The sequence below is a fragment of the Rhinopithecus roxellana genome, chromosome 19, assembly GCF_007565055.1.
Source record: "Rhinopithecus roxellana isolate Shanxi Qingling chromosome 19, ASM756505v1, whole genome shotgun sequence".
Taxonomy (NCBI): domain Eukaryota; kingdom Metazoa; phylum Chordata; class Mammalia; order Primates; family Cercopithecidae; genus Rhinopithecus; species Rhinopithecus roxellana.
The window spans coordinates 73348713-73485504 of record NC_044567.1 but is presented as its reverse complement, the minus strand read 5'-3'; the positions used below and the strand labels follow the sequence as shown (position 1 = coordinate 73485504).

The 136792-nt window shown below is 51.3% G+C and overlaps 3 protein-coding genes and 1 pseudogene across 8 annotated transcripts; 3 read left to right on the top strand and 1 right to left on the bottom strand.

Annotated features, from left to right (window-relative positions):
* Positions 1-7165: 7165 nt before the first annotated feature.
* On the bottom strand, positions 7166-7922 carry LOC104678370 (uncharacterized protein FAM215A). Its single transcript, XM_010383618.2, has one exon. It carries the CDS (start codon positions 7824-7826, stop codon positions 7485-7487), a length of 342 nt encoding a protein of 113 aa, XP_010381920.2. The 5' UTR covers positions 7827-7922; the 3' UTR covers positions 7166-7484.
* Positions 7923-15132: 7210 nt separating this feature from the next.
* On the top strand, positions 15133-72234 carry PLEKHM1 (pleckstrin homology and RUN domain containing M1). 3 transcript variants are annotated; one of them, XM_030923754.1, is made up of 13 exons: positions 15133-15298; positions 22649-22737; positions 26646-26893; positions 29076-29702; positions 36762-37146; positions 51468-51738; positions 53609-54526; positions 57090-57235; positions 61377-61570; positions 66683-66746; positions 67269-67426; positions 68624-68769; positions 72217-72234. In XM_030923754.1, exons 2-12 carry the CDS (start codon positions 22690-22692, stop codon positions 68733-68735), a joined length of 3171 nt encoding a protein of 1056 aa, XP_030779614.1. In that variant the 5' UTR covers positions 15133-15298; positions 22649-22689; the 3' UTR covers positions 68736-68769; positions 72217-72234. The 3 variants fall into 3 exon arrangements, with proteins under 3 accessions (XP_030779614.1, XP_010381923.1, XP_010381921.1); XM_010383621.2 differs by lacking the exon at positions 72217-72234 and adding an exon at positions 69767-70695; XM_010383619.2 differs by lacking the exon at positions 72217-72234 and having other exon boundaries at positions 68624-70695.
* Positions 25732-25778, top strand: LOC115895017 (annotated as a pseudogene).
* Positions 72235-73793: 1559 nt separating the features above from the next.
* ARHGAP27 (Rho GTPase activating protein 27) lies at positions 73794-112635 on the top strand. 4 transcript variants are annotated; one of them, XM_030923755.1, is made up of 19 exons: positions 73794-73927; positions 74373-74504; positions 75848-76522; positions 100255-100662; positions 101170-101352; positions 101594-101674; positions 101747-101830; positions 101939-102004; positions 102177-102244; positions 102563-102653; positions 103462-103566; positions 108478-108576; positions 109503-109614; positions 109741-109863; positions 109947-110045; positions 110249-110326; positions 110416-110550; positions 110685-110790; positions 110894-112635. In XM_030923755.1, the coding sequence occupies exons 3-19, from the start codon at positions 75866-75868 to the stop codon at positions 111069-111071; spliced, it is 2673 nt and encodes an 890-aa protein (XP_030779615.1). In that variant the 5' UTR covers positions 73794-73927; positions 74373-74504; positions 75848-75865; the 3' UTR covers positions 111072-112635. The 4 variants fall into 4 exon arrangements, with proteins under 4 accessions (XP_030779615.1, XP_030779616.1, XP_030779617.1 ...); XM_030923756.1 differs by lacking the exon at positions 101939-102004; XM_030923757.1 differs by lacking the exons at positions 73794-73927; positions 74373-74504; positions 75848-76522 and adding exons at positions 95179-96153; positions 96966-97206.
* Positions 112636-136792: the final 24157 nt, after the last annotated feature.

The window sequence follows — 136792 nt, the reverse complement described above, 5'->3', positions numbered from 1 at the left end:
TTAAATGTGTAGTTAAATATTTATGCATAAATAGCAAGGGCCATCAGAAAGAAAAGCAGGACTGAAGCCAGCGGTCCACGCATCCACAGAGGCAGCGGGCAGAGGAAGCACAGGGCCTTGGTTCCCTCCCTTGTTTCCCAGTCTAATTAGTCACCCGGACCTGAAAACATATCCTCAGGGGGTGGAGATTTTACAATTAAATACCGTTGTTCTCGGTGCCCTCTCCCTTGGTTCATCAAGCATCACTCATATAATACCACATACTTGACCTCCTGCCCACAGGGGACCTCCCACCTCCTGGCACCTCTCATGGGATCACTGGGCCTGCCTGTACTGTGGGGCCAAGCCCCGTCTTTTTCCCAAGCCCTCAAGTCCACGCATGAATGTTCATCCAGACTTGGTGGGGGGCTTTTCACCCTTACAAGATGGTAGAAAATTCACATTGGTTTTTTTCATAATTTGTTTTTATTTTTATTATTATTATTATTTTTTTTTTTTTGAGGCGGAGTCTCGCTCTGTCGCCCGGACTGGAGTGCAGTGGCCAGATCTCAGCTCACTGCAAGCTCCGCCTCCTGGGTTTACGCCATTCTCCTGGCTCAGCCTCCCGAGTAGCTGGGACTACAGGCGCCCGCCACCTCGCCCGGCTAGTTTTTGTATTTTTAGTAGAGACGGGGTTTCACCATGTTAGCCAGGATGGTCTCGATCTCCTGACCTCGTGATCCGCCCGTCTCGGCCTCCCAAAGTGCTGGGATTACAGGCTTGAGCCACTGCGCCCGGCCTGTTTTTATTTTTAAAAATACCAACCTTAGGCCGGGTGCGGTGACTCACGCCTGTAATCCCAGCTCTCCGGGAGGCAGAGGCAGGAGGATAGCTTGAGCCCAGGAGTTCGAGACTTGCCTGGGCAATATATCAAGACCCCGTTCTCCACAAGAAGGAAAAAAAAAAAAAAGACAAAAAAAAAAAAAAAATTCCCAACCCTTGGATAGCAGGGAGGTGCTGGAGGGGTAGGGTCAAAAGAGTATGTGAGAGCAGTCATTTCCCAAGACTGCCCTCCGCGGGGCTGTATTTCAGAAAACATACTCGGGGGCTACCTCTCCATTCACATGTACTGCCCTAGCCTCTCCCCATCCCCCACGGAATCATACCCATAGCTGCACTGTTCCATAACGGCAGTAGAATGTTGCAGAAGGCGCAAGGATTCCTCCACTCCATCTTCAAAGAAAAAGTCACTAATAAATGACATTTGGTAGGTTAGTGAACATTAAATACATTAGTGAGCAAAAGAAAATCAGAATGAACAAGAATTGGTAATCTACCTAACTGAACACAAATGAACTCAGGCAGTTGGTAACAGGAGGTAAAGAACGGCGCTAACTGCAGAACAGCTGCCCCCCACCTTCCCAGGAGCAGTGTGACTGGGAAGCAACCCCGTCACACTGGGCTGTTCATGCTGGTGTGCATGCATCCTGGTGGGATTTCTAAGCAAAGTGAGCCGCCCATCGGTTCCGATGAGTTTGCTGATGCCGGACAAAAGACACCTGTTGTCTAGCTGCCTGCCCCAGTTGTCTCCCAAAGTTCCTTACTGAGAATGAAAAGCATCTTTCTCTGTGTGGTGACTTCAGTGGGCCAGCAAATATTTGAGTCTAAAGCACAAGACTAAATAATTATAGGCAGAGCAGCAGCTACCACTTACAATTTGCCTTCTTGATGCTAAACCCTGGGTTAGGCCTTTTACAGTCTTATATCATTTTGCCCAGCAATCCATGGAAGCATCGTTTTTAAAATCATCATCTGACTTAGGTGACCTGTCCAAGACCACACATCCAAATGATAAGTTAGGGTTTTAAGCCAGGACTGTTAGACTTCAAAGCCTCTTAACCATTCCACTGCCCTGCTGTAGGGCACAGGGAGATAGAGGGGGATAAGTCATGGTTGCCATCAAAGAGCCAATAACGATAACATACAGATGGTGAGGATGATGGCAGCTGCTGTTTTTTGGGCACCAGCTGTGGTCAGGTACAGTGCTAAGCACTTTAGTTCCACTGTTAAGTCACCAGGACAGAAACTCCCCACACCAGCTCTGTAATAGGGGTGAGTGTTGGACATAAGCAGGGAGCTGACAAGAAGCCAAGATTAGGCTGGGCATGGTGGCTCATGCCTGTAACCCCAGCACTTTGGGAAGCTGAGGTGGGTGGACCCAGGAGTTCAAGACCAGCCTGGCCAAGGTGGCGAAACCCTGTCTCTACTAAAAAATACAAAAATTAGCTGGGGGTGGTGATGCGTACCTGTAATCCCAGTTACTCAGGAGGCTGAGGCAGGGAGAATTGCTCGAACCCGGGAGGCGGAGGTTGCAGTGAGCCGAGATGGGGCCACTGCACACCAGCCTGGGCAACAGAGCGAGATTGCATCTCAAAAAAAAAGAAGCCAAAACTAGAGATCCTTGCAGTGCTGGGCTCCCAGAGTCTGGATTCTGAGCACCTCCAGGTTCCTATTTTGGCATATTTACATAATTTCACATTTTAATGCCTAGATAATTTTTTTATATAACAAAACATTTTTTACGTATCTCAAATGTGTACCTTTTTCTTTTGAGATAGGTCTTGATCTGTCACCCAAGCTGGAGTGCAGTGGTGCATTCATAGCTCACTGCAGCCTCAAGTTCTAGGGCTCAAAAGATCCTCCTGCCTAAGCCTCCAGAGTAGCTGGGGGTCTACAGGCATGTACCACCATGCCTGGCTACAATTATTATTCCCAAATGCTATCCCACCGTATTTCTAAAAACTCCTAAAGTAAGATTCTACTTTGCCCAGTTTGTCCTCAATTGAGCAGTTTTGTCTAAGCCCAGAGTTTCTGCTGGGCCAGCCTGTGGATAAACTGTCTCTCCCAAGCTGGTGCCCATCCCTGCCTGTAGCCTGGGAGGGGGAGGGGCGCCCAGCGTCACGTGGAACAAAACAAGACTGCCTAGGGCTACCTCTGTCTCCATCTCACTGACGGCGAACCACAGCTCAGAGGGCCAGCTCTTAAGTGAGACCTGAGTGCCAGAGAGAGGTGGACACAAAGCCAACAGCTAAATGAATGAAAATTCTGATTCCAATAAACCTGCCAGAGAAATAAAGCATTTTTAAAAAGATGATTAAATAAGGCAATATCTGATTAGGGCAAACATGATGCAGACAAGAAATGCAGCGGTTCAGAAGAGGGAAGGTCAGGCCGCCTGGGGAGAGTCCATGAAAAAGATGGAATGTGCCAGACGCTGTGCCTGGTGCTGGGAAAGAGGTGACTAGGACAGCATCTCTTTCCTCAAAGGGCTCCTAGACTAGGGGGAGGGCCGGACATCTGAATACATCCTGAGGAGATAGTGTGGGATGGCACGGTGGCAGTGGAGCCAGCCCTGGTTCTGCTCTTGGTTGGCTGGAAAGGAGTAGATGTAAGGGATGGCTTAGAAGAAGGGAAGTGGAAGAAAAGTTTTCTGAGCTGACAAGAGGAAGGAAAGGCCTTCTAGACAGGACACTACAAAGGCAGAGAAGCCCTAAGCAGAGTGAACATCAGACTCTACAGGTTAAGGGCTCAGTCACACAGGACCGCCCCCACGTCAGACCCCAGGTGCAAGGCCAAGCATCACCTATGCATCTGACCAGCTGGCTATAAACTGGAGGTCCCAACAGCTCCCTCCTCAGATTTGAACATCTGCTAGAACAGCTCACAGAACCCAGGAAAATAGTTTTCTTATTATTGCTGATTTATTACAAAGGATATTTTAAAGGACACAAATGAACAGCCTGATGAAGAGATACACAGGGTGAGGTCTGGAAAGGTCCTTGTGGAATTGGGGTGCGCCACCCTCCCGGCACATGGATGTGTTCGCCAACCCGGAAACTCTCCAAGGCCTGCCTTTCAAGGAGTTTTCTGGAGGCTTTGTCACGCAGGCGTGATTGAGCTCCAGCTCCATTCCCTACCCCAGAGGCTGGGGAATGGGGCTGAAAGCACAAAGCTTCCACCCATAGTTAGGTCTTTTTGGTGACCAGACCCAAATAAAGAGCCCACCAAGAGTCACCTCATGAGAACAAAGGACGCTCCCATCACCCAGAAAATTCCAAGGGATTTAGGAGGTCTGTGTCAGGAACCAGGTTCAAGGACCAAATGTTAGAACAAAAGATATGCAACCATAAAAAACAGCAAGATCATGTCTTTCGCAGGAACACGGATGGCGCTGGAGGCCATTATCCTCAGCTAACTAAGACAGGAACAGAAAACCAAACACTGCATGTTCTCAGTTATAAGCGGGAGCTAAATGGTGAGAACTCATAAACAAGAGACACTGGGCCCTACCTGAGGGTGGAGGGTGGGAGGAGGGAGAGGAGCAGAGAAAACTATTGGGGACTAGGCTTAGTACCCGGGTGATGAAATAATCTGTGCAACAAACCCTCCGTAACACAAGTTTACCTATATAACGAACGTGCACATGTATCCCCTAACCTAAAATAAAAGCTTAGCCGGGCGCGGTGGCTCGCGCCTGTAATCCCAGCTCTCAGGGAGGCAGAGGCGGGAGGATAGCTTGAGCCCAGGAGTTCGAGACCTGCCTGGGTAATACAGCGAGACCCCGTTCTCCACAAAAAGGAAAAAAAAAAAAGACCAAAAAAAAAAAAAAAGTTTAAAAAGGAAAAAACACCTGGGAGAAAAGAAAAATGATAAATTAACAACAAAAAAAGAAGACAATGCTCCTAGCACCCCCATCATTCAGGAATTTCCAAGGGTTTAGGAGCTTTGTGTTAGGAACTGGGGGCAGAGACCATATATATATTTCTTCCTATGTTACACTACCCCGGATAGGAAAACAGAAATTACTCTAGCGATTTCAAACAAAAAGGGGTTGTATATAGGCAATTAGGGCTTATCATTGGAGGAGCTAGAGGTGGTGAAGGTTGGGGAGGAGGGGGTTGCACCACTGGCTTTCAGGCTGCTTTACCACAGCTGATTTCCAGAGGATAGAAGAAGTCAGGAAACTCGGGAAACCGCTGCTGAGGTCCTTGCAGCCCCACAGTCCCCAGGCTGGTGACTGGTGGGGGAGTACAGAGTCCAGCTGACCAGAGCCTGCACATCTGCTGCTATGGGGGAGGAAAGGATGACTTCTACCTCCTTTCCACATTCCAAATTCCACGTGACTACATTTTATTGGCAGCACCCCGCTGGCAAGGGAGCCTTGATGTGTGCTTCCTGGGCTTCTGGCACCTGCACACAAAGGGGTGAAATGAGTGTCACGAGCAGCCACCACTGTGCAGCACACTTCCACATTCAGGCATGCTGGGGAGCCCCACTTATAATTGGATGTGTCCTGGCACTCTACTCACTTTTGGTAGGTGTTTGGATGTCTGAGGCTTTGCAAAAGAAGAAGGCAGGGAGTCTACGGTGGAGTCACATGGTGGAGACCTAGCTAAGTCAGAGGCCTGGAGAGGTGTCACTCTAGCTGGGCAGCAGGTGACACACAATCATGCCCTGAGTTGATTGGAGAAACACCTGAGATTGACCTGGAGTTTGTTCTAGAATGTTTTCACTGGAATGAAAGCTGAGCAGTCTGCAGGCCATATAGTATTGGAGAAAACATAGCCCTCACTGAAAAAGGCTGCCAGAGAAAAGGTGTCCACAGGGAAATTCAGGGGTTTTGTTTGTTTGTTTGTTTGTCTGTTTTTTTTTTTGAGACGGAGTCTCGCTCTGTCACCCAGGCTGGAGTGCAGTGGCCAGATCTCAGCTCACTGCAAGCTCCGCCTCCCGGGTTCACGCCATTCTCCTGCCTCAGCCTCCCGAGTAGCTGGGACTACAGGCGCCGCCACCTCGCCCGGCTAGGTTTTGTATTTTTAGTAGAGACGGGGTTTCACCGTGTTAGCCAGGATGGTCTCGATCTCCTGACCTCGTGATCCGCCCGTCTCGGCCTCCCAAAGTGCTGGGGATTACAGGCTTGAGCCACCGCGCCCGGCCTTCTTTTTTTTTTTTCTTTTCAGATAGAGTTTTGCTTTTGTTGCTCAGTCTGGAATGCAATGGCACAATCTTGGCTCACTGCAACCTCCACCTCCTGGGTTCAAGCAAGTCTCCTGCCTCAGCCTCCCTAGTAGCTGGAGTTACAGGCATGCACCACCATGCCAGGCTAATTTTTGTATTTTTAGTAGAGAAGGGTTTGCACCATGTTGGTCAGGCTGGTCTCGAACTCCTAACCTCAGGTGATCCACCCGCCCCAGCCCCCCAAAGGGCTGGGATTACAGGTGCGAGCTGCCGCGCCCAGCTTTTTTTTTTTTTTTTTTTTTTTGAGACAGTCTCACTCTGTCACCCAGGCTGGAATGCAGTAGCATGATCTTGGTTGACTGCAACCTCTGCCTTCTGGGTTCAAGTGATTCTCCTGCCTCAGCCTCCTGAATAGCTGGGATTTTTCTAAAAACAGATTTCACCATGTTGACCAGGCTAGTCTTGAACTCCTGACATCAAGTGATCCGCTCACCTTGGCCTCCCAAAGTGCTGGGATTACAGGCACGAGTCACTGCGCCCCGCCAGGAAATTCAGTTTCTGAAAATACACCTGTGGATCTCTAGCCTTGAGCATCCTTGGATGCTGCTTTAAATGACTGATCCTGGATGCCTCCCTTCTAACTCACACGCCCACTCCCCTACATCAATCTCCCAGAAAAAGGGACCTCTATTATTATTATTATTATTATTATTATTATTATTATTTTTAGAGACGGGCCTCACTTTGTTGCTCAGGCTAGTTTTGAACTCCTGGCCTCAAGTGATCCTCCTGCCTTGGTCTCCCAAAGTACTGAGATTACAGGCAGGAGTCCCTGCGCCTGGCAAATCCTGTATTAAACCCTTTTATGTTCACTCTGCGTGCGGTACTGCAGAGAGGGCAAGGAGGAAGCAGAGGTGCCCTGGCGTCTTCAGCTGGAGGTGAGCAGGGCGCTGAGGGTGGGAGAGGCCGGGCGCCTGGGGATGGGAGGCAGGACCCCACCCTCACAGGAACGCTGCTACCCCTATCGCGGAGGTCAGGGCCTCTCGCCCAGCTCTGGCTCTGAGGTCCTGGAGGGAGGGAGATACTGTTGCGACTCTGAAGACTGGGGGAGGGCCACCCCCATTCCAGAAGAGTGAAAATCCTGAGCCTGAAGCAGAAGTGGAACCGGTTGGAGCTGAGGCTTTAGAGAGTGGCTTTCGAAAGAGGATCTGGCGCTGCCCTGTGAACTGTTCGGGCTCGCAGGGCTGACGACTCCGAAGACCGCGACCTGCGAACCGTGGGGAGGTTCCACGCGGATGGGGGCCACAGCCCCCGCCGGAGCCCCCACACTAGCCCTGGACTTCTCCACCGACTTACGACATGAGAGCTCAATAAGCTCCTTATTTAACGCACTGTTGTATCAGGTCCCTGTGGGAGCCACAGGCCCTATAGCCTAATAAAGGAGCGGGTGCACGCATTGGGTTGGTGAGCTACCGCCACAGCAACGCGTGCTAATCAACCATCCCAAAGGGCGGCTGGCATAAGGTTTTCGAAGGCTTGGGCTTCAACGCTGGGCCGGCCGCTGCGCTCTGCGGCTCCCTGAAGGCCTGCGGATCGGCCAGGGGCTCCGTTCCTTCTGGGCCGAGGCTGAAGAAGCAGCGGCTGCACCAGAGAAGGGCTTCTGGGTGAAGGTGGAAGTGCACGGGGCCCGCGAAACCGCCTAAGGCGTCTTCAGACGTGGGCTCGGAACTGGCAGGCTTTCGTTTCTGCTTCATTCCATGGCCACAGGAAGCCACGTGGGCAAGCCCGAAGTCAAGGGGCGGGAAAGTACCCTCCACCCACAACGAAACCATGGCAAGCGGTGGGTGCAGGCAGGGCTGAGGAATTGGGGCTAATAGTCTATCTATCCCGGCGAGTGAGGAGACCTGCTTTGGGGGTTGCACAGCCTGGGTCTGCTTTTACAGTGGTGTCTGTCACTGTGAAGACTCCACCATGGGTCGCCATCAGGTCAGGGACCCTGCAAGGCAAGAACTACGTCTACCTCTGCACACAACCCCACTCCCTTCCCCCCATGCCTAACACCACACTCCCTTCCCCCCATGCCTAACACCAAGCCCCGCCCTGAGGGATGACTCAGGAATAGTACTGAGAGCATTTTAGGCCATTCCTGTGTTATCCCCATGTGACTTGTGATGAAATACAGACTGACTTCCTGAAGATCAGCAAATAGTGCGAAGTATTTGGCTTGTAATCTGCAAAGAGACTCTGCCATTTGGAGCTGGGATCTGTCCCCAGATCTGTCAGACACCAAATCCCATATCTACTGCCACCCAAAGGGACCTCCAGAAGAAAGGGGTTATACAGGGTCAAACACCAAGGCAGGTTAGTGAAATTTCTCTAGCGGCCATTTAAAGCTGGAGTCGCACCGCCTGAATTGCCCTCAGAGGAAGGCTGTCTAGGGCGCAAACCTAGTCAGGGGTCCACATGGACGTAAGGACAATTTTTTTTTTTTTTTTTTTGAGACAGTCTCATTCTGTTGTCCAGGCTCGAATGCGGTGATGTGAACCCAGCTCACTGCAAGTCTCAACCTCCTGGGCTCAAGTGATCTTCCCACCTCAGCCTCCTGAGTAGTGGGGACCACAGGCTCATGCCATCATACCCAATTAATTTTCTTTTAAATTTTTTGTAGAGATAAGGTCACCCCGTGTTGCTCAGTCTAATCTTGAACTCCTGGACTCAAACGATCCTCCTGTCTCTGCTCCTTAATGTCCTGGGACCACAGGTGTGAACCAAGGCACCTGGCCTCTTTTTTTTTTTTTTCCGAGACGGAGTCTCGCTCTGTCGCCCGGGCTGGAGTGCAGTGTCCAGATCTCGGCTCACTGCAAGCTCCGCCTCCCAGGCTCACGCCATTCTCCTGGCTCAGCCTCCCGGGTAGCTGGGACTACAGGCGCCTACCACCTCGCCCGGCTAGTTTTTTGTAGTTTTTTTAGTAGAGACAGGGTTTCAATGTGTTAGCCAGGATGGTCTCGATCTCCTGACCTCGTGATCCGCCCGTCTCGGCCTCCCAAAGTGCTGGGATTACAGGCTTGAGCCACCGCGCCCAGCCTAGAAAGGGATTCTTAACTGAGTATGTGCTGCAGCAAAGGGAGGGGAAATTAAGCAAGAAGAGAAGGGAGCCAGGAAATAAAGGCACCAACCCAGGAAGCAGTTAAGCAAATTCCGGGATGACTACATGTGACAAGTTTAGGGGATAACTTGAGCACATGGAGGACAGAACTCGGAGAGGGCACTGCGGGCATGGGCCCCACCCGCTCTGCCAGAGCACTGGAGGAGAACGAGGGCATGATAATGGTAGATGACACTGAAAGAAAAGGAGACAGCATGAGGCACCCTTGGGGGAAGCAGCCATCATCAGAGTGTATTTTATTTTATTTTTTTTTATTTTGAGACGGAGTCTCACTCTGTTGCCCAGGCTGGAGTGCAGTGGCATGATCTCAGCTCACTGCAACCTCCGCCTCCCAGGTTCAAGTCATTCTCTGCCTCAGCCTCCCGAGTAGCTGGGACTACAGGGGGGCACCACCATGCCCGGATAATTTTTGTATTTTTAGTAGAGACAGGGTTTCTCCATGTTGGCCAGGCTGGTCTTGAACTCCTGACCTCAGGTGATCCGCCTGCCTTCGCTCCCAAAGTGCTGGGATTATAGGCGTGAGTCACCGCGCCTGACCTCACAGCACGTTATTAAGCTCTGTGGTGAATAATATTTATATAGTCACAATTCTGTAAACACTGTTAATTTTCTACAAATTGTGGCATAACCAAACCTCAAGAATGGACAGGGCTGGGGTGTAAAAGAGTTAAGTCCTTGCCTGGTTTACTAGGAAGGCAATAGATAGTGTCTAAAACTATGAGACAGCTGGGCATAGTGGCTCACGCCTATAATCCCAGCACTTTGGGAGGCCAAGGCAGGTAGATCATGTGCGGTCAGAAGTTTGAGATCAGCCTTGACAACATGGTGAAACCCCGCGACTACTAAAACTGCAAGATTAGCTGGGCGTGGTGGCACGTGCCTGTAATCCCAGCTAGTAGGGAGGCTGAGGCAGGAGCATTGCTTGAATCCAGGAGGTGGAGGTTGCAGTGAGCCAAGATGGCACCACAGAACTCCAGCCTGGGTGACAGAGCAAGACTGTGTCTCAAAAAATAATAATAATAATAAAATAAAAACAATGAGACGTGCAAGAGATGCAGGGAGAAGCACCAGAAGATTCCACTGAAAGCCTGCTCCCCCAGAAGGGTGGGAACAGTGGGGACAATGAATGGCTGTTTTTCGTTGTTTCATCCCCATTCCGCTTCATTTGATTGAATTGTAAACCATGTGTATAATAACAGTTTTTAATCAGATTTTTAAAAAAGAGAGAGTGGAAAGAAACAGCTTCCTACAACAAAATTGAAGAGCACACCAGTGATTCCAGGATCCAGAGAGGAGGGTGCATTAACGCTAGTTTTATGATTTCAGTCAGATGCCAAGTAAGGATATATCTGGGGTTCAGATAAGAAAGGCTCTCATTCAAGTGCTTAAAAGAGCAAGGGAAGGCAAGGACCTGCCCAACTGGCAGGGTGAAAATTAGCCAGAACTGGAATAGTAATAGCTGTTCATGTTTGAGCACTTACTACAGGCCAGAACTTGCATTAAGGATATCAGCTTTTTCTTTCTTTCTTTTTTTTTTTTTTGGTGGTGGTTGTTTTGGAACAGAGTCTTACTCTGTCATGTAGGCTGCAGTGCAGTAGCGCAATCTCAGCTCACTGCAACCTCCGCCTCCCAGGTTCAAGCAATTCTTGTGCCTCAGCCTCCCAAGTAGCTGGGACTACAGGCGTGCACCACCATGCCTGGCTAATGTTTGTATCTTTGGTAGAGATGGGGTTTCACCATGTTGGCCAGGCTGGTTTCGAACTCCTGGCCTTGAGCAATCCACCCGCCTCAGCCTTCCAACGTTATGGGATTACAGGTGTGAGCCACTGTGCCCAGCCAGGATAGCATCATATTTGATCCTCACATCAACTGACATTAGCCCCAATTTACAGATGAGGAACTGAGGCTCAGAGAGGTTTTGGCACTTGCCTGAGGTCACACACTCTGGGCTCTCTGCTTGGGGCTGAGGGCCAAGGGGCGTTGTGACTTACTGAACATCAGTAAAATTCAATTTAGAAATTTGTCTTAAGTGCTATCTCGAGGGGCCTGTGAAAAATGCTGACTCTGTGGCAGCTGTCTTAGCCCCATACTCATTGGGTTGCCCTGGGCCCCACACTGTTTTAAGGAAGTCCCAGCAAATAATATGGGGTAGAGGTGAGATTCAAACCTAAGCAGCTCTGGCTCTAAAACCCACTGAACAAAGCTGCAACTAGAATCAGAAAGAACTAGGTGAGAATCCTACTTCTAGCACTTACTAGATCTGTGGCTGTAGCCCCCGACAAGTTACTTAACCTCTTTTTTTTTTTTTTTTTTCATTTTATCTTTTTAGAGACGAAGTCTTGCTCTGTCACCAGGCTGGAGTGCAGTGGCGTGATCTTGGCTCACTGCAACCTCCACCTCCTGGGTTCAAGCGATTCTCGTGCTTCAGCCTCCTGAGTAACTGGGACTACAGGCATATGTCACCACACCCAGCTAATTATTTGTATTTTTAGTAGAGACAGGGTTTCACCATGTTGGCCAGGATGGCCTGGATCTCTTGATCTCATGATCCACCCACCTTGGACTCCCAAAGTGCTGGGATTACAGGCATGAGCCACCGTGCCCGGCCACTTAACCTCTTTTTTTTTTTTTTTTTTTTTTTGTGAGACGGAGTCTCACTCTGTCGCCCAGGCTGGAGTGCAGTGGCCGGATCTCAGCTCACTGCAAGCTCTGCCTCCCGGGTTTACGCCATTCTCCTGCCTCAGCCTCCCGAATAGCTGGGACTACAGGCGCCCGCCACCTCGCCCGGCTAGTTTTTTGTATTTTTTTAGTAGAAACGGGGTTTCACCATGTTAGCCAGGATGGTCTCGATCTCCTGATGTCGTGATCCGCCCGTCTCGGCCTCCCAAAGTGCTGGGATTACAGGCTCGAGCCACCGCGCCCGGCCCACTTAACCTCTTTTAAACCTATTTTCTCATCCACACAATGGAGATAATGGTAGCACACACCTTTCAGGTGGCTGGTAAGGAATATAAGGTGAACACAGGTGCCTACGTGGGTTCTTCCATTTTCCATAAATGTTAATTCCCTTACCCTTCATCTCCTAGGTTAGTCCCGGAGGACAGACTTGAAGTCTGAAAACAGAAAGTAACTGCCAAAAGGGATTATTTAAGGCAGAGGTTCCCCCCTTTTATTATCCTTTAGGTCCCCAGTGGTGAGGGCAGGGGACAGGAGAGGTGGGGTCAAGCCCAAATTCTTGGACCTCATCCTAGAGTGACTCTTTAGGGTTACTGTGGGGCTTAGGAATCTGCATTTTGGACCTGTCCCCAGGGCATTCTGATGCTTGCAGTTCTCCTGTCTGGCTTTGAGTAACTCTGGGTAGTGCTTTAAATCTAAGCTGACAGACCAGTGGGATGTGAACCGTCCTTGCAAATGTTTTGAGCCCTTCCTGCACTGGCCTCCAACTCTGCCTTGCTCAGTCTGTCTTCAGCTCCCCTTCCATTCTGGCCCTCTCCCCTTACCCTTTCCTTTTTCCCTTCCTTTTATTTTTATTTTTTATTTTATTATTATTATTTTAAAAAATTTTTGAGATAGGATCTCACTGTGTTGCCCAGGCTGGAGTGCAGTGGCACTATCTTGGTTCACTGCAGTCTCCACCTCCCAGGTTCAAGCAATTCTCATACCTCAGCCTCCCTAGTAGCTGGGACTACAGGCGCACACCACCACATTCGGCTAATTTTTGTATTTTTAATAGAGATGGGTTTCACCATGTTGGCCAGGCTGGTCTCGAACTCCTGACCTCAAGTGATCCACCCGTCTCAGCCACCCAAAGTGCTGCAATTACAGGCATGACCCACCGTACCCAGCCTCCTTTTTCACTTCCTACCTTCCTCCCCACCTCTGGGTGCACCCTATCCTGAGCTCAGCCTGTATTCCTGTCCGCTGGCCACTTACCAGCCAGTCTCTTCACCTGCGATGCCCTTTACTCACCTAGAAAGCTCACATCAAAAGTCGCCTCCTCCAGGATACCTCTCAAGTTCTCCTCTCTGGTCCCTTGGCCCTTTGCGGGTACCTTTTTTCTTGTGCAAGTCACATGATAATGTGAGGGTTTTTTTTTTCCCCCATCTGGAGTCTGCCTGGTGGGCTCATGGTCCATTTGTGGAAACATGCATTTCCCTCTTCTCCGCTCTCCCTCCTTCATGATCCATGCTTTATGCAGCTTCCCCAAGGTATGCAGAGCAAGCTGAGAAGAGGTAGACAAGCCTGCAGACCTTTCACAGAAGCGTGGTGGCTTGGGAAGTAAGAGAAGACAAGGAGATAGGGGTTCCTAAAAAGCAGACAAGAGATTACCGAGGGGTTCCCCACAGCGCCAGCACACAGCCGCTGCACAAAAATGCAGTGGAATTATTGACGGACATTAAGTGCTTGATGGGGGACAGGGAGTGATTGTGCTAAGCCACCAAGGATCATGCTGTGCCAGTTGTATACTATCCTTTTGCCAAGGTGAAATGATTTCCCTACTAAATCCCTTACTTTCCACTTTGTTTAAAATGAGTTTAATACCAAGAGAGTAGTTTGCGTCTATGTCCTTATTTCTAATCTTCCTGCTCAACCATTAACTGCACTAAACACACTCAGACCCATCTAGTCTAAAATTGAGAAGGGGAGGTTCTCACTCCTGGAGAGAGAATTACTGAAAAGGTGGCCCTCATACAGTCTGGAGTCATACCCCCAAGTGCTGGTTTTATACTTGAAAGCAGACAGCGGGACTCTGACCTTTGCAGAGATAGGAGGGACACCTTCCTATCCAGAGAAGCCAAAAGAGCACAGGACGCCCAGGCTGAGGGCAGTGAAGCTTGCTTCCAAGAACTGGTTCGTTCCCCGGCCAACCCCTGTGCCCACTTAGGACTGGCATGTAGCAGCACCTCTCCTCATCCACACTCAGGCCCTAGGCTCCCAATTGACCAAAGCCTGCAAGTATAAAGTGTCCAGAGCATGGGTCCCTGCCAACACTCCCTGCCCTGCTCTTCACTAGCTGTGGTCACCACTTACGACATTTTGTTCCGAGTTCATCTGAAAGAGAAATGTCACTTTTGTGTTAGAAAGGAGACATACAGGCCAGGTGTGGTGGTTCATGCCTGTAATCCCAGCACTTTGGGAGGCCGAGTCACGAGGATCACCTGAGGCCAGGATTTGGAGACCAGGCTAGGCAACACAGTGAGACCCTGTATCTACAAAATAAATAAATTTTTAAAAATGAAAAAATTAGCTGGGCGTGGTGGTGCACGCCTGTAGTCCCAGCTACTTGGAGGCTGATGTGGGAGAATCACTTAGTCTGTGAGGTCAAAGCTGTAGTGAGCCGCGATCGTGCCGCAGCACTCCAGTCTGGGCGACAGAGTGAGACCCCGTCTCAAAAACAAAAACAGAAAGGAAGAAAGAAATCCTCTACGTGGCTAGAAGAGAATAACCGGGCCCCTAAGCTTCATGCCAGGCGGTGCTAATGGGCGAGTTACACACGGGAGAGTGCCCAAGGGGACCTCAAGGCGTTCCCTTGGGATAAGGCATGATCAAAACAGCTATGTTTATCCTGAAGCGAAAGGCGGAGGCTCCAGTTTGGGTCCCGGCTCCGCCCCTTGGGCTGCACTGCTGCCCTCGGAGAGGCAAAGATAGGGCAGGCGTTGTTAGTCCCACTCACAAGTGGGAACTCTTCAACTGAGGGAGGCGAAGTGACAGCCCCAATGTTGCATAGATGGTTCTGAGGCCAAACGAGGTCAGGAACCCAGAAGCCAGGATCTAGTTTGACGTAGACCTGCGGAAGGCGGGCGGTAACTGACGCGTTCCCCCTGACACCGGTGCCTTCGCCTATTTGCGCCCAGCAGGCACCCCCGGCTCCCCAGCCTCCTACACCTCGCATCTGCCCTGGGGCTCAGCTCCCAGGGACTTCCGGGAGCAGCTGGCCCCGCCCCAAGGCTCCTTCGGGCCGCGCGATTGGCACGGCGGGCCGGGGGCAGGGCCGGAGCGCCGAGCCAACGTGATGGCGTCAGGGGCCGCGGGCGCCGCTTCCTGTTGTCAGTGGCCGAGAGGCCGCATCGTCTGCTCCGAGTGCTGAGGAGCTGCAGCGGCCGGGAGCTCCCCCAGCCTCGCTCCTCGCTCCGCTTGGTGAGTTAGGGGGTCAAGATGCGAGGAGGGCGGCGGAGGGTCGGCGGGGCCGAGGCGCGAACGGGCGGTGGGGCTCCTGCTCCCTCCGCGATCCCCAGTCCCTGGTTACCCTGAGACTGCCCGGCTTCAGAGCCCTCAGCTCTGCCCAGCCCGCGCCCGCCCCCCTCCCATCCAGCCTTCCCCCTGCAGCGCCGCTGTGGCCCCGTGCCCCACGTCTGTCCAGCCCCCAATCCGCGCCCGCATTCTCTCACCGGCGGTCTTGCTTAAATGCAGCTTCACTCGTGACCCCACTTTACCTCAGTTCCAACCCCGATCTCGGCCACGTCTCTTCGCCCCGCCCTGACACATCTCATCGTCTCTCCCGACCCCTCTGGTAATCCCGATGCTCCTCGCTCACGTCCCCAAGACGCACCATTCAGGTTTCCCCTTCTCTGGCTCAGCTTTCTTATCCCAGTCACCCCCATCCCCTGTCCAGCTCTCCAAGATCTGCTCATCCCAAACACTCTACCTCTGCCTTCTCATCTAAGACCCACCCCCAAAGTAGGTGCCCTGTTGAGCTCACCGCTTTCTTCCGGATAACTCCGATCTCAGCCTTATTTCAAGTCTTAACTGTGTCTTCTCGTCCTTAGTCTCCTAGCCCACTGTATACCTTCCTTTGCGTCTCCTGCCGTACTGAGGACACCCCATCCCTAAGTCTTTGCCAAACTATCCCTAACTCTTGCTGTCTCCTTTCCTACCACCCTCACCCAATCTTGTTAAAAATGACATCTCCATGTCTTTTCACCCCCGCTGACCGACCGCAACTCTTCACCCCAACTCTGCGTCCATTCCTTCCCTGGACGCAACTCCCATTCAACCTGAGAACTTTAGTGCAGTCTCCTGCCAACTCCACCAGCTGCCCCTCAACAGCCAAATGTAGGTGCTCACTCAGACCCGCAGTTAGAGACTGAGCAGCATGATTGGCGGGTGTAGGGGCTCAGGTGGTAAATAAGGGTGGAGGAACAGTGGGCTCTCCCCAACTCTTGGGTGGGGCCGGGGTTTTTCCTGGCATCTGGTCTCCTGTACCTGTCCTCAGGGACTGTGTTTCTGGCATTTACATTAAATGACTTGTGCTGGCTGCTGGAATGGTAGGTATTCAAATATCTGGAAGGTGAGAGATGGCCACTTACTCAGCTCACTTAGCACAGAATGATGGAAGCTGTCACTTCCTTCTGGCTGGTGTTCTGGCCCTGGAGAGCCTCTGGGAAGTTCTGCGTGGTGTTGGCTGTGGTCACAGAACATTGTTCATGTTCCTTTTCCTGGCACTTGTAAGGGCCTCTCCCTGCCAGAGCTGATGGCAGATCAATCCTGATGCTGAATTCAGGGGATATGATGGGTGTCAGAGGCAGTGTTACCTGTTGTGAAGAGTATAGGTGAGTAGATCCTGGGGAGGCTGAGGTCTAGGTGGGTACAGAGGCTCTTGAATCGCTTTCTTTTCTTGCAAGTGCTGGATCATTGACTTTTGGCCACTTGGGTTCCATGAACACAGGGAACCACGTTATCTCAGAGCAGCTGAGGCAGAAGGACATTCCAGAGGCACCCAAGTCTCATGCTCAGCGTTTATAGTTTCCTGGGGGCTTTTTGGTACACATTTTCTCTGAATCCCGAGGACCCGGCATCAGATGGGTGAGCCATTTGATTGCAGTTTTTTTTTTTCTTTCTTTCTTTTTTTTTTTTTTTGCAATGGAGTTTTACTCTTGTTGCCCAGGCTGGACTGCAGTGGCACGATCTCGGCTCACCGCAACCTCTGCCTCCCAGGTTCAAGTGATTCTCCTGCCTCAGCCTCCCAAGTAGCTGGGATTACAGGCATACACCACCATGCCTGGCTAGTTTTGTATTTTTAGTAGAGATAGAGGTTTCTCTGTTGATGAGGCTGGTCTCCAACTCCCGATCTCAGGTGATCCACCCACCTCGGCCTCCCAAAGTGCTGGGATTGATTACAGGCGTGAGCCACAGTGTCTGGCTGATTGCAGTTTTAAAGGGCCCCAAAGAGCATTGTCTCTGCTTGCCATTTATAGTCGTATTCCTTTGAAAAAGTGAATACTGTTTACCGTCAATGTCCTCCCATTAATATGCAGTATATTTAAGTTGTTTTCAGCCTTATTGGCAGCTTGGCTTAATGACAGGAGCTCCACAGTTGCCCCAGCACTTAACAGTTGTTATACCCCAACTTCCCACATTGGGTGAAATGGAGATACCTGCCCTGTGCCTTGTTTTTATTAATCAATTCATTCAACAGCTTATTTTTTGAGCACCAGTGTTTGCCAAGCACTGTTCTAGGTACTAGAAATACATTGGTGAATGGGTGAGGCAACAGTCCTGTTTTCATTCAGAGTTTGGTCCTTGTTAGACTCCTCTGGGATATGGGACAAGAATATAGGGAAGATGGGTGTTATTGGATGGAAGGAAGGAGGGAGGAAAGAAAGATAGCCAGTGTTCACTGACTCCACAATTCTGCCCTCATCCACTAGCCCTGAGTCTGGGAATCACAAGCTAGAAGTTTCTCACTCTTCATCCGGTATTTAATTGCTTCAAAGCTCCGACCCCCACCACCCCACCCATCACAGAAATCCAGCTTTCCTCAGGTGGACAGGGGTGCAGTTTCCTCAGTCAGCACTCACATGCCTGAAAGATCAGCGGCCTTTCTGAATCAGAGGATAACTTTGTCATTCTTTTCCAATTGAAAAAACATGACTCATCAATTGGTACAGCAGTTGGATGGCTTAAAGCCAGGCTGTGGCTCTGAACAGCCAGTTACACAATTCAGGCAGTGGAGAGAAGGCCGTGGGGAGTGGCTGAGAAGTCCCTCGAGAGAAGAGGTTGCTGTTCACTGATGGTGGAGTGTTTTGAGAGTGGTGAAACCAGGTTATACCTTTCTTCTTTTAATGTAAGTCTCATCCAAGTCATTCTCTTTTTTTGCTTCCTTGATCTCTGGAGGAAGTGAAATTGGACATATAGAGAAGGCCAGGTAGTATAATGCAGGAAACCAACCAAAACTGTTCCTTCCTAACTATGTTGGAACATTTAAGAAAGTATAACTCTGAGACTTCAGGAGCATTGGTAGGAACTGGGCTCAGCTGGTTGGGGCTATAAATCTGATTGACAGAACTGTTTCTTGTTGGTTTTAGACCTTCTGTGATGAAATGGAGCTTCCGAGTACCTCTGTAGAAGAAATAATAGTTTGCCTGAATTTGAGCCAAAGACCTGAGGCCTTTTGGTCCAGGGAAAGATGCAGGAGTTGGGATGAAGAAGCCAGAGAGTTCTGTCCCTTACCCAAGACCCATTGCTACTGAGCCTCAGTTTTGTCCTCTGTAAAACAAGGATAATCACTCTCTCACGGGATTGCTGTAAGAATTAAATGAGGTTAGAGAGGAACATCAGAGAAGCCTGCTTTCTGCACTCTGGAGAGCCATGTGAGGGTGAATCAATACATAGGGTGGCAGTAGACTTGGTATGATTTGGGACTTCCTAAATGGCACCAGTCACCTTTCCCCTGCTAAGCTTTCACCAGTCATGTTCAAGGGCCCTTGGGTAGTGTTGCCCAACTTTGCCTTACTCCCTTCAGGTAGGTCTCCTTGAAGCCACGCCTCTCTTCACTTTGGTTCTTGGTGTCAATGAAGAGCGTTTTGAGGACAGAAAGTGGAACCAGTTCCATAGGATGGTAGATTCAGAGTCTGGGCCACCAGGGTGGGTGACGCAGTGCTGTCCCCACAGTCAAGAGACACAAAGCCTTCTTCCGATCCCGCCGTGAGTTCTTATGTCACTGACCATCTGAGCCCTGCCTCCCTGAGCATGATGGAACAGACACGGATAGGTGGGGTGCTATGGCTGCCTACGAACAGAAGTGTCCTGCATTGTGGCTGGAACCCTAGAGGCTCAGTCCTATCTTGTGAATTTTCAAGTGGCTCTTCTGCTGGATTTATCTGAGCTCTTGTCAGTCATTTTGTGGCATTTCTGACTCTGTTTTAGGCCAAGTGACCCTTCTCTTATCTGGCCCTGTCTCTCTTAGCTTCAGTTTATTTTATTATTTATTTATTTAGAGAAATAAATTATTTATTTGTTTATTCTTGCTTTGCTGCCCAGGCTGGAGTGCAGTAGCACAATCTCGACTCACTGCAACCTCCTCCTCCTGGGTTCAAGCGGTTCTCCTGCCTCAGCCTCCCGAGTAGCTGGTATTACAGGCATGGGCCACCATGCCCAGCTAATTTGACCTCAAGTGATTCTCCTGCCTCGGCCTCCCAAAGTGCTGGGATTACAGGTGTAGGCCATGGCAGCTGGCCTACGGCACCTGGCCTATTTTGTTTTCTTAGCATACGGTTACTTGGCCAGAGCACCCACTTACCAATGGCCTGTCCCTCCCAGTGAATACTCTGTGAATACTCTATTATTCTCAGCTAATTAGTTAATGAGGTCTTAATGGGCCTGGGCTATTATTCAAATTATTGGGTTTAAGCCCTTAGGGTCCCACCCTGTAGCTGGCTAAGGGAAGGGCAACTTTGGGGCTTTGGGCTCTGTCTAGAAGGGTGGGCCTGAGGGCTTTAGACCACTGGAATTGTGGACTGGGATTGGAGCCCAGGGTTTTGGAGCCAGAGAAGCTGGATGTGGCCTGCTGAGCTGCACAACGGTGGCCTTGACAGAGCCTGACCTCAAGACCAGGCCTGTTTCTGGAAGTGACCTTAGATGCAGAGTCACCATAGCATACAACCCCCTTTTCCTGTCACCCCATGGCCAGAATGGGGAACTGGTTTCCGGAGGAGGGCCCTGAGAATCCCTGGGTAGCTGGGAGCAGACCATGGTGAATGGTGAGGCAGTCAGATGGGGCTGTAGTCAGAACTGAGACTCTTCTGGCCGTCTGCAGTGCCTGGCCTATTACTGGGTCCGCAGGAACCATCCTCCACACACGCCTGCTTCCTCCTAAGGGACCTGACTTAGGGAGGTTGGCTCTGGGTCCTGACTCCCTGTGTCCTGTTTGCCCTCTGCTATCCCCAGAGGCCAGAGATCCAATCAGAGCACTTTCCACCATTTTTAGGGCCAGCCTGCCTGTCTGCTTTCCAAACCTCATGCTGCTCCAGTGCTGTCCAGGAAACCTTTCCTGCCACACTGGCCTTAAGTTTCCCTGCACCCCCTGTTCCCGGCCTCCAGTGAAGGGGTCTTCCCAGACTACCCCTGGAATCCTAGCTCTGAGGTGATGGCACTGTTGATGAAAAAGCCAAACTCTGTTAAATATTGGAAGAGGTTCTCAGGGCCTCCCGTGACCCGTGACATAGTCCTGGGAGGCCCTAAGAACATGTGCCCAAGGTGATTGGGTTACAGCTTGATTTTTATCCAAGTTACAGGCAAAGACATAAATTAATACATGTAAGGTATACATTGGTGGGGGCAGGGTAAAGTGGATTAAAAGATTTCCTGATTGGCAATTGGTTGAAAGAGTTAAACTTTACCTAAAAAGTTAAAGTCAGCAGAAAGAAAAGCTTGGGGTTAAGATAAGGTGGGTTATGGAAGCCAAGGTTCATGTTATGTAGATGAAGCCTTCAAGAGAATAAATGGTAGATGTCTCTAAGGTGTCAGACTCTTAGTTAAATCTCTCCTAGATCAGGAAAAGGCCGAGAAAGGGAAGGGAATCTCTGCAGGATATAAATTTTCCCCACAAGAGATGGCTTTGCAGGGCCATCCCAAAATATGTCGAAGAAATATACTTGGTGGTAAAATGATTTCCTTTAGGGCCTGTTATCTCCCATGTGATGTTAGACCCTAGTCAGGTTGGAGTTGGTATCTTAATTGCTGAGAGTCTGTTCTGTCAGTCTTAGTCTGTTTTAATGTTAATGCTGCTCAGTTGTGTCTAAGCTCCAAAAGGGAGAGGCTAGGATGAGGCATGGCCCACGCCCCACTTCCTGTCATGGCCTGAACTCAGTTTTTAGGTTTTTTCAAAATCCCTTTGGCCAAGGGGGGCTCATTCAGGCAGTTTGGGGGCTTATAATTTTAATTTTGGTTTACAGCACTCACTCAGCAATCTGGTTTTCCTAGGGCTGGGGTTGGCCTCCTTCTGGAGGCTGGTGGTGGAGTCAGGCCGCTTATCAGCCCTGGGACCTCAGGAATGTTCTTGACCTGGGTCAGCTGCCATTTCCTTATCTGTCAGGTGGAGACAATAAAACAGCACTCCTAGGGTGCTTAGGAGGACTATAAATTAGGCAATATATGTAAAGAGAATCGAGCCCATTTAACTTTTCTTGGTTTTGTTAACTTCTTTGTGCGGTGATTGTTTGAGAGCCGAGACAGCCATCACCTTTCCCAGCGTTCCCCTGATGCTCAGCCGGGCATTCACTAGAGATTTGTTTACGTATGAATGTGCCTGCCTAGCCCAGGTCTGTCCAAGTTTCTGGGGTGGGGCCAAGCCAGCCAGCAGCCCCCTCAGGCTCAGGCCCTACCCCACCCTACCCCACCCACTCCCAGGAGGAATCTGGCAGCCCTGAGGGATTTAACCACTCACTGACTTCAACTCTTCCTGCATACTCATTTAGGCGATGACATTCTTGGTCTGTAGGTTTAGGTGGCCACATCCACTGGGATGACAGATACCAGGTACAACATATCAGGTACAGGCACATATCAGGCTCTGTGACAGGCGTGTACACATTCTCCATCTGAGAGGTCTCTGCATGCCTACCTGGTTAGTGGCAAATTGCGATGAGACCTTGTGGTTGTCCTGATTAGACAAGTCCCTGTCTGTGCTGCTCACACCAGACCCTCAAAGCCCTGTTGAGAAGCAGAAGTGTAGCAAGGGAGCCCTTCCCTTTTGAAGCCATTCCAGTTGTACTTTTTACTGCTGAGCTGGCAGACATTGGACTGGAACAAGGAGTGAGGGGTGGGGGCAGGGTGTTGCAGGACCCAGCCCCTGAATGTGAGCCCCTGCTTCCTGGTCCCAGTGGGTTCCTGCCACTTTCAACTGCAGCCTTCCCCTCGAACCCGCAGCTCCGTATCCGAATCAGCCTGTCATTCCCTGCCTACAGGTTTCGATCCTACAGAGCCCTGGCTTTCTGGGCAGCATTTGATGTGAAGCGCCCTTACCACCCACTCCGTGGGGTGGACCCACCCCCGGCACCCAGGACTCCTTGCCTCCCAAGGACTGAGCCCCCTGGACTTTCCTCGCTTCCTTCCTTCAAATCCATTATCAGTTTTAACTTTTGTGCTCTTCAAAGGCCTTTCAGCTGTGGTTTGAGTAAGAGAGGCTGACCTCCTGCTGCTTGCTGGGAAAGGACTCTGGCTGGGGGATAGTTGCCTGCCCATTCATCTGGCTGCCATCTGTCTCTTCAGGTGCCATGTGATTCTCCGAGGGAGTAGCTGCGTGAGTGGAGATGCTCTCAGTGGTGGAGAATGGACTGGACCCCCAGGCTGCCATCCCGGTAGGTGGGCGAGGGAGGATCAAGGGTGGGGAAGGGCTGCAGGGGACGGTCATTTCATCTGCTTGGCTCACTTCGAAATGAATGGGCACTGTCCTGCAAGAGAGGCCAGGCTGAGAAAAAGTTACAGCACAAGCAGGCTCCAAGGAGACCCTGTCCTTTCTAGATCACCTTATTGGTGATAAGATGGACATTACAAAAAGCAGTGGGAATTTAAGATCAGTAACCTGAAGACCAAGGATTTCCATTCAGCCCTTCAGCCCTCTGCCCTTAGGCCATGATTTGGTCACAGTCTGGCCAAAGCACTGAATTGGTGGGAAACAGGTATTCCCAGGCACTGGTTTGTTGTTTCAGTAATGGGGGTAAATTGGTAACTTACATATATCTGAACACTAACCATTTTCTAGGATATTCTAAATGTAATTATTTGTGAGCAGTTCACTGGAGCCCCCTAGGACCTTTTCTTGGAGAGCCCTTTGCACCCTCCTGGGCTGTCTTGGGTACTCTGGGTGGAGCTCTCTGTTCCCTTGGAAAGGCAGGAAGTCAGGTAGCTTTGGGGCTGGTTCCTTAGCAGCATCCTGAGGTGGCTTTCAGGGAGAAGCCAGGATTTCCCTTTCCTCCCTACTGCTGCTTCCCAGCTCAGAGAACTCTCTGCTTGAAAGAAACTATAGCCCTCAGAGATGTGCCTTTCCCCGTCCTGGCCACAGGAGAGTCCAGTTCCACCTGTTTCCCAGCTGGCTTTCATGCAGAGGCTCTTCCTTCCCCTCTGCACCCCCACTCTCCCACCCCCGGCCAAATCCCACCCCAGGACCCTCCAGAGCTAGGGCAGAACCCTGGCCAACTCAGCCTTCTAACAACCGCTGCACAAACTGACTCCATGAGGGTATGCATTTCTTGAGGGTATGCCTTACTTCTCCCTGTATACCCTAACCCAACACCTAGTAGGTGCTCAGTTGAACGAAGTGTGTATGTGCTTTTTAAATATAATATACTAATAACGTCTTGCGTTTAAAAGAACATTTAAAATTAAACTATTTCAAGATTAAAAACTTTTGAGCTTCAAAGGATACTATCGAGAAAATGAAAAGACAACCCACAGAATGGGAGAAAATATTTGAAAATCAAATATCTGATAAGAGTCTAGTATCCAGAACATATAAAGAACACTTATAACTCAACAATAAAGAGACAAATAATCCAGTTATAAAATGGGTAGAGGATTTGAATAGACACTTCTCCAAAGAAGATACATACATGGCCAGTAAAGATGCTCATTATCATTAGACATCAGGGAAATGGACGTCGAAACCACAGTGAGATACTACTTCACACCCCCTAGGATGGCTGTAATAAAAAAAACGACAACTAGTATTGGCAAAAATGTGGAGAGATTGGAACTCAGATATTGCTGGTGGGAATGTAAAATAGTGCAGCCACTTTGGCAAATAGTTTGGCAGTTCCTTGATAAGTTAAACATAGAATTATGTATACAATTCCACTCCTAGATATATACCCAAGAGAACTAAAAATGTAAGTCCACTCAAAAACTTGTACATGGATGTTCATAGCAGCATTATTGATAATAGCAAAAGAGTAGAAACAACCCAAATGTCTATTAACTGATGAATGGATGAATAAAATGTGGTATATCTATGCAAAGGAATATTTTCTGGCAATAAAAAGGGATGACGTCCTGATACATGCTACAACATGGTGGAAAATATTGTGCTAAGTGAAAGAAGTCAGATTCAAAGGGTCATATGTTGTGTTCATATCTATTCATGTGAGATGTACAAAATACGAAAAACCACAGAAATAGAAAATAGGTTAGTGACTTCATTCACTTCCTATTCCCCTTTCTCCCAGCCCCTGGCAATCACTAATATATCAGTATTTCTTTTTGGGGTGATGAAAATCTTTTTTTTTTTTTTTTTTTTTTTGAGTCTCACTCTGCCGCCCAGGCTGGAGTGCAGTGGCACAATCTTGACTCACCACAAACTCCACGTCCCAGGTTCAAGCAATTCTCATGCCTCAGCCTCCCAAGTATCTGGGATTATGGGTGCACACCACCACGCCTGGCTAATTTTTGTATTTTTAGTAGAGACAGGGTTTCACTATGTTGGCCAGGCTGGTCTCGAACTCCTGACCTCAGGTGATCCACTCGTCTTGGCCTCCTGAAGTGCTGGGATTACAGACGTGAGCCACCGTGCCTAGCCAGAAAAATCTTCTAAAATTAGATAGTGGTGATGGTTGCACAATTGTGTTAATATACTAGAAGCAATTGAACTGTATACTTTAAATGGGTGTATTTTATGGTATATGAATTATATCTCATTAAAGCTGTTATATTTTTTCAAATTTAACTTCAAAGAATGTTAACATAGTTTTGACTGAAATCAAAATAAAATATTAAAATATGTATCCATAATCCTATCACCCAACAATTCAAACCAGTTTTTCTTTAATCCCTTCCAGTCCTTTTCCAAACACTTATGTGATTTTCACATACTTATAATTATGCTTAATTTTTACTGTATATTTCCAAAAGACTCTATGTACATTTTGTGGTGTCTTCATTTAACAAACATTTATTGAATATTTCTATGTGCCAGGCACAGTGCCAAGTATTGACACAAGGATGAATAAAACACTAGTCTTAGTGCCACACTCAGCTTATATATATATATATATATATACATATATATATTTTTTGAGATGGAGTCTCACTCTGCCACCCAGGCTGTAGTGTAGTAGTACGATTTTGGCTCACTACAACCTCTACCTCCCAGGTTTAAGTGATTCTCCTGCCTCAGCCTCCTAAGTAGGTGGGATTACAGGCGCTCATCACCACACCTGGCTAATTTTTGCATTTTTAGTAGAGACAGAGTTTCACCATGTTTGCCAGGCTGATCTCAAACTCCTCACCTCAAGTGATCCACCCGCCTTGGCCTCCCAAAGTGTTGGGATTACAGGCATGAGCCACCGCACCCAGCCTCTTTTTAGAATTTATCTAGTAGGTTTTCTGGTTTTCACCAGAAACCACTTCCCTGAAAAAAAATACTATAGATCAGAAAGTATTATTTCCACTTTAACAGATGAGGAAATTGGGGCTCAAAGAAGTTAAGTGGAAGGTCTGAGGAGGCCTGTCTGGTTACTGACAGCTGGGACTGGGCCTAGTCCTCTGGCTTCCAGGCCCAGGATCTTTCTTTTTTTTCTTTCTTTTTTGAGACAAGGTCTTGCTGCGTTGCCCAGGCTGGAGTACAGTGGTGTGGTCATAGTTCACTGCAGCCTTGAACTCCTGGACTCAAGCAGTCCTCCTGCCTCTGACCTCCCAAAGTTCTAGGATTACGGGCTTGAGCCACCACGCCCAGCCTAGGATCTTTCTTAACGTAAACCATGCTCCTGTTCTCCTCATGTTTTTATTGTTCTAAAGCAGTGTGGGTGTTTTTTGTTTGTTTGTTTGTTTTTGCCTCTTGGCTTATTGATTCTCTACAGAAACTTGTCCATGTGAAAAAGGTGGGAAGCCCCACCCTTGTTCTAGATGGATTTACCCAAGCTCCCGTCACTGCAGCTGTGATGGGGCCAATATTTAAACACAAGATTATATGACTCTAAGTTCACTTAAGTTTGGTCTAAAAAACAAAAAGTGTCTGCACTGAAGGACATGCAAAACAACAATAACAGTGATTGTCTCTGGGTAGTGTGTGTGATTTTCCTTTTCTTCTCTCTGCTTTATCTTTCTTTGCTATAGTTAACAATGTGCTAATTTTACAGAAGGAATCTGCAGACACACCCATAGATGTGTGTGCATGTGGTTGCACATGTATTTGGCACCAGGCAAAGGATTACACTCTAGGGACTCTCCATAGCATTTTCCACTAAAGGCCTGTGTTCTGTGTGGTACTGCCTAGGTCATCAAGAAGAAGCTGGTGGGATCCGTGAAGGCCTTGCAGAAGCAGTACGTGTCCCTGGACACAGTAGTCACTAGTGAAGACGGAGATGCCAACACCATGTGCAGTGCCCTGGAGGCCGTATTTATCCATGGCCTGCACGCCAAGCACATCCGAGCTGAGCCTGGAGGAAAAAGGAAGAAAAGTGCTCACCAGAAGCCTCTGCCCCAGCCTGTCTTCTGGCCCCTCCTGAAAGCTGTCACCCACAAGTGAGATTTAGCTGGAGAGGTTTTGCTTTGGGGAGGAGCAGCAGAGTATGGGACATTTGGCTTTTCCTCCCCAGCTGTTCAGGAAGCCAACAGAGGTGCCCTGTGTTCTAGCATAGAGATAGGGTGAGGTAGGGGTTGAAAGTGTTTTCTAGAAAGGCTTATCTCTAGACCAAGCTTCCCAGCCAGCGTGCCAGCAGATCTTGAGACCCTCAGCACTCAGGCAAGAGCCTGTGGTTGCTTTGAGCCCTGGGACTGGTCGCCTTTAGCAGGAACAGCCTTTTTTGCCACACTAGGGCAGAGTTATATAGTTACAACAGAGGTTTTGTGGCCTGCAAAGCCGAAAGTATTTACTATCTGGCCCTTTACAGAAAATGTTTGCTGACCCTGCCTTAGATTATTCGAACATCCGAGTTGTAAATCTGTTTTTTTTGGGGGGGGGACGGAGTTTCGCTCTGTCACCCAGGCTGGAGTGCAATGGCGCGATCTCGGCTCACTGGCATCTCCGCCTCCCAGGTTCAAGCAATTCTCCTGCCTCAACCTCCTAAGTGGCTGGGATTACAGGCGCGCACCACCATGCCCAGCTAATTTTTTTATTTTTAGTAGAGATGGGGTTTCACTATGTTGATCAGGCTGGTCTCAAACTCCTGACCTCGTGATCCACCCACCTTGGCCTCCGAAAGTGCTGGGATTATAGGCGTGAGCCACCGCACCCGGCCATAAATGTTATCTCTTAAGGAGGTGTGGGGTTATTTTTATTAAAGAGTGGAATCAGGAAGAGCATATGAATATTCACTCTGAGACACTTATCTCTTGTGTCTGGACTTTTGAGCAAGTAGCTGGCACTGTGCCTCTAAGGACTACTAAATGTCACCGTCAGCCCAAAGAAGCCTTGTCAGTCTCTGATCTTCCTTTCCATGCCGACTGCCACTGCCCTGTCTCACGTTTTTACTTCCTTCCTGGGTGACACTGGCTTTCTATTTGTCCCCCTTACCTCACTCTGCCTTACCTTGAGTCCGTCATCTGGTCAACATTTACTGAGGTGAAGCTCCCTGGAGCTTACTCACTGAGCCTAGTAGAATGTGGTCTGCATTCCCTGGGGGAGATAAACCCACGCTAGGGACTGTGGTAGCTGAGAGGAGGGGCATGTACATCAGACCGAGGCATTCCGGGACTGAGTTTGGTACACCTGGGGTCTGATCTCCTTATGCAGAACATCTACCCTGCAGTCTGCATGATTGTAGTCAAGTCACTTTTCTAAACAAAGATCTGTAGCCCACAGGCTCCCAGATGCCAGCCTGGAGACTGATTCACTAGGTTGGGGCCCCAGAACTTGTATCCTTCTCAAGTTCCCCAGGGGATTCTGGTGCATGGCTGGGTGTGGAGCCATTGCCACGTGTTGCCTTATTGGTTTGATATTCAATACTCTCTCTTTCCTGGCCTTGCAACCAAACTACCAACTCTTCTTCCACAGGCTGTAATTGGAGCTCTCCCCAGTCCTCTTACAGGGTTGTTGATTTCCTGCCTTTTATGCCTTTTTTCATCGGTCCCTTGTGCCTGAGGGCAGGGACCATGTCTTTACCCTGCATCTTCACTGCTCCAAGGACTTTGCACTTAGGGAGCTCTGACAGCATGCCTTGGATGAGCAGATGATGTCAGGGGCCCAGTGGTAGTTGGAATGAACATGGAAATTACCTTTCACGATTCCAATCTCAAAAGGTTGGGGGTTATAGCTTAATATTTCCTTTAAACACTTTTCCTTTAAAACTATATATATATCCTAGGCTGGAGTGCAGTGGTGCAATCTTGGCTCACTGCAACCTCTGCTTCCCAGACTCAAGCTATCCTCCCACCTCAATCTCCCAAGTAGTGGGGTAGCTTGGACTACCCTGCAAGCCACCACATCTGGCTATGTTGTTATTGTTGTTGTAGAGACAGAGTTTCGTCCTGTTGCCCAGGCTGGGCTCGAACTCCTGAGCTCAAGTGATCCGCCTGCCTTGGCCTCCCAAGTGTTGGGGTTACAGGCGTGAGCCACCACATCTGGCCTAAAACACTATTACCAAATATTTTTGCATGCCTTTCTCTATTTGCAGTGGTTATTGCTGGTTCCTGCTAACCAGTGGATAAAAGCACATCTCTGTGATTTGGGGTGGTTTCTTGAAACATGTCTGTTCTCCCTTCCCAGACACATCATCTCAGAGTTGGAGCACCTGACGTTTGTTAACACAGATGTGGGCCGCTGCCGGGCATGGCTGCGGCTGGCGCTGAACGACGGCCTGATGGAGTGCTATCTGAAGCTGCTGCTGCAGGAGCAGGCCCGCCTGCGCGAGTACTACCAGCCCACCGCCCTGCTCCGGGATGCCGAGGAGGGCGAGTTCCTCCTTAGCTTCCTGCAGGGCCTCACATCCTTGTCCTTCGAACTCTCCTACAAGTCTGCCATCTTAAATGAATGGACGCTAACCCCACTGGCCCTGTCTGGGCTCTGCCCTCTCTCTGAGCTGGACCCTCTCTCTACCTCTGGTGCAGAACTACAGCGGAAGGAGTCTCTGGATTCCATTTCCCATTCCTCAGGCTCTGAGGACATCGAAGTCCATCACTCGGGCCATAAGATCCGGAGGAACCAGAAGCTGACTGCCTCCTCCCTCAGCCTGGACACGGCCAGTTCATCCCAGCTGTCCTGCAGCCTAAACTCTGATAGCTGCTTACTCCAAGAGAATGGCTTCAAGAGTCTGGACCATTGCGAGGAGCCCATGTCCTGCGACTCAGACCTGGGCACAGCAAATGCTGAGGACTCAGACCGGTCTCTGCAAGAGTAAGTACCCTGTCCCCACTCCTTCCCATTTTCTCTCCTCCCTGCTTTCTTTCCTCTCCTCCACCCTTTCTTCCTGTAGCATGTGATTGCCTCTTACTGAACTCTATTAGTAATTAAAGAAAGCCAAGGGAGACATCGACTTCTCCAGGGACTGGAATCACTGGGAGCTGTAGCAGGCAATACAGGCATAGTGGAGAAAGTGGACTTAGAACAGCTTAGAGCTGGTTTGGGCTCCAGCTCTGCCCTGGTGACAGGGCTGGGTGCGGTTCATGCCTGAAATCCCAGCACTTGGGAGGTTGTGGCAGGAGGATTGCTTGAGCCCAGGAGTTCGAGGCCAGCCTGGGCAATGTAGCAAGATCCCACCTCTAAATTAAAAAAAAAAAAAACTAAAAACAAATAACAACAACAAACTAAGTTACTTAGTCTCTACAAGGCACAGTGTAAAATATTGTTGTCTTCATCTAGAAAGGAAAAATAGAGCATAAACTTCCAACTAGATGAAACTAATGCATAGAGGTGCTTCATAGAAGCTCTGGGACAGACCTTGCTTGGGGTGGTGCTGAAACCCAGCATTGGGAGGTTTGCAGGAATTGCTGCCAGGAGTTCGAGGCCAGCCTGGGCAATGTAGCAGATCCCACCTCTAAATTAAAAAAAAAAAAACTAAAAACAAATAACAACAACAAACTAAGTTACTTAGTCTCTACAAGGCACAGTGTAAAATATTGTTGTCTTCATCTAGAAGGAAGGAAACTAATAGGTCAGAGCACATTTAAAACTTCCAACAAATAGATGAAACATAATGCATAGGAGTGTGACTTCATAGAAGACCTCCTGGGGACACAGGACCTGAGTGCTGCATGCAGGAGGTGGTGGACAGCTGGGGACAGACAGATGTGTGGAAGAGTATGTGGGGCAGATGAACTTGGCTAGAGAGAGAGCTGGGCAAAGCCTTCTTCACACAACCTTTCAAAAAATTTTTGCAGCCAGGTGCGGTGGCTCACGCTTGTAATCCCACCACTTTGGGAGGCCGAGGCGGGAGGAGGTCAGGAGATCGAGACCATACTGACTAACACGGTGAAACCCCGTCTCTACTAAAAATACAAAAAATTAGACGGGCATGGTGGCAGGCGCCTACAGTCCCAGCTACATGGGAGGCTGAGGCAGGAGAATGACATGAACCAGGGAGGTGGAGTTTGCAGTGAGCCGAGACCGTGCCACTGCACTCCAGCCTGGGTGACAGAGCAAGACTCTGTCTCAAAAAAAAAAAAAAAAATTTTTGCGTAATCTTTTTATGGTTAACAAAAATCTAAAACATATACAGTGAAAGCCTTTCCCCTTCCTGTTCTCCCTCTACCCTGTTCTTTCCTCCCACCCCTACAACCATAATAATTAATTTCCTGTATATTCTTCCAAATTTCTAAATTCATCTACAACAAATACCAATAAAAAGATTTTTAGCCGGGCGCGGTGGCTCACGCCTGTAATCCCAGCACTTCAGGAGGCCAAGGTGGGCGGATCACGAGGTCAAGAGATCGAGACCATTCTGGCTAACACAGTGAAACCCTGTCTCTACTAAAAATACAAAAAATTAGCTGGGCATGGTGGTGGGCACCTGTAGTCTCAGCTACTGGGGAGGCTGAGGCAGGAGAATGGCATGGCCCCGGGAGGCGGAGCTTGCAGTGAGCTGAGATTGTGCCACTGCACTCCAGCCTGGGTGACAGAGCAAGACTCCATCTCAAAAAAAAAAAAGATTTTAAAAATTTACTCCTTATTTATTACTTTCTCCCCTACAAAGGCAGTATATATACACTGTTCTATATCTTGTCTTGGAGAAGATCTTTTCATATCAGAGCTATTTCATTCTTTTATTTTTATTTTTTATAGAAATGGGGGTCTCATCGTGTTGCCCAGGCTGGTCTTGAACTCCTGGGCTCAAGAGATCCTCCTGCCTTGGGCTCCCAAAGTGCTGGGATTATAGGCCTGAGTCATCCCGCCCAGCCTCATTCTTTTTTTTTCTATTGCATATTGTTCCAGTGTATGAATGTACCTTAGTTTACTTAATCAGCCCAGTATTTAATGGGTGCTAGGGCCCGTGTGTTCATAAATAACCTTGTGTATGTGGTCTTTTAGTTCTGCATAACTGTCTGTGTTCAGTAAACTCCCAGAAGCAAAATTGCTGAGCAAAAGGATAGACTAATATAGAATATTCACAGATTATTGCCCATTTACACTCCACCAGGAATGTCCTCGTTTCTTAGCCTTGCCACTTGAAGGTATTAGTGAACTTTTGCATATTTGCTCATCTGATAGGTGGAAAATGGAAACTTCTTATTAAAAACCTCCTTCAGTTGGACCCATGTTCCATCAGCTGAAAAGAAGATCCCATGTGTTTGGGACCTTCTTTCCACTCGTCCTATGCCCTTGCCTTGGTTCAGGTCCCTCCAGGGTTCTCATCCAGCATAGGAAGAGCATCAGCATTGGGTGGTGTTATGGACTGGGCTTGGAGTAGACCTAGTTTCAAGTCCTGTTCCACCACTTACAAGCCCAGGAATGTCAGGCACATTGCTTGTTAGTCAAACGCATATAGGAGATTCTGTCTTAGGCCCAGAAATGGCTTCTGAGCACATTAGGTGGAGTTTTCAAATGTTAAATGGAGGAATTTAGGTAGAATACATTGGGGAGGAACAGTCTCTGCCTCCCATGACCACTGGGACCGTGGTGTGACAGGCCTGCAGTGTGACCCAGGCACAGGGCATGACCTAGGCTCACTTACCTGTCTTAGCCCTTCCTGTGTGTCTGCCTCCTCTGCAGACCAGCCAGCCATCCCCTTGTCATATGTCTTGCTTTTATCTCATGTGTCTTGTGATTGGAAAATTCCAGCTTAAGGTCACTGAATCAGTGACCATCCTCTCTGTGCAGGAAGTGTTGTCCCGGCTATTATGGGGAAACTGGAGGGGCAAGGGTCAGGATGTATAGACGAATTCCAGACAGTGGTGTGAGGAAATGGCAAATCTAAGACATACAGATGCACAAACACACAGCCAGCATCAGCATTCGTAGAGCTGGGCCTTGAAGTTAGTCCTTGAGTCCATACAGAGACCAGCATTTCTTGAAGTGTATATTTCAAGGGTAAAATGTTCTCACTGACACTTAGAGTTCATCAAAGTTACTACATTATTTAATTATTTGTAACTTTAAATTAGACATAAATTCCTTGTGCTTATCATTACACGTATAAAATCAAAACATCCACAAATTAAACATAAAAGCGTAAAAGACACAACATTCAAAATGAAATGTATTAATATAAAGCAGTTCTGCTTGGCAGAAACCAAATTGCAGTTGGGCTAGTGAATTGACTATCCTGAATAGCTCCTTCCGTGTAGACTGGATCTGTATTATAATGATCACTGAGTGGCATAGGTATCGTATGGAGGGTTTAAGTACTTAGATTTAAGTACTTAGAATGGTCCCTGGCACATAGGCATCAATAGTGTTCAAATGATGGTATTGTTGTATTTTATTTTATTCTATATTTTATTTATTTTTTGAAATAGAGTCTTGCTCTGTCCCCCATGCTGGAGTGCAGTGGCGCGATACTGGCTCACTGCAACCTCCGCCTCCTGGGTTCAAGCGATTCTCCATCCTCAGCCTCCCGAGTAGCTGGGATTATAGGGGCCCGCCACCACACCCAGCTTATTTTTGTACTTATTGTAGAGAAAGGGTTTCACTATGTTGGCCAGGTGAACTCCTGACCTCAGGTGGTCTGCCCGCCTCAGCCTCTCAAAGTGCTGGGATTACAGGCATGAGCCACCATGCCCAGCCTGGGTAGACATATGTTTTTAATTCTCTTAGTTATATACCTAGGGGTGGAATTGTTGGGTCATATGTAACTCTATGTTTAACTTTTTGAGGAACTACCAAATTGTTTTCTGCAGTAGTTGTGTCATTCTACATCCCCACCACTAATATATATGAGCTTTAATTTCTCTACATCTTTGCCTACCCTCGTTATTTTCTGTCTTTTTTATTATAACCAACCCAGTGGGTATAAAGTGGTATCTCATTGTAGTTTTGATTTGCATTTCTCTGATGATTAATGATGTTGAGTATCTTTTCATGTGCTTATCGAACGTTTGGATATCTTCTTTGGAGAAATGTTTGTTCAGATCCTTTGTCCATTTAACAATTTGGTTATTTGTCTTTTTATTGTTGATTGTGAGTGTTCTATATATATTCTGGATAATACGCCCTTCTGTATAATTTAAAAATATTTCCCCCCATTCTTTGAGTTGTCTTTTTAGTTTCTTGATAGTATCGTTTAAAACACAAACGTTTTGGCCTGGCACGGTGGCTCAGGCCTGTAATCCCAGCACTTTGGGAGGCTGAGACGGGAGGATCACAAGGTCAGGAGATCGAGGCCATCCTGGCTAATATGGTGAAACCCCGTCTCTACCAAAAAGAAAAATACAAAAAATTAGCCAGGCGTTGTGGCGGGCGCCTGTAGTCCCAGCTAATCGGGAGGCTGAGGCAGGAGAATGGTGCGAACCCGGGAAGCAGAGCTTGCAGTGAGCTGAGATGGCGCCACTGCACTCCAGCCTGGGTAACAGCGAGACTCCATCTCAAAAAAACAAAAAAAACAACAACCAAAAAACCACAAACGTTTTTTATTTTTGTTTTTTGAAACAGAGTCTCACTCTGTCGCCCAGGCTAGAGTGCAGTGGTGTGATCTCGGCTCACTGCAGCCCCCTGCTCCCAGGTTCGAGTGATTCTCCCGCCTCAGCCCCTCAAGTAGCTGGGATTACAGGTGCATACCACCACACCCAGCTAAGTTTTGTATTTTTTTTTTTTTTTTTTTTTTTTTTTGAGACGGAGTCTTGCTCTGCCGCCCAGGCTGGAGTGCTGTGGCCAGATCTCAGCTCACTGCAAGCTCCGCCTCCCGGGTTCACGCCATTCTCCTGCCTCAGCCTCCCGAGTAGCTGGGACTACAGGCGCCCGCCACCTCGCCCGGCTAATTTTTTTGTATTTTTTAGTAGAGACGGGGTTTCACCGTGTTAGCCAGGATGGTCTCGATCTCCTGACCTTGTGATCCGCCCATCTTGGCCTCCCAAAGTGCTCGGATTACAGGCTTGAGCCACCGCGCCCGGCCAAGTTTTGTATTTTTATTAGAGATGGGGTTTCACCATGTTGGCCAGGCTGATCTCGAACTCCTGGCCTCAGGTGATCCACCTGCCTTGGCCTCCAAAGTGCTGGGATTACAATTTATTTTTCATTGCTTGCTTACGCTGTAGATCTCACATCTACGGAACCATTGCCTAATCCAAAGACATGAAGTTTATACTTCTCTTTCCTTCTGAGAGTTAGTTTTAGCTCTTACCTTTAGGTTTTTAATCCATTTTGAGTTAATTTTTGTATACAATGTGAGATAGCAGTCCAGCTTTTTTGTTTTGCATGTAATTATCCACTTACCTCAGCACAATTGTTGAAAAGACTATTCCTTCCCCATTACAGTGTGTTGGTGTCTATGTTGAAAATCATTTACTTTTTTTTTCTTTGAGATGGAGTCTCACTCTTTTACCCAGGTTGGAGTGCAGTGGTGCGATCTCGGCTCACTACAACCTCCACCTCCTGGGTTCAAGCAATTCTCTGCCTTAGTCTCCCGAGTAGCTGGGATTACAGGCGCCTGCCACCAAGCCCAGCTAATTTTTGTATTTTTAGTAGAGACGGGGTTTCACCATCTTGGCCATGCTAGTCTTGAACTCCTGACCTTGTAATTCTACCCGCCTCAAACTTCTCAAGTGCTGGGATTACAGGCATGAGCCACTACACCCAGCCAAAATCAGTTACTTATATATGGATTGGCCACCTATTCTTGAGTATAACGTCTTGAAATGTTGTTTGGGGTTAAGATGGTGCAGAGCTCACTGGGAAGACAATCAGGTAAGCAACTTGAATTCTAAAATCCTCATTTCCATAAGCCCAAATTAAGCTGAGCTTCATGTATCTTCTGGATCCGGTACAAGCCGTCAGGGCAGATGCATGGAGGCTTTGGGGCCTTAGATAGCTTGTGGCCATCTGAACCTGCCTTTGCCCATGACATGCTCCACTGGTTTTATAAGCAGAAGAGATAGCAAATGGGTTTATTTTTGAAATGGAGCTTGGCTCCTCAGAAGCCTTGGGAGAGAGAGGAGCAGTTGGTAGTCAGTGCACATTCCAGAGGGCCCAGGACATGTTTCTGTGCACTGTGTATGTGTGAGTGTGTGTGTGCACACACATGTGCCAAGACAGTAGCATTTGCTCCCTGTGGCCCCAGGAATCAGCACGGAGGAGACAGGGAGTGGCAGTCCCACCATGGAGAGTGAGCAGGGGCACATCTCGTGTGTACTCATATCCACCCTCACACACCTGGTGTACACTGAGCTCCAGAAGCACTTTCTGGGGATGTGACGCTTTGCTGTCTCCACACCCAGTCCAGCTCTGACGGGACCAGCCCTTGCACCTCCCCCAGCCCTGCTGTCCCAGTGCCTGCCCAGGAACAAAATATGACCTCGCTCAGAAAACCTGTTTAGCCCTTGCTGCTCCTAGTCCCTGCCCCAGGGCACAGAGTCCTGGCACCTCAACTCTCTGTGCTGAGGAGGAGGCCTGTTCTGAGACACTGTCCTTGGAGGCTCTGCTGCACACCATGTTTGGGAAAACGATTGCCCACACAACTGTGTGTTTGGCTGAGCAAGCTCTCCAGGCCCACAGCTAGCCTGCTCAGAATGCTAGTAAGTCCTCATTCACACCAAGTCCTCTTTCTCTGCTGTGGGAGCTTTTTCACCTGAGATCACAGGCTCCACAAATCACCTGCCCACCCAGTCTGCCTAAATCCTGGCCAGGAAGAACGTGGTGGGAGTGTCAGAGGAGGACTCTGTGATGGGGAGTGCAGTGGATAATTAAGAAGGTGTGGGTTGTTTTAAATCATAAAACAGCAGTTTTGCATTCTTCCCTCTGCCCCAATAGCCTTGGGCATTGTCGCAAACAACCTGTCACACAGGTTTCTTTGTTTAAAACTTCTAGGGTATTGTTGGAATTCAGCAAAGCCCAGGTAAACTCTGTGCCAACCAACGGACTGAGCCAAGAAATGGAGATCCCCACACCACAGGCCTTGCTCTCCCTCCATGGCCTCAACACCAGCACACACCTGCACTATGAGGCACCTGCAGAGCCCCTTCCTGCCCAGGCAGCCTCTGGAACTCAAGATGGTGTCCACATGCAGGAGCCGCGTCCCCGGGTGCCCAGCGCCCTGGACTTACAGCAGCGTGTAGAGAGCACCTCAGGCCAGCAGCCTTCTAGTACCGTCAGCAAGACAGCCAGAGAAGTGGGCCAAGGGAATGGCCCACAGAAGGCCCAGGCTCATGACGGAGCTGGTCTGAAGCTGGTAGTTTCCTCACCCACCAGTCCGGTGAGTGGTGCAAGCCATTCAAGGGGCAGTCTTGGGAAATGTCAGCTGACGCAGGGTTTCCCCAGCTAGTGACCCTGTGTGGTCTCTGCCTTCTCCCTGTTAGCCTTCCTCTCCCTGCAGTGATAGTGTTAATAGCATCGTGATGATGGGGTTCATGTTTCTTGGCTTGTGAGCTGTAGATATAAGCCAGGCATTGTGCTGCTCACTTTCCGTGTGTATCTCCCGTCATTTTCACGTCACTCTGTGAAGGTCATTCTCATCTGACCGCAGTCTCAGCTCTTTAACCACTACCACTCACCAGCTAAGGCCTTGGGCAAGTCACTTCAGCTCTCTGAACCTTTATTTTCTCCTTAGTACTTGTTATTATTAAGTTAATAGTTTTTGATTTTTGGTTTTTTGGTTTTTTTTTCAGATGGAGTCTTGCTCTGTTGCCCAGGCTGGAGTGCAGTGGCACAGTCTCTGCTCACTGCCACCTTCGCCTCCTGGGTTCAAGTGATTCTCCTGCCTCAGCCTCCTGAGTAGCTGGGATTACAGGTGCCCACCACCATGCCCAGCTAATTTTTGTATTTTTAGTAAAGATGGGGTTTCACCATGTTGACCAGGCTGGTCTCGATATGCTTGCCTCGGCCTCCCGAAGTGCTGGGATTACAGGCATGAGCCAGTGTGCCCAGCCTATTAAATTAATATTTTTAGAAAATACTAGGCCTTGAACATACTCACTTTGCAACATGACCCAGGTTTTAGAGCTGTGCTGTCCAATATGGCAGCTACCAGCCATGTGTGGCTGTTGAACACTTAAAATGTGGCACGTCCAAATGGAGATGTGCCATGTGAAATAAGCACTGGATTTCAACAACTTAGTATGATAAAAAAAAAATAGAAAATCTCATTTTTATAGATTACAAGTTAAAATGAAAATATTTGGGGGCTGGGCATGGTGGCTCACACCTATAATCCCAGCGCTTTGGAAAGCCAAGGAGGGAGGATTGCTTCAGCCCAGGAGTTGGAGACCAACCTGGGCAACAAAGTGAGACCCCATCTCTACAAAAAATACAAAAATTAGCTGGGCATGGTAGTGTGTGGCTGTAGTCCCAGTTACCAGGGAGGCTGGCCTCCAGTAGTCCCAGCTACCAGGGAGGTAGGAAGATGGCCTGAGCCCGGAAGGTTGAGGCTGCAATAAGCTGTGATTACATCACTGTACTCCAGCCTGGGTGACAGAGGGAGACCTTGTTTGGGGGGGAAAAAAAAAAAAAAGAAAAAAAAAGAAAGAGAAAAAAAGATTTTGGATATATTGGATTAAATAAAATATATTATTAAAATTAATTTCACCTATTTCTTTCTACTTTAAAAAAAAATTCTGTTTAAACCATGGCCTATAACACAGCCCTAGGAGATCTTGAGAACATGTGCCATACTTTTTTAAAATGTGGCTGCTAGAACATTTAAAATTATATATGTGGCTCATACTATATTTCTATTGGACAGTGCTGTTCTAGAATAAGCCAATCCAGCCATGTGCAGTGGCACAAGCCTGTGGTCCCAGCTAGTTGGGAGGCTGAGGCAGGAGGATTCCTTGAGCCCAAAAGTTCGAGGCCAGGGTCAACATAGTCCCTGAGGGAAGCCAGCCCTGGGCATCTCCTTGAGAGAACCGCATGAGTAGAGAGGCTTGAGAACTACTGGCCCAATGAGGCACTAGCCAAAGGCTGTGAATTTGAGCTCTTTTGTCTTTTCCATTTGTTCTTGTTTGGCCTTTGCGGTTTTCCAAAGTTATTGATGTTTACTGAGTGTGGGTAGGAAAAAGATGTGTGTGGTATCTGCCCCTGCTACAGTTCAAGCCCCAGCGGCCTAGCCAGCAGGGTGAGGGAAAGCAATTGCTCTAGAATGCTAGCGGCAGGCTCCAGAGAAAGTCCACAAGAGAGGAAAGAGACAGTGCGGGTAGGGCTGGTGCTGCAGTGATGGGAGGGAGAGTAAATACTTTTACAGGCTTAGGTGCCTCTGACTACTTCTTTTTCTAAGCTTCACAGTTGTTTTTATTTTGTTTTGTTTTTTTCTTGAGACAAGGCCTTGCTCTGTAACCCAGGCTGGAGTGCGGTGGTGCAATCACAGCTGACTGCCCCCTCGACCTCCCATGCTCAAGCAATCCTCTCACTTCAACCTCTAGAGTAGCTAGAACCACAGGTGGCACCAACCTGCCCAGCTAATTCTTTTTTTTTTTTTTTTTTTTAATGGAGACGGGGTTTCATCATGTTGCCTAGCCTTGAGTGATCCTCCCACCTCAGCCTCCCAAAGTGCTAGGATTACAGGCATGAGTCACCATGCCCAACCTGGCTTCACATTTAAACCACACCATGGAGGGCAAGATAGAGTCATGGAAAGCAGAGGCAGGGATTTGTATGCTTGTGCGTACATGGACACAAAGCTGGGAGTATATCCCTGCCATGGTCTGGGGCTCAGGGTGGGGTCTAGTCTTGCATTTTCAGCTCTATTCGTGCTCTTCTCTTTGGGCAGTAGCTTCTAGATCAGGAGTGTCCGATCTTTTGGCTTCCCTGGGCCACCTTGGAAGGAGAAGAATTGTCTTGGGTCACACATAAAATACAGTGACACTAATGATAGCTGATGAGCTTCAAAAAAAATCACAAAAATAATCTCATGATGTTTTTTGTTTTCTGTTTGTTTTTTGAGATAATGTCTCTCTCTGTCGCCCAGGCTGGAGTGCAGTGGCGCGATCTCGGCTCACTGCAACCTCCACCTCCCTGGTTCAAGTGATTCTTCTGCCTCAGCCTCCTGAGTAGCTGGGATTACAGGCGCCCACCACCATGACCAACTAATTCTTGTATTTTTCGTAGAGATGGGGTTTTGCCATGTTGGCCAGGCTGGTTTTGAACTCCCAACCTTAAATGATCCACCCACCTCGGCCTCCCAAAGTGCTGGGATTACAGGCATGAGTCACCACACCCAGCCAAAAATCTCATAATGTTTTAAGACAATTTATGAATTTGTGTTGGGCCGCATTGAAAGCTGTCCTGGGCTGCATGTGGCCTATGGGCTGTGGGTTGGACAAGCTTCCTCTAAGTCATGTGACTCAGGATGGGGCCAGGGCCATGGAATAGACAAGCAGAGGCACCTCCCACCCCACACCCCGCCCCCCGCTTTTTTTTTTAACAGCTTTATTTGAGATAGAATTCAAATACATACAATTCACCTGTTTAAAGTACAATACTGTGTTTTTAGTATATTCATAGGGTTGTGTAATCATCACCACAGTCTAATTGTAGAACACTTCCGTCCCCTATGGAAGAAACCTTCTGCCTATTAGCAATCACTCCCCATCTCTCTCCATTCAACCCCTGGCCACCACTAATTTACTTTCTATCTTGATAGATTTGTCCATTCTTGCCATTTTATATAAATGAGATCATGTAATGTGTGACCTTTTGTGTCTGGCTTCCTTCATGTAGCATGTGTTTTTAACATTCATCCATATTGTCGTGTGTATGAATACTTCATTCCTTTTTATTGCTGAGTAATACCCCACTGTATATTCCACCATATGGCTAAGTCACTTTTTATGTATGGTTTCATCAATTGATGGACGTTTGGGTTATTTTCACTTTGGGCTATTATAAATAATGCTGCTTCAAATATTCGTGTATAAGTTTTTGTGTGGACATATGTTTTTAATTCTCCTGGATGCATAGCTAGGAGTAGAATTTTTCAGATCATATGATAACTATGTTTAACCTTTTGAGGAACTGCCAAACTGTTTTCCAAAGCAGCCTGCCCCATTTTATATTCTCCACATCCCCACCAACAGTTGTTACTGTCTAGTTTTTAAAAAAATTATTATGATAGCCATCACAGTGCGTAAGAAGTGGGAGCTCATTGTGGTTCTGATTTACGTTTCCCTGACAGCTAATGAAGTTGAACATCTTTCCATGCGCTTATTGTCCACTTGTGTATCTTCTTTGGAGAAATGTCTGTTCCAAACCTTTGGCCTTTCTAGAGTGCAGTGGCGTGATCACAGCTCACTGCAGCCTCAACCTCCCAACCTCAAGTGATTATCCCACCTGAGCCTCCCAAGTAGCTGGGACTATAGGCATGCGCCACCATGACCAGCTAATTTTTTGTATTTTTTGTAGTGACGGGGTTTTGCGATGTTGCCAGGCTGCCCTCAAATTCCTGGACTCAAGCAATTCTTCCGCCTCAACCTCTCAAAGTGCCGGGATTACAGGCATGAGCCACCACATTCAGCCTACCTTTGCCCATTTTTAAATTATGTTTTTGGTTTTTTGAGACGAAGTCTCGCTCTTGGCCCCCGGGCTGGAGTGTGATGGCATGATCTTGGCTTACTGCAACCTCCGCCTCCCAGGTTCAAGCGATTCTCCTGCCTCAGTCTCCTGAGTAGCAGGGATTACAGGCGCCTGCCACCATACCTGGCTAATTTTTGTATTTTTGTAGAGACGGGATTTCACCATGTTGGCCAGGCTGGTCTTGAACGCCCGACCTCAGGTGATCCACCTGACTTGGCCTCCCAAAGTGCTGGGATTACAGGTGTGAGCCACTGCACCCAGCCAAATCATGTTATCTTCTTATTGTTGAGTTATAATAGTACTTCTTTCTTTCTTTCTTTCTTTCTTCTTATTCTTTCTTTCTTTCTTTCTTTCTTTCTTTCTTTCTTTCTTTCTTTCTTTCTTTCTTCTTTCTTTTCCTTTCTTTTCTTTCCTTTCTTCTTTCATCTTTCTTTCTGTCTTTCTTTCTTTCACAGAGTCTTGCTCTGTCTCAAGGCTGGAGTGGAGTGGCATGATCTCAGCTCACTGCAGCCGCAACTTCCTGGGCTCAGGTGATCCTCCCGCCTTAGCCTCCTGAGTAGCTGGAACTATAGCCTCACACCACCATGCCCAGCTAGTTTTTTTGTGTTTTTTATAGCGTAGAGGTTTCACCATGTTGCCCAGGCTAGTTCTTTAAACCGTGTATATTCTGGATACTAGACCCTTACCAGATACATAATTTACAAATATTTTCCCCCATTCTGCAGGTTGTCTGTTCACTCTTTTGATGGTATTTTTGGCAGCACAAAAGCTTTACTTTTGATGTAGTCCAATTTATCTAATTGTGCTTTTGGTGTTCTATCTAAGTACCCATTACCTAATCCAAGGTCACAAAGATTTACTTCCATGATTTCTTCTAAGAATGTTATCAGTTTAGCTCTTACAAGTGAGTCTGTGGTCCATCTTGAGTTAACTTTTGTGTATGAAGGATGTAGCTACCCAGTAGAGCCAGCACCATTTGTTGAAAAGGCCATCCTTTCCCCATTGAATTGCCCCACTTTCTCCTTTAAAATTTTTTTGAGGAATGATGTATCTAAAGTACCAGATCTTCAGGGTCCAAGTGTCCACCTTGGTGAGTATTTACATATGATGTGCACCCTGTGACCACCATCTAGATCAAGATACAGAATGTGTCTAGTCCTCTAGCCCACCAGAGGCTCTTGCGTGCCTTCTCCCAGTCATTGCGCACCTTGAAATCCACTATTCTGACTTCTAGCGTGGTGCGTTAGTTTTTCCTGTCGTAGAACTTCATGCCTATAAATGGAATTGTGCAGTATGTATTCTTTTGTGTCTGGTTTCTTTCGCTGAACACTACATCTGTGAGCTTCAACTGTACATATAGCATGAGGCTGCAGTTCATTCTTTTCCATGGTTCTGTAGTAGTGCTCCATTGTAAAGATACGTCGCACCCTATTATCCATTCTGTTAATGGACATTTGGGTTGTTTCCAGGTTTTGACTATTATGAAGACAGCTGTAGTGAACATTCTTGTACATGCTTTTGGAGATCCTCGGTGCTTATTTCTGTGGATATATATATCTGGGAATGGAATTGCTAGGTCCTTGGGTGGCATATGTTTAACTTTAATAGATGCTACCACCAAACAGTTTCCTAAAGTGTCTGTGCTAATTTATACTCATATTGGCAACAAATGAGCATTCTAGTTGCTCTTTATCCTGGCCAATGGTGTTACTAATCTTTTTAATTTTAGCCACTCTGGTAGATGTGTAGTGGTTTTAATTTTCATTTCCTTGATGACTAAAGATGATACCTTTTCATTTGCTTATTGGTCAGTCAATCCTCTTTTATAGAATGTCTGTCCAAGTTGTCATCCTGGTCTTAAATTGAGTTGTATGTGTATGTGTTGATTTGTAGGAGCTCTTTATTTATTACAGATATAAGTCTTTTATTGGAGAAAAACAGTATCTATATCAAGTATCTTTTTCTAGTCTATAGGGCTTGACTTTTAAACCTCCTAATGGTATGTTTATTGAACAGAGATTCTTTCAATGATGTGCAGTTTATCAGTCTTTTTGTTTATGGTTTGCTTGGTTTTCATCCCATTTAAGAGATATTCATCTCCCCCAAGGATCTGAAGGTATTTGCCTATGTTATCTTCTAGAAGCTTTAGTGATTTATCTTTCACAATTAGGTTTATGATCTTTCTGGGATTTTTGTGTATGGTATGAGTTAGAAGTCAAAGCTCATATTTTTCCATATGGATATCTGATTGGCCTCACTCTGTTTCTTGAATATGACCATTTAAATCACAAAACTGTCAGACTCTTCGTATCTGCTGTTCTGAAGATGCTTTAGTACATCCTGAAGATTTACTTCCTGAAAATGAATGCTCTAGGACCCTGAAGGTTGCGACTGTGTACCTGCCAACTCAAGCTAAAGGCTGAAGAGGAAAGCTCTGCAGCCCCTGCCTCGAGCTGGAGGCAGAGTGATGTCTGCTGGGGATGCAGGCTGCGCGCCCCACAGGGCTCCAGAGTGTCACTAACCATGTTGAGTTCACTCCTGCCCAGGGTCTAGCTTCTGCTTTGCTGACTCAGGCATCTTATTTTGCCAGGGCCTCAAAGCTGATGGGACAGGATAGCATCTTTGCTCACAAAGCTCTGATCCACCGGCCTCCTTGCAGCTCTGTAGTCCAAGCGAGCTCCTTGCAACATCAGGCTTCTTTTTAAAAAAAATTTTTTTTTGAGGCAGAGTCTCACTTTGTCACCCAGGCTGAAGTACAGTGGTGCAATCTCAGCTTACTGAAACCTCCGCCTCCCAGAGAACTCACACTGCTCTCTGGGAGTTAAACTGAAACGAACTCACAAACCCCAGATTCTCCTGCCTCAGCCTCCCAAGTAGCTGGGATTACAGATGCCTACTACCAGGCCCAGCTAATGTTTGTATTTTTAGTAGAGATAGGGTTTCACCATGTTGGCCAGGCTGGTCTCAAACTCCTGACCTCAAGTGATCTGCCCGCCTTGGCCTCTCAAAGTGCTGGGATTACAGGCATGAGCCACCGTGCCCGGCCCAGCCTCAGTCTTTTACATTTGCTATTCCTTCTTTCCCGACTCACTTCATTATTGTCTCAACCTTCCCTGACTGGACCCCTGTAGCTCAAAAGCACTATCCCCAGTGACTCTCTGTCCCATTCATCTGCTTGACTTCACTTATAACACTCATCACTATGTGCAATTACAATATATTATCTCTTCGTCTCCTTGTTTATTTTCTATCTTCCTTACTAGAATATTAGCTCTATGATACAGAGCACCAGGCCTGTTCACTTTTGTATTGTCAGCACCAAGCACTGTACCTAGAAGAGAGCAGGCATCGATGAAGAACTATTGTTCTTGAACTCACAAGAGACTCTTGAGATGCCAACTCCTAAGTTTATTTTGTTCCCCCATCCTAGCTATAAGGCTGTTTGGAATGATTCTTTTTCTTGGTATCTCCAGCAAGTACCTGGCCCAGAATCATATAAGATGAGTGAATAAATCATGACCATCCAATGTCTTTAATATAAAATAACAAAGGTAGGTCAAGGGGATTGGAAGGAAGGAGACAAATGTGAAATTATGGACATTCAGACTGGGCATGATAGCTCACACCTCTAATCCTAGCACTTTGGGAGGCCAAAGTGGGTCATCAAAGTGTACCATCGAGTGGACAGGGTGGTCAGGTTGGTGTGATCATGGCAGGCTCTGCTTCTATGCCAGCTACAGGGGACTCTGATCGCTGGAAGGTTGCTTAGGACATCTAAGCACTTGGTGCTGAGTCTGATGCTGAGAATCTCAGATCCTGCCCCCGTCCTGTGTCTGTCTCACAGGGAAGTTGTGGATTCATTCACTGCTCATTCAGTAGGTAGTCACCAGGCACCAGTCACTGGCACCACCAGTCACCCAGCTCGCGTGGGCCTGCTGGGCTCCTGGCCTGTGGACTGTGCCAGGCTGTGCCCTGCATGTCTGCCCCTGTGGTCCTCATCTTTCTATGCTTCTATCAATTAGCCACATGCTTTTTATTTGATGTTATTTTGGGGGAGATATTGAGGTCACCTATCAAGTTTTGTAGTGTAGAGACCCATTCAGTCTTTCTTTTAAAAACATTTATTTTTATTTTTATTTTTTTATTTTTTATTTTTTTGAGACAGAGTCTCGCTTTGCTCTGTCGCCCAGGCTGGAGTGCAGTGGCCGGATCTCAGCTCACTGCAAGCTCCGCCTCCCGGGTTTACGCCATTCTCCTGCCTCAGCCTCCCGAGTAGCTGGGACTACAGGCGCCCACCACCTCTCCCGGCTAGTTTTTTGTATTTTTTTAGTAGAGACGGGGTTTCACCGTGTTAGCCAGGATGGTCTCGATCTCCTGACGTCATGATCCGCCCGTCTCGGCCTCCCAAAGTGCTGGGATTACAGGCTTGAGCCACCGTGCCCGGCCTAAAAACATATATTTTTAATTCATTGAACCCAAACCACCTACTATAAGCCAAGCACCATGTTAGGTGGTAGGGGTGGAGTGATACAACAGGATAGACAAAGGCCCTTCAGGGACAGACATTAGATTAGACAAATGATTATCCAAATCATAATTACACTTGTGCTAAGCACTGGGAAGGAGAGGTGCAGGGAATAGGGGGCTCTCAAGGGTGACGCATGTCTGGGATCTGGGGGTTGTGAGTTCATTTCAGTTTAACTTCCAGAGGGCAGTGTGAGTTCTAGGACTTGGTCTTAATCACTGTCTCCATGGACCACCCATGGTATGTGGTTCCCCTCCCACAGTTATGAGTACAGGCAGTTCATTTGCCTGGCATAATGAGGACAGGCTGGACAAAGTCTCATCCTTCTGAAAGTGGCCCAGGGACCTTGCGTCTCACTCCTCAGCCACACTCCTCATGGGGATTCAGCTGTTGTATATGGTGTCATGAACCCTTTAGTAGTGCAAGGTGGCATTTCTCTGTCTTGGGTCCCTGGTGGCAGTTGCAGCTCTGGTATAGATCCTTAGTCGGTGATGATTTCCTTCCACTGTAAAGGATGGGGTGCTGGCCAGACATGGACCCTGCCTGAGTGAGCAGGTTGTAGGTCGGTGGTGGGAAAAAAGGAGAGAAGGGGGCCGGGTGCAGTGGCTCACGCCTGTAATCCCAGCACTTTGGGAGGCTGAGGCAGGTGGATCACCTGAGGTCAGGAGTTTGAGACCAGCCTGACCAATATGGTGAAACCCCGTCTCTACTAAAAATACAAAAATTAGCCGGGCATGATGGCGTGAGCCTGTTATCCCAGCTACTCAGGAGGCTGAGGCAGGAGAATCACTTGAACCTGAGAGGCAAAGGTTGCAGTGAGCCCACATCATGCCACTGCGACCCAGTCTGGGCGACAGAGTAAGACTCCATCTCTGAAAGAAAAAAGGAGAGGAGAGAAACAGTGGTGTTCATGCATGCACTCTCTCTCACACCCTCTCCCCTCTCCCCACCCACCTGGGGCCAGGAGCACACAGCCTCAGAGCTCTGTCCAGGCCCATGTGCAGAAACTCCGAGGAACCTATGTTTCCACTGTTTTTCCCAGTTGCTTAAGAGAGTAAAAGGTGTTCCCTAGTTTCATTTCCTGGCAGCTGTGCTCAGTGGACTGTGTCTGAACATTTCCTAGTAGTCTCTTTCCTCAAAGGAGAGAGAAGGCCCTCCCCAGTGAATGTCCATAAACCCTTTTTTTTTTTTTTTTTTTCCGAGATAGACTCTTGCTTTGTTGCCCAGGTGGGAGTGCAATATCTCCATCCATCTCGGCTCCCTGCAACCTCTGCCTCCGAGGCTCAAGCAATTCTTGTGCCTCAGCCTCCCGAGTAGCTAAGATTACAGGCATGCACCACAATGCCCAGCTAATTTTTGTATTTTTAGTAGAGACAAGGTTTTGCCATGTTGGCCAGGCTGGTCTCAAACTTCTGGTCTCAAGCAGTTTTCCCACCTCAGCCTCCCAGAGTGCTGAGATTACAGGCATGATCCATCACGCCCATCCTGAATGTCCACAATCTTAAAATTTACATTTGTCTCCTTCCTTCCAGTCCACTTGACCCACCTTTGTTATTTTATGTTAAAGACATTGGGATGGTCATGATTTATACCCTCATCTTGTATGACTCTGGGCCAGGCACTTGCTGGAGATATCAAGAAAACCATTCCAAACAGCCTTATAGGTGCTAGAATGAGGGTAAGCACAGAATATTGTGGGATTCCCTAACCCAGCTAGGGGGTGGGAAGGGGTAGAGGCTGGGGAAAGGTGAGAGAAGCTTCCAGGTAGAGGTGATGGATGTCTCCTGAGCTGAGTCTTCAGGGACAGTGCCCTCTCCCGCCAGAGGCTGGAGATCACACAACTTCCCAGGTATATGTGAGGCTGCCAGGACAGCCACATGGTTGCCGGGGAGCTGTTTCTTCTACCCGTTTTCCTCAGGGAGGTCCCCCAGGTCTTGATGACCTAGGCAGGCTTTGCTCAGAATCTAGTGTTGTGGATGGTCCCCAGTGGCTGCCCTGACTGACACATCATCTGTCACTGGCAGGGGGAAGCACCTGCCAGTTCTGAAGGCCCCATGGAGGAGTCTCTGGGGACCTAGTTCTGTGAGCCACCCCCCAAGTCGCCTGAGTCAAAACTTGCCACCCTTGGCTTGAGGAGTTGTATAGCATCTGAGTGGATCCAACTGTCCAAAGCAACCCTTCCCTGTTTACAAAGCAGGGAGCGCAATCTTGATTCAGGGACTGGAAATAGCGATGTCAGGGTGAGGTTAGTGGCACTTAACAAAACAGTAGGGCTGTTCCCACTGTGTGACTCATTTCCTCTGTGTACACTGACACTTAGGGTGGCCCAGCCAGCTTCCTTGCCTCTGCCCTTCCATGTTGAGGCACAGAAAGCCAGGGAGGACTTGAAATACTGGAGAAAAGAAACCAGAATCCACTCCCACAAGCCTACTCACCCCAGATGCTCCCCGCAACCCCATCTCCCCCAGCCAGTGAGCAGCTTCAGATTCAAAAGAGAACAACGAAGGGAAGGGGCAGGACCTGGCTGCCTGGGGTCGCAGGGGCCTGCCCAGAGGTGGGCGGCAGAGGCAGAGGTGGCCAATGAGCACCCTGAGGCCTGCTCGCCAGGCCTCCCTCATCTTAACCCAAAAGCAGGACTGACAAGCCCTAAAGCAGGCCTGAGACCCTACGTGCTGGGACAGCTGGATACCCACATGCAAAATAATAACACCCCTTCCTAACACCTTACACAAAAACGAACCCGAAATGGATCAGAAACCTAAATGTAAGAGCTAAAACTATACAGCTCTTGGCAGAAAACACAGAAGTAAATCTTTGTAATACTGACTTAGGCAACGATTTTTTAAGATACAACACCAGAAGCATAAACAACAACAAAAATAGATAAACTAGACTTCATCAAAACTAACAACTTATGTGCTCCAGAGGGCACACCATCCAGAAAGTGAAACGACACCTCACAGAATGGGGGAAATTATTTGCAAATCATAAATCCGATAAGGGTCTCATATTCAGAATATATAAAGGACCTTACAACTTGTATTAGTTCCTAGGGCCGCCATAACAAAGTACCATACACAGGATGGTTTAAAACAACAGACATTGCCGGGCAGGTGGCTCATGCCTGTGACTTCAGCACTTTGAGAGGCAAAGGTGGGCGGATCACTTGAGTCCAGGAGTTCAAGACCAGCCTGGCCAACATGGTGAAAGCCCATCTCTACTAAAAATATAACAAATTTGCTGGACGTGCTGGTGCTTGCCTGTAGTCTCAGCTACTCAGTGGGGCTAAAGCAGGAGGATTGCTTGAGCCTGGGCAGTCAAGGCTGCAATGAGCCCTGATTGTGCCACTGTACTCCAGCCTGGGCAAAGAGTAAGACCCTGCCTCAAAACAAAACAGGCCAGGCATGGTGGCTCACACCTATAATCCCAGCACTTTGGAAGGCTGAGGCAAGTGGATCACCTGAGGTCAGGAGTTCAAGACCAACCTGGCCAACATGGCGAAACCTTGTCTCTACTAGAAATACAAAAATTAGCTGGATGCAGTGGCGGGCACCTGTAATCCCAGCTACTTGTGAGGCCGAGGCAGGAGAATTGCTTGAACCTGGGAGGCGGAGGTTGCAGTGAGCTGAGATTGCACCATTGCACTCCAGCCTGGGCGACAGAGTGAGGCTCTGTCTCAAAAACAAAACAAAACTGATATTTATTCTCTGATAGTTCTGGAGGCTCCTTCTGGAGAGTCTAAGGAAGAATCTGTTCCTGCCTTTCTTCTGGGTATTGGCGTTGCGGGCGCTCATTTGCATTCCTTAGTTTGTAGACATGTTACTCTGGTCTCCCCTCTGCTGTCACACACGTTCATCCTCTGTATTTCTGTCTCCACTTGGTGTTCTCCTCTCTTCGTGTATCTTTTCTCCTCCTCTTATAAGGACATCAGTCACACTAGATGAACAGCCCATTCTACTCCAACATGACCTCATCTTAACTAATTACTTCTGCAAAGACTCTATTTCCAGAAAAGGTCACATTCTGAGGTACTGGGGGGTAGGGTTTCAACATGTCCTTTTGTGGGGGGTCACAATTCAACCCACAACACACTCAGCAACAAAAAGACAGCCCCATTTTAAGACAGACAATGGATTTGAGTTAGACTTGAATGGATTTGAATATATTTCTCAAGGAGAGAAATTGGAACCCTCATACATTGCTGGTGGGAATATAAAATGGTGCAGCCACTTTGGAAAACAGCTTGGTAGTTCCTCAAGAAGGGAAACATAGAGTTACACATGATCCAGCAAGTCTACTCCTAAGTATATACCCAAGACAATGAAACATGTTTACACAAAAACTTGTGTATAAGTGATCATAGCAGCACTATTCATAATAGTCAAAAAGTAGAAATAACCCAAATGTCTATCAGCCAATGAGTGAATAAGCCAAATGTGGTGGATCCAGACAATGGAATATTATTTGGCAATAAGAAGGAATGAACACTTATACGTGGATGCACCTTGAAAACCTTCCACTAAGAGAAAGAAGCCAGGCACAAAAGGTCACGTGTCACAAGTTCCATCTATATGAGATGTCCAGAACAGGCAGATGTGTAGGGACTGAAAGTAGATGAGTGGGTGCCTAGAGCTGAGAGTGGCCAGGGGAAATGGGGATGACGGCTTAATGGGTATGGGGTTTCCTTTTTGGGTGAGGAAAATTTGCTAAACTTAGATGGTGGCGATGATTGCGCAACTCTGTGACTAAGCCAAAATAATTGAATTGGACACTTTTTAATGTTTTTTTTAGAGATGGGGTCTCATTCTGTTGCCTAGGCTGCGACCAGGCTGCATGGCTCACTGCAGCCTTGACTTCCCCAGCTCAAGCGATTCTCCTGCTTCAGTCTCCTCAGTAGCTGAGACTACAGGTGTGTGCCATCACACCCAGCTAGTTATTTTTTGTAGAGATAGGTTCTCACTATGTTGCCCAGATTGGTCTCAAACTCCTGGGCTCAGGTGATCCTCTCGCCTCAGCCTCCCAAAGTGCTGCGGTTACAGGTATAAGCCACCATGCCTGGCCGAATTACATACTTTAAGTGGGTTAATTTTATGATATATGAGCCATGTCTAGACAAAGACTTTAAAAAAAAAAAAAAAAAACTTCAGGCTGGGCATGGTGGCTCATGCCTGTAATCCCAGCACTTTGGGAGGCTGAGGCGGGTGGCTCACCTGAAGTCAGGAGTTCTAGATCAGCCTGGCCAACATGGTGAAACCCTGTCTCTACTAAAAATACAAAAATTAGCTGGGCATGGTGGTGGGCGCCTGTAATCCTAGCTACTCGGGAGGCGGAGGCAGGAGAATTGCTTGAACCCAGGAGTCAGAGGTTGCAGTGAGCCGAGGTTGCACCATTGCACTCCAGCCTGGGCAACAGAGCGAGACCCCGTCTCAAAACAAAAAAAACAAAAAAACTTTAAAACAAACAACTGCTGTCTTCTTTCCCAACAGAAAAACAAGAGCTGGATCTCAGAAGATGACTTCTACCGGCCTTCCCAGGAGCAACCCCTGGAGATGGCTTCAGACCACCCAATAGCTTCTTCCAGGGGGACTCCAGAGTCAAGGCCTGGTCTCCACAGGCATTTTTCTCAAGGACCAAGAAAAAGCTGCTCCCTGGGGGCATTAGACCAAGCGTGTGTACCTTCCCCAGGAAGAAGGCAAGCCCAGGCAGCCCCATCCCAGGGGCATAAGAGCTTCCGGGTGGTACACCGGAGACAGATGGGTAGGTTAATAGGAGGGTCCTGGGTGGGTCCCATCTGCAGGGACCAGGTCTTTCAGAAGGCAGCTCTGAAGTCCTGTTTTCCATTGCTAAAGAGGTAGTGTGTTCCCACAAGTATTATAAAACCTCATTCCAGAATGCCATCATAATCATGCTCATTCAGGGAAGCATTTCAGGAAAAGTACTATATTGTCTCAAAACTGCCTACAGAGGACAAAAATACTGTTTCACCAGTCAAATAGGAAAATATTTTCCCTGAAAACTATGCAATTTATGATTATAGAAAACTCTTGATTCCACCTATAGCTCAGAGCACATCCGGCTCCATGAAGCCCCAGGTGTTTTAACTGGTCCTTCCAAAGGTGTTTACCCTCAGTATTTGGTTTATGTAACAGCTCTGGGGGGCTTAATCAAATCTGCTATTTGTTTTGTTTGTTTATTTGTTTTGAGATGGAGTCTTCCTTTGTCACCCAGGCTGGAGTGCAGTGGCGTGATCTCTGCTCACTGCAACCTCAGCCTCCTGGGTTCAAGCAATTCTCCTATCTCAGCCTCCCAAGTAGCTGGGATTACAGGCACCTGCCACCATGCCCAGCTAATTTTTGCTTTTTTTTTTTTTTTTTTTTTTTTTTTTTTTTTGAGGCAGAGTTTCGCTCTTGTTACCCAGGCTGGAGTGCAATGATGTGATATCAGCTCACCACAACCTCCGCTTCCCAGGTTCAAGCAATTGTTCTGCCTCAGCCACCCGAGTAGCTGGGATTACAGGCATGAGCCACCACACCCAGCTCATTTTGTATTTTTAGTAGAGATGGGGTTTCTCCGTGTTGGTCAGGCTGGTCTCGAACTCCTGACCTCCGGTGATCTGCCCGCCTTGGCCTCCTAAAATGCTGGGATTACAGGTGTGAGCCCCTGTGCCTGGCCAGTTTTTGTAATTTTAATAGAGATGTTGTTTCGCTATGTTGGCCAGGCTGGAGGATCTGCTATTTGTTTAAGGTCCTCCAGTGCTTCCTTTTTTTTTTCTTTGAGACGGAGTCTCACTCTGTCGCCCAGGCTGGAGTGCAGTGGCACGATCTCGGCTCACTACAACCTCTGCCTCCTGGGTTCAAGCTATTCTCCTGCCTTAGCCTCCCAAGTAGCTGGGACTACAGGCACCCACCACCACACCTGGCTAATTTTTGTATTTTTAGTAGAGATGGGGTTTCACTATATTGGCCAGGCTGGTCTCGATCTCCTGTCCTTGTGATCCACCTGCCTCGGCCTCCCAAAGTGCTGGGGTTACAGGCGTGAGCCACCGCGTCCAGCCAAGACCAACAGTTTTGATGCCTCTTCAAACAGGTTTTCTGTAAAGGGACCCGAGAAACATGGTGGTCATTAGGGAAGTGCGTGGAGACGAGAGGTGCTGCTAAAGATGGGAGAAATGACAGCGTGCATGTGTGCCAATAGGAGTCACCCAATAGAGAAACAAGGAAACAGCAACAGAGGAGAGAGGGACTGCTCCTTGTCCTTGAGTAGGTTGCGGAAGGAGAGACCTCCTGCACAAATGGAGGGTTTGGCCTCACACAGAAAGAAGCACACTTGGTTCATTCCTGGCAGCAGGAGGGAGGGCGTGGGTGTAGGGAACAGGGCGTGTGGAGGTGATCTTTTGGGTGCTTTTATTTTCTCAGTGAAATACAGGACGCAAGAGCAGCAGTGGAGGTGTGAATGGAGATGTTCCTATCCAGCTTTCAGGGTCCCATGTGATAGTGCCCCGTGGCTGGCCTGTGTTCTGGGGACAGTCACTGTCCACACGCACTGTAGGGCATCAGGCAGCAGAGGCTGCCTTGGGCAGGACAGAGACAGGCCCGCCAACTAATGTGCTTTTTGCCTCTGCCTCCAGGCCTGTCCAACCCGTTCCGGGGTCTCATGAAGCTAGGTACCGTGGAGCGGCGGGGGGCAATGGGCATCTGGAAGGAGCTCTTCTGTGAGCTCTCCCCGCTGGAGTTCCGCCTCTACCTGAGCAACGAGGAGCGCACCTGTGTGGAGAACTGCTCCCTGCTGCGCTGTGAGTCTGTGGGGCCGGCCCACAGTGACGGGCGCTTCGAGCTGGTCTTCTCTGGCAAGAAGTTGGCCCTGCGCACCTCTTCCCAGGATGAAGCCGAGGACTGGCTGGACCGGGTGCGGGAGGCCCTGCAGAAGGTCCGGCCTCAGCAGGAGGATGAGTGGGTGAATGTGCCGTACCCAGACCAGCCTGAGGACCCCCCCGAGGCGCCCCAGGGCTGCCCCTCTCCCTCAGACGTGCTGTCCGAGCCCGCGGCCCTCCAGGGCACTCAGTTTGACTGGTCGTCCGCCCAGGTTCCAGAGCCAGATGCCATCAAGGAGTCCCTGCTGTACTTGTACATGGACAGGACCTGGATGCCCTATATCTTTTCCCTGTCCTTGGAGGCTCTGAAATGTTTCCGCATCAGGAACAATGAGAAGATGCTGAGTGACAGCCATGGCGTGGAGACCATCCGGGACATCCTGCCAGACACAAGCCTTGGGGGCCCGTCCTTCTTCAAAATCATCACAGCCAAGGCCGTCCTGAAGCTGCAGGCCGGGAACGCCGAGGAGGCCGCCCTGTGGAGGGACCTGGTCCGCAAAGTCCTGGCATCTTACTTGGAGACGGCCGAGGAGGCGGTGACCCTGGGCGGGAGCCTGGATGAAAACTGTCAGGAGGTTCTGAAATTTGCCACCCGGGAAAACGGCTTCCTGCTGCAGTACCTGGTGGCCATCCCCATGGAGAAAGGCCTTGACTCCCAAGGCTGCTTCTGCGCAGGTGCCGACTTGCTCCACTGCCACCCCCAGCCTGCCAGCCTCACTCCGCCTCCTGCGGATTCCTGATTTAGGCTCCCCACCCTTCTGCCTCCCTGCAAATGCCCCCATCCTTCCCCTAGGGATGAGGCCACAGATGAGGCTTGCCCTGCAGCTTCCGCTCCTCCCCAGCCCCCGCTGGGGCCAGTGCTCCGCTCATAGGCAGTCGGCCCTGCTCACCCATCCCTCTCCTGCCACCTCCCACTGATGGGCGGCAGGCTGGCCACTCACTGCGCTGCTCAGGGAGTCCCAGCCCACTTCATTTTCTTCTTGCTCTACTATCCTGTTCTTTCAGAGCAGGGGCATGGTATGCTTCCAAATATTTCTGCTGCTTTTATAAGTGTACCCCCTTTTTTTTAAATTACAAAAATGGGCTGATGCTATTCAGTGCTGCCCAACAGAACTTTCTGTAATGATGAAAATTTCCTAGATCTGTGTGTCCAGTGCCATAGCTGTGAGACACATGGTGCTACCGGGTACTTAAAGTGTGGCTAGTGTGGTTAAGCAATTGAATTTTCCATTTAAATTCATTTACATTTAAAGGGGGCACACGGGGTTCTTGGCTGCTGTGTTGAGCGCTGGATATATTGTTCTGCAACTTGGTTTTTTCCTACACTGTGGATGTTATTCCAAGTCAGTACATCTGCTATGTCTTCCTCATCATCAAATCTAATACTTCTGTGCTGGGTACTGGGCCAGCTGCTTTATTTGGATTATCTCATTTAAGTCTCATAACAACCCTGTAGAGATAGGTGCTACTATTATCATCTCTGTTGATAGGGGAGGACACTGAAGCACAGAGCTGGTAAGTACCTGGTTGGTGTCTGCCAGTAAGCTCAGACAGCTAGTAAGTGGCAGAGGCAGAATTTTCTTTTTTTGTTTGTTTGTTTGTTTTAGTAGAGATGGGGTCTCCCCATGTTGCTCAAGCTGGTCTTGAACTCCCAGGCTCAAGTGATCCTCCTGCTTCAGCCTCCCAAAGTGTGGGATTACAGGTGTCAGCAACCATGCCTGGCCAGAGGCAGAATTGGGACCTTGACCGTCAGGCCCCAGAGCCTGTCCTCATAGGCAGGACCCTAGAGGGCATCCCTAGGGTTGTCAAGGGTGCGTGACATCCCCCTGCCCACATTCCATTGTTAGCTCCTCCCACTCCCCCCACCATCCAGGGGCAGATGGCGTCCCATCACCATGGGACCCTCAGGTGACCTGTGAGGGGGTTGCCCTGCTGCAGAAGGCCAGAGCAAGAAGCTGAGCCTTGGTTTGGGAGCTGTCCTGTTGGCGTGGACTGGAGGGAAGCCTGCTTCAAGCTTCTGAAAGGAAGTGGTCTGCGGTTGGCCCCGGAAGGATGGGAGAAGCTAGGCAGAACAGAGCTTCCTGCAGAAAACACCTGCAAGCCTCACTTGGCCTCTCCCCCTCCTGCCCCAGCACTCACACTTTGTGGGGGCCAGGCTCTGAGGGGGCTGGGACTCCAGGGCTTGCGAGAAAGGGTTTCTCGCCTGTGGGTGTGAATGCTGCGGGGGTAACTCTCACCATGGCTGCCACCCTCCAGCAGGTGGGACTATGCCACCAGGGAGTTTGGGTTTCCTTTCTACCCAGCAGGCACGGCTCAGTGGCAGACACCAACCACTGGCATCTGGGTTGTATTTCATAATTTGCAGGGTACTTGCAGAACCTTGTCTCATTTAAGCTTTGTAATAACCCCACAAAATAGCTGGTAGTGACTGAATTTTACAGTCACTCAAATGGAGCTTTGAGAAATTAGATGAAGGTCAAGGTGAGGCAGCTGGTGAGCAACACAGCCCGCCCTATGGTCTCAAGGCCCTGGGGACCCTTCTGCCTGCCCCTGGAGGAGTCGACACATGTTCAGAATTTGAGTCAGGGCCTCTGCTTTTTGCCCAGGGCACACCCCACTCCCATTCCCACTGGCCCCAGCTGTGGAGACGCCTCCAACAAGGGGGCCGAAGCCAGTCCTGCCCCACAGTCCTGAGGCATCCAACTCTGTGCGGACTCCCCTGCCCCCTGCTGGCTGCCCATCCACTCCCTGTTGCCATCCCCGACCCCAGTCCCTGCCCCCCAGCTGCTTCGCTGCTCGCCACAGCTCCTACTCTGCTGCTTCCATTCTGGGGCCCGAGTGGAGGGGTGGACCTAGAGGAGGCTGGCATTGCCAAGCCAGCAGTGGGGACACTGGACACAGGCAGCAAGGAGTAATGGAGCAGAACGCAGGCTCTGGAACCAGCCAAACCCAGATCTGAATGCCAGCCACGCCACTTCATCACTATGTGACCAGACAGATTTCCTAACCTCTCTGAGCATCCATTTCTTCAGCTGTAAAATAATGATAGTTCTTACAGTGTGTTGTTGTAAAGATTTAATTAGTAGGGGAGTTCTGAGTGGTGGAAATACGAGTGGTTATTCTTGTGTTTGTACCTACCTTTAAAAACAAAATTAGCAGATCCTTTCCACCACAGCAGCTCCCAAGTTACTAGGAGCTGACTCTGGCCACACCACTCACTCTCTACCCATCTCCCCAGGCTGCTCCCGGCAGATCGGCTTCTCCTTTGTACGACCCAAGCTCTGTGCCTTCTCTGGCCTCTATTACTGTGACATCTGCCACCAAGACGATGCCTCAGTGATTCCGGCCAGGATCATCCACAACTGGGACCTCACCAAGCGCCCGGTAAGTCTCAAGCCCAGCCTGTCACAGCCATTCAGGGCTGCTGAGGGACAGAGGGGTGTTCACTCCTCTTTGCTGCTGCTGTTCATCTGTTTAGAGGAGTTTGGTTCCTCTAAACAAGGGAAGCTGGGGTCACTGGTTCAGGCACTGATGTGGGGGAGCTAACCAAGAGAAAAGCTTGGTGCCTGTCCACAGCCCTGGGCAGAGCTCTGTCGGTGGCTGTCTTAGTCCCCAGGAGGGAGTCTGAGGATGGTTTCCTGAAGCTACAAACATAACTGCTTAAGGAACCAGCAGATAAATGTTAGATAAACAGGTAGATAGATAGATAGATAGATAGATAGATAGATAGATAGATAGATAGGTAGATAGGCTACAAACATAACTGCTTAAGGCACCAGCAGATAAATGTTAGATAAACAGATAGATAGATAGATAGATAGATAGATAGATAGATAGATAGGCTACAAACATAACTGCTTAAGGTACCAGCAGATAAATGTTAGATAGATAGGTAGGTAGATAGGTAGATAGATAGATAGAAAGAAAAGATAGAATAGATTAGATAGGTAGATGGATGCATGGCTAGGTGGGTGAGCAGGTAGGTAGGTGGATGAGCAGGTGGCTAGGTGGATGGTTAGGTGGATGGGTAGGTAGGTAGGTGGATGAGCAAGTGGCTACATGGATGGGTAGGTGAATGGTGGATGGGTTGATGGGTAGGTAGTTGGGTAGATTGGTGAATGGGTGGATAGGTAGGTGGATGGGTGCCTGGGTAGGCAGATGGGTAAATGGTTAGGTGGATGAGTGGATGGGTTGGTGGGTAGGTGGATGGGTAGGTAGATGGGTAGATGGGTAGGTGAATGGGTAGATGGGTAGACGGTGGGTATATGGCTGGGTGGATGGGTGAATACGTAGGTGGATGGGTAGATCTGAGCTGGCTATACCTTGGAGCAGTCATCCTTGCCTTTGCCAACCCTATGAGGCCCAGATGACTGCACCCCCCTGCAGGCCCTGCATGGGCATATTTATTTCATGTTTTGAAAAGCACTTTTTCTGTGGCTCCCCCCATTATTAAGATAATACATGGTTATTGTTTAACATTTTAAAATTACAGAAAAGCCCAAAGACCAATCAAAATTCTGTGCGGTAACCCAGAGGTCACCATTATTAACATTTTGGGGTATACCCTTTTCTGTGCATTTATTGACATATGCATCTATTTTTTATAAAGTTGGGATCAGACAGGACTCATACTGCTTTATAAGAAGCTTGGTTCACTTAATATTATACCTTGGGTATAATACTAATTTTTTATGTTCACCAAATGCTTTTGAATAAGATGTACCCTAAAGTCTTTCAGAATTTTCCTTTTCTCCAGCTGAACTTCGCCACTTTCCTAGCTATGTTACCATGAGCAAATTAGCTTCAGCTTCCTCATCTGTAAAAGGAGGATTAACAACAGCGTCTGTGGTGGGGCTCTTGGGAGGGCAGGTGTGGCAGTGTGTGCCTGTCAGTTAGAACAGTGTCCTTTCTCTCCCTGGGGCCTATCACACCTCCTGCCTATTCACCCACCCATCTCCCTAATTCACTTGGTCAGTGTCTGCCTCAAGGGGTACAAATTTGGTTTTCTTCCAAAGGCACAGATTTCTATTAAGACAGACACAGAAACACAAGGAAGAAGCTGTTTGCTCCTCTGGAGAGTCAGGGCCTGCCAGCTATGTAGTCCTGATGTGTGGCTGTGTCCTCATCATAGTGCAGGGAAGGTGACTCTTTCAGTCAGTTCTACCTCAGCCTCCACCTCCCTGGGATGGGGAAACCCCGCAGAAGTTGGCTTCATTTTGATTTTTTTGTTCTTTGCCTTGTCCCCACCCCTGCTGTCAGTGTTAAATATTTAACCATGTAGAGGAAATGAAACCTCAAAATCACCAAAAAATGCAAACAACCCTTTGATCATAAAACACGTTCACTATTTACAGGACCCTGATAACTTCCATTGAGCCATCTCCTTATTCACTGCCCTTATCCTTGTACCACTTCCTTTTCTAACTAGAAAAGTACAGTCCTTCTCTAGGCATATCTGAGATCAGGAAATCCTCAGCTTGCTCTCCCTCTCAAAAATTGCTGGCCTAGGAAAGACAGGGAAATTCAAGATAGAAAGTGGCCGTCCCACGGGTTTGGGGCCTTATTGTTCACCGTTGCTGTTCTGGCTGACCCACTTGTGCTGAGGCCTGGCTGGCACTGACAGGATGTCAGCCCAGGGGTGAGGCTTCTCTCTGTCTGTCTCTTCCATTCCCACAGGATAGGAACAGTCGCTGGGGAGCACAAAGCCCCTGCCCATCCGCAGTGCTTGGCAGTGTTCCGCACACATTCCTGTGTGTTATTTCATCAGAGCCTCACCCAAGGCCTGGGGCCAAGTAATGGGAAGAACTGAGTTAGGGTTAGAGAAGTCACCCAAGACACCAGGAGTTTGCCATTGGGCTCTCCCTAGGTTGGGGGGCTGGTACCTCAGGGCCCCAGGCTATGGGAAAATAAGAGGTTGTCCATTGCTGGGGGAGGTGAGAGATGCTGGTGGAGCTGGGAGGCAAGACGTCAGAGGTCCCCTCAGCCCCCAGATACAGGGGTAGGTCTCCTGAGGGCCAGTTTTGTCCCTAGCCCTCAAGGGGACAACAGGGCCACACCAGGCACTCACACAGCAACTGATAGCAACTCACATTTACTGGGGATGTGCCACCTGCCAGGCCCTGTGCCAGGAGCTCTCCTGGAATACCTCTTAATCTGAATTCAAAATAATCCCATGAGAAAGAAGCCTTAGTCCTGGGCTGACATCCTGCTGAGTGCCGGGCCTCAGCACTAAAGCAGCAGCAGCGAACGAAAAGGCCCCAAACCAGTGAGCCTTAGTTGCTCTCATTTTCCCCATTTTACAGATGAAAAAATTGAGTCACAGCGGGATAAGTTTCACCAGGTCATATAGGTATAAAGTGATGGAGGCAGGATTCAATTCTGTTCTGACTCCGAAGCCAGACTTTTTTTTTTTGCCTACACAATTTATTAGAATTTGAAAACGTTGCTGGATAAGACAGTCAAATAAATCAATTTCATTTCTATACATCAGCAAACAAATTACTATTTTATAAGACAATCATTTATAATAGTATCAAAAACAAAACCACCAGAAATAAAATATGTAATGAAAGGACTAGTTAAGATGTTAAAGATCTGAGCTGGGCCAGACTTGTAACCACTATGCACTTTTTGGCTGTGGAGAACGGCTCCTCCGTCCTTATAATGCAGCGAGGCCACTGCAGGGGAGGGGGCTTCTGGTTAGTGCAGCAGTCTGGTGTTCAGAGATGACACCTCAGCTCAGACCTGACAGGTTCTGCGGGCAGGTTGTATAAGCCATGTTAGCTCCTCTAAGCCTCCGTTTCCTCATCTAGAAAACGGGGACAGGGACACCCTCCCTAACGGGTTGTTCTGAGGATGAAGGGATAATGTGGTCAAGTTCCTGGCCCAGTGTTTTGCAAATAGTAGGTGCTCGATTATTGGCGTTGGTATTAGGATCAGGGCCAAGGGTAGAACCTTCAACACCCTGTCAGCCGGGAGAGACTGAGACGGATCACTCAGCTGCACACGGAGCCCCGGTGTTGCTGCTGATGTGAGCCGAGGGAGCTCAGGGAAGCCTGTTGGTGAGCTGTGTCTGATCTGTAGCTTCCTGTGGCTGGAGCCTGACTCAGCCTGTCACCTGGTTCCTGAGTCAGGGCACAGAGGGGAGTGCCTGTTTCCTTTAGTGGGGGGAAGGAGGGGCTGGGAGGACAGGAAAGAGTGGGAAGGATCTGTGAGGCCCAGAGGGAGGGGGTGTTACCAGAGCAGTCCCTCCCTCATCTCAGCATGGTTGGGGAGGGGGCAGTGCCCCTTGCCATTAAAGGGAGAGCGGGTTTGGGAGTCAGATAAACTGGGTTCAGAGCTTGACTGTACCATTTACAAGCTGGGTGACCCTAGCCAAATCTCCTGATCTCCTTGAGCCTCCGTTTCCCATCTGTAAAATGAAGATAGCCTCTCAGGTAAGTGAGCAGGTCATGTGGCACCTGGCCGGGCAGTGCTCACTGAACAGCCATTCCTTCCCATCCCCAATGCCTGGTGGTACCCCCAGATCTGCAGACAGGCCCTGAAGTTTCTGACACAGATCCGGGCCCAGCCCCTCATCAACCTGCAGATGGTGAACGCGTCTCTGTACGAGCATGTGGAGCGGATGCACCTCATTGGGAGGAGCCGGGAGCAGCTGAAGCTCCTGGGGGATTACCTGGGCCTGTGCCGGAGCGGCGCCCTGAAGGAGCTCAGCAAGAGGTAAGCAACCTATGTGCATGTGTGTGTGCACATAAACACACATACATATATGTACATGTACACACACGTGCACACATGTATACACAAATGCATAGACATGCACACACATGCACATGTGCACAAATGTACACACATGCAGGCACTCATGCACACGCACACACACACACAGAGGCAGGGCCCAGGGCAAGGCGTCCACCTGGAGGAAACCTGGGCAGAGAGCTTCCCACTGGGCCTGGGAAATAATCACATCTTTTGGGGGTGATTTTGGGGTTTTGTTCATGTAACCATTTGTTTACTCAAAAACATGGACTGAGAACATGCTAAGCACTGCACACCTGGCGAGGCATGTGGGCTCCAACACTGAGCAGGGCAGAGCCAGGGCCGACCCACCGGAAGCCTCTGGCCTGGCAGGGAAGACTGGTGGGAAAGTCAGCAACTGCATCCGGGGGTGAGGGTGAGAGGGAGATAGGTGGGGAAGTCAGCAACTGCATCTGGGGGTGAGGGTGAGAGGCAGGATGTCCTGGAACCACAGAGGCTTGACATCCAGCCCAGATGAAAGGAGGACAAAGCAGAAAAGACTTCCTGGAGGAAGTGACTTCTAAGGTGAGACCTGAAAAATTAGGAAGAATTAGAAAGGAGAAGCAAAGGGGGAAACAGCGTTGCAGACAGAAGGAATAGCACGCACAGGCCATGAACAAAGGCACCGTCGGTGGAAAGCCCAGAGAGAACTTTGGCTATGGTGAGGAGGGAAGTGGGGAGTGTGGCGAGAGGCAGGCGAGGGCCAGATGTCCCCACCTCTTCCCCATCCCAGCCAGTCATCTGGCCCATGCCAGCTTCCCTCCTGAAATTCTCCAAAGAAGACGTGATCGGGGCAGGGCCCTCAGGATGCCCTTCAGGAAGCTTCTCTCACCAAGGGCCTGGGGCCTTTGGTGCTCAGGAATGGGATGTGATGCTGGGCTTCAACAGGGACTCAGGTCTCTCCATTCCTGTCATAAATGCTTCCTAGTCCTCAGGTCACAGCCCAGGCCATAGTCTTCCCAGGGCTATGCTCTCCCAGCACCCTCAGGAGGGCAGACCTCATGTGGAGAAGCCTGCCGGTGCCTACTGCCCAGCATGGGCTTTGAGTCCACCTCTTCTGGGTTTCTGGGGGCAGGGACCACTCACAAGCCCCTCCAGGTTCCTCCATCTGGCCTTCCCTCACCACAGGGCTGGCCTAGAGAGCGCCTCTCTGGAGACTGCCTCTTCCATCCTGGCTGCAGTGCTTCCAGAGCCGGACCTCCTCAAGGCCAGGGTGTGCCCCGAGCAGGGGCTCTCAAGGGGTGCTCTCCCCTAGGCAAAGAGGAGAATCTGGCCCCACAGCTGCCAGCTGAGCCTTGGTCTCCTCTGCAGGGCCTGAAAGAACAGAAAGCCCTCTGGGGACCTACCATGTGGGACCCTAGACCCTAGAAGGCTTCACCCCTGAAGGCTCTGGCCATCCAAGCATCCAAAGGTGACTGGGTCTCCACTTCTTGGCAAGCGCTGACTCACTCCCTACCTCTGAGAGTCCAGAGAGACTGTCCTCCTGCCCACCTAACCAGGTGGTGAAATCTCTGGGATCGGGTGGGGCCTCATCACCCTCCTTGGTCAAGGAGCCAAGTACTTGCACAGGCCTGCAGACCTGTGTAGACCAGCTGCCTGTGGGGTGGGTTGTGGGCCCCAGCCCCATACACCCGTCCCCACCCTGCTGAGAGAGTTTGTTCATTGGCTTTACTGACCTGTCTCTGCGGGCACCAGGGGCAGCCCTGTCTCTCTCCCTAGCCCTCCTGCTTCGTCCCTGGGCAGCAGCGCTGTACTCCTGCTATGTGTCCAGCCTGCTTCCCATGCCTATGGAAGTCCCATGGAAACAGCATAGGGCAGGGGAAACCGTATGGGAGCCCCTCACCCACTGTGCGTCAGGAAAGTTGCTTCACTTCTCTGGGTCCAGCTTTCCCATCTATAAAATGGGCCAGTGATTCCTCCATTCCTGTGGCCTCCTAAACAGTGGTGAGGGCTGCATGAGGGACCCAGAGTCTGGGCCACAGATGGCCCTGGGTTAGCATTATGTGTGCCCTGAGGGCACCTGATCCAGCCTTGGCAGGGGCCAAAGGAGCTTCCAGAGGAGATGGCATCTGAGCTTAGGGCACGCAGAGTTCTTTTCCTTTTTTCTTCTAAAATGTTTTTCTTCTTTACAAAGATCAGTGTTTCAAGTGAGGGGCATTTATGAAAGGGAATAAAGCAGACCATCCAGTCAGCCCTTCTCAGAGCCCACCACCACCTGCTTCTGCACCTCATTCCATCCACACACACATGTTGCCACAACACCAGTAGCATTGTGTGTCTGTTGAACTGGGGTTTAGAAAAATGAGGAAAGAGTAGAAAGGGCAGGGGAGAACCTGGCTTTCCTGGCTAAGGGACCGGTAGCAAGAGGCTGGCCGGAGCACAGCTCACTGACGCCCTTGAGGGGCTCTGGGCAGCTGGGCTTCGGGTACAGGGGCCAGAACTCAAAGGGCCCTCGAGGCCTTCGGATTTGATCTGCTACTTGTGGGGAACCATTGAAGGGTTTTGAGCACGGGGCTATCACTTCTGATCAACGGCTTAGAAAAGACCACTCTGAAAAGACCAGGCACAGTGGCTCACGCCTGTAATCCCAGCACTTTGGGAGGCCAAGGCGGGTGGATCACCTGAGGTCAGGAGTTTGAGACCAGCCTGGCCAACATAGCGAAACCTCGTCTCTACTAAAAATACAAAATTAGCCGGGCGTGGTGGCAGGCACCTGTAATCCCAGCTACTAGGGAGGGTGAGGCAGGAGAATCACTTGAACCCAGGAGGCAGAGTTTGCAGTGAGCCAAAATCATGCCACTGCACTCCAGGCTGGGAGACAGAGCGAGACTCCATCTCAAAAACAAAACAAACACACAAAAAGACGATTCTGGCCCCAGCAGAGTGCAGTTGGTGAAGGGGAGAGCCCTGGGTGGCAGCTGGTGTTAGTAATTAACACCAGGGAGCTGGGCCTGGACCAAGTCAGCCAGAGGGAAGGTTGAGAGGAGGAGAGGGCTGAGGCATGGGCAGGTCTTGGATGTGGGACGGGAAGTCAGGGAGGAGCTGTCCTGCACTAGTGGCAGCTGCCTGGCCGGATTCTCTCCGGCAGACCTAGGACCTGACTCCAAGAGCCAGAGAAGCCCCTGAGAGTGTCCTCTCCAGTCCTTGGGAGGAAGCCATCACAGAAATGCCCTACACCCTGTCCACCCACCATACCTCGGTGTCCCTCCCAATGGCCAGGGAGCGGTGGGTAGAGGAGGAGCCAGGGCTCAGGAGGCAGGTGGCACCCAGGCCCCCACCCATGTCCCCCCGATCTTCCAGCCCTTGCCTGGCCGTCTCCTTCCCCATCACTTCATCGGTTCCAGGAGCTAAGATTTGACCTCTCCTCATTTTCCTCTCTCCTAGAGAGCCCTCCAGATTCCTGTGGTCTCTTTCCCAGCCTCACGCCAGAGGACAAAGAGAGTTCTCCTCATTGTGTGGGTGGAGAAACTGAGGCCCCAAGTAGGCCTGGCTGTGCCCCGGTGCACGAGAGTTTCTTTCCTGGAGGCCAGGAGAGGAAGTGGCCTCTCACCCCTGGGCCAGCACCCTCTCCCCTCTGGCCTTGATTGAGCACTGTGGAGAAGCCAGTTGCAAGTCCTTGCTGAGAGGGTGACAGGCCCAGGGCACAGGGGCTCCCAGAGCTTCCACGACTATGGTCAGAGGATGGATGGCAAAGCTAATTATCCATCCAGATCAGCCCACACTCCTGCCAGCTCAGGGCCAACCTGTGTCCCCCCTGCCTGCTGTGTCCCATGTTTTCTTGGTGACAAATGGCAGCTTCCCTTCCTAGAGTGCAGGAATTTTACTGGGGACACCAGCATGGTAAACGGAGGGGCCAGTTGGCATCTTGGCCTATACGGCTGCTTGGTGGGACTCACCGTCTCTACCCCGGATTGGGCTCCCCTGGACCACAGCTGAGGCCACCAGCTGGGACAAGGCCAAGCCCCCATTCCAGATGCTCCACAGCTTGCTGCACCCAGGAGGCCCAGACCCAGGGCTGGCACCATCCTGTCCCCAGATGTCTGGGGCATCCTGGGGCAGGTTTCCAAGCATCCTCTGACTTGGAGTAACCTCCCACCACCAGTACCCACACAAACACACACAGCCAGGCCAGGCAGGTTTTGCACCAGGAGACCTTCTGCAGGTGTTTCCTCTCCATCAGGATGGGGCCCGCTGGATCCCTCCTGTTGGTGTGGTGGAAACTAGAGCTGCATTGGCGGCTGAGCCCTTGTTCTCTGCTGCCCCCGCCACCTCTGAAATGGGATCTGCTATACTTAGGACACATCTCAGTTGCTCTCGTGTAGCACTGAAACCAGACACTTTAATGTCTGTCCCTCAGCCAAACCAGGGGCCAAACAGGAGGGCAGAGGCCATATCCTGTGCATTACTGTCCCCAGCACTGTCCCTGGTATGTAATGGTGGCAATAATGACAACCTGCATCTCTAGGCATTTGCCAGGTAGACAGGGGTGCAGGCTCTGGAGCCAGGCCCTTATGTTCAAACTCCAGCTCTCCTGCCTACTAGCTGTGTGACCTCAGGCAAGTGCTTTAACCTATTTCCTCTTCTCAGTTGGGATTGTGATAGTACCAGCCTCACAGGATTATTGTGAGAATCAAATGAATGAATGCGTATGAAGCTCTTAGCCCAGTTCCGGGTCTAAGGTTCCAGGTGTCTGCACCCATCCTCCTCCTCATGATTAATTATGTGTTTACTGTGAGCTCGGCACCAAGCCAAATGCTTTAAATAAGTTACTTAATCCAGACAACTCCATTTCCCAGAGAGGGAAACCCAAGGTTCAGAGAGGTTGAGTAACTTGCCCAAGGTCCCACCAGCTAGTTAGTTACCTTGAAGACCAGGCCCCAAGCCCAGGCAGGCCGAATTACGCTCCTAGCCCCTGCCCCGCCCAGGCGGCAGGTGTCTGCCTGGTGAGCAGCGCCAGGGGAATGAAAACAAACAACACAGGTTGGCCCGGGTCTTGGAAACCGCTCTAAAGAATCACTTGTGTTTTGTTTGAAGGCTCAACCACAGGAATTACCTCTTGGAGTCTCCGCATAGGTTCAGTGTTGCTGACCTCCAGCAGGTGAGAGTGTCCTGCTTCCCCCGCCCAGACCTCCAGAGAGACTTCATTCCCGGACAAGTCAGCAAGGAAGATGGGAGGGGGTGTCTGTAGTTTACTGAAGACAGCAGTCTGCAGCTTTTCTGCAGCTCTGGGTGGGTTGCCCTGCTGCCCTAGCTTCCTGGGCAGGGACGGATACCCCCAGCACCCTGGAATAAGCAAGCACTCCAGCAACCCCAGGATCACAGGAAAAGAGTTTGGAATACTCCTTTCCCCAGGGAGAGGGTTCAATGGAGTCAGGTCTCATCTGTGAGTCCCATTAGCCCTGAGTGACCTCAGTGCCCACGGGCTGGACGCTGGCACTGCTCAGCCTGACTCAGGGAGGTTTTCTTTTCTTGCCCACGTGGAAACTAGGGGTAGAAGTTCTCCAGGCAGGGTGCCATGGCGCCTCAGTGCAGGTGCTTGGAAGGCCTGGGGCCTCAGTTTACCAGCCCCCCCACAGATCGCAGACAGGGTGTATGAAGGATTCCTACTTGCCCTCCGCAGATTGCAGACGGGGTATATGAAGGATTCCTCAAGGCCCTGATCGAATTTGCCTCCCAGCATGTCTACCACTGCGACCTGTGCACCCAGCGCGGCTTCATCTGCCAGATCTGCCAGCACCACGACATCATCTTCCCCTTTGAGTTTGACACCACAGTCAGGTATGTGGCACACCCAGCCAGCCGTCTCCCAGCCCCACCCTTCCCCACACCCACAGCCTGGCCCAAGCACTCAGGGCAGCAGGACTCGCTTTATGGGCAGGAGCATATTGAACATCGGCTTTGTGCCGTGCCAAGGGACGGTGCAGTTGTTTGGGACAGCCCATGCCCTGGGCAGTCATGGCCAGCTCTGGTCCAGCTCAGGAGACAAGACAAGCTTTCCCAGGACTCCTCTGCCTCTGCAGAACCATCTGTCTTCCTAGAGGTGGCTGCCGGCTCTCTTTGAGTAGAGCCTGCTGAAGCCACAGTGTATGCATGGGTTGAAGAGGATTGTATGAGTTACTGCCCTGCACTGTTGGCATGAGACCAGGCACAAAGTGGGCACCTGGTGGGTGGTACCTGCCACTGCCACTGCATCTGTTGCTGAAATGATCACTCTTGTTCCCAGTTATTGCTCATTATCAGCAACCTCTCAATGGAAAAATTTGTCCAGACTTCCTGCAACCCATGTGGGAGTGGAAAACTGAACTGGGAACATTAGTTCTTTTTCTGTCGGTGTCCACTGGCCGGGATTCAGCCCTGAATGGGCCTGGGGCTGAGTTTTTAAAATTATACCATCTTGGCCGGGCGTGGTGGCTCATGCCTGTAATCCGAGCACTTTGGGAGGCCGAGGCAGGTGGATCCCTTGAGGTCAGGAGTTCGAACCAGCCTGGCCAACATGGTGAAACCTCGTCTCCACTAAAAACACAAAAGTAAGCCAGGTGTGGTGGTGGACGCCTGTAATCCCAGCTACTTGGGAGGCTGAGGCAGGGGAATCACTTGAATCTGGGAGGCAGAGGTTGCAGTGAGCCGATTTCATGCCACTGTACTCTAGCCTGGGCAACAGAGCAAGACTCTGAAAAATAAATAAAATAAGTAAATGTTTTTTAAATACAGGCAAGAAATCTTTAATGACTCTCAAGCAGCATTTATTAAAAAAAATGCAGTAGGACAGAGAAAATCAGTGTGCATTGTGTGACATATCGGTAAGCACTGTTTCGAGAATCTCCTGTTCTGGAATGGAGAGGTACAGTGTGCGTGCATGGGTTACACAGTACGTCACAGCCGTATCATGGGTTCTGGTCAAAAGCGCTGGCCAGCGTGGCCACAGGGCAACCTCCAGCCCAGCCAGCACCAGCAGGCGTGCTGCTCTCTCCCCAGGTGTGCCGAGTGCAAGACCGTCTTCCACCAGAGCTGCCAGGCTGTGGTGAAGAAGGGCTGCCCCCGCTGTGCCCGCCGGCGCAAGTACCAGGAACAGAATGTTTTCGCCTGATGCCCATCTGCTGACCCCGCTCTGAAGGCCGAGGGTGAGTGCAGCTCAGCCATCCCAGCTGGGTTTGCCATCAGCCCAGGATACTCACCGTATCACAGCTGTGTCCCCTTGTCAGGAAGACCCTCAGATGTGACCAGAGCACCGGCCTTCCAGAGAAAGCCCAGGAAGCCCCCATGATGTCCCCTGGCCCCCTCACCACCCCTCTGCTGCAGGAGGCGTCGCCACCACCAGATGCTCCCTGTCTCGGGGCAGACAGGGTCTTTTACTCACCAGGCCCTGGCTCACCAGCGTCCCGGCACCTCCGTTAGGGCTGCCCAAACACTGGAAAGGAGGCTTGGGGAGCATTTCCAATTCCACATTCCTGATTAAAAGGTCTAGTTTTTTAAGGTGGGTTTTTCCCATTCATATTTCAACAGAAAGTATTTTTTTATTGGTGACCCTACGCGAGTCACCCAAGAAATCAAGACATTCTCACCCCCAGTGGGTGCACAGGAGCCACTCAGGCCTGGCCTAGAGGCAGCGGGTGGCTGGCGGGCAGGCCACTGCTGGGACAGGGCCTGTGGGCCCACCCAGTGCCTTTCTTTGGCCCTCACTGCCAGTGCCAAACCGCCCCTCAGCAGGGCAGGGCCAGTCCTGGTGACCCCGCTTCCTCTCTGTCTCCTCTTTACTCCTCACCCCAGTGCGTCTCGCCTGCTGAGCACACCCCTTTCTCAGCGCCAGAGCCCCTAGCTCTTCTCTAGCCTGGGGCCTTGGTCCCATTAGGAGGAGAAATGACTGGAAACCAGCACTGTCAGCACTTTGAGCCCTCCTCGGTTTAGGGAGGGTCACCGTCTTGCCCACCCCCGATCCCCGTGCCCTCCTCACCCCTCTACAGATAGGGGCGCTGCTGCAGATGCTCCAGGCCCACCTTGGTGGGTGCCCGGGGTCACACTCTGCCTAACCCCTGCCAAGGCACAGATAGGCAGGACCCCAGAGAAGGCAGGCAGCCCGGCCCTGCACTGTGGAGAAGTGACCTGGTCCTTTGCCCTAAGCTATGCAGGGCGTGCTGGGGAGCTGCCCTGTGGATACAGCTGCCGCCTCACAAAGCCATGAATTCCCACAGCATCACTGAACTTGCCCAGCCAGGACACTGGAGACTGAAGAACCTCCCCGGAGCAGGACTGCCTTTGAAGGGGCCTTGGGGCTGGGGTGGGAGCCTGGAATTGTTTTCAAAGCGATGTTCAGACCCTCCAGGCTTTGGGGAAATGTGGGTTTGATGGTCTCTCTGTCGCCATCCTCCACCTCTCCTGGACCCAGCAGGCTCTCAGTCCTAGTTGTCTTACCTGTGCTCAGCTTGGAGTCTGAGGCCTCAGGTGGAGATCCGCATGTCACTGTCAGAGATGAGCCCACCTCCACCCTTCCCTGGGGGCGATCAGCTGCTGAGTCATCCACCCAGCCTTGGAGCTGGATCCCTGTGCATCAGAACAGAGGCGGTGGTAGCAGGCAGGTGGAGGCTGCGCACAGCTTCTCCCGGTCATGGCGCACACCTGTGCCCAGACGCCAACGCTTCCTAAGCCAGGAGCTGGGTTTATGCACCGCCATGGCCCACATAAACCCTCCACCACAAGCCGGTCCTAGTCAGAGCCCTCATTGCCCCATCCCTGAGTGGGCAGGAGCCTGGCCTGGGGAGGGCTTGGGCCTGTGAGGATTCTCTCTGAAGGTGCCCTTGGAGGCAGCAGGGTTGAGGCCCTGAGGGGCCCATTCCCCAGAAGCTGCCAGTGTTTTCTGATGCGTTGACTCTTCCTGCCTCCCCTCCCTCAGAAAGGTAGTGCCCACACTATTTTTAAAATGTTATTTTATGCAATACACTGTTCCTAGTGAGCAGGGCTCTGGCCCTGAGGAGTCTTGGCAATGTATTGAAGGAATTGCTGCCATGTGAGTTTTGAATGATTTTGCAGTAAAGACCTGATCTTTCTCATCACTGGTCTGGCTTCTGAATTCTAACACTGCCACTGCCTGGGAGGAGACCACCAGCCATCGTTACCATCTGTCAGGGGCCCCCTACCCTCCTGTTAGTCCCTGGCACAGGGGAAGGCTTGGGAGGTCCGTGACAAACACTTGTAGGCAGAGGGCTTGCATGCCAGGAGTGGGCAGGGAGAAGAGAGTAAGAAAGCCACCTTGCCAAGCCCAGCAGTCAGGGTCTCTGGGGAGGTATACTCACACTTGTATAACAATTCAAGCTGATCCCATGCTGGTGGCTTCTTTTCCTGTGACTTAAATGTCAAAGCACAGACCCTTGACACTGGATCATGTGAAACCTCAGGATACAGGGGACATTTCTCAGAGGAGAAATAAAGGAGAGCTGGGGCTCAGGAAAGATGGATTATTTAAGCAGAGTCCCTGATTCAGGGCTCATGGTTTTAGGGCTCAAAATGACTTTTACTTGGCTGCTGACCTTCCTCAGAAGTTCCAGGAGAAGCCCAGGGGATCCCTCCAAGGGGAGGCCCACACCACTGTCCATTTTAAGAACAGGAGCAGGAAACAGACTAATTCTCAGGGAAATCAGGTTGCAGTAAAATGGGATGGAAACAGACAACATTCAGGTCTGTGATTTCCTGTCCTTGAAGGTCCTTTTCAGATTACAAGGTGGCACCCTTTGCCCATCTAGGTGCCCCACCTTTCCCCAAGGGCCTCACCTCCCTCCAGGACAGTAGATGGTAGGCCCAGAGAAGAGAAGAGAAACTGGGGGAGGGAGGCCCAGTGGAGGGCCATGGCATGTGACCTGGTGCTGCCCTGCCAGTGGGCTCAGACCCTCTCCAGCCTCAGCAAAGTGCCTCTGAGGGTACCTGTATCCCTTTCTCCCCTCCCCCCCCCCTTTTTTTTTTGATACAGAGTCTCACTCTGATGCCCAGGCTGGAGTGCAGTGGCGTGATCTTGGCTCACTGCAACCTCCACTTCCTGGGTTCAAGCGATTCTCCTGCCTCAGCCTCCTGAGTAGCTGGGACTTCCCCTTCTCCTATTCTGCCTGAAGGAGGATGGGTGGTTTGGAGATTCCAATCCAACCCCCAAGAGCTTATCATATAATATAAGTAGTCATAATAGCTGATATAGCCAGGCATGGTGGTCACACCTGTAATCCCAGCATTTTGGGAGGCTGAGGAGGTTGGATCATCCAAGGTGAGGAGCTCAAGACCAGCCTGGCCAACATGGTGAAACCCCGTCTCTACAAAAATACAAAAATTAGCTGGGCATGATGGTGCATGCCTGTAATCCCAGCTACTCAGGAAGCTGAGGCAGGAAAACCACTTGAACCCGGAGGCGGAGGTTGCAGTGAGCCGAGATCGTGCTGCTGCACTCCAGCCTGGGCGACAGCGAGACTGTCTTAAAAAAAAAAAATAGCTGATATATTGTGTGCGCTGGGCATGTGGTAAGCACTGCTTAGTGGACCTCATTTAATCCTCCCAATAATCCAGTGAAGTGGGTGTTACTATCCTGTTGATAGGAAAGAAAGCTGAGCTGCAGAGAGAAGGCAGAGCTCCCAAGGCCTACCAGCCGCCAAGCAGCAGAGTGGGGCATCATGCCTGCCTGACCCCACCAAAGACCATCACCACTGCAGCTGCTGCCTGGCTGTGCTGCAGGCGGGGAGGCACCTAAAAGGTAGGGAGGGAGAGAAGATTCCTCAGCCACTATTTTCTAAGCATGTCAGGCACTAAAGACCGATGCTGAGCAAAGACCAATGCCAAGTTCTGCTGTGTGCCTACCCTGGAGGGTCCCAAGGTGCCACCAAGCCTCAGACACACTGAGATTCTCAGAGGAAGTGGGGACTCACGGGTGGGCAATGCCTAGCAGAGGCAAAGATAGACAGGTAAGGGAGTTCCAGAATGAGCCTGGCCAGATTCAGCTTCCCACCCAACCCTGGGCTCCCAGGAGGTGGTGTCAAGAGGGGCCATGGCCTGGGATGTGGGCCCTTCTTCCTCCCAGAACACTAGCCTGAATCAGCCAGCTCCCGGCACACACAGCCAGGTCCACAGGCACAACTGTTCCTTGGGGCCCCTGAGGGCAGGGGATCTGCTGGGGCTGTGGCTTGTAACGTCTGCAGTAAGTGCAGGCTCAGATCAGGGCAAGGCTGCTTGTCCAGAGAGGCAGAAAATTCCCAAACAGAAAACCCCCAAGGCTGAGGACCCTGGGGCTGGACTCCTGGAGGTTGTTCTGAGCTTACCCTGTGGACGGATTGGAGGGTGGCCCCCCTAACCCACAAGGATCAAGAGCGGGTGGGGGATGGTGGGAGGGCAATCTGGCCAGGAGAAGCTACGGGGGAGGCTCCCGCCCTCCCCAGTCCCACCGTCTCAGCCCCGCGGCCTCTTCCTCCCTGGAGACAGCCAGGTGTGGCCCAGGATCCCGGGAAGTGCAGGGGAGGGGATGGCGTCTTCGCTCGTCAGGCGCTGGCCCAGCCCAGAGGGGACAGGAAGCCAGGACACCGGGGATTGTCTCTCGCAACCGCAGCCCAGCCCCAGTCCGGGAGGAAGTTCTGCCGGGCGCTCTCCGCCGGTGCCTCCCTGGTTATATTGTTGAACAGGAAACCCGGCAGCGCGGGAGCCGCGCGGTCGAGGAGGGAGCGCGGGAAGCCGAGCCCACGCGCGCCTGCCGGGACAAGTGGAGGCGAGGCCGGCGAGGGGACGCCCCGAGGTGCCTGGGCAAGCAGGGTCGGGAGTGGGGCGCCGAGCGGGGTTTGGGGTGGGAGGTGGGGTGGGGGTAGGGAAAGGGGCAGGGTGGGGGAGGGAAGGGTGCGGCAGGTGGCGGGTTCGCACCCGGGAGCTCCGCGCGCCTGCTCCCCTTGTCTCCGTGCTGGGGCGGGAGCTGCGCGGGCCGCATCCCACGGGGAGGAGAAGGTAGGCAAAGGGCTGCCCTCCATCTGGGGGCGGGAGGGGAGCAGGCCCAGGCTCCCAGCGCCGACCCAGGCATTGACGCCGTTGTAGCTTGGGCAGTGGATGCAGGGGACCACCTGGCGACTGGTGCGCTCTTGCACTCCAGGGATCCTCCCTGCTCCCCCAATCCCTCCCCTTCTCTGTGTTTCCCCAGGGTCGGGGAAGGAACCGAGGCCGGGTCTCCTTCTTATCCAGCCCGAGACACTGAGCTCCAGTGGGCGTCCCTGCGCTGGGAATCCCGCTCGGAGTTTTTCCAGGCCTGGCCGGGCTGCGTCGGGAAAGGCCCTGGTGAGGGAGGAGGTGGGCCCGGAGCGGGCGGGTCTGCAATCCTGTTGGAAGGGCTCGCAGTGGGTGATTCAGGGTGCAAATGACCTCCCCGGGAACGGGAACGCCCGCACGAGACAACCAGTCCCAGCCCGGCATTCCCAGAGCCGCGCACGGGAGGGACGCAGGGACTCCGAGACAGCAATCCACGGGGGAGGGGTGGAAGGGGAAGGCGGAGCAGGGGCGGTCCCACCCTCCTTGGGCTCCACTCGCGACCCGCCAGTGCCCCTTCAGACGCAGCCGTCGCGGCTCCGGGTCCCGGCCTTCTGCTCTGGGCCTCGTCCCAATGCCCCCCGAGGTCCCCAGCAGAGGCATTCAGGCTCCTCCTCGCCCCGCCCAGACACGGCTGCTTTGGGTGTCGGTGACAGCACTCCTGAGCGTCCCTGTCCCTCTTCGCTCCACTTGTCAGCTCCGGTTCCGCGCAGCCTCTCCGGCCTCGCCCCTGGAAACCCCGCCCAGGGCGATGGTAGGGGCCTAACCTGCTGCCACCGCCGGCTCCACCCACCCAGCCCATGGGCTCCCTGAGGCCCGCCCAGCCGACGTGAGTGCGCTGCGGGGTCCAGGGGGAAGGGGCGCTGGGGGAGTGTCCTCCTTGGGGTTTGTTGGCTCAGCTCTGGGCAGCTCGATGACCCCGCCTCCAGGGCCCAATGTGCTTAGTGACTCAGTTTACTCCCTTTCCTCGTCGAGGAACGCTTGACAAAGTGGCGAAGGAGCCCTGAAGAGGCCCCGGTTGGACCCTGCTCCTTCGGTCCCTCTGCCTTGGCAAGCGGCGGTCTCCTGGCCCCAGGTCCCGGCCAGCTTAGGGGGCAGGAGGAAGTGTGGTCAGTGTGGGACTTTGGATGGGCCATGCACTTCCGGAGAAGACCACCGACTCATGGCTTTGGTGGAGGGGCGCAGGCAGATTTAGTTAGGGTGTCCCCCATCCCTGACACCCGGGAGCCGGGGCGGGAGCGGGGCATGTGACCAGCACTCCGGAGAGGTTTGGGGGACCCTGCTCTGGGACTCCGCACTGATAGTCACTGTCTCAGAGTGCATTCTCCAGGAGCCACTCTCGTGGGGAAACTGTAGAGGTCACAGGGCAGGTAGGTGGGCAGGCCGCAGGGGCAGGGCCTTTCTCAGGAGGCGGCGTGAGAGCCAGAGAGCAGGGGGCGGTGCGGGCCGGGCTGGGCGGGTCGGGCTCGGGCTCACGTCTGCGGTGATGCAGCTGGGGAAGGAAAGAGAAACCGAGAGAACCGGTTCCCCCGCATTGGCAGCAGAGGCCTCTACATCAAGGCCCTTGGACTAAGCGGGGCAGGGACAGCCCCCAGGTAGAGCTGTTCGCTGGGCGCCGTGCAGAGCCCGCATCCCAACTCTGACCAGGGAGTCGGGGCGCAAGCTCCTGGAGGGAGGCAGTGCTACGAGACCCTCTGCGGATTCTCTGAGGGCGGGAGGCGTCCGGGCGGGACAGGGCCGGGTAGCGGCAGTAAATGGGGTGTTCTTCCTACTTAACTGACGGGAAAAATAAGGCTCAGTCAACTATTAGGCAAGCGTGGTGTCAACCTTAGAGCAGGCAATCACCCCTTGTTTTAAAGCCAAGGCTTCCCTCCTAGTCGATTTGGACCAAGACTACTCACAATCTCCCCACCGCAGGACTGAAGCAAGGGCCAGATCTTATAATCTACCCCACGGAACGAAGAGGTTGTCCTAATTCCAGCACTGAGTGTAAGAATGGAAGCCTTAGATGTGATTTTATGCAAGTTGCCATTTTAGAGATGGGAAAACTGAGGCCCGAAGGCGAACGGCGAGTGCAGGATCGGGACTCGAACCCAAGTCTGTCCCCGAGTGCGGGGCTATCCCGGGCTAGGTGGTCTTGACCTCCGCGGCCCTCCTTCTTGTTGCCTGCAGGAAAACGCCGCGGCCGCGATGGCGGCGGACGTGGAGGGGGACGTGTACGTGCTGGTGGAGCACCCCTTCGAGTACACCGGCAAGGACGGGCGCCGCGTGGCCATCCGGCCCAATGAGCGCTACCGGCTGCTGCGGCGCAGCACCGAGCACTGGTGGCACGTGCGGCGTGAGCCTGGTGGCCGCCCCTTCTACCTGCCCGCGCAGTACGTGCGCGAGCTGCCCGCGCTGGGCAACCCTGCCGCCGCCCCGCCGCCAGGTCCCCACCCGGGCCCCGCGGCCCCCGAGCCGCTGGCCTATGACTACCGGTTTGTGAGCGCGGCAGCGGCCACGGGCCCCGACGGCGCCCCCGCGGAGCCCAGAGGCCGAGCCAGCTCCTTGTGCGGCCCTGCGCAGCGCGGCGCCGCGACCCAGCGCAGCAGCCTAGCGCCCGGCCTGCCCACCTGCCTGTACCTGCGGCCCGCGGCGCCGGTGCGGCCCGCGCAGTCCCTGGACGACCTGGCGCGCGCCGCCGTCTCGCCTCCCTGCGGCCTCCTAGGAAGCAGCGGCAGCTTCAAGGCCTGCAGCGTGGCGGGCTCCTGGGTGTGCCCGCGGCCCCTGGCGCGCAGCGACTCAGAGAACGTCTACGAGGTCATCCAGGACGTGCACGGCCCGCCGCGGGAGGAGAGAGCGGAGCAGGTACCACCCCGGGAGCGGGGACGGGGGGACGCGGAGGCGGGGAGGCCCGCTGGCGACCGCGTCCGCACGGAGCCGGGGCTCGAGGAGACCCGCTCCGCTCAGCGTCGGGCACGACGCCCACCTCTGTCTGAAGACTGCGGATGAGCGCCCTCTCCCCAACCGCGAAACGGGAGCGGTGCAGACCCCCAGTCCCTCATCAGCAATTCCCAAAGTTCCTTGGAAGCCCAGAGGTTTTTCGTAATCCAATTGGTGGCAAAATTGCGCTTGAACTGATGTGAGGCTGTTGATGGTCTGTATTTATCGCACTTGTGTAAATATTCATGTTTCGCTGCAGAAAAGGAAATGAGCTCGATGGTCTGCTGCTGCCCCAAGCCCTGCTGGGAGGTTATATAACCTATAGCAGGTGTGTGCCCCATATTATCTTTCCAAGTCCCAGCTGTTGTGTATTCCGAAGCGCTTCTGGGCACAGAACGGGGGGTTGCTGGCCTGCCCCAGCTCAACCGCCTTGCCCGTCTCCCAGGATCCTGGGGTCAGATGAGAGGGTGGATGTGAAAGTCAGGCGTCTGCTTCCCTTTCAGAGTGCTTCCAGCATTTCAGTTCCTTTTTTTAAAGAATTCTTGATGAGTTTGTTTCAGAAAGACGTCCGGTTAAGTGAGGTTGTTTTTCCCCCCTCTTCAGAGTCCAGTTGTGTTAATCTGGGAAATCGGAAATAGAGCACGTCTTACATCCTCAGAACACTCTGGGCGACCCTGACATTTTGAACTTTAGGAACTTTTCAGGGAGGGGCAGCCCGAGGGGAAAAAAGGATGCTCAGAACCGTTCTGCCATCTGCCACCGGCTGTGTCGTGTGATGATCTAGAGACAGTTCCCTTCCTCACTCAGGGTCTCAGTTTGTTCTTCAGCCCAAAGGGAGGGGTGGACAGATGACCTCTGAACCTTGGGAGCCCCTGATTTCTTTCGCTGTCCCTGATGTCACTACCATGAACATTGATGCCCACCGTGTGCCAGGACTGAGTCTGGGATGCCCAGAAGAAGGAGACACCCCTCCGTAGGCCCGCTGCTGGGTCTTCCCTCTGCCCGTCTGGTTACAATGCAGAGCTCAGGTTTTGAGACTAGGGAAAGGGGAACCAGACTCTGCTGGGTCACCTGCCAGCTGCTGACAGCCACTTACACGCGAGGACGCTCCCCTAGACCCAGCGTCCTTTGGTGTAAGCACAATATTTAAGGATTAGGGTTGTGAGCCTTAAACGAGGTAAGGCTTCGAAGCGCCTGGCAGCAGCAGGGGGTCCACCCAGACTGGGTCCTCCTCGTTTGGCTTCCCTGCGTCTCCGCCGCCTTCCCTCGGGCTTCTGCAGCGGCAGCCCGCCGCCTTGTGGCCAGGGTGGAGAACGGCACCTGGCGGGCGGGGCTGGGCACCGCGGCGGGTTCCTGTCTCGCGCCCCTGCCAGCCGGCCAGGCAGCTTCTCTGGGATGGGTGGTTGGATCCCAGCGCTCTTCCCTCGCAGCACCCCTCTGTTTCCTGCGCAGGTTCCCGGTGGCGCACTTCCGGGCCTCTCCACGTTCTCTGTCCTGGTGACGGTGGGAGGGTGCTTGCCCATCTGAGCCGAGTCCCTGGAGGTGGGGGAATGGCCTTGCTCTTTGAACCTCGCATCTGGCCCAGGGTCTGGCTCAAACAGAATGCACAGAGAGTGTACGTTGAGGAGGTCAGAGGTGTGGCAGCCCTTTACCTATGAGCCAGGGCTCTATAGGTCTGCCCAAGGGCCAACACCCAAGGCCCCAGGACAAAAGAGGAAGGAGACTGCCCAGGTCCTGACATCTCCTGAGAAGACGGATCACCCCAGCTGCCAGAGCGCCTGCCAGGTGGCCCCTCTACCCATCCTTCCTCCAGCTCCCAGCAGGTTCCCAGTTGCAGTGGCATATGGAGGGAGGGGCACCGGTGATGGGGGTAGGGGACTTACCCAGGGGGGAGCTAGGACATTGGCCAGAGACAGGCAGCTCCCTGGCCCCGCCTACGGCCCTGATTCACTGTGTGACCTCCACAAGTCACCCTGCATCTCTGGTCCTGTTTCCTTCCCTGTGCAGTGGGTGCAATAAAACCACATTCCCTGCACGGAGCTTTATTCAAGAGGCAGCTGTGGGTCTCCCTGGTGCTCCACCCCCAACAAAGTCCAGGGTAGGGAGTTGCTCGTGCCCTCCAAGGGAACCCCACCCCTGCTCTTAGTTGTCCCAGGTGGCATTTACTCACCATGACCCTCCAGGCCCATTCACTTGTTCATTAGGCATGAACTAGCTAAATACCTGCCAAGCCCTGGTGAGCCTTTGGATCTAGAGAGGACTGAGGCACAGCCACAGTCCTAGGGGACTCACCCACTTGGATAGGAGGCCAGCAAGAGAAGACATGGGGCCGGGGCTCAGAGTGGAGCATGGGGTTGAGAGTGGGTACCCACCCGGGCAGGGCCTCATGGGCCCTTGCCAAGAATGTGCATGTTATCCTGCAGCTGCTGTAAGGCTTTTAGCAGAGACAGGAGTGGGATTGAGAAAAAAATCCCTGTGGCCAGGGCTTCAAGAATGGCCAAATGTCTTGGTGGTCTCGTGGGCATGTGGTGGTAACAAAGGTTTGGGAGGTGGATGGACAGGGTCTGGGGGCCGAGGGAGGTAGGAGGGAAATCGGGTTGAGTTCTAGATTCGCGGCTGGCATTCATGGGCAGACAGTGGTGCTGCTTACTGAGGTGGGGATGACTTGGGGAGGAGCGGGGTGGAGAAAAGATGGGGCCGCCTGGATTTAGGTGCCAGACAAAGGGAAGAGAAGCATGAGAGTGCTGGCTCAGAGGCCAAGAAGTGTCCAGAAGAAGGACGCACAGGAAGGTCATGTGAGAGAAAGGCCATATGACACTTATCCGAAGTGGCCACTAGAAGCTCAGCTGGTCAGGGGGGTGCTGAAGGCAGAGGGTAGTGGTCAAGAGAGAAGTGAGTGTGCAATCTGAGCGTGTGGACAACGGGCAGGAGAGAGACACAGTGTGCCCAGAGGGGGTGTAGGCCATGGATGGAAACGTGGTCCCCAGGTTTAGGTGCGTGGGCAGGAGATAGGGAGACTGAAGATGGGGAGGAGGTCGTTGCTGAGAAGGGATCGCACAAGAAAGTGGGTGCAGAACAGAGGGGGCAGGATGTGGGGATGGCAGTGGCATGGGGGCACTGGGGAGTGTGTGGGGACGCCCGTCTGTCAGGCAGCAGCTCAGGGCTTAGGGCAGGCTACCGGGCAGGGCCAGGGACCCCCAGAACAGAGGAGCTCCTGCCATGGATTGTGTTTTACAGCCTTGTCACTCCCCATGCACTCTAGTTGCATATATTGAGCACTTGGGGTGGGCTGGTCACTGTGCTGGACACTGGGGACAAAGTGTGGTAAGACATGGTCCCAAGGGGCTAAGAATCCTGTGGGCTCTTGCTCAAAGGCTTGTACCCAGGGTTAAGCTCCCAGCAGCTTGGAAGGCAGGCATGGACACCTCCATTTGCCCTGAGTACAGAGGTTCAGGGAGGTTTAGTGACAGGATGAAGCTCACACAGTCAGGAAGTGGCTGTGTCCAGAACAGTTCCAGGCCCCCTGACCCAAAGCCCCACCCTGGCCACCAGGTTCAGTTTCAGCCTGGTGGCCTTTAGGGTTGGCCACCATGTTCCCCTCGGCAAGAACAGTACAAGCTGAAGGCAGGCATGTGCTCCTTCTTCTGAGCATCCTGTGTGCCCAGCCCTGCTGTGGAAGAGTTGATGTCCCAGGAGAGGGGCATCTCCTGTTCTCTTGCTGCCCAGGAGAGGGCAGAAGCAAACCCTTCTGAGAGGGGAGAGAGGGAGACAGGGGAGGTAAGCAGGGATGACTCCTCCCCTCCCCCAAAGAGGCCACTCAGGGAGCCCTGGGAAGCCAGTCCAAAGCCAGTGCAATAAAGGGAACTCTGAAACTCTTCCCGTGGCTGTGGTCCTGACTCTGGGACTCTTCCCGTGGCTGTGGTCCTGACTCTGGGATTTCAGGGTGCGGTCACCATCCCCGCCCAGGGTGGGAAGGCCCAGGCAGGTGGAGCTGGCCTGGAGCCCGCCCCTGTTGCTGGAGCATTGGCCGCTGGGAGGGAAGTTCCAGCCAGGCCGCTGCGTGTTCTTATACAAGCAGCCCCGGAGGTGCCGCACCTGAGCTGGCAGCCCCGACTGGAAGGAGCCTGGGGCCTTCATTCCTCCTCCTCTGCTGGGAACTGTGAGTGAGCCCTCGCCCCTAGGGGACTAGAGGGCGGCCACAGCAGTTTCCCCACTGTCCCCTCCCTTTCCCGAATCCTAAAACCCACCTGGGGGCCCCTCCTCTCTGGATCCAGGCCCAGCACCCAGGCAGCTGGAGCCACTGTGATTGAGAGAAAGGAACTGGCCTTGGGACAGACCCACCTGTTCCCGTTCGGGGCCAGCTAGGTGGCCTTTGGCAAGGGGGGTTGGTAACAGCAGGAAGCTGAGGCCAAGTTGAGGGGACTCCAGCTAGCCCCTTGATCGCACTCCCTCCTCCAGCAACCCCCACCCCCACCCCCCAGCTGGGGCAGCCGCCCTGGGGTGGCTCTGCCGGTTTCTTTACACCTGACCCAGTTCCCTCCCAGTGGCTCACCTGCAGCCCCGGGCTGTCCCAGGAGCCCTCTGCCTAGGATCTGACATAGGAGACAGCAGCTTCTTGGGTCCCCCTCCCACCCTCACCCCACATTGCTGTCCCCCCAGAGATCTCCCTGCCCACCACCCTCACCCCCCGCGGCTCCCCTGCAGGCCCCATGATCTCTTGGGGTCTTGCTGGAGCCTGTGCCTGGTTCTCACCTCTTAGTCCCTGGCTTCCTTCAGCCCCCAGGGGCCTGAGATGGGCCCCAGGACAAGCCCACCTGCCCCTCACTTCCTTCCCAAGACTCAGCAGTTGGCCTCACTCTAGACCTATCTTTTGTAATGTTTATTTCAATGGTTTTGGGGAGCAGGTGGTGTTTGGTTACATGGATAAGTTCTTTAATGGCGATTTCTGAGATTTTGGTGCACCCGTCACCCAAGTGGTGTGCACCGTACCCAGTGTGTGTAGTCTTTTATCCCTCACACCCCTCCCACCCTTTCCCTCACTCCCAAGTCCCCAAAGTCCGTTATATCATTCTTAGGCTTTTGCATCCTCATAGCTTAGCTCCATAGACCTATTTTCTCTGCCCCTCTTAGAGCTGACTGTGTCCAGTACAGGGAGGGGTGGGCATCGTACTGAATGCCAGCCTGGATGGGTGGTCAGTGCCAGGCCCTGGGGAATGGGAAGGTCCATGATCATGACCAGGGGGCAGCTGCTAACCAGGAATGTGGCCAGGGCTCCATGCCTGAATGATGGGGAGATTCGGAGCTGGATCTGTGCTGGGGAGTGAGAGGTCAGCGGCTGTTGGTTCATATTGAAAGGGAAACAGGGCAGCCAGGACTAGGGCTCTGGGGCACAGGGGCACAGGGGCACAGGTGCTCTTGCTAAAATTTGGGAAGCTGTGTTTCCAGATTGCAGAAGGATTCTAGTGTTGAGGGAACTTCCAGAGATGTTGCCTGGGCCTGCAGGATCTTTCTATCCAGCCCAGGCTCTTGCAGGTGCCCACCCTGCCTCCTTGCCTTCTCCTGGCTGGGGGTCCCCTGTGAGGCATGAAGGGAGGGGGACAGGGGCCCCTGTCCAGGCCTCCATGTCTGTCTAGGGACTGGGCCAGAGAGAGGAAGCAGAGGTAGCAGAAGATCCTGCCTGCAGAATCCTCCCAGCCTCCCCCTTCCTTTCTCCTCCTTGGCCCAGTTAAATGTGTAAATTACTACTCCCTCCCTATAAAAATCGCTTAACTCCATTACAAATATTTGAATAATAGGAGGGAATCTCAATCGAATGACTGTTAGCATGTTGGTTTCTTCCCATTTATTCTGCCTTCTTATGAGTATGTCGGGCAGCTCCTGTAGAGACATCACAGAGTAATGACGATTGTGCCTTCTGCTTTTCCATTTACCGTATTCACCTAGTCAGTGAATGTCAGCTGCTGTACTGGTGACTAGGGAGCAATGAAAAATAAAGGATGGTTCCTGACCTCAGGTAGCTTACTGTCCAGGAGAAATTGAATAGCAGATCCAGTTATGATATGGTATGGCATGGCAGTTATGGTATGGCAGATATGATATGATATGACGCGTCTGCAAAGAGCTGTTGGGGGCATGTTGGAGGAGCCGCCCTCCCAGAATCTTGTTGGCAAGAGGGAAATCCAGGAGTGCTTCCTGGAGGAGGAAGGTGTTGGCAGAGATGAATTCAAAAGGTTTCTACAGTTCCCTCTAGTGAAACCCTCTGGACCTGGTGCCTTTTTCAGTGGCAGATTTTTTTTCTTATCAGTGGTAATTAGTTTATTTAAGTTTCTACTCACCTTCTGGTTAATTGTGGCCATTTTATATTTTACTAGGAAAGCATTCATTTTCTCCAGATGTGTAAACTCTCCACTTTTAAAATTTATTATGAATTTCTTTGTGACCAAGTAAATGATTTCTCTAAGTTTTTCATAGACATGTAAGAAAAATGCATATTTTCTTTTTTAATTTTAATTTTAATTTTATTTTTTTGAGATGGAGTCTTACCCTGTCGCCCAGGCTGGAGTGCAGTGGCGTGGTCTCAGCTCACCGTAACCTCCACCTCCTGGGTTCAAGCAATTATCTTGCCTCAGCCTATGAGTAGCTGGGATTATCAGTGTGTGCCACCACACCTGGCTGATTTTTGTATTTTTAGTAGAGAGAGGATTTTGCCATGTTGGCCAGGTTGGTCAGGAACTCCTGACCTCAAGTGATCCACCCACCTCAGCCTCCCAAAGTGCTGGGACTACAGGTGTGCGCCACCACGCCTGGCCGGAAAAATGCATATTTTCTATTTAAGGGATATAAGGTACTATCTGCATTAAATCAAGTTTATTGATTATATTATTCAAACTTTCATTTCCTTTGTATCCTTTGCTTGGGGGCAGGGGTCTTTTACTCTAATTCTGATAGAGATGTGTTATGTTAAACCTTCCACTCAAATGTTCTCTATAAAGCTCGTCTGGTGCTTTTCCTAGTTTTTGCTTTTTATATTTAACTATGGTGCTGTTGGGAGCATGCAGATTTAAAGTGTTCTGTCGGTACAAATTGTGCTTTTCTTTTTTTTTTTTTTTTTTTTTGAGATGGAATCTTGCTCTGTCGCCCAGGCTGGAGTGCAGTGGCCGGATCTCAGCTCACTGCAAGCTCCGCCTCCCGGGTTTACACCATTCTCCTGCCTCAGCCTCCGGAGTAGCTGGGACTACAGGCGCCCACCACCTGGCCCGGCTAGTTTTTTGTATTTTTTAGTAGAGACAGGGTTTCACCGTATTAGCCAGGATGGTCTCGATCTCCTGACCTCGTGATCTGCCCGTCTCGGCCTCCCAAAGTGCTGGGATTACAGGCTTGAGCCACCGCGCCCGGCCCCAAATTGTGCTTTTCTATCATTACACAGTGTCCCTCTTTATCCTATTATAGTGCTTAGCCTTAAATTTCGCCCTTCTATTGTTAATATGACCACTTCTTATTTTACTTTATTTTTTTTTTTTTTGCACTTGCTTAGCATTATTTTATTTTCTACCATTATCATTTTTTGAGACTACTAATTTCTTGCATATGTCACATCACTGTTTTGTTTTGTTTGAGACAGGGTCTGCCTCTGTTGCCCCGGCTGGAGTGCAATGGTGTGATCATGGCTCCCTGCAGCCTCAACCTCCCTAGCTGAGGCAATTCTCCTGCCTCAGCACTCTGAGAACCTGGGACCACAGGCCGGCATGATACCATGCCCAGCTAATTTTTTTTTTTTTTTTTGGTATTTTTTGTAGAGATGGAGTTTCTTCATGTTGCCCATCACCACTGTATTTTTGTTATTTTCATGGTTTTTTTGTTTGTATGTTTTTTGAGATGGAGTCTTCCTCTGTCACTCAGCCTGGTGTGCAGTGGTACAATCTCGGCTCACTGCAACCTCCACCTCCTAGGTTCAAGTGATTCTCCTGCCTCCACCTCCTGATTAACTGGGATTACAGGCACACGCCACCACATCCAGCTAATTTTTGTATTTTTAGTAGAGACAGGGTTTCACCACATTGGTCAGGCTGGTTTCAAACTCCTGACCTCAGGTGATCCACCTGCCTCACCCTCCCAAAGTACTGGGATTACAGGTGTGAGCCACTGTGCCCAGCCTATCACTGCATTTTTAAACCCAAGCTGACTCTTTGTCTTTTAGTGGGAGAATTCAATCTGTTCACATTTCGTTTAACAGTTGATCTACTGTACTTGATTTGATTACCTTTGGCTTATTTTACATTTATTGGTTTACCTTGCAGTTTTTTCCCTCTGATCTGGTTATCCATTTCCTTTTTCTTCCCATTACACTTTCCATTTCATTACTGGCAGCTGTCTCTTCTCTGGGGTTCCTAATCAAACACATATTCTTTAGCACATTCCTTGATGGGGATTCTTTTCTCAGCACCCTCATCTGGAAGTTACAGAACCTGTCACTCTGTAGACTCCGGTCTTTTTTCAGCTTAGGAACATCTATTTGTTACTTGATTTGATTCTTGTTTCTTTATTTTTTATTTTTTTTTGAGACAAGGTCTTACTCTGCCACTCAGGCTGGAGTGCTGTGGCACGATCACGGCTCACTGCAACCTCGACCTCCTGGGTTCAAGTGATCCTTCCACTTCAGCCTTCTGAGAAGCTGGGAATACAGGCGCCCGCCACCACGCCCAGCTAATTTTGTTTGTAGTTTTTGGAGAGTCAAGGTTTCGCCACGTTGCCCGGGCTGGTCTTAAATTTCTGGACTCAAGCAATGTGCCTGCCTCCCCTCCCAAAGTTCTGGGATTACAGGCGTGGGCCACCGCGCTCGCCCTGTTGCTTGATTATTGTTTCTTTCACCAGCTTTTTCTTTCCTTTGCATATGAGCACTCCTGACTGGGTCCCCCGTTTATCTTTGGTGTCTTTATTTCATTCTTGGTGTCCTTTTGCTCTGAGGTTTGATATTTCTTCTTGACCTTCCAGGCTGCAAATTTGAATCTCAAGAGTGAATTTCTTCTCCTTCAACTAGTACAATGAATTCTAAAAATCGGTCCTTTTTTTTTTTTTTTTTTTTTTTAGACGGAGTCTTGCTTTGTGGCCCAAGCTGAGCTGCAGTGGCGGGATCTCAGCTCACTGCAAGCTCCGCCTCCCGGGTTCACGCCATTCTCCTGCCTCAGCCTCCCGAGTAGCTGGGCCTACAGGCGCCCGCCACCACGCCCAGCTAATTTTTTGTATTTTTAGTAGAGATGGGGTTTCACCGTGTTAGCCAGGGTGGTCTCGATCTCCTGACCTCGTGATCTGCCCGCCTCAGCCTCCCAAAGTGCTGAGATTACAGGTGTGAGCCACCGCGCCCGGCCAAAATCAGTCCTTTTTAAAAACTCTGCTTGATTCGAGTCTCCTTAAGAGTTTGTATTCAAGTTGTAATTGCATTCTCCAGCCCCTCTATTTTGCCAATAGCCTTGAATTTATTTTACTAGGTAGTATATTTACAAGTATTTTTTAAATCAAAACAATATTTTAAAGTCTATAGTAAAAATCTCACGTGTACCCTGTTTCCCTGCTCTGTTCTCCCTCACCTCAAAAGTCACGCCTTTCATTCATTCTTTCTTAATTCTTCCAAAGTTTCTGAGTACAAACAAGTATGACTACGACTCTGATTACTTAATTTTCTCTCTCTTAAGCAACACCGTCCTGTGTGTAAAACAAGGTTAAAACACACACACACACACACACAACACAACTAAACAAAAAAAAAACCTTGTTTACTTTTTGTTTTATTTATTTCTTTGACAATGTATCTTGGAGATTGTACCTAGAGAGGTTGTGTCTCCTTCCCTACAACTACAGATAATCCATTTTACCAGTCTCCTGTTTACAGGCACGTGGAATGTTTCCCATTTTTTGCTGTTACAGCAATGCCATAATGAATACCCTTTTACATATGTACAGGTAGAAGTAGGAAAAATTCCAGAAGTGGGATTTTGGGGTCAAAAGGTAAATAATAGATATTTGATGGGTATGTCCCATGAGGCGTATACCAATTTGCCCTCATCAACACAAATTAGAGTGTCTAGTCCCCAAAGCCTTGCCAACTGACTGTTGTCAAACTTTTGTTTTCTGCCAACCTGACCATAAAATGTATTATCTTTTTTTTTTTTTTTTTTTTTTTTTTTTTTTTTTTTTTTTTGAGACGGAGTCTCGCTCTGTAGCCCAGGCTGGAGTGCAGTGGCCGGATCTCAGCTCACTGCAAGCTCCGCCTCCCGGGTTCACGCCATTCTCCTGCCTCAGCCTCCCGAGTAGCTGGGACTACAGGCGCCCGCCAGGTCGCCCGGCTAGTTTTTTATATTTTTAGTAGAGACGGGGTTTCACCGTGTTAGCCAGGATGGTCTTGATCTCCTGACCTCGTGATCCGCCCGTCTCGGCCTCCCAAAGTGCTGGGATTACAGGCTTGAGCCACCGCGCCCGGCCAAAATGTATTATCTTAAGGTACTTTAAATTTGCCTTTCTCTTTCCAGTAAGATTATCTTTTCATATATTTAAGGGCTGTTTGTTCCCCGCCCCCCCTTTTTTTTTTCTGTGAATGGTCTACTTATATCCTTTGCCTGTTTCTGTATTGGGTTGTCGGTTTTTTTTCTTATTGAGTTATAGTACCTTTTTCTATACTAGGGAAAATAGCCCTTTGTCTGTTATTACCAGTCGTAATTCCCTCCCCAACCCTGATTGTCTTTTGACTCTGTTAATAGCATTATTTTGCCATGCAAGTTTTCTTAAAGTATACTTATGTAGTCTGATGTATCACTCGTTTATTTTATGGCTTTTATATTTTGAGTCTTTGTTACAAAGTCTTTTATATATATATACATACAGCATATTTAAGTCTTTTATATATACACACACAGAGCATAGTTTATATTATATATATTTATATATGTGCAGCATATTGAAGTCTTTTATATATATAGACATAAAATATATAGGCTTATATATATGTATATACATATAGCATATTAGATTTTGTTTTCTTCTTTGATTATATTTATGGCTTCATTTTTAAAAATTTAAATCTTTAATCCTTTGAGGGTTATTGTGGATGGACAGAGTGAGATGTGGACCCTCCCTTGTTTATATACGTGTTTATTTATTTGTTTATCTCTGGATGGGCAGCCAGTTGTTCTGTGGCCTTTCACTGACAAGTTTGTCTTTCCCCATGACCTGTGATGGCATCTTTAGTGCGTCCTGGGTCCCAGTTGTGCTGGGGTCTGGTGGCGGTGGCCTGTTTAGTGCGTCCTGGGTCCCGGTTGTGCTGGGGTCTGGTGGCGGCAGGCAGCTGGTTTGGTGGTTCTGTCTGTTCCCCCTGCTGAGCTGTCACAGACTGAGTTTATATGTCTTTGCTCCCCAGAGCTGGGGTCAAGCTGCAGGAGTACTCCACTTGGTGGGGGGGGGGGGGCCTAGAGTGGAGAAGGGATGGTGGTCTCTGCCAGTGGGCCTTAGGCATGGGACATCTGTGATGTCAAAACACCAGCAGGAATTCTCCCTATCTCCTTGGTGCCCTGGCCTTACGGGTAGAGACTACCTGGCCCACCTGTTTGGACCCCTGAGCTCCTGGGCACAAGGATACAAGAACCACCCTGCCTTCTGCCTGGGGTCCCATGATGGGCCAGCCTGCCCCAGGGTTTCCCTGGGAGCCTCCACCTCAGACACAGCCTTTCACCTGTGCCAGCCAGGTCCCACCCACCCACTGCCCCAGCCTCTGCTTGACTTAGGCAGTAGCAGGTCGCAGTTGGGAGCAGAGGGGAACAGGGCATGTTGAAGTGGCCTTATTCCCAGAATGCCAGCTCCAGAGTTGTGTCTAAAAGCGAGAGGAACTACTTTGTCACACATCGGGAGCAGGAGAAGCTGAAGGGCAGTCTGTTTCCAGAGGAGAAATAATGAACAACTTTTTTTCTTTTCTTTTTTGAGACAGGGTCTCACTCTGTCACCCAGGCTGGAGTGCAGTGGTGCGATCATGGCTCACTGCAGCCTCAACCTCCTGGGCTCAAGCAGTCCTCCCACTTCGTCCTCCCAAATAGCCGAGACCACACGCTTATATGGTAGCGACAGTGAGGATGGAGAATAGTAAAAAAGTTTGAGGGAATTTTTTTTTTTTTTACTTTTTATTATAAAAATGTCCAAATAGGCTGGGCCTGGTGGCTCATGCCTATAATCCAAGCACTTTGGGAGGCCGAAGCGGGAGGATTGCTCGAACTCAGGAGTTCAAGACCAGCCTGAAAAACACAGTGAGACCTTGCCTCGATATTAAAAATAAGTAAATACATTTTAAATTTAAAACCAATAAAAGAAAATGTCCAACATGAAGAAAAGTAAAAATAATTTTTTTTTTTTTGAGACAGAATCTTGCTCTGTCACTCAGGCTAGAGGGCTATGGCACAATCTCAGCTCACTGCAATCTCTACCTTCCAGGTTCAAGCGATTCTCATGTCTCAGCCTCCCGAGTAGCTGGAATTACAGGCACGTGCCACCACGCCTGGCTAATTTTTGTATTTTTAGTACAGACGGGGTTTCAGCATGTTGGCCAGGCTGGTCTCGAACTCCTGATCTCAAGTGATCCACCTACCTCTGCCTCCCAAGGTGCTGGGATTACAGGTGTGAGCCACCATGCCTGGACAAAAAGAATTTTTTTTTTTGTTTTTTTTTTTGTTTGTTTTTTGTGACCAAGTCTTGCTCTGTTGCCCAGCCTGGAGTGCAATGGCACAATCTCGTCTTATTGCAACCTCTGCCTCCCGAGTTCAAGTGATACTCCCGCCTCAGCCTCCCAAGTAGCTGGGATTACATGCATATGCCACCAGGCCCTGCTAATTTTTCTATTTTTAATAGAGGAGGGATTTTGCCATGTTGGCCAGGCTGGTCTCGAATGTCTGATATCAGGTGATCCGTCTGCCTCAGCCTCCCGAAGTGCTGGGATTACAGGCATAAGACACCACGCCCAGCCAAAAATAATTTTTTTTTTTTTTTGAGACAGAGTTTCACTTTTGTTGCCCAGGCTACAGTGCAATGGCTCAATCTCAGCTCACTGCAACCTCTACCTCCTGGGTTCAAGTGATTCTCCAGTCTCCTGAGTAGCTGGGATTACAAGTGTGGGCCACCATACCCGGCTAATTTTTTTGTATTTTTAGTAGAGACGGGGTTTATCCGTGTTGGTCAGGCTAGTCTCAAACTCCCGACCTCAGGTGATCCACCCACCTCGGCCTCCCAAAGTGTTGGGATTACAGGCTGTGAGCCACCACACCCGGCCAATAATATTTTTGAAAAATGAATATGGGCTGGGCTCAGTGGCTCACGCCTAGAATCCCAGCACTTTGGGAGGCTGAGGCAGGCGGATCACAAGGTCGGAAGTTTGAGACCAGCCTGGCCAAGATTGTGAAACCCTGTCTCCACTAAAAATACAAAAAATTAGCTGGGCATGGTGGTGGGCGCCTGTAATCCCAGCTACTCAGGAGGCAGAGGCAGAGAATTGCTTGAACCCGGGAGGCAGAGGTTGCAGTGAGCCGAGATTGCGCCACTGCACTCTAGCCTGGGTGACAAAGCTAGACTCTGTCTCAAAAAATAAAAAATTAAAAAAAAATACAATTACCTATTGCCTAGATTTAACAATAGCAAGGAGCCAGCATCTTGCTGGCTGCTCTACTAGGAAAAAAAAGAGAGAAAAGAGAAAAAACAATATTTGCCATGTTTATTTTTATTTATTTATTGCTGATGAATTATAAATTCTAGATATATTTCACCCCTGAAAACTTCAGCATGCATCTCTGAAAAGTGATGTCTTTCTCCATAAACACCCTATCATATCTGACAAAATTAACAATAATTCCTTAGTATCATCTATGACCTAAGCCATCGTCAGATTTCTGCCTTATCCTAAAACATCTCTCTCATAGCTGGTTTGTTTGGTTCAGGATCCCGTCCAAGGCCATGCCTTGCATCTGGCTGTCTCTTCAATCTCCCTTGAAGAGCCCCGCCCTTTCCTTCTGCCTGGACACTGACTCATTGCCCTGCCTGCAAGGTGTCTGCTTCCGTGCAGCAGTGTTTCCGTCTTCCTCTAACCCTGGTGTTTGTTACCTGAGAACTGGTAGGCAGGTCTGCAAGGCTTAGGCTGGTGGGATCAATGGGGCTCAGTGTCAGATGAGGCAAAGCCAGCAGGAGGCAAGGATGATTCTACCTTGAGTGACAGAGGTAGATGTCACTCAGATGCTGAGATGGAGGAAGGAGGAGGGAGAGGACAAATTTGATTTGGGGCACACAGCTTTTGACGTGTACAAAGGACATCCAGATGGCAGTGGGATATGTGACCCTGGAGACTTTGCTGCGAGTTATTCCTCTACAGCCGGTGGGGCTGGGCTCTCCCAAGGCAGTGGAGTGAGAAGCCAGGTGAGACACCAAGCAAGAGGCTGTGGCAGGGGAGGTGGAGCTTGGGGCCGAATTGCTGAGCAGTAGCAGAGGAAAAGAAGGAAAACCAGGACACCTGGCCCGAGGAAGCCCAAGAAGGAGAGGATTTTAAAGAGCAAACACTGGAGAGAAGTCAGGCCAGCGAAGGACCAGATCTGTCATCAAGGAAGTGGTGGAAGGCCAGCAGTGGGCTGGCTGTCTAAGTGAGGGGACAGAGAAGTTGGCTCAAACAGGAGGAAGGAAAAAGGAATTCGTTGTTAAAAGGGGATGCAGAACTGGGTCCAGGGAACGAACTTTTTTTTTTTTGAGATGAACTCTCTCTCTGTCACCCAGGCTGGAGAGTAACGGTGTGATCTCTACTCACTGCAACATCTGGGGTTCAAGTGGTTCTCCTGCTTCAGCCTCCCAAGCAGCTGGGACTACAGGCGCCCGCCACCACACCTGGCTATTTTGTGTGTATGTGTGTATTTTTAGTAGAGATGGGGTTTCACCACATTGGCCAGGCTGGTCTTGAACTTCTGACCTCAAGCGATCCACCTGCCTCAGCCTCCCAAAGTGCTGGGATTACAGGCGTGAGCCACTGTGTCCGGCCAACATTTTCTTTTTAAGATGGAGAGACCAACTGGGTGGAGTGGCTCATGCCTGTAATCCCAGCACTTTGGGAGGCTGAGGTGGGAGGATTTCTTGAGCCCAAGGATCTCAAGGATTTCTTGAGATCAAGACCAGCCTAGGCAACATAGTGAGACCCTGTCTCTAAAAAAAAACAGCTGGGCATGGTGGTGTGGGCCGGTACTGCCAGGTACTTGGGAGGCTGAAGCAGGATTGCTTGAGTCCAAGAAGTCAAAGCTGCAGTGAACCATGATCATGTCACTGCCCTCCAGCCTGGGTGACAGAGGAAGACGCTGTCTAAAAAAAAAAAAAAAAGGTGAGGCCTTGAGTTTGTTGAAATGAGAAAGGGACAAAGGTAGTCAGAAAGGAAGGGTTGGAGATTTGAGGTGAGGCCACTTCCGAGCAAGTGGGAGGCAATGGGGTCCTTCAGGCCTGGGCTGGGGACGTTGGCTTGGATGGCAGGGCCCTGTGCCTTCCACTGGGGGAGGGGGAAGGAATGGTGGGTGCAAACACAGATACGTTTGAGGGGGTGGGCAGAAGGTGACCACTCCTTGGTCTCATTTTCCCACCTCCCTAGCCTGGCTCATCCCTACAGGCTTTGCTGACTGGGAGGTTCCCTCATGGGCTATTTCTTCTTCTTTTTTTTTTTTTGAGACGGAGTCTCGCTGTGTCACCCAGGCTGGAGTGCAGTGGTGCGATCCTGGGTCACTGCAACCTCTGCCTCCCAGGTTCAAGCAATTCTCCTGCCTCAGCCTCCTGAGTAGCTGGAATTACAGGTGCATGCCACCACGCCCAGCTAATTTTTGTATTTTTAGTAGAGACGGGGTTTCACTATGTTGACCAGGCTGGTCTGAAACTTCTCACCTCAAGTAATCCTCCTGCCTCAGCCTTCCAAAGTGCTGGGATTACAGGCCTAAGCCACCACGCCAGGCCCCTCATGGACCATTTCTGATCCCTCCTGGCCCCAGCGGCCCTGCTGGGTCTCTGCCAGCCTTACTTAGAGCACAGGTGGTGTGAGCCCTGAGGAAGCCCCACCCCAGCTCCCACCCTGCCTTGGAGGAGCAGGCCAGGCAGGCAGCCCCATGAGTTCACCCAGAGGCTGGGGACAGAGTCCACAGCTGAGGGCACCCAATCGAAACCCGAAGGCAGAAAAGCAGAAGTGCAGGCCTGCTTTCCCCCAATCCCCATGGGTGTGGAAACCCAGGGCCCGCTCGGCTCTTTCACAGAAGCAGCCCTGTGACACGGTAGGGTTTGACAGCTCTGTTCTACAGATGGAGAAGCTGAGGCCAGAAATTCAAGCGGCTGCTCGTCGGGAACCTGAAGTAGAGCCTAGACAAGAGCCCGAGTCTCTGGACTCCAGCTTCACTCTTCTTCCCTTTGAATCAATGGAAGCTTCTGCCCCAAGCCCAAGAAAAGGGTCTCACCTGAAACTGTTAGGTTTGGAATCTCCCCACACATCCATGCAATAAGATGACACTGAGCCAGCTGGGCTGCTCCTGTCTGTAATCCCAGCACTTTGGGAGACCAAGGTGGCGGATCACTTGAGGTCAGGAGTTTGAGACCAGCCTGGCCAACATGATGAAACCCCGTATCTACTAAAAGTACAAAACTTAGCTGGGCATGGTGACAGGCACCTGTAATCCCAGTACTCAGGAAGCTGAGGCAGGAGAATCACTTGAGCCTGGGAGGCAGAGATTGCAGTGAGCTGAGATCGAGCCACTGCACCCCAGCCTGGGTGACAGAGTAAGACTCCATATTATAAAAAAGAAAAAAAAAAAAAAAGATTATACTGAGCCGTGGTGCCTCACCTGGGAGGCACAGTCAAATCACCGAAGGAGGCTTCAAATTAAACACTTTCCCCAGGTCCCAGCCCAAACCACTTCCATCAGCATCTCAGAGGGCTGGGCTAGGCACGGCTCCCCAAAGCCTACTGAGGCCTAAGGCCCAGGACCCTGTGGGGTCACCCCCAGCTCCCCTGATCCTGCCCCTGGACATGTAGCTCTGGGTCAGGACGGGATGGTTAAGGGGAGACCCAGTTTCTGTCCTGGAGAACATGTGTTGGGGGAGGGACCTGTCGTGTGGACATGGCTGAGCTCCTTGAGGCAAAGATCACCATTCTTTCCGGCTCCCCCTCCACCTGGCCTGGGTGGCACAGAGCACACTCACTGAGTCAACAAAGGACATCATGTCCCCTCACCAGCCCCTGAGTCAGTTCCTGGACCAAGTCCTGGTTTGGAGGTGTTCATTTTGCCTCCAGCCCCAGAGGACTGTATCTTCCTAGTACACCTGCTCCTGTCCCAGCACTTCCTATGAGGGTTTGGGAGGGAAGAGTGAGGTCACAGCAGGGAGAGGAGGGGTATTGTGCAGCTGGTTTGTTCTAGAACCTCTCCTGATCCTCCCCCTTGTGCCTCTCAGAGGGATGAGGGTGTGGTGGAGGGAGGCGGACCCCACTGGGGAGCCACTGTGGTCATCACCTCCTCTCGCTGGGGGAAGGGAAGCCCAGACAGGGCCTGAGGGCCAACTTCTGTGGCCAAGAGCAGGCAGGAACTGTGTGAGTTTGTTCAGTCCCTATAGTTTGGGGCTGGAGCTCCCTGGGAGACCTCCATCGTGGGGGCCCAGCTTCCTACTGGGGAAGAGAAGCAGGTGAGATGCCAGGTGAGTTGCTGGCTGCCCATTCTGCAGTCCCAGCCCTGACACTGACACTCCTGGCCCTGGCCACAGGAAGTCCCTGCCCCCCATTCTACCTGCAGGGCAGTGCTGAGGGCCTGAGTTCCACACCTGTCCTCCTCTCTCCCCTCCCCACCCAGCTCCTCCCTGGTGGCTCAGAGTTTCTGGCCTCTCTAGAATTTACAGAGGCTCTTCCTGTCTCTGGGACCTGGTTGTATATCCCTTGGTGACCTGTCATATGCACGCACACATGTGTGTGGTATGTGTGTGTGTGTGTGAGTCCGCATCCCTAGCCTCAGGGTGGGGACAGAGAGATGGGTCAGGTATGTGATAAGCATGAGGCCTCCAACCTTCTGTGATTCCTGCTGTCCTCTGCCCTGGTAGGGAGGAGGGGATTAGTCTACCCCTGGGGTCTGGGCTTCTGAGTCAGGCACAGGGAATGGGACACTGGTACGAGAGCTTTTGCGGGCAGAGCAGGGCATGGGGCCCAGTCTTGCTCCTAGTGTGATCTCTCCAAGTGTCTCATGCCCCACATTCACACTGTGCCTGGCTCTGCTTGGGGTCCTTGTCCCCAGTCCACAATGGGTACAGGAGAGGAAGGGCTGAGGGACACGGCAGGGGAGAAAAACAGAGCCAGGGTGGGGGCCGGAGGAGGAAGAATGGGCCTAGAGTGGGAGGGCGGGGGTCAGAGCCTGACCTGGAAGGGAGGTAGCCTTCAGCAGGGGTAGGCTCGTGGGCTTAGTGCTGCCTGACCCTTAAGCCTGGAGAGGAAGCACTTCTAAGGGAGGAGGGAAGACAAGATGGGCCTATGGGCTCAGAGGAGGGGCTGCAACTTCTCACTCAGGGCATGTGGCTGGGGTCTAACACCGCACACGAGGGGGTGAAGGGAAGAGAGGCCAGGGAGAAGATCTAGTCTTCCTCCTGGAAGAAGCTGGTGCCTGGCCCTCTTCTCTGGGTCCTTAGAGAAGAGGGGACAGGCACGGGCATACTTGTACATGTATGTGGACACGCAAGTGGGAGTGGGCCCATGTGGGCATGCAGGCAGGGGAGGGCATGTGCATCTTGGTGACTGAGTCTGGAGGAGACAGACCCAGGTGGTCAGGTGGGCAGATAGTGGTATGGTCAGAATTCTTCCTGTCCTCCTCGGAGCTGGCACAGTCCAGACGCCAGCTCCCTGTGATATCACATCTGCCCAGACCCCTTCCTCTTTGGGAACCCTTCCCCTCCCCCCACACGCTTCCTCTTTCCCATTACGCCCTCCCTGGGCCTAGAGGGAGTGGACAACCACTCATTGTCCTGTTTCCGCCCCAGGAGCCACTCCAGGCCAGCCCAGGCCCCCAGCACTCAGCACCTCCTCTGCCCGCCCTGTCTGTGCAGTGCGCCCCTCCCCCACAGGCTCAGCTGTGATTCTCTCTGTGCAGTTTGTGCTGTGCCTGGGTCTGGCCCTGATCTTCCCCTGTGCAGCCCACACCATGGCTATGTCTGGGCCTGGGATGCGGCTCACTGGTCATTAGAGCACTGAGTGGGGCAGCCAGCGGTATTTCTAGAAGCATAAAAATATCCCCAATCTAAGGCCCCTCCACCCGACCCGCCCCAACACAAGCAACACTTCCGCAGCCCTGACAGGAAATGGGCTGGAGTCTCAGCCTCCCGCCATCTCGAGGCAACTTCTTGTTTCCCTGTTGCCCTGTGCCAGCACTGGGGTAGTGCCCCCTGGGCTCCACCCCCAAAACCTTCCCAGGGCTCTGTCCCGGCAGCTCGGAGGGGCCAGGATGGTGGACATGATCGCCAAAGTGACTAGGAGGCAGAGTCGAGCCTTGCGGGCACAGGTAGGGGACGCTGGGGTCAAGGGGTGCCCCGTGGACCTCTACCCCAAGCCCTGTTAGGAGCTGCGCGAGCTGGGGCTCAGAGCACGGAGCCTCTTGGAAGTTGGGGCTCATACTTCCTTTTCTCTTTCCTTCTTAGAGGCCCATCCAAGAGGTGGTCAGCTTGGGGCAAGAGTGGCAGGACTGCCACCTGCTTGTGGACAGGGGAGGGAACTGGAGACAAGGGGTGAACCACTGTAAGGAAGTGCCAGGGGGCTGGGCAGCCTGGAGCTTGACAGCCAGGTCCCTCTTGGCTCCTCCTCTGGCCTGGGGTGGGAAGGCGACTTCTTGTCTCTAGGATGCGGCCCAAGAGCCTTTGGCTCTGTGGTCAGGCCCCTGTTTATGAGCTGCATCTGGGTCTTGCTGGACCTCCACGCATGGGAGCAAGGAGGAGGGTAGGAGCGGCAGGTGCTGCTGTAACTCCTTGAAGGCCAGAGGATGTGGAGGGCGTGACTGCATCTGGTCCCAGGAGCTGGTCAGAACCCAGCTGAGGCTCTGCCAGGAGAGGAGGCATCTCTAGCTCAGCACTGCGCGGGGTCTGCAGAGAGTTCTAGAGTTTGAAGGGGCCTGAAGGATGCTGCAGTTCAATGCCCACCACAGGGCTGTGGCTTCCCTAACAGGGAGTAGACTCTGCTCAGTCACCTCCAGCAAGCGTCCCCTGCTACCTCCAGAAGCAGCCTGTGTCTCTGGCAGGCCCAGTCCTCAGAATGCTTCCTTCAGAGGAACGCTGCTCTGCCCCTGCAGCGTGATACCATGTCTTCTCTTCCTTGTGACAGCCCTGTCATCCTGGGGACCTAAACGTCTACCTCCCAAATCTCCTCTGTACCTGCTGGGGATGTTCCTTTGTGTGAAGACCCCATCAGCCTCACTGGCCTGGGACTCCTTGGGGACTCAGCCACAGCCCACAGCCTGCCAAGTAGAAACTCCTGCTCCAAAGAGTCTGCTCCTTATCAGCTCATCCACCCCGGTGGGGCCTTTCAACCCCTGCCCCAGTGGGTTCAGCTGGGAGGATGGCAGGTGTGTCTAGTTCCTCTGCCTTCCTTTCCCTGCTGCTTCCATCCTGCCCTCCCCAGGAATCTCCTGGTTTCTGTGGCTCCAACGTCCTCCTCAGAAAACTCAACTCATTCCAGGCTCTCCTGCCATGTCAGGTGTGTTTGTTGCTGAAACTTGGCATGGGTTAGACTTGTGTACTCAAGCAGTAAGTGTTTGTGGCAGACCTGCTGTGTGCTTCAGGGCATTGGCCCAGCTGCTGGGCGGCAAATGGAATCAGCTACATTATCCTTAGTCTTGCTCTCAAGAAAATCCTGCCTTTTGGGGCAGAGGAGGTGGGCAGATGACTGGACAACTGGCTGCCCACCAAGGCAGAACGCCATTGGGCCCCACCAGAGCAGTGAGCAGAGTGCCAGCAGGTTTGGCCTCTCCCTGGAGAGGCTTGTCAGCTGAGCACCGTGAGACAGCAGGATTTGGGTAGGCAGAGAACCAGAGAAGGGAATTCCAGGCTGAGGGAACGGCTGGAGCAAAGTCATGGAGGTGGGAGGATGCCTTTTCTGTTGGGGGCCAGTGAGAGTCCTGTTGTGGTTGGACTACAGGATGCCACATCAGGGCTGTGGTGGGGGTAGAGAAAGGAGAAGTGGGGTGGAGGGTCCCCTCTCAGCCACACAGGAGCCTAGAGGAAGGGGAGAGGAGCGAAGAACTGATGGGCTGGGATCCCCAGCTCTCTCTGACCCCGGGCACCTGGGGACCAGCACCGTGTAACATCCTCTTCTTTGACAGTGTTTTCCTTTCTTGCTTAGCAGTGATCAGCACTGACATGCTGTCCATTTACTCATCACCCCTGCCATTTACACACAGGTGCACTTGAGTGCCAGCTCTGCTGGGGAGGGATTTGTGTCCCTTTCTTCACTGCTGCATTCCCCGTGCTTCGAACAGCGCCTGGCGCAGAGCAGGCGAATCTTTGTTGGGTGAACGAATGTTCTTCTTTTCCTTATTCTTTTTGTTGTTTTGGCTTGGTTTGCTTTGGTTTTTTAGCATCAGTTTGGTGAAAAATGATTTTTTTTTTCTTTTTGGCGTCTGCCTAAGGCTCAGGGAGAGGCCACCTTGAACAGGTGCTTCCTCTTTCGAGGAGTTTACAGCTTAGTGACGGTGTCACAGTCAGCAGAGGAACTTCTGTGATTTTTTGAAAGTTTTGTAGTACAAAATTTTGAGGCTGCAGGAAAGTTCAAAGAAAACAAAACAAAAATAAACCCCTATAATCACAGTGCTCAGAGGGGACCTCTGTTAGCATTTTGGAAAGTTTCTGAAAAAAAAAAAATTGAAATGTGGAAATCCGCTTTCCCCTGAAGTTTTGTGTATGCTTAGAAAATAGTAATCGGCCGGGCATGGTGGCTCACGCCTGTAATCCCAGCACTTTGGGAGGCCGAGGTGGGTGGATCACCTGAGGTCAAGAGTTCAAGACCAGCCTGGCCAACAGGGCAAAACCCCATCTCTACTAAAAATACAAAAATTAGCCAGGTGTGGCGGCGCATGCCTGTAATCCCAGCTACTTGGGAGGCTGAGGCATGAGAATCGCTTGAACGTGGGAAGCGGAGGTTGCAGTGAGCCGAGATCACACCACTCCACTCCAGTCTGGACGACAGAGAGAGACTTTGTCTCAAAAAAAAAAGAAAAAAGAAAAGAAAATAGTAGTAATACCATGCTGCTGCCTGGGGTTCGAGAATGTAGTCGCCTGTCCCTCTGTGGAGCTGAGGGTGCTGGGCTGAATGTGGGGGCATGGCGATGGCGGGAATCTTGGGAAAAGGCTGGAACCTGGCACCTGAGCTGAGTCCTGACGAAGGAATTGGAGTCAGCCAGGCATAAAAAGGGGTGGAGATGGGCCTGGGCAGGCTGCAAATGAGCCTAGGCCTGGAGGAAACAGCAGGGAAGGTGGGGACCTCTAGCAACTGGTGCTACTGGAGCTTAAAGTTCAAGGCAAGGGGCAAGGAGTGGCAGGAAATAATAGTGGAAGCACAGGCCGGTGAGGGGACTGTCTCTTGTGCCTGGTTAAGGGCTTAGACTTCGCCCTGCAGCCCGCAGGGAGCTCTGAGGTGTGAGTCAGGAGAGCCTCTGTTCTGGGAGGCTTAAACATGGCTAGGTTTATGTTCTATGTGATTGAACCCCCAGCTGCCCTCACTCTCCTTTGGGGTGTTGGAATATGATTCACCTCTCTTTGCCCCTCCATTCTCCAGCCCATCTGGCTGTCCTCTCTCCCTCTCTTGTCTGGAATTGGTTCTGACACCTGCAAACTTCACCTTGAAAAGTTCAGTCCCCAAATCCAGACACGGTACTGAGTCCAGGCCCAGAGCTTTCTGGGCTGGGAGGGAGGTGGGGTGGGAACTTTTAATGGGGCTTTAAGAAAACAGCTTGAACCCGGGAGGCGGCTGTTATAGTGGGCCAAGATTGCACCACCACACTCCAGCCTGGGCGACAGAGCAAGACCCCATCTCAAAAAAACAAAAAAAGAATGCAGCAGGGCCCTGAATGGGCACCACAAACAGGGGCATCCCCCAGGCCACTTCTCAGTTCCTGCCCAACCTCTGACTTGCCTCTGTGAGTACACAGTTGTGAGAACTGGGTTATCAATGTTTTATTATTATTGATAAATAAAATTAATGTAATTGACCTAGCCATCTGGGGCACTGAACACTTCACAAAGCACTTTCAAGAGCATTTCCTCATTCACTCTTCACTACAATTTCCGGAGTGGGCAGAGCAGACATTTTACACCCAGGAAACTGAGGCAGAGAGGTAGTGTGACTTTTCAAAGGTCGCCCAAGGGGCTAAAGCTCAGGGAGAGGCCACTTCAAACAGGCGCTTCCCCTTTCAAGGAGTTTACATATTAGTGATGTTGTCACAGTCAACAGAAGAACTGTGATTTTTAAAAAGCTTCGTTGTACAAAATTTTGAGGCTGCAGAAAAGTTTAAAGAAAATAAAAACAAACCCCTATAATCGCACTGCCCAGAGGGGACCTCTGTTAGCATTTTGGAAGGTTTCTGAAAACACAAAATTCCTCCTTTTTCCTCCCACAGGTGGACGACCCCCCGGAGCCCGTGTACGCGAACATAGAGAGGCAGCCCCGGGCCACTTCGCCAAGCGCCACTGCGGTCCCCCTCCCCAGCCCAGTGTGGGAGACGCACACGGACGCGGGCACCGGGCGCCCCTACTACTACAATCCAGACACGGGAGTTACCACCTGGGAGTCGCCCTTTGAGGCTGCCGAGGGTGCCGCCAGCCCAGCCACCTCCCCTGCCTCGGTGGACAGCCACGTGAGCCTCGAGACCGAGTGGGGCCAGTACTGGGATGAGGAGAGCCGCAGAGTGTTCTTCTACAACCCGCTGACGGGCGAGACGGCCTGGGAGGACGAGGCCGAGAACGAGCCCGAGGAGGAGTTCGAGATGCAGCCGGGCCTGAGCCCTGGCAGCCCCGGGGACCCGCGGGTGAGGGGCAGGGCCAGAGTGGGCGGGTCTACCTCTGAGCTCCTCTGATCCTGCCTCCTGCTCCCAGAGGCCCAGGGACACACGGGTGAGGGGTGGTGATGGGTGGGCAGGGCTACCTCTGAGAGCCTTTGACTCCTTCTCCTGCTCCCACAGACCCAGGGACCCCTCGGTGAAGGGCGTGGCTGGAGTGGGCGGGGCTACCTCTAAGCACTTCTGACCCCGCCTCCTGTTTTATAGACGCGGGGAGCACAGGCTTGGGACAGGGCTGGAGTGGGCGGGGTTACCTCTGAGTGCCTCTGACGCCTTCTGCTCCCACAGCCCCAGGGACCAGAGGGTGAGGGGCGGAGCCAGGGTGGGCGGAGCTACCTCTGAGTATCTCTGACTCTACCTCCTGCTCCCACAGCTCCAGGGACCAGAGGGCAAAGGGGTGGGCCTGGTCCAAAACGGCAGGGCTAGCGGGCAGTACTGGCCATCAGAGCCTCTGACTCTACCTTCTGTTCCCCGCAGCCCCCCACCCCTGAGACGGACTACCCCGAGTCACTGACCAGTTACCCCGAGGAGGACTATTCTCCCGTGGGCTCCTTCGGTGAGCCCGGCCCCACCTCTCCCTTGACCACACCCCCCGGCTGGTCTTGTCATGTCAGCCAGGACAAGCAGATGCTCTACACCAACCACTTCACCCAGGAGCAGGTAGGCGAAGCGGGCAGATGGACCCGGCCAGCCTCGGAGTCCTCCCCACAACCTTCCTCACTAATAGGTCGCCTGAGTGCTCTAAATTGTAGCTCCCACAAAGAGCCTAAACCCGTCAAACGCATCACCTGCACCTGCCCCTCCAGACTCCCTGGTGCTGTCTTGGAACCTGGTTGGAGGGCACCTTTTCCTCCCTTCTCATGAGCAGGGCGGGAGGCCCTGACCGTTCCTCTCTCCACAGTGGGTGAGGCTGGAGGACCCTCACGGGAAGCCATACTTCTACAATCCAGAGGACTCCTCCGTTCGATGGGAGCTGCCCCAGGTAACAACCTGGGGAAAGGGGGGTGCTGGGGAGAGAGGAAGAGATCACATACGACTGTGTCTTTCTCCCCAGGTCCCTGTCCCTGCCCCTCGAAGCATCCATAAATCCAGCCAGGATGATGACACCCCAGCCCAGGCCAGCCCTCCAGAGGAGAAGGTAGGGAAGGAGCCATTGAGGTCCTGGCAGGACCACCACAGTAGCATTGGGGGGCTTCTGGAGGTCTGGGAGGAGGGACTGGGCGGGACATATCTGTCTTCCCCATAGGTCCCTGCAGAGCTGGATGAGGTTGGGAGCTGGGAGGAAGTCTGTCCTGCCACAGCTGCTGTGAGGGTAGGCATCACCCCCTACCCCCAGCCAGGTGGTGGGGCTGGCGAGGAGGGTTCAGTGGGGCCATGGGCTCAGACCATAGAGAGTGGCAGCTGAGCAGGTGACCAGCCTCTACTCCCCATAGCTCACCCCTTAACTACCCACTCTTGCACCTTCTCTCTCTTTTCTCTCTTAGACCAAGACGTTGGACAAGGCAGGGGTGCTCCATCGCACCAAGACGGCAGAAAAGGGAAAGCGGCTCCGGTGAGAGCCCATCTACACCCAGGCCGGGGCAGGGTGGGCCTTGGTGATGATGTTCACTGAGCACTTCCTATACGCCAGGCTCTTGTTAATCCTCACAACAATTTTGTGAGTGGTCCTCTGTGGACATGAGACACTGAGAGATAAAGTGACTTGCTCAAGGTCCTTTGGCTGCTAGGTGTTAGAGTCGGGATTCTAACCCTCATAGTGGGGTGCCCTAGCCTGTGTTCCTAAGCTCTGACTTGTTCCTGGGGTAGGAGGGGCCCTCAACCCAGGACCAAATCTAAGTTCTGCCACCCCTACTTCCCCACCCCCACCTAGGAAGAAGCACTGGAGTGCCTCCTGGACTGTGCTGGAGGGTGGTGTCCTGACATTCTTCAAGGATTCAAAGACCTCAGCTGCAGGCGGCCTGGTAAGGCCAGGCCCTCAGGGCAGGGACCACCCCATCTGCTTTTATTTATTTATTTATTTATTTATTTATTTATTTTTGAGACAGAGTCTCGCTATGTCACCCAGGCTGGAGTGCAGTGGTGTAATCTCGACTCACTGCAACTTCTGCCTCCAGAGTTCTCCTGCCTCAGCCTCTTGAGTAGCTAGGACTACAGGCGTGTGCCACCATGCCTGGCTAATTTTTGTGTTTTTAGTAGAGATGGGGTTTCTGTTATGTTAGCCAGTCTGGTCTTGGTCTCTTGACCTCAGGTGATCCGCCCACCTCGGCATCCCAAAGTGCTGGGATTACAGACGTGAGCCACTGTGCCCAGCCCCCATCTGCTCTATCTAATCTGGCTTGGAGATGACGATGTCTGAGAGAGTGGTTCATGAGTGTCAGAGGAGCTGGGCCTTGCCAGGAAGGGGGTGATGCTGGCAGCTTCACTCCAAGACAAGTAGTTTTAGCCCGCTGGAGATGGGGAACAGTCTTGAGGGTGGCCAGCTCCAGCCTGGAGGGCAGGGAGGCTGGGGGCGGGCATACCTGCTTGCAGGGATGCAGACTGCGCTCCTTTCTTGTCCTCCCCTGGATGGGTGGACAGCAGTGGACAGGCCAGCCAGCAGGCTCTGTGGTTAAGAAGCATCAGGGTCTGGGTTCAGGAACCCCTGGGGCTCTTTTCCCCAGAGTTGTTTCCTGGCCATGCCATAGACCCCATCCTATTCCTAGGGTCAGAGTGCCACAGCAGACACATCTGAGCTGAGGGCTCCCTGTCACCTTCCTCCCTCTCCCACAGAGGCAGCCTTCCAAGTTTTCCACCCCCGAGTACACAGTGGAGCTGAGGGGGGCCACTCTCTCCTGGGCCCCCAAAGACAAATCCAGTAGGAAGAATGTGCTGGAGGTAAGTAGCCGGGGTGGGGAGAAGGAGGGAAGGGGCTTAGTGATGCCTGTCAGCCCTCTGACAACTGTTGACCTGGAAATGACCTGGGGGTTTTTGACCCTTAATTCCCTATGAGCCAACATTGAGTGCAGCTTTTGGCTGTATTAATAGAGGTAGGAATCCAGAGCCAGAGAGGTGATATTGGTGCAGTTGTTGGCAGTGCTCTGGGATCCTTACTGTAGGCAAGCCCCAAGAAGGAGGACCTGGGAGGAATTGGGGCTACCAATTCTTGGGGCTCAAGGCCAATGCTGGCCCCCAACCCCAGGGGACCTGTCCTGTGTTTCTAACATCACAGATTCTGCAGTTCCCTCTCCAGGAGATGAGTTAATAATAATCCTTGCCCTGGAGGGTGGTGAGGAGTAGGACCTCTGGGAGAGGAAATTCTCCTGCCTAGAATGGCAGCCCTCATCCCAGCCTGAGAGAGACAGGAGGCTCCGTGTCCTTGGCTGCTTACTGTGACAGGCCTGGTTGGAAGACCTCTTTCTCCCCAGGTCCCCTTCCCTGCCCCATTTCTGACTGGACTGCATCCCCAGTGAGTAAACCGGGGCAGTGGAGAAGACTACCATGCTACCCCCTCAGGAAGGGAGAGAAGACCCAGGAAGGTACTCCCAGTGCCACACCCTTCACTGTCCACATGTTGTCTTGTTTGTAAACTACTCTTACCCTGACCTCAGTCCCTAGAAGGTTTGAGGCAGTTCACAACAGAAACACATGTGGTGAACTGGCAAATTTACTGAAAAGCCAGGACCACAGAAAACAAGTAAGAGATGGGACTCAAGATGGAGAGGAATTAGGGGGAGATGATGTACTAAGGTGGTGGTTACTGAGGAAAATTTAGCTCTGACTTTGCTGCTAGGTGAGGTGAAAAGAGAAGGGCTATCATGTGCATGTCTCTTTGTTGTTGAAAAAATAATAAAACCCACCTAGATGTTGAGGGAATCAAAGGTTTTTCCTAAGGCTTCACTCTTAAATTTCTTGTGTGTAGCTCCATGAACATGGGATCTAGAAGCACGCGGCAGGTACCCTGCAAAACAGCTCCAGGGAGGTTTAATTCAAGATCTGGGGCTGCTTCAGGTAGCATCATTATGATAAGGCCAAGAGTGTGACCTCATGTCTGAGCTCAGAAAAAGCAATTCTGCAAGGAACCTGAGTGCGTCGTTTCGTGATTATTCACCAAGCTCCATTCAGTTCTAGAGCCAGGATATCTACAAAGCAAAGTTGGAAAACTGGTTTCATCTCATGAGCTACTCTGATGAGTAGGTCTGGAGTCTTGTGGGGTTTCGTTTTTGTTTTTATTTTTTGTTTTTGTTTTTAGAGACAAGGTCTTGCTCTGTTGCCCAGCCTGAAGTGCAGTGGCACAGGTCATAGCTCACTAAAGCCACAAGCCCCTGGGCTCAAGTGATCCTCCCACCTAAGGCTTCCAAGTAACTAGGACTACAGGTGCATTCCATCACATCTGGCTAATTTTAGTCTTTATAGAGATGGGGTCTCACTATGTTGGCCAGGCAGGTCTCAAACTTATGGCCTCAAGTGATCCTCCAGCCTCAGCCTCCCAAAGGGTTGAGATTACAGATGTGAGCCATGGTGCCCAGCCTGGAGCCTTCCTTTTTTTTTTTTTTTTTTTTTTTTTGAGATAGGGTCTTGCTCTGTCACCCAGGCTGGAGTGCAGTGGCACCATCTCGGCTCACTGCAAGCTCCGCCTCCCGAGCTCATGCCATTCTCCTGCCTCAGCCTCCCAAGTATCTGGGACTACAGGTACCCACCACCATGCCCAGCTAATTTTTTGTATTTTTAGTAGAGATGGGGTTTCACCGTGTTAGCCAGGATGGTCTCGATCTCCTGACCTCGTAATCCACCCACCTCAGCTTACCAAAGTGCTGGGATTACAGGCATGAACCACTGCACCCAGCCGCCTGGAACCTTCTTGAGAAGAATTCTGAAGGCTTCTCTGGGCTTGGCAGGGTAGAGTTCTGTGATCAACTAACAATATCTGCCATGGTGTTCAATTGAGGAGTGACATCACCTTTATTATTATTATTATTATTATTATTATTATTATTATTATTATTATTTGAGACAGAGTCTCACTCTGTTGCCCAGGCTGGAGTGCAGTGGCGCAATCTTGGCTCACTGCAACCTCTGCCTCTTGGGTTCAGGTGATTCTCCTGCCTCAGCCTCCCGAGTAGCTGGGACTACAGGCACCTGCCACCACACCCAGCTAATTTTTTGTATTTAGTAAAGACAGGGTTTCACCATGTTGGCCAGGATGGTCTCAAACTACTGGCCTCAGGTAATCTACCCACCTTGGCTTCCCAAAGTGTTGGGATTACAGCCATGAGCCACCATGCCCGGTCTGAGACATCACCTTTGCTAGGCATGTTTCTCCCCTTACTTTGAGGGCTAGGGATATCCTTCAAACAGTTCTCGATGAAGGTCTTCACTGATGGGCTTTTGATGAAAGTTAAAGAATAGGGCTTTCTGAGTTGTCTTTGCTGGCAAGGACTGGAAGGCAGGTGCTGCTCAGGCCAGTGGGAAGGTGGGCAGGCCTGAGTGGAAATCAGGAGCCCCTGCCTCCTGGTTGACTGCTGGCCATCCTCCCTCTGTGCAGGGTGGCCTGTAGGCAGCTCCAGGGTTTTCCTCAAGAGACAGCCCCAAATTTTATATCATTCAGGATGGATAGCTTTGTTGGACCCAGGAAATTTTCATAGCAGGTCTTCCTAGTCACCCCAAAGTCAGAGAAAACTTCAGCAACAGTCCCCTGAAAGCTGCTAGCATTTGCCTGTGCAGTCAGCAGGATAAATATTTTGTTAATTTGTTTGTTCTTAGAGATAGGGTCTTACTGTGTTGCCCAGGCTGGAGTGCAGTGGCCTGATCGTAGCTCACTGCAGCTTCCAACTCCTGGGCTCAAGTGATGCTGCCGCTTCAGCCTCTTGAGTAGCTGGAAGTATAGGTGCACACCAGCAAGCCTGGCTAATTTTTAAATTTTTTTCTAGACATAGAGTCTCACTATATCGCCTAGGCTTGAACTCCTGGTCTCAGGGACTCCTCCCACCTTGCCCTTCCAAAGCACTAGGATTATGGGCATGGCTAGGGGTGAATATTTTGTGAAATACATTGCTATGTAATGATACAGCTTTGCCTTCTATATGAAACTTGCAAATGTGAACTGATTATGTTTTGAGAGAGCTGCCAAAAATCATGGCTATTGTTTTAGAAGTGTTGTCAAGCCATTCTCTGAGGTAATCTTGAGCAGGGCTCTTGTCTGCTTTGATTAGAGTGAGGCTGTGTTATCTGCCTCTTGAAGGTTTTCTATCCTTTGCAGGGGAGGGCTAGGGGATGCGATATGCCATTTTCTTTTCTTTTCTTTATTTTTTTTTGAGACAGAGTCTCGTTCTTTCGCCCTGGCTGGAGTGCAGTGGCGCAATCTCGGCTCACTGCAACCTCTGCCTCCCAGGTTCAAGCGATTCTCCTGCCTCAGCCTCCTGAGTAGCTGGGACTACAGGTGCATGCCACCAGGCCCAGCTAATTTTTTGTATTTTTGGTAGAGGCAGGGTTTCACCGTGTTAGCCAGGATGGTCTCAATCTCCTGACCTCATGATCCGCCCGCCTCAGCCTCCCAAAGTACTGGGATTACAGGCATGAGCCACCGTGCCCAGCCTCTTTTTATTTTAAAAAGCAGTTTAAATAGTCTTCAAGTATAAGTTTTAAAGGACAGCCAAAGACAGTCCACTCTAATTCTAGAAGTTGTGTCCTGGGGTCTGAGACAGTTTCTGTTGTCTCTGACTCTCACTGAATCGAAAGGGCAGGGTTGGTGTGAGCTGTTGCAGCTAAACATTCACATTAACCTGGAACACTGGGTCCTCAGAGCCAGAGGCTGATGAGGGATCCATCTAAGCTGCCATCCAACTCAGAGAGGGCTTTGAGCATCAGTCCTGCGGTGGCAAGTTTCCATCTGGTGTTTTGTTTAATTTATTCTTCATGATGAAGTGAGCTAACAGAAGATGTGCTGCCCACGCTGAAGTGTGGGAAGTGGTGGGAACTCCTGGCTGCAGAAGGTGGGACAACGTTTCTGAGTCCTCAGTGTGTGTATGGGGAGGGGCAAGGGGAGACCTTGCTTTCTCTGGGATCAGCCATGATCTGCTTTCAAATCCTCGCTCCCTCTTTTCACTGTTGCTTCTAATAGACAGGGGTCTCAACATAGGAAGTTTCTGGGGTTTTTTTGTTTGTTTGTTTTTGAGATGGAGTCTTGCTCTGTCGCCCGGGCTGAAGTGCAGGGGCGTGATCTCAGCTCACTGCAACCTCCGCCTCCCAGGTTCAAGCAATTCTTCTGCCTCAGCCTCCCAAGTAGCTGGAATTACAGGAGCCCACCATCATGCCCGGCTAATTTTTGTATTTTTAGTAAAGATGGGGTTTCACCATGTTGGCCAGGCTGGTTTTGAACTCCAGACCTCAGGTGATCAGCCTGCCTCGGCCTCCCAAAGTGCTGGGATTACAGGTGTGAGCCACCGTGCCTGGCCTCACATAGGAATTTTCTTTCACCTAGTTTGCAGGCCAGTGCTCTGCATGAGGCCTGCCACGTTCTGTGGTTTGCAGGGAGGCAGGATGGGGGAGGGAAAGTGTACCAGACAATTGAGCCATGCAGCTCTGTGCTCATCACTCACTAGCTGTGTGCCCATGAAGAAGCAGCTAAAACTTGCTGAGCCTCAGTTTGCTCATCTGTAACACAGAGATGCTGTCACCCACTGCTTTAAGCGAGGCAGAAGATCCAACACTTGGCCTGGGGTGAGGCCCTTGCTCCATTAAGCTCTGAGTGCCTACCCCCAGGGCAGACCCAGGGTACCAGAGATGACCCAGTGACTTGTGTCCCTCCAGCTGCGGAGCCGAGATGGCTCGGAGTACCTGATTCAGCATGACTCGGAGGCTATCATCAGCACCTGGCATAAGGCCATTGCTCAGGGCATCCAGGAGCTGGTAAGCAGAGCCCAGAACCTCTAGGGGTGGTGGGGAGGTGGTGGCCATTATGAGTGGGGCCCTCTGCTCAGGCTCAGGGAGCTCTAAGGTACCAGTGGGTAACGTAAATGCAGTCCCCCACTAATGGCTGGGATGGCAGGGTAGGCTGCTGAAGAAACTGCCTTCTGTAAGTCTGTGAATCCAGCCCTGGGGTTGGCGCTGCAGGAAGACTCTCCAGGTGACGGTAGGGGCACATTCTAAAGGAATTTCCCATTTCACGGGAAGCAGAAGGCCAAATACATACTCTGCAAGCCAACCAACGGCAGGCTGAAACTAGCAGATAAAATGTTAAAGGATTGATTTTAATAGTCGACCATTTTTTTAAGGCTCAAAATACCAATTGCATAAGTAGAGCTAGGACAGGGGCTTTCTGACAACTACTGACCTGGAAATGACCCAGGGCTTTTTGACCCTTAATTCCCTATGAGCCAACATTGAGTGCAGCTTTTGGCTGTATTAATAGAGGTAGGAATCCAGAGCCAGAGAGGTGATATTGGTACAGTTGTTGGCAGAGCTCCAGCCACAGCTGGAGGTGCAGGCTCAGAACTGGGAGCCACGTATTGAGGAATGCTGACCTAGTTAGAGAAACTGAGGAAAACAGAGGAAGAAGGCTCCAGGTGGGTAGGGGTTGCCAGGATAGGAAGGGGTGTGGGAGAACAGGATGACTGTCTCTGCACCTTAAGGGCTCCACGCAGCCAAGGGAGGTGAATGTTCTCAGGCTCACTGGTGGAGATAAGGAGAGTTAACCTGGTTAAGGGAAGAGAGAACTCTTCGCTGAGGGTCTCCAGGCCATGACTGTTGGGAGTGCATTTCGGGTCCCTTGCCCCATCCTGGAAGGACCCGCAGCTGGCTCAAGGCCCCACCTTTCTGAGGCTATGGGAATCCAGTCCGCAGATCTGCCCCCAGAGGAGGAGAGCGAGAGCAGCAGAGTGGACTTCGGGGCGAGTGAGCGCCTGGGAAGCTGGCAGGAGAAAGAGGAGGACGCGCGGCCGAATGCAGGTGTGAGCAAGGCAGGATGGGCTGGGGGCTCCCAGGAGACCTCTCCTGGGGAATGATGATTGCTGGGGCCTGCCTGGCCTGCCCCGGCGCTGCTTCCTGACTCAGTCCTGCCTTCCCCCGCGGCAGCCGCGCCCGCCCTGGGCCCCGGGGGCCTGGAGAGCGACTTGAGCAAGGTCCGGTACAAGCTCCGCAAGTTCCTCCAGAGGCGGCCCACACTGCAGTCGCTGCGGGAGAAGGGCTACATCAAAGGTACCCGAGGCCTGCGGGGGGCAGGGACCCGGGAACTGGGACGGGGCGCAAGCTGGACGGGAACTGACGAGCCTCTCCCCTAGACCAGGTGTTCGGCTGCGCGCTGGCCGCGCTGTGTGAGCGCGAGAGGAGCCGGGTGCCACGCTTTGTGCAGCAGTGCATCCGCGCCGTCGAGGCCCGCGGTACGTGCGCTGTGGGGGTGAGGGAGGCAGGCATTGGGGTGCCCGCAGGTCTCCTGCCAGGACTGCAGGCTGAAGACCCCTGGATGGAAGCAGGGTCCAGGGGGGAAAGTACGGGAGGCCCCGACTGGGAATCATAGCAGGGACCCGTAGCCCCACCCTACCTCCACCCCCGAACCTGGGATCAGCTCCTCCCTCTGCCCCAGGGCTGGACATCGACGGGCTGTACCGCATCAGTGGAAACCTGGCCACCATCCAGAAGCTGCGCTATAAGGTGGACCATGGTGAGGCCCGTCCCCACCCCCTGCCCCAGAGCCTGAAGGCGCGAGGGGTACTGACCTCCCTTCCATCCTCCTCCCTTCCTCTGGCACAGATGAGCGCCTTGACCTGGATGACGGGCGCTGGGAGGACGTCCACGTTATCACCGGCGCCCTGAAGCTCTTCTTTCGGGAGCTGCCCGAGCCCCTCTTCCCCTTCTCGCACTTCCGCCAGTTCATTGCAGCCATCAGTGAGCACCTGGGGCGGGTGGGGCGGATGGGGTAAGGGGCGTGGCGGGCCACCCCTTTAGCAGGCTCCCCTCGCCCAGCCGCCACCCCCTACCTCCAGTTCCGACTCCCTCCCTCTAAACCTTCCTTCACCCAGAGTTGCAGGACCAGGCCCAGCGCAGCCGCTGTGTGCGCGACCTGGTGCGCTCGCTGCCCGCTCCCAACCATGACACTGTGCGGATGCTCTTCCAGCACCTCTGCCGGTGAGCCAGAAGTGCCGCGCGGGAAGGGGGAGGCAGGTCCCGGCTGGAGCCCCCCGCGCCTCCCCGCAGTTCGGAGCCCTGATCCCACCCACCCCTGCCGCAGGGTGATCGAGCACGGCGAGCAGAACCGCATGTCGGTGCAGAGCGTGGCCATTGTGTTCGGGCCCACGCTGCTGCGGCCCGAAGTGGAAGAGACCAGCATGCCCATGACCATGGTGTTCCAGAACCAGGTGGTGGAGCTCATCCTGCAGCAGTGTGCGGACATCTTCCCGCCGCACTGACTGCGGGCCTGCGACTGGGGCGGCGGCCAAGGGCCTGCCACACAAGCTGGGCGGCGGAGGCCACGCGGCCCGGCCTTCTCTCTGGGACCTTCCGCCAGCGCACAGCCGCAGGCAGGTGTGACTTCTGCACCCTCGGTTTTGAGGGTACGGTGACCCCTAGTGGGCAGTCTGCAAAATGTGATTCCTTCCCCCAACTCCTCATCACCCCTGCCACCCCTCTCCCCTCCCCCCTCCCCCGCACCCGTCACGTCCTATTTGGGGTTAATTAGGTTTTTTTCTCTATTGCATCGCTCCTACTGTGCGTGCGCGATAGGGTGTGTGGGGGTGACAGTTGGAATTTCTGGAATGGTGGATGCTGGGGGGAGGAGTTTGGTGGGGGGCTTCCTGGCTGCTTTCTGGCCCTCACCTCGTGGAGGCCTTCACAGAGACCCTGTGGACCCTGTGCCGGCACTGTCCAGTCATGAAGCAGCTGTAACCACTTCCCTACTGTGGAAATAGGACTGACCCAGTGTGGGCGGCTGAAGCTGTCCTCCTCAGGCCTCAGGGATGACCTCCTGCCTGAGCCTCTCGCAGGCTGGCTGTGCGCCAGTTTCATCTGCTTTTCTGTTGGGGATACCGGGCCTCTGCTGTCCCCGACCCACTGGTATTCTGTGCTAGGCTTCTTCCTATTCACCAAGTGCGCACCTCGCATCTGCCACTCATGGCATGCACCAGTTCCACACACAATCCCATTTTACAGACGAGGATGCTGAGGCCTGCAGCCGCAATGTGACTTGCTCAAGGTCCAGTTAGTGACCTCACTCCCCATAAAAGGCTCCTCCCACACCAGAGCACCGCCTGCGTAGGGGGGAAATCAGTCCTTTCAGCTACCACCCTCCAACCTTTGGGCCTATGCGAAAGGAAAGGAACTAAACTGAGTGTTTTCTGTCTGGACCTGGGGAGGCCCCTGAAGGCAAAGAGGGAAACTGCCCCAGCTGTTCTGTCCTAGAGGAGGGGGACGTAGCCCTAGCAGGAGCTCCCAGCCCCTTTTGGCAGTCTGACACACAAGTATGCCCATCTGGGGCCCGCTTTGCCATGAAGAGCTGGGCAGGCCTGCAGGGTGTGGGGAAGGAGGACACAACCTCAAGAAAGGAAGCATGAATCCCAGGGAACAGCGGGTCCCTTCCCTCCTCAGACACAAGCCACCTCAGCTTGTGGCTCTTGGCCCCCAGCCCCTCCCACCCACCTGTTCATTTATTCAACAGACAATGACAGCTCATATTTATTGGACATTAGCACCATGCCAAGCATTTAGCTTGGATTATCCCATTTGTTTCTCACAGCCGGTATTTATTATCCACTCTTCTGTGCCAGGTGCTGTGCTCTGGACAGGGGCACTGCACGGGCTGCCTGCCCTGGTGGAGCTTGTGGTCTGACGGGTGAGGCTGACCCAAGCCCACCTCACTGCCAGCAGGGCCAGGGCAAGAGTACACACGGGGGCCTCATACCATATGTCTAAATATTTAAAAGTTATCAATCAAGCTAACAACTGTTAAATAAAATATGTTCTATTCTCCTACTTTGACAAATGTGTCTTGATAATGACCTGGAAGGCCAGGTTCTAATTTAAAAGTCTTTGACTTTTCCAAGTTCCATGCCCCAATGTGGTGGTAGGAGAAGGCCAGGCTCTGGGCTCAGCCTTCCCTCTCATCTTCCCACCTATAGAGCCCTCCTCCCCCAAGCAGAGGCTCACGGGCTCATACGTGGACATTGTAGTCTGTGTGTGCAAACTGCCCATAACCCCTGCAGCCAGCTGCCACTTGGCTACCCCACTGGTGACTTAGTCCACCCTTGAGGGGATGGGCTTGGAGCTATTTGGGGAGGGCATGCTGGGGCCCCATGTATCAGAAGCATGTTCTAAAGGGAGGGTCCAGGCTTCAAGAGGGCCCCCCAGATTCCTCATCCTGTGGGGAGGGCCACAGGCACAAGAGCCTTGTGCAGAGGACCCATGGCAGGGACCCCTCTCATTTGAGTCCAAGGGTGAAACTAGACAGACAGTAAGTAGCTAATCACTTGGTTACCACATTTGTGCAAGAGCTAGCAGAAGTGTAGGGTGCTCGGAAGGAGTGTCATGGGGTGTGAATATTGCCCAGGGACCTGAGATGCTTCTGCAGAAGCCACGTTTGAGAGAAGCAGTCAATAATGAAGAGGAGTCAAGCAGGCAAGGGGTTAAGGGAAGGGTGCTAGTCAGTAGGAGTGGCATGTGCAAAGGCTCTGGGGCAGGAAAGCTTGTGGGGAGAACAAAATCTGAGAGAAGACCATTGAAACTGGAGCCCAGAAAACCAGGGAGCATGGGTACAAGGTGAAGCTGGAGAGCTGTAAGGGACAGAGCATGTGGGACCTTATGGCCAAGGATATTGGGTCCCCAAGACAAGGAGCCGAAAGGCAGGGAGGTCTTGGAAAGTGTCCGCTCCCCACCTCCTTCGCCACCCCAGGCTTCTGACCCTGCCAAGGCCTCAGTGGGCAAATAATGTAGCAGCAGGCAGAGAAGTCCTAGAATTATCACATTTTTGACATGAAGGGGAGCTTCAGAAATCACCAATGAGGAAACTTCTAGAGAGAACATCATAAGTCACCTGCAGCCACATGGCAGGTTGGTGGCAGAACCTGGCCCAGAGCTTCATTTGCACAGTCTAGGGACCGACTGTGCCCCTCACCAGAAGTCCAAGGCTCAGTCGTACATCCCTAGCCCTGAGCACATGCATGGTGAGCACTGTAGGTGTGCATCGAATAAGTTGGGAGCAAACTGGATTGTTCTGAAATACAAAGAATATAGAAGTGGTGTCTTCCTTCTTAAAGCTCCGTCTGGTTGGGGAGAGCTATAAAAAGGAGCGACAGTGGCACAGCTGATAAGGGCTGCCACAGGGATCTCTCCCCAAGCCCACTGCCTCTCAGCAGATGCCTTTAAGTCCTCCTGCAGCCTACAGTCTGCCCCTGAAGCTACTCTCAGAAAGGCCATGGTGCCCACTTGGTTGCTAAGTCGGGGGACATGCCCAGTCCTGTGCAAGTAAACACGTGGGCTGCCTGCTGTCCTCCTTGAGACACACTGTTCCTTTGCCTGTAGCAACATGGGGTTTCCTTTTTCTTTTCTTTTCTTTTTTTTTTTTTTTGTTTGTTTGTTTGTTTGAGACAAGGTCTCACTCTGTTGCCCAGGCTGGAGTGCAGTGGTGTGATCATAGCTCACTGCAGCCTCAACCTCCCAGGCTCAAACCATCCTCTTGCCTCAGCCTCTCAAGCAGCTGGAACCACAGGCACACACCATCATGCCTGACTAATTTTTGACTTTTTGTAGATATGGGATCTCACTGTGTTACCCAGGTTGGTCTCAAACTCCTGGCCTCCAGTGATCCTCCTGCCTCAGCCTTCCAGAGCACCAAGATTACAGTATAAGCCACTGTGCCTGGCTTACATGAGTCTTCTCTACCACTCCACCCCTCCCTTTTCAGCTCCCTATGTCCTCTGCTTGCCCTGTAAATGGTGATGCCCCCACCCCCAGATTGTGCCCTTGGCCCGCTGCTCTCTCCCTTCCACAATCCCTCATCCATTCCACCCTGCAGACTCAGCCACCAAGCCTGCACCCATGTCACCCAAATCTCTAACACCAGCTTGGAGTGCTCTCTCACGAGTCGCATGTGCAAAATCTACCTGCTCAGGAGACACTTCCATGTGGATGGCTGCCAGACACTCAAAGTGCAACCCATCTGCAACAAAGCTCAACCAACCCCTGCTCCCTGTCTCTGAGCATGACACCTCCAGTCCCCAGAGTCCCAATCTTCTACTCCTAAATATATCCCATCCTCCATCAGTCTCCCTCATCTGGGTGATCACAGCAGCCTCTGAATGGGTGCCTCTCCTCCCCATTTAATCCTCCACCCAGCAGCCACCCCTCCCACCTATGCACACCAGCTGTGCCCATGCCTGCTGCCCCAGGACACTCCAGGCTGCTTCTTGCCTCGACACCTTTGGGTCAACAGTCTTCCCTGTCTCCTTCCCTTTCCCCTGGCCAGTTCCTCTTCCTCCTCCTCCTCCAAGCCTCAGCTCACACCTACTCCCCACACCCTCCTCAGATCTCACCCTTGTATCTCGTCACACTTAGCTCACTGCATACGATCATGCTTCCATGGCCAGGTCTCCCCACTGGGCTGTGGGCTGGCAGAAGTGTGAAAGGTTCATCCAGATCGTAGCCTGCATCATTACCTCATTCCTTTTTATTGTATTTATTTATTTATTTATTGTATTTATTTATTTATTTTTCAGACAGAGTCCCACTCTGTCACCCAGGCTAGAGTGCAGTGGTGCAATCTTGGTTCACTGCAACCTCCTCCTCCCAGGCTCAAGCAGTCTTTCCATCTCAGCCTCCCAAGTAGCTGGGACTATAGGCGTGTACCACCACACCTGGCTAACTTTTACATTGTTGGTAGAGTCAAGGTCTTACCATGTTGCCCAGGCTGGTCCCATACTGCTGAGCTCAAACAATCCTCCGGCCTCCGCCTCTCAAAGTGCTGAGATTAGAGGCGTGAGCCACCACACCTGGCCCTCATTCTTTTTTATTGTTAAATAATATTCCATTGTATGGATATATCACATTTTTGTTTATCCATGTGTCAATTGATGGACGTTTGGGTTGTTTCCACTTTTCTTTTTTTTTTCTGAGTCAGAGTCTCACTCTGTCGCCCAGGCTGGAGGGCAGTGGCATGATCTCGGCTCACTGCAACCTCCATCTACCGAGTTCAAGCAATTCTCTGCCTCGGCCTCCCGAGTAGCTGGGATTAGAGGTGCCCACCACCACGCCCGACTAATTATTATTATTTTTTTTTGTATTTTTAATATTGACGGGGTTTCACTATCTTGGCCAGGCTGGTCTTGAACTCCTGACTTTGTGATCCACCTGCCTTGGCCTCCCAAAGTGCTGGGATTACAGACGTGAGCCACTGCGCCCAGCCGGGTTGTTTCCACTTTTTGGCTAATATGAATAATGCTGCCATGAACACTCACGTACAAGTTTTTCTGTGGACATATCATTTCAGTCAGCTAGGGCTACCATAACAAAATACCATAGACTGGGTGGCTAAAACAACAGAGATTTATTTCTCACAGTTTTGGAGGCTGGACGTTTGAGTAAGGTGCCAGTACGGTCAGGTTCTGATGAGGGCTCTCTTCCTGGCTTGCAGACAGCCGCCTTCTCACTGTGTCCTCATGTGGCACAAAGAGAGTAAGCTCCAGTCACTTCCATTTATTACAAGGACACTAATCTCAACTTTATGGTCTCACGTGAACCTAATCACCTCCCAAAGGCCCCATCTCGATACCATCACATTGAGGGTTAGGGTTTCAACACATTAATGGGGTGGGATGCACAAACACTCAGTCTATGACTCATGTTTTAATTCTCCTGTGGAATTTCCAGGAGTTTGCTGGATTAAAAGGTAGCTCTACCTTTAACCTTTTGAGGAACCATCAAATTATTTTCTATAGCTGCACAATCTCCCACCAGTTGTGTTTGAGGGTTTCTGCTCCCTCTCGCCTTCTGCAACAATTGCTTCGGATCTTCATTTCCTCCAACCCCTGGCCCTCTCAGCCTTCCCTCTCTTATGAGGTGACCCACCTCCACCTCACGGAATAGTGGACACACTTAGCATCCCACCACAAAGCTCAGCCCTCCCTCACCACGGCCTCCCTGGCCTCCTTTCCTTGGTACCTCAGAGCAGACATTTCTCCAGGGTACAGCTCACCTGTTTTTTCAGAAAATATCCACAATCGCTGGCCCCTCTTCTTGCTATTTAGCTGCTGTCTCAGGTTGAATGTCCCAGGAAACAGAGACATTGGCAGGGGGCTTGCTGGGTCTGATCTCGTGACCAATGCCTGAGGGGCGGAGCCAGCAGGAGCAGCTGAGAGAGAAGCTGAGCTAGGGTGCAGGACCATTTAAGGCCTCAGCCACCCCATGGGGAGCCCTGGAGCTGGGACAGCCTCAGCCTTGTGCCCCATTATGGCCAGGGGGCCAGGCCACTGGATGTGGGCTGCCTTGTAAGGTGGGAGAAGCGAGGGCATGGATTTGGGTAGAGCAGCTGTCTTCAGCCCAGGGCACATCCTGGAGAGACGCTCAGATGAGCACTATTGGCCACTGACCCTCCCTGCCCTTTGGGAAATCCTTGCTCAGTCCTGGAGGAGGGCATCTGAGAGGCATCCATGGTATCCACTACATCAACTGGTCCCTTCCCCTTGCCACGGGAACGTGCTAAAGTGCCTCTCTCTGAAATGGCTCCCAACCCCACATCTCTCTGCAGCTGCCACCATCCTCCTCCTCCTCCCCTTTGCAGCCAAACTTCTCAGAAGTCATCTACACTCACGGTATCAATCTGCTTCTCTTGTTCGCTCCTCAACCCCACTCCCCACACATCAGACCACTTTTTTTCCCCTAAACTCACTGATTTCCCATTGATAGCTGCTGGATATTTGGGGGTCTGTGTATTAATTGCCTTTTTGGGGGCACCCTATTCCTGCTGACCACCCCATCCCTGGAAATGTTCCCTTTCTCTTGGCTTGCACATTCCCCCTCATTTTCCTCCCATCTCTGGCCATGCATCTCATTCTCTGCTGCACAGCCAGTACAGGCAGAGTCCTTGGGGCCCACCCCTCCCTGGATGAAACCGTCTACACCCACAGCATCAGCGACTCACTGATCCATAGTATCAGGCCTGACTGCTCTAAGCTCCCAATCCTGGTGTCCTCTGACAACCTGACATCTGCTCTGGGACGATCCCCAGCCCAAGACTGGATTTGTGATTTTCCCCAAACCTTGTACTCCTCCAGGGTCTTACCTGTCCCAGGCAAAGCTCCATCATCCCCTGAGTCAGATGAGCCAGGAACCTGGGAATGTGGCCTACTCCCTCCATCTCATCTCTCTCTCCCACCTCCATACCCGATCTGTGTCTTGTCAGTCCTTCCTTTCTTATCCACCCCTTTCCATCACTAGGGCCCCTTCCTGGTCTAAGGGGCTAATATCTCCCGCCTGGACCCAGCAGCTCCCAGCCCCCTTCCCCATCCCACGTCCTCATTGCCCCCACCGCATCCAGCCTCATTTCAAAACACATGCCTGATTATATTATCACCCTGCATGAAAACCTTTCCACTCATCTAAGGAAAAGACCAAGCTTCAGCATGGCCTGCCTGGGGCTTGAACCTGCCCACCCCTCAGCCTTCTCTCGTGAACCAGTGTGAGACAGTGGCTCAGCGTGTGGGTTCTGGAGTCAGGCTACCTGCATTCAAATGTGAGCTCCACATTGCCCCTGCCAGATGGTTTTGGATTATTGACTCATTCCTTTGTGCCCGTTTTTTCTTCTGGAGAATGGGGATGCAATAGCAGCACCAACCTCACAGGTGGTTTTGAAGATGCCACGAGATGATACAAGGCTCTGAGAACACAGTCTGGCTGCAGTAAACACTTGCTGGGTCCTGTGCCTACATGCTGTTTGGTTTACAGACTGCAGCTACACTGGCCTCCCATTGATTTCACAAATGTTTCACACTCCCCTCTGCCCCAGGACCTTTGCATGTGCTGTGCTCTCTTTGTAGTTCTCTTCTCCCTTTGCTTAGTCATCTTTTAGCACTGTGCTCAGGTAACTTCCTCGGGCAGCTCTTTCCAGTGCCCAGCTAGGTCAGCATTCTTTGTTACACACCATCAAAGACCCATATATGCCGGGCGCGGTGGCTCACACCTGTAATCCCAGCACTTTGGGAGGCCGAGGCAGGCGGATCACAAGGTCAGGAGATCGAGACCATGGTGAAACCCCGTCTCTACTAAAAACACAAAAAATTAGCCGGGCGCGGTGGCGGGCACCTGTAGTCCCAGCTACTCAGGAGGCTGAGGCAGGAGAATGGCGTGAACCCAGAAGGCGGAGCTTGCAGTGAGCCGAGATTGCGCCACTGCACTGCGGCCTGGGCGACAGAGCGAGACTCTGTCTCAAAAAAAAAAAAAAAAAAAGACCCCATATGCTTCTCTTATCTAAATTTGTCATTTTGCACTCATATATCATGATTATTTATTGCTGTCTGAACCTCCCCGCCATGATACTACAAGCCCAGGACAGTGGGGACTCTGTCGTTGCTCACCATTGCATGCACAGTGCCTGGCACTTAAAAGGTGTTTAAGAGGCCAAGAGCAGTGGCTTACGCCTGTAATTCCAGCACTTTGGGAGGCAGAGGCAGGCGGATCATGAGGTCAGGAGATCAAGACCATCCTGGCTAACACGGTGAAACCCTGTCTCTACTAAAAATACAAAAAATTAGCCAGGCGTGGTGGCGGGCGCCTGTAGTCCCAGCTACTCAGGAGGCTGAGGCAGGAGAATGGTGTGAACCCGGGAGGCAGAGCTTGCAGTGAGCCGAGATCACGCCACTGCACTCCAGCCTGGGTGGCAGAGCGAGACTCCATCAAAAAAAAAAAAAAAAAAAGGTGTTTAAGAGATACTATCATTAACAAGCTGATACGTGAAAAGGAAGACAGCTGGAATTCAGTCCCCAGCTCTGCTATTTCCTATCAAGTGATCTTGGGCAAGGGGTCCACTTCAGTGTGCTCATCTATAAAGTTAGGACACTCACGCCTACCTCAGACACTTCTCACCATTATAAAATGACATGTGCAACACGCATGGCCCAGCACCTGGTGGCGGAACATTTGTGCCTGGAACACTTGCAAAGTCTTGGTCGTCTTTGCTCCTCAGGCCCAAGGATAGTCCTGTGTCCGGGCGTGAGACAGCCTCTGCGGTGGGACCAGATGTGGAAGGGCTGTAGAGGACCCCTGGGGTGCAGCCAGATCGCCTGGTGGACAGTAGGGCACACTGAGCCAGTGACTCGTTGGTTTCCAGAGCACTGGAGCTGTCCTTTTTCAAGTTTTCAGTCCAGCAGTGTTGTAGGGAAAGGTACTTTTGTCTGGTTTGGGCAAGAGCATCAGGAGCAGGAGACTGTCCCCTCAGGCCAGTACAGGAGGGGACCCACTGGTATCAACAAGAGAGGCCCTGCCAGGTAGAACAGGAGCCATGAGTGAGGTATAGCCCCCTGTGCCCTCCAAGAGTCCTGTGTCCTCCAAGAGTGGATATTCTTGTTTTGTTGCCAGTCTCAGAGCAGGGCTGGGTATATTAAGGGAGATGGCAAATGTCATTCCAGAAGAAAGGGCCAGCCCATGAAGGGCTCCTGTGCCCTGCTGGGAGAATGAACTTCATCTTTTATGGCCCCCTGGATGCCACTAGTTGATGACCAGGTGGACAATATAGCCAGGGATGCTTTTCCCTTTTTATTTTATTTTATTTTAATTTAATTTAATTTTTTTTTTTTTTTTTTTTGAGACAGAGTCTCGCTCTGTCGCCCAGGCTGGAGTGCAGTGGCCGGATCTCAGCTCACTGCAAGCTCCGCCTCCCGGGTTTATGCCATTCTCCTGCCTCAGCCCCCCGAGTAGCTGGGACTACAGGCACCAGCCACCTCGCCCGGCTAGCTTTTTGTATTTTTTAGTAGAGACGGGGTTTCACCGTGTTAGCCAGGATGGTCTCAAACTCCTGACCTCGTGATCTGCCCGTCTCGGCCTCCCAAAGTGCTGGGATTACAGGCTTGAGCCACCGCACCCGGCTTCCCTTTTTATAAACTTTTTATTTTGAAAGAATTATTGACTCACAAGAAGTTACATAAATAGTACAGTGAGGTCTGGTGCAGCCAGCACCTGACTTCCCCTGGTGGTGCCGTCTTACATAACCATTGTGCCTTATCAAAACCAGGAAAGCGATGTAACTAACTATAGACCTTGTTTGATTTCACCATTCTTTGCATGCACTCATTTTTGTTTATCTTTGTGTATAATTCCATGACATTTTATTACATGCATAGATTCGTATAGCCAGCACTGCAGCAACCAAGATACAGAATGTTCCATCATCTCAAAAGAAACTCCTTATGCTTCCCCTTTCCACTGACATTCTCCTGCTCCTTCCCTAATCCCTGGCAACCTTGTCTTTATCCATCTCTATAATTTGCTTCTTTTGAGAACGTTAATGGATGGAAATATACAGTAGGCAACCTTGCAAGGCTGACTTTTTGCACGCAGCATAATGCCCTTAGGATCCATTCAAGTCATTGCTGGGTATCAATAGTTCATTACTTGTTACTCCTGAGCAGTATCCTACAAATATGCTTTTAAACAGATTTTCCCAGCTGTGGCTGAAGGAGGGAGTGAGGGGACCAGTTAGGAAGCTGTTGGTGTTCAAGTGAATATCACAAGACTTCCATCCTAGCCCAGCCCCCACACCACCTCTCTGCAGCCTGGAATTGGCCCTAGATGTGTTCAGGCTGGACCTCGCTTCAGACAGGGTTGAAGCAGAAGAGGGATTGGGAATCTTGAAGCTGAGCTGCCAGTAGGGAGCGCCAGAGGCCTTTTGCCTAAGGGGTGATTCCGAGGCGGGAACAGCAGGGAGTGTTAGAGGGAGCCTTTGGGCTGCTATGCACGGGGCCAAGAGAATCCTGACGTCTTGGCCCTCTCTTAACCCCAGCCCCCATGTTTCCAGCCAATCCTGAGCTTCGAGGCTGGGGGATGAGGCTGATGACATATAGTCGAGGAGGTGAAGGTGAGGTGAGGCTTGGACCAGGAAGAAGCGGTCTGGGGTCAGGCAGAGGGAGGTCCCTGTGGGCCTGGGGTTCCCCGTCAGAGGGCGGATCTGGGCTCAGGCCACCTGGCCGGACATTGGCACCTCTGCCTCGCCCACCCTTCCCATCCTCAGCATCCAAAGATTCTCCCAAGAGAATCCTTCTCCCAAGAGAAGTCTCCCCAGACCCTGGAGCATGTGCTAGTCCCTCTTTGCTCCTGGGCTCTATACCCGGCTCTTGCCTCCCTCAAGATGCCTTTCCAGATGCCCCACTGCCCCCCACTCAGTGCCTTACCCAGCATGGTCTGGGCTGCGTGGATCCCGCACTTGTGCAGGGCACAGAGTGGGCGCTTACTGAGCTCTGTCACCTGCTAACTGCTGGGGATCCAGGAAGAAGTGCCCTGACCCCAGTATCCCAGGGGCCTTGGCATTCAGCCGCCTCTGATTCCTGTCTGCTTGGTGGAACATTCCTGAGCAGCAGGTAGTCTCCTCAAAACCCGCAGGGGTCTCCCATGCCTTTCAGAGCTCAGCTCGCTCTCCCTGTGCGATCTTTGCCCCATCCTCGGCTCCTTTTCCTCTGGCTGACGCTGCTCTCACCCCTATGCCCAGCCTTCCGGGATGCCTCCGCTGTCTGTGCAAGCCCTGTGGGTCTCGCCGCCACGCCCTCGTCCCTATTCTCTGCCTCCTGCCCCACCACCGCGAAGCCTTCCCCAAGGCCTTGCACATGTCAGGCTTAAAAAAATGTGAGCCCCCATCCTGGGTGCCCCCACAATGCGTGGGCGTGTGGACTTTGTAACAGAATCTCCCTAATGTGGCCTGGTCTCGTCACTGGCACACAACACACCTGTCACCTCCAGAGGCTTCTCATTCATTTCTGATCACCCAGAGCCTGGCACACATAAAGGGTCAAGTGAAGTTAGAGTGAATAAATGAATGAATGTGCCAGTTGGCATATCTTTGAACTCTCCTCCTGTGACCGGCTGCCCTTCTGATTGCTCCTTGGTGGTTTTCCTTGTGGCCACTCCTTCCCCTGCAGCCTGTAAATGCTGGCAGGCCGCCGTCCCCTCTGCTCAGTTCCCTCTGCCCCCTTCCTAGGCAAGCTCACCCACCCAACCAGCTGTAACTGCTGCCCTTCTGCTGCCAGACCCCAAATCCACTCCACAGCCCGGAGCCCTGAGCCCCAGGCATACCTCCCACCACTTCCTCTTTATTTGCTTGTCTTTATCTGTCCTTCCCCCGTCTGTCTTTCCCACTAACGTCAAGCTCCATTAGAGCAGGAATTTTGTCTGTCTGGTGTACGGCTGCACCCCTGGTGCCAGCATATGCTCGATAAATATGAATGAATGAATGAATGAATGAATGAATGAATCTCCCTCTGGGGTCCTGTAAACACTTCCAATTCAACGTATCCCAGATTGATTTTGTCATCTCCTCTCTCCCCACAATTTCCTTCTCCTGTCTTTGCTACCTCTCTCCTCCCGGTCCCCCCATTTAGAAATTCCAGTGTTGGCTGGGTATGGCGGCTCACGCCTATAATCCCAGCACTTTGGGAGGCCAAGGCGGGCAGATCACAAGGTCAGGAGATCGAGACCATCCTGGCTAACACGATGAAACCCTGTCTCTACTAAAAATACAAAAAATTAGCCAGGACTGGTGGCAGGCGCCTGTAGTCCCAGCTACTTGGGAGGCTGAGGCAGGAGAATGATGTTAACCCGGTAGGTGGAGCTTGCAGTGAGCGGAGATCGCCCCACTGCACTCTAGCCTGAGCGACAGAGTGAGACTCCATCTCAAAAAAAAATTTTAAAAATCCCAGTGTCACTTAACACATCAACCCATCAACCAGTCACTGCTTTTCCAGATTCTACCTCCAGTCTTTCCCACCCCACCCCACCCCAGCCCCTGGCTCACTCCTGACTTAGACCCTCCCCATTTGCCACCTGGATCTCCTCAACTGCTCCTCCCTTGGGCTCCCCTCCTCCACCTTTGCTTCTGTGCTCATTGCCACTTGATTTCTCTAGAACACCATTCTTATTATGTCAACCCCAGCTTAACAACCTCATTGCATCCACATCCCATCCGGTTGTGTTTCCCTAAGTGGAGGACTCACAAAGTGAGTGACACATGGCATGATTCTAGGAGGTTCAAGGACCTCCATACCATGTACCAAAGGTGCACTGCAGTGATCTTTAGTAGTTGCAAGATGAGGAACTTGTTTCTTCTCTAACTCTGTCCAGCCTTTTGAGTACACCAAGAAGAGTCCTCCCTATTATCCTTCACATCTGTTTTTCTCTTGCTAATCTCTCATTTTTGCAGGGATCAGGATCCCCGCCACAGCCACCAGCAGCAAGATATCAAGCTAGAATGGAAAGATAACATCTTAATTTTATTTATTTTACAGTTACCTACTATATGTGACATGTGATATTGGGTCTTTAGTTATGGTAGTAATGTTCCATAAAAATAAATTTATTTGGGAGACAATATGCAAATTGCATATCTATCAAAGAAATAACATCTGGAATATGTCAAGAACTCTTGGCGAGGTGCAGTGGCTCAGCACTTTGGGAGGCTGAAGCTGACGGATCACTTGAGGCCAAGAGTTCGAGACTAGGCTGGCCAACATGGCAAAACCTGTCCCTACTAAAGATGCAAAAATTAGCTGGGCATGGTGATTCATGCCTGTAATTCCAGCTACTCAGGAGGCTGAGGCACAAGAATTGCTTGAGCCCAGGAGGCGAAGGTTGCAGTGAGCCAAGACTGCGCCACTATACTCCAGCCTGGGCGACAGAGTGAAACCCTGTATCAAAAAACAAAACAAAACAAAACAAGACAAAAAATACACAAACAAACAATAAAAATCTCTTATCAATTTAAAAAATCAATAGAAATAAAAATGGGCCCAAAACTTAACAAAAGAGGATATGTCAGTGGCCAATAAACATGAAAAGTGATCAATTTCATTAGTCATCAGAGATATGCAAAACCACAGCATGATATCACTATACACCCACAAGGCTAAAGTGAAAAAGACAGTATCAAATGTTGGCAGGGGTGTGGAACAATCAGAAGTCTGATTTACTTCTAGTGAAGATATAAACTGTAACAACTACTTTGGAAACTGGTCATATCTACTGAAGCTAAACATATTTACACTACCCTATAACCCAGGAATTCAATGCCTAGGTATAATTCCAGCAGAAATGAGTACATGGCATTTACCAAAGTCATGCACAAGCATGTTCATAGCAGCTTTATTCATCACAGCCCAAAATGAAAACTAACCTGTATGTTCATCAGCAGAATGGGTAACATGTGGTGTATTCACATAACAGAATACTGTATAAAGTGAAAATGAATTAAGCCACACAAATGTTGAGCAAAAGAAGCCAGGCACAAAAAAGAACAGCTGTTATGGTTCCATTTATATAAAATTCAAAAGCAGGCAAAATTAATCTATGCCTCCCAAAGCGCTGGGATTACAGGCGTGAGCCACCACAACCAGCACTTTATTTAAAACTTTTATAAGTCATCAACAGGTGCAGGGGGAAGAGAGGGGCATCTTGTTCTGATATGATTTTGTGTGTGACTGAGTCTGCAGTTCCCTCTGTGGTTTGATAAATTGAGTCATATTCCTTTATAGGTGAGGAGGCTGATGCTCAGAGAGGCTGGGTAACTTGCCTAGAGCCCACAGCCAGTGGCACAGCTCAGATTCAAGGTCAAGTTTGTCAGCTTCACAAATCTGTGCTCTTTTTTTTAAACTCACAGGAAAGTGGTTACCCTGTGGAGTTGTTCCTGGGAGGGGGCTGCTGAAGACTCATAATATTGTTTTTGACCTGGGTGAAAAATTTACTGTGTTCTTACACAAATGAAAAGTGATTGATTTGTGTACTCTTTCATATATACATTATACATCAAGAAAAAATTACTTAAATTTTTTTGAGACAGAGTCTTGCTGTCCAGGCTGAAGTGCAGTGGTGCTATCACAGCTCATTGCAACCTCGACCTCCTGAGTTCAGGCGATCCTTGACCTCCTGAGCTCAAGTGATCCTCCTGGCCCAGCCTCCTATATAGCTGGCACCAGACACGCCCATCACCATACCCGGCAAATTATGTGATTCTGTGTAGAGACGGGAGTCTCACTTCGTTGCCCAGGCTGGTCTTGAACTCCTGGCATCAAGTGGTCCCCCCGCCTCGGCCTCCCAAAGTTCTGGGTTTGCCACGGTGGTAAGCCACCGTGACCAACCAAAATTAGTTAAATATAAGGGTTTTTGTTTGTTTGTTTTTTGTTTTTTAACGTGAAACATTTAAAGACAAACATTAAGAAAATGAGGCCGGGTGCGGTGGCTCACGCCTGTAATCCCAGCACTCTGGGAGGCCAAGGCATGCGGATCACCTGAGGTCAGGAGTTCAAGACCAGGCTGCCCAACATGGTGAAACCCCGTCTCTACTAAAAATACAAAAAAAAAAAAAAAAAAAAAATAGCCGGGGTGGTGGCAGGTGCCTATAATCCCAGCTATTTGGGAGGCTGAGGCAGGAGAATCACTTGAACCAGCGAGGTGGAGGTCGCAGTGAGCCGAGATTGCACCACTGCACTCCAGCCTGGAGCAACAAGAATGAAACTCTGTCTCAAAACAAAAAAGAAAGAAAAAGAAAGAAGAAAGAAAGAAAGAAAGAAAGAAAGAAAGAAAGAAAGAAAGAAAGAAAGAAAGAAAGAAAGAAAGAAAGAAAGAAAAGAGAAAGAAAGAAAGAAAGAAAGAAAGAAAGAAAGAAAGAAAGAAAGAAAGAAAGAAAGAAAGAAAGAAAGAAAGAAAGAAAGAGAAAGAAGAAAGAAAGAAAGAAAGAAAGAAAGAAAGAAAGAAAGAAAGAAAGAAAGAAAGAAAGAAAGAAAGAAAGAAAGAAAGAAAGAAAGAAGGAAGGAAAGAAGGAAGGAAAGAAAGTGACAGTTCTAGGCTCTGACAGCTTTAACTTGAAGGTACAGTGCAAATGGCAGGTATTTGGGGGAACTTTGCCTTGGATCAAGTCCAAATTGCCATGCCTGGCTTATGAGGTCCTGCATCATGTTACAAAGGCAGTTCTGCATGGTAGTTAAGAGCACAGATTTGGGAAAGGGGAGCTTAGAAAAAAGAGCACATATTTGTGAAGCTGACAAACTTGACTTCGAATCTGAGCTGTGCCACTGGCTGTGGGCTCTAGGCAAGTTACCTAGCCTCTCTGAGCATCAGCCTCCTCACCTATAAATCCCCTTAGAGGATGATGAGCTTGCTCAGTGGGATGAAGAGGCCCAGCACTAAACACACTGGGTGAGTGGGATAACTGCAGCCACACGCAGCTGCCTGCTGCTCCCTGAACCAGCCCTGCTATCTCACACAGACCTCTTTGCACCCCCAGGTGTTTGCACATGCCGTTCCTCTGGAATGCCTTTCCACCGGCAATCACACTGCTCATCCTTCCATGCCTAGCTCAAACACCTCCTCCTATGTGATGCCAGCCCGAGGTGGGGGCTGCCTCACCCTCTCTGCACCATTCCACCCATGACATGTGCACGTCCGATGCTAATTATATCCTATTTGGGCTATTTATATGGTTTGCCATTCCTGTAGCAGTTGGCACTGTATTCGGCTCCTAGGAGGAGGCTTTCAGTAGCTACTTACTAGCCAAATGAAAGAATGGACAGCTCTTTAAATGATTCTAATTTCCCTGCAGCTTCCTGGCAGGGAGGGCCTGGTTCCTTTTGCGTGCTCATAAGAACATCAGACGTGCAGCCCTGTGTTAGGGACCTTATCCATCTTACGGAGAACTGGCACCACGAGATGTGTTGTGGGTGAGTGGTTATCACCATGACGTCAGCCTCAAAGGTTAGGGATGTCCCCAAGTCATCCCAGTTCCCTTTAGCACCGTATATGGATAGGTCACCCATAATAGCACCTCCAACTTCTACTTCACTGCAGAAGGGTAACAGGTTCCCTAAGCCAGGCACTTGCTGCATAAGAAAGGGATGCTTATTTTTTTATTGTTTTATTTTTTGAGATGGAGTCTTGCTCTGTCACCCCGGCTGGAGTTCAGTGGTACCATCTCGGCTCACTGAAACCTCCGCTTTCCGGGTTCAAGACGTTCTCCTGGCTCAGCCTCCTGAATACTTGGGACTATAGGTGCGCATCACCACACCCAGCAATTTTTGTATTTTTGGTAGAGACAGGGTTTCGCCATATTGGCCAGGCTGGTCTCAAACTCCTGACCTCAAGTGATTCTCCCACCTTGGCCTCCGAAAGCGCTGGGATTACAGGCGTGAGTCACCACACCCAGCGCTTTATTTTAAACTTTTGTAAGTCATCAGAAGGTGCAGGGGGAAGAGAGGGGCATCTTGTTCTGATATGACTTTGTGTGTGACTGAGTCTACAGTTCCCTTCGTGGTTTGGTAAATTGAGTCATATTCCTTTAACAAGAAAATTGCCATAGAACCCCTTTGAAACCTGTGCTGCCCTCCAAGATCTGGCAAGACAGTGAGCATCTCACTTCACCCCACTGCCCTGCACTCCTTGCTCTCCCCAAATATGCAGGCACTTACACAGCACCTGGCTGTGACTATGCCCGTCCCTCAGCCCCACCTTTTCCACAGTTGGAACTCAACCCACAGGTACAGTTACCACCAAGTGCTGGCCTTGTGCTGATCAGAATAAGTTGGAAACGGCAAGAACCCTGGTCTTCTTATCTCCCATGCGGAGTCAGATACAGATGGAAATTCACAGTACAGGATGGTGCGTGTCGTTGGGGAGGGGCATGGGACCTGAGGGAGACCAGAGATTTGGGGACAGGGGTAGGGAAGGCTTCCTGGAGGAGGTTGACGTTTTGATTGCGGTGAGTTTGCTCTGTCCCACCAGAATGTGAGCTCCATGAGGGCAGGGCCCTCCACCTTGTCCTCAGCTGTTTCCCCAATTATGAATGCTCGGGACCATGGTGAGCATACAGGAGATGTTTAATCAACAACTGCAAAGGAATCAGGCAATTGCTGAGCTAGCTTGGGAGGGCTCTGTGAAAGCTGGCCCTTCTGAAGGCATTCTAGGAGGGTGGTCTTTAGTGAGCAGAGGCCTGGCACGGAGAACCAGCAGTATGTGTGAGGGGGATGGGATGCAGTTGGAGTAGACAGAGGCTGGAGTGCCCGGCAGGCAGGGCAGGGCCGGGCAGTGAGAGCACTCGCCCTCCCTCACCCCCTTCCTATTCTGAGACCCCACTGCCCCTAGCTCTTTGTGTACACTTCCTACACACCCTAAATCCTGCCTCATGTGACACAAGTTCATTTATCAGCACTTATTGAGCACCTATTTTGTGCCAGGTGTGGTGCCAGGGCAAAACACCTACCATGTGCAGCATGAGGCAGTTTCCAGAGTGATTTCCCATCCAGTACCAGCATCCCTAGAGAAAGGGGTCCATCCATCCACACATCCCTTTACTCATGCAATCAATGACAGGCAGGGAACACAGCAGGTACAAAGGTCCTGGGTGGGACAGTGCTCAGGCACTGGAGGAGGAGAGGAAGATGGTCGGTGTCTATGGAGAACGGGAATGTTTGATGGGGGTGAAGTGGGAAGTGGAAGGTTTGAGGTAGGAGCCAGCAGCCAGACTGGGGAAGGCTTGTAGACATCTGGATTAATTCTGCAGTGAGATGCAAATCCACGGAAAGCGTCTGCAGAGGTGAGGGATGCATTCTGGTTGACATTTTAACAAGACCATGGGGCCAAGCTAGAGTTAGAGGACGTGGAAAGGCTGGCATTAGCTTAGGGTCTATGCAGGAGGTAAAACTGTGGAACCAACTGCGGAAGCCATTGTTTCTCTTCCACACCTCTTTCTTCCCATCATTTCAGAAAATTGTACCACTAGAACCCTATTGCCCCAGCCAGAAATTTCTAATTTTTGCATCCTTTCTCTCTTTCACCTCTTACATTCAATCAGCTCTGTCAGTGTCCATCAAGAAAGTGGAAGAGTTGCCAGGCAGTGCCATGCATGCATTTCAGGTTAATGTGTACCATCAGGAAGCCTGGCTATGGGATGGGCTCAGCAACTTTGGCTTCCCTGGTGCAGCTGGGGGAAAAGTGCACAGCTGGCTTTGCCACAGTGAGGTTCTGCCAGCCGAAGATGACAAGGGGAGCAGGAAACAACCGCTGGGGCTGTTGCAAGACAATAATCAACATGGTAGACATGGACCCCCCAAGGCGGGAAAGGAGGGAAAGAAGGGGGGATGGCCGGAGAGAAAGTAGAACTTTAGAAGGAGCCTGCCCCAGAGAAAGTGAGCTGGAAGGATAAGAGGTGTGGTCAGGGTAAAAATTCAGGGATGGTGCTGCGAGAAAAGAGGACAAGGTCTAGGGTGTGACCATGGGAGCAGACAGCTGGGTGCAGTGGAGAAAGTAATGTTTGGAGGCGAGGAGGCCAGGATGCAGACGAGGCACCGTGTGGATGTTAGAGTCATTTTGAATGAGGCTGGGTGGACCATAGGCAGTGAGCCAGGAGCTAAAGGTGCCCCAGTGAGGGGGACTGGCTGGGAGGTGGTAGGCACCAGCACTGGCAGGGGCATGGGTGGTTGGTGTGTTCAGAGGAACCGAGGGGTTGGGTGAGGTGGCTTACACCTGTAATCCAGGCACCTTGAGAGGTGGAGGTGGAAGGATCACTTGAGGCAGAAGTTCAAGACCAGTCTTGGCTACATAGTAAGACCCCCATCTCTACACACAGTTTAAAAATTAGCTGTAGGCCGGGCGTGGTGGCTCCCGCCTGTAATCCAAACACTTTGGGAGGCTGAGGCAGGCGGATCACGAGGTCAGGAGATCGGGACCATCTTGGCTAACACGATGAAACCCTGTCTCTACTAAGAATACAAAAATTAGCCAGGCGTGGTGGCAGGTGCCTGTAGTCCCAGCTACTCAGGAGGCTGAGGCAGGAGAATCACTTGAATCCGGGAGGTTGAGGTTGCAATGAGCCGAGATCGCACCATTGCATGCCCACCTGGGCGACACAGCGAGATTCCATCTCAAAAAAAAAAAAAAAAAAAATTAGGTGAGTATGGTGGCATGTGCCTGTATTCTTAGCTATGCAGGAGGCTGAGGTAGGAGGATTGCTTGAGCCCAGGAGTTCAAGGCTGCAGTGAGCTTTGATCACCCCCACTGCACTCCAGCCTGGGTGGCAGAGCAAGACACTGCCTCTTAAAAAAAAAAAAAAAAAAAAGGCCGGGCGCGGTGGCTCAAGCCTGTAATCCCAGCACTTTGGGAGGCCGAGACGGGTGGATCGCGAGGTCAGGAGATCGAGACCATCCTGGCTAACACGGCGAAACCCTGTCTCTACTAAAAAATACAAAAAACTAGCCGGGCGAGTTGGCGGGTGCCTGTAGTCCCAGCTACTTGGGAGGCTGAGGCAAGAGAATGGCGTAAACCCGGGAGGCGGAGCTTGCAGTGAGCTGAGATCCGGCCACTGCACTCCAGCCTGGGCGACAGAGCGAGACTCCGTCTCAAAAAAAAAAAAAAAAAAAAAAAAAAAAAAAAAAAAAAAAAGCAGCAGCAGCCAAAGGTTGAAGGAAGAAGGGTTTGGAATTGGCCTACCTCCACGTCCTGGCAATGAGGTGCTTCCTCTGAACAGTGCTGCTGGAACGCTTCCCCCCAGGGCCAGGAGTGGGAGGTGGGGGTAAGAGAAGGATGTGGAGATGGTGGGTTGTAGGTGGCAGACAACACTGGAGGGAGGGAGGGTCCAAAGGAGGGTGAAAAGTTAACTAGCTGTTAGCACAGGCTAGCTTTTCTAGGACGGCCTTGAACTCCCAAACTGCTCAAATTGAGTTTTGCCCAGGTCTTTCCAGGCCAACAACACTAGTCTCCCCCAGTTCACTCCCTTCCTTCACACTCCGGGGCAGACCCAGGTGTAAACAGCTGAAAGGCACAGCGGGCAGGCCCCATCCCTTCAGCCCTGTTCCTTTGTAGACAATCTCTGCAGGCATCAGAGAGGCGCCACCTAACGGCACAGAAACTGCTCTTCGACCATCAGGAGGGTTGGGGGAGCCTGGGGCTCTGTATTAACCACCAGGACTCCCTCATTCTCTGCTCTGTTTGAAGAGAAAGCAGGTGCCTCCCAGAGGGCCACCGCTACCTCGTCTGTGTGTGCAGGTGGGGCCTGTTTAACGTCAGCATTTCCTTTGTCTTGATAGGCTCGGTATGAGATTCCTACCTTCTGGGCAGGAAATGGGAAGACATTGGCCCGTAAGCCACTCTCTTGGCTCTTGCTCTTGCTCTCCTCTCCCCTCCCTTCCCCTCCACTCCCGTCCCCTCCCCTCACCTCCCCTCTTTTCTTTCTTTCTTCCTTCTTATCAGGTCATCTCAGGGGACTCTCCGAACAACTCATTGTCCATTCTCCAGCGCTGGGCAGAGTGGGGATAGACCCTGGGATAAAGGGGATGAGGCCTGGTCCTGAAACTCCAGGATTTCAACAAGTGATCAGTGGACCAGAGTGGAACTGGGGTACAAACCGGGACGGAGTATGGGATCTCCAAGGAAGCTCACAGGTTGGGTGTCTTCATGGAGTCTGGGCCAGGGGCAACAGGAAGCCTGGATTTGTCTTTCCAGATGGAGGGACTCGCCTAGTGGCCCTGTGACAACTGAGAAACCCAGCACTCCCAGTAATCCCCATCTGAGCATTAGCAACATATTAGGTCACCCTTTCCAGTGACCTCACCACACCCCTGATGGGTAGGCAGTGCCACAGCTTCCATTTCACAGAGGAGAGAGCAGTGCCCAGTCTATGGCCAGTTTTGGCCCCACAGTAATGGGCATGTTATTCATCCATTCACTTATGCATTCAGGGAATGTTTATTAAGCACTGTTGTAGGCATTGAGGATGCAGCAGATTACAATGCAAAGAAACCTCCCTGCCTTCATGGAGATCACACTCTACTGGGAAGAGAGCTAAATAGCAAAAAGAGCCAACGTGGTTTAAAATCACAGACCACCAGGTGCAGTGGCTCACGCCTGTAATCCCAGCACTTTGGGGGACTGAGGCAAGAGGATCGCTCGAGTTCAGAAGTTCAAGACCGGCCTGGGTAACATAGTGAGACACCCCCCCAATCTCTACAAAAAAAAAATTTAAAAATTAACTGGATATGGTTACACACACCTGTAGTCCCAGCTCCTCCGGAGGCTGAGGTAGGAGGATCCCTTGAGCCCAGAGTTCCAGGCTACAGTGAGCTGTGATCCTGCCACTGCACTCTAGCCTGGGTAACAGAACAAGACCCTGTCTCAAAATAAATACAAATAGGCTGGGCACAGTGGTTCACCCCTATAACCCCAGCACTTTGGAGGCCAAGTTGGTCAGATCACTTGAGGTCAGGAGTTCAAGACCAGCCTGGCCAACATAGCAAAACCCCGTCTCTCAAAAAGTACAAAAATTAGCCAGGACTCCACATGCTGCCAGGCTGCAGGGAAAGAGAGGAGAGGGTCTCTGTTAAGGCAGTGGTTGTGTGGATGGGGATGGAACAGAGAGGAGACATGCTAGGAAGGTCAAAGTGTTGTCCTGTCTGGCATGGACACCCCAGCTTGGGCATGCAGAGGCTGGAGCACTGCTGGGTTGGAAGGGGGGCTCTGTGGGCTGGAGATGTACATGCTCAGGAGGCCCCTTCTCCCCTGCTGGGGGCCTGGATCAATCCCTGGGGCCAGGGAGAAGGGAGAAGCAGGGTCCTGCGTTCACTGAACCCCGTGGGGTTTCGCAAGGAACTGGTGAGGGAGCACTGGGGATGCCGCTGCCCAGATTGTAGCCACCACAGCCCTTGGGAAGTGAAACTTGTCCAAGGCCAGCTTTCTCATTTGTTTGAGGTTGACGTTCAGTGACTCTCCTGCTCAGGGAGGCAGACAGAGGCCTGGTGGCCCCAGCCGAGGGCCTGAAACACACTGAAACTTGCATGGGGGATGTGGGAGAAAGGAGGCCTCCCAGATAACCCCCACTCCCGACGGGGATTCCCAGTTGGGTAGTAGGGAGGGCTGTGAACTCCCAGGGCCTGAATTCACTGGGTCCTTCTCCTTTAACACCATCCCCAGGGGGTAGGGGTGGGGGTGGGGCAGGGACTCTGGACTGGCTTTTGGTGGCTGCTCCCCCAGGAAAGATTTCTGTGAGTTTCATAGGCCACCTCCCTCCTGAGTACTCAGTTTTCTCATCCACCTAATGTCAGGTCAAGCGATCTTGAAAGTCCTCTGCTCCCCTGGCATCAGCAGAGAGATTATTCACCCCAAGCTCTTTCTCGTAGCCCCCAACAACAGTCTGCTGGCTGGATGAATGCCCAGGACATGTTCTTAAAGATGTGGGTGGGGTCGGCCCGGATCCACCACGACCTCAGGCTGGGCCTGTCCGCAGCTAGATCTGCCACCTCCCCACTTGCTCCATTCACAAGTGAAATGGGGAGAGAATGTGGGTGGCTTGGGGTGGGCTTAGGCCCCCTTAATTTTTTTTTTTTTTTTTTTTTTTTTTTTTTGAGACGGAATCTTGCTCTGTCGCCCAGGCTGGAGTGCAGTGTCACGATCTTGGCTCACTGGAACCTCTGCCTCCCAGGTTCAAGTGATTCTCCTGTCTCAGCCTCCAGAGTAGCTGGGATTACAGGCACGTGCCACCACACCTGGCTAATTTTTGTATTTTTAGTAGAGACAAGGTTTCACCATGTTGGCCAGGCTCGTCTCAAACTCCTGACCTCAAGTGATCCCCCCGCCTTGGCCTCTGAAAATGCTGGGTTACAGGTGTGAGCCACCACTCCTGACTGAGGGTATCATTATTATGCCCTTTTATGGATGCGGGAACTGAGGCACAGAAGGGCTAGGTAACCTGCCCAAGGTCACACAGCTGAAAAGTGGCCAAACCAAGGCTAGGGCCTGGGGAGCTGGAGCCCTGAGTCTGGGCTTAGTCACTGAGATTTCTTGTCTCCCAACAACTGCCCGTAAGTGGTAGGCACTGGGCCCGGCTCTGCGACCAAAGAGGGGGAAGGTCGTTTGCCAAGAAGGATGATGTCTTTGGCTGTAGTGGACAAGGAGAGCTTCCCAGAGGAAGGACAGCAGAGGGAATGGGACACACAGGGTGGGCAGAGCCTTGGGCGGCCGATGAGGAAGACAGGAACTTGGACTTAGACCCACTAGCTTGTTCTTGGCTGTGACTTGACCTCTCTGAGCCTGGGCTACTCTGTAAAATGGGTATAACACAGACCCACAGTTTCTTACTTAAAATCTTGGGGCCAGATGTGCTTTGGAATGCAGAATTATTTAGATTTTAGAAACAAAATTTGGTGCGTGTATAGATGGCACCCTCAGGGTACCTGGGACCGCATTCTTGTAATCAAACATGTACTTTTCTCTCTCTTTTTTTTCCCCCTCAGCAAACATATAAATATTCACGTGCAGCCGGATAAGTAAAACTGCAACTTAATCTCAGGTTGGTTCAGGTCAGACTTCGCCATCCTGTAAGCACGGTTTTCAGGCTTTTGGGGATTCTGGAACTGAGGAGAGGTGGACGTGGTTCCTCAGGAGATCAGGCCTGCGAATCCCCGCACAGAAAGAGAGGGCGCTTTGTCCCCAGGCTTCCCTGCCTGCTGGGGGCCAGGGAGGAGACCAGCTCGTTGGAAGCGGAGGCGTCTAAGGAGTTTCCAAATAGGAAAACCAGCGGCTGCAGGCCTCAGGACGTGGCCGGGCGAGCCGCAGCCTCATCCCGCGAGCGGGCGTTCCTGGGCTGCCTGCACCGTGAGTCACCGGGGTGGCCGCGGGCAGCGCGCAGGAATGCGACCCGGCCAATCGGCGGGGAACGGGTGGGCGGCGGGCAGGCGAGGGCACCTCCCGGCTGAGCAGGGACCCCCTGCGCGGGCGAGCCGGCTGCTGCCCTGCCCGCTGGGACCTTGGTAGGGGATATGGGAAGAAACTGTACACCTTCCGTTTGTATTTATTTGTACTTCGTCCTTTTACGTTTAAATTTATTTTCAAATAGGTAGTACCTTAATATGCTTTAAAAAAGGAAAGCGGCCGGACGCGGTGCCTCACACGCCTGTAACCTCAGCACGTTGGGAGGCTGAGGCAGGAAGATCGCCTAAGACCAGGAGTTCGAGGGCAGTCTGGGCAACAGAGGGAGATCCCCGTCTTGACAAATAAAATTAATAAAGATACAAAGATCTGGAAGAGATATTTGTACACCCATGTTCATAGCAGCATTATTCATATTGGCCAAAAGGTGGAAGCAGCCCAAATATCTACGGAGAGATGAATGGATAAACAAGATGTGGCCCACACATACATTATTCAGCCTTAAAAGGGAAGGCGCTTTTGTCACATGCTACCACATGGGTGAACCTTTGAGGACATTGTGCTCCATGAAATCAGCTTGTTACAGAAATACGAATACTGTGTGATTCCACTATATGAGGTGTCTGGAACAGGCTTCTTTACAGAGAAGCGGGAGTGCCAGGAACCTAGGGAGAGAGGAACTGAAGTTCTTTTACGGGTACAGAGTTTCAGTTTCACAAGATGAAAAGAGCTCTGGTAATGGATGGTGGTGATGGTTGTACCAAAAGGCGAATGTACTTAGCACCACTGAACTGTACACTTAAAAAATGGCTAAGATGGTAAACTTTGTTGTGTGCATTTTACCAAAATTAAAAGGAAAAATCATAAAGGTGCAAAAGTCACTCTCCCACTCCTGGCCTGCAAGCCATCCACTTCCTTCACCCAAAACACCTAGTCTCACCAGTTTTTGTGTATCCTTCCAGAGCATCTGTGCAAATCCATATAGGCATGTGTAAGTATAAACATATAAATGTAAATCTGCATAAAAGTATATATATACACACCTGTTCCTCTTTTAAAAACACTATGGGGCTGGGCACGGTGGCTCACACGTGTAATCCCAGTACTTTGGGAGGCTGAGGCGGGCGGATCACTTGAGGTCAGGAGTTCGAGACCAGCCTGGCAAACATGGTGAAACCCTGTATCTACTAAAAAATACAAAAAATTAGTCAGGTGTGGTGGCGGGCACCTGTAGTCCCAGCTATTCAGGAGGCTGAGGCAGGAGAATGGC

Bases quoted from the DNA above. Each gene is read 5' to 3' on its own strand.
- PLEKHM1 (XM_030923754.1), top strand. From the start codon at position 22,690: ATGCTCTCAGTGGTGGAGAATGGACTGGACCCCCAGGCTGCCATCCCG. The intron at 22,738-26,645 runs GTAGGTGGGCGA...GGTACTGCCTAG, and splicing joins ACCCCCAGGCTGCCATCCCG to GTCATCAAGAAGAAGCTGGT. The intron at 57,236-61,376 runs GTAAGTCTCAAG...TGGTACCCCCAG, and splicing joins GGGACCTCACCAAGCGCCCG to ATCTGCAGACAGGCCCTGAA.
- LOC104678370 (XM_010383618.2), bottom strand. From the start codon at position 7,826: ATGGTTTCGTTGTGGGTGGAGGGTACTTTCCCGCCCCTTGACTTCGGG.
- ARHGAP27 (XM_030923755.1), top strand. From the start codon at position 75,866: ATGGCGGCGGACGTGGAGGGGGACGTGTACGTGCTGGTGGAGCACCCC. The intron at 103,567-108,477 runs GTAAGTAGCCGG...GTGTCCCTCCAG, and splicing joins GTAGGAAGAATGTGCTGGAG to CTGCGGAGCCGAGATGGCTC. The intron at 109,615-109,740 runs GTGTGAGCAAGG...CCCCCGCGGCAG, and splicing joins GGACGCGCGGCCGAATGCAG to CCGCGCCCGCCCTGGGCCCC.